At 32.1% G+C, this 127,377-nt stretch overlaps 10 protein-coding genes and 4 pseudogenes across 14 annotated transcripts; 6 read left to right on the top strand and 8 right to left on the bottom strand.

Annotated features, from left to right (window-relative positions):
- Nucleotides 1-13,043: 13,043 nt before the first annotated feature.
- Nucleotides 13,044-14,082, bottom strand: LOC107414311 (pectinesterase inhibitor 4). The gene has a single exon (XM_016022425.4). It carries the CDS (start codon nt 13,974-13,976, stop codon nt 13,347-13,349), a length of 630 nt encoding a protein of 209 aa, XP_015877911.2. The 5' UTR covers nt 13,977-14,082; the 3' UTR covers nt 13,044-13,346.
- Nucleotides 14,083-24,587: 10,505 nt separating this feature from the next.
- LOC107414343 (21 kDa protein) lies at nt 24,588-25,497 on the top strand. Its single transcript, XM_016022454.4, has one exon. The coding sequence runs from the start codon at nt 24,675-24,677 to the stop codon at nt 25,278-25,280; it is 606 nt and encodes a 201-aa protein (XP_015877940.2). The 5' UTR covers nt 24,588-24,674; the 3' UTR covers nt 25,281-25,497.
- Nucleotides 25,498-31,899: 6,402 nt separating this feature from the next.
- Nucleotides 31,900-33,719, bottom strand: LOC107414290 (pentatricopeptide repeat-containing protein At2g22410, mitochondrial-like; annotated as a pseudogene).
- A 313-nt stretch (nt 33,720-34,032) lies between these two features.
- On the top strand, nt 34,033-34,802 carry LOC107414289 (21 kDa protein-like; annotated as a pseudogene).
- A 9,899-nt stretch (nt 34,803-44,701) lies between these two features.
- On the top strand, nt 44,702-45,534 carry LOC107414336 (21 kDa protein). Its single transcript, XM_016022446.4, has one exon. It carries the CDS (start codon nt 44,735-44,737, stop codon nt 45,344-45,346), a length of 612 nt encoding a protein of 203 aa, XP_015877932.2. The 5' UTR covers nt 44,702-44,734; the 3' UTR covers nt 45,347-45,534.
- A 2,394-nt stretch (nt 45,535-47,928) lies between these two features.
- Nucleotides 47,929-51,323, bottom strand: LOC107414337 (endoglucanase 4). 4 transcript variants are annotated; one of them, XM_048470544.2, is made up of 7 exons: nt 51,168-51,323; nt 49,927-50,334; nt 49,732-49,824; nt 49,400-49,591; nt 49,041-49,119; nt 48,792-48,955; nt 47,929-48,311 (listed from the first exon to the last, which is right to left on the bottom strand). In XM_048470544.2, the coding sequence occupies exons 1-7, from the start codon at nt 51,315-51,317 to the stop codon at nt 47,991-47,993; spliced, it is 1,407 nt and encodes a 468-aa protein (XP_048326501.1). In that variant the 5' UTR covers nt 51,318-51,323; the 3' UTR covers nt 47,929-47,990. The 4 variants fall into 4 exon arrangements, with proteins under 4 accessions (XP_048326501.1, XP_048326502.1, XP_048326500.1 ...); XM_048470545.2 differs by having other exon boundaries at nt 49,041-49,149; nt 49,439-49,591; XM_048470543.2 differs by having other exon boundaries at nt 49,041-49,188; nt 49,442-49,591.
- Nucleotides 51,324-52,484: 1,161 nt separating this feature from the next.
- LOC125421599 (endoglucanase 4-like) lies at nt 52,485-54,768 on the bottom strand (annotated as a pseudogene).
- A 2,467-nt stretch (nt 54,769-57,235) lies between these two features.
- LOC107414335 (endoglucanase 4-like) lies at nt 57,236-61,580 on the bottom strand (annotated as a pseudogene).
- Nucleotides 61,581-63,128: 1,548 nt separating this feature from the next.
- LOC107414334 (endoglucanase 4) lies at nt 63,129-66,967 on the bottom strand. The gene is made up of 7 exons (XM_016022445.3): nt 66,620-66,967; nt 64,912-65,319; nt 64,714-64,806; nt 64,394-64,576; nt 64,159-64,270; nt 63,868-64,031; nt 63,129-63,660 (listed from the first exon to the last, which is right to left on the bottom strand). Exons 1-7 carry the CDS (start codon nt 66,806-66,808, stop codon nt 63,334-63,336), a joined length of 1,476 nt encoding a protein of 491 aa, XP_015877931.2. The 5' UTR covers nt 66,809-66,967; the 3' UTR covers nt 63,129-63,333.
- A 13,503-nt stretch (nt 66,968-80,470) lies between these two features.
- On the bottom strand, nt 80,471-84,738 carry LOC125421598 (thiol-disulfide oxidoreductase LTO1). Its single transcript, XM_060819868.1, has 7 exons — nt 84,644-84,738; nt 84,027-84,114; nt 81,747-81,896; nt 81,531-81,643; nt 80,994-81,141; nt 80,687-80,824; nt 80,471-80,533 (listed from the first exon to the last, which is right to left on the bottom strand). Exons 1-7 carry the CDS (start codon nt 84,736-84,738, stop codon nt 80,471-80,473), a joined length of 795 nt encoding a protein of 264 aa, XP_060675851.1.
- Nucleotides 84,739-91,007: 6,269 nt separating this feature from the next.
- On the top strand, nt 91,008-93,357 carry LOC107414333 (probable pectinesterase/pectinesterase inhibitor 33). The gene is made up of 2 exons (XM_016022444.4): nt 91,008-91,952; nt 92,509-93,357. The coding sequence occupies exons 1-2, from the start codon at nt 91,061-91,063 to the stop codon at nt 93,198-93,200; spliced, it is 1,584 nt and encodes a 527-aa protein (XP_015877930.2). The 5' UTR covers nt 91,008-91,060; the 3' UTR covers nt 93,201-93,357.
- Nucleotides 93,358-99,998: 6,641 nt separating this feature from the next.
- Nucleotides 99,999-103,700, top strand: LOC107414312 (pectinesterase 2). The gene is made up of 2 exons (XM_016022426.4): nt 99,999-101,213; nt 102,755-103,700. The coding sequence occupies exons 1-2, from the start codon at nt 100,325-100,327 to the stop codon at nt 103,444-103,446; spliced, it is 1,581 nt and encodes a 526-aa protein (XP_015877912.2). The 5' UTR covers nt 99,999-100,324; the 3' UTR covers nt 103,447-103,700.
- Nucleotides 103,701-110,154: 6,454 nt separating this feature from the next.
- LOC107414322 (NAC domain-containing protein 7) lies at nt 110,155-115,561 on the top strand. 2 transcript variants are annotated; one of them, XM_060819452.1, is made up of 4 exons: nt 110,155-110,966; nt 113,191-113,373; nt 113,518-113,793; nt 114,552-115,561. In XM_060819452.1, exons 2-4 carry the CDS (start codon nt 113,214-113,216, stop codon nt 115,172-115,174), a joined length of 1,059 nt encoding a protein of 352 aa, XP_060675435.1. In that variant the 5' UTR covers nt 110,155-110,966; nt 113,191-113,213; the 3' UTR covers nt 115,175-115,561. The 2 variants fall into 2 exon arrangements, with proteins under 2 accessions (XP_060675435.1, XP_015877921.1); XM_016022435.4 differs by having other exon boundaries at nt 110,158-110,966; nt 113,518-113,789; nt 114,548-115,561.
- A 4,324-nt stretch (nt 115,562-119,885) lies between these two features.
- LOC107414298 (monocopper oxidase-like protein SKS1) lies at nt 119,886-124,352 on the bottom strand. Its single transcript, XM_016022408.4, has 9 exons — nt 123,969-124,352; nt 123,083-123,192; nt 122,716-122,986; nt 122,489-122,627; nt 121,930-122,296; nt 121,173-121,538; nt 121,008-121,086; nt 120,475-120,674; nt 119,886-120,368 (listed from the first exon to the last, which is right to left on the bottom strand). Exons 1-9 carry the CDS (start codon nt 124,116-124,118, stop codon nt 120,263-120,265), a joined length of 1,788 nt encoding a protein of 595 aa, XP_015877894.2. The 5' UTR covers nt 124,119-124,352; the 3' UTR covers nt 119,886-120,262.
- Between the last annotated feature and the right edge of the window lie 3,025 nt (nt 124,353-127,377).

Genomic DNA, 127,377 nt, shown 5'->3' with positions numbered 1-127,377 from the left:
TTTACATCTTGATAGATTTATTTGATAATTAAGCAAATTAAATTTTAACACATAACACTTGGTTTACATATTGGTAGATTTATTTGATACTTCTACATTTTGACAGATCCATTTTGTATCTCTAACATTATTATTTAAATAAAAAAAAGCTATATTTCTAAACAAAATTAATGTAATATTTTTTAAAAACAATAGCATTTTTACGAAGAAACAGAATTTGTGGTTTTTGCAGGTTCTCCGTAGGCATATAGGTTATTTAATTTAGAATTAATTATACTTTGTTACTCTTGATTTTTGAAATTTCAAGATTTAGGCCTTAAATTTTTAAAAGTAACAATTTAGAACTTTAAATTTTCAAATTATTGTTGATTGATTTAATCGCTAACTTGGCTAAATGGATTGATAGGAACTTGTTTCTATAGTGAATTGAAAGTAGCATATATAACCCAAGGGAAAAGAAAGTAAAAGTGATGATAAGGAGAAGAAAGCTGCCATATGGTGAAATTATTATTTATTTGTTTGGCAGAATTGGAGTTTGGACTAATCTATAACAAATTAAAAAATTGAAGGCCTAAACTGCTACTATTAAAAGTTGAAAGCGTAAATTACAAGATTTCAAAAATCAAGGATATTAAATTGTAATTAACTGTTTAATTTTTTTCACGTTCACTAAAATGAAACGAAACATTTTATCCAAACTCTAAGTCTAAAATACGGAATGCTTGAGTTCATACTAATACAAACAAAAAATAAAAATAAAAGTTATTAATTGTACATCGTAATAATTTTTTTTTTTTTTTCTTTTTGGGAAAAAAACTTAGAGTCAGGTCGACTAGATATCAATTCCTGATTCAAAATTTCCAGCCATGGATATGTCGGTGGCCTATATATAGGACGGCACGGTGGTATGCACCTCTCAAAATGGGGAAGCAATATGTCTCTTATTACTTGTGTCGTTGTGAATAGGAAAGTGAGGATGAGATCGTTGTTTATTGGCCCTTAACGGTTCTTGGATGTAATGGGAATAATTAAGGTAGTCTGATGAAGTTTTTCCAGCATTTTTTTTTTTTAATTTTTTCTTGTTTGGTCTTTGAGAAAATATTGTTCGTCTTGACAATATACTTAATTGTAGAAACAAGCCTGACATGCATATACTTTTACGTTATGAAAATAAGAACATTAGTTTCATTTTCCTTTTGTACCACATACAAAGTACCATTTTAAAATAATCTTATGAAAAGACTTAGGAACAAAGTCAACATGAACATGTTACATGTGCCCTGCTGCACATGTTTTGGAAGCATAGTCGGTCTAAAGTTATAGCAAATCAAAATCACTTAGTTATACAATAGTAAGGAAAATGGCCTTTGACATTCCTCAATATATTTTTAACAAAAATGAAATGCTTCTAGACTTAAAGGGTTTGCTTTTATAATCTGTTTTATACATACATGTCAACTAGCTCACGCTGACTTTCTTTTAAAAAAAAGAAAAAAAAGAAAAGAAAAAGAAAACCCTAACTAACAGAAAATGCACGACTAAATCAAGGATTATTAAATAGTTAAAAAGAATATAATTAACTAATAAAGCAATATGACTTATCATGTATGAATTATTAATTTTGATGTTAGATATTGAAAATATATTATGGCTTGATAATCTTTTACATAATATAAGCAATATGACTTTTCACCAAAAAAAAAAAAAAAGCAATATGACTTGGCATTAAATATACAAATTTTTTCAATATATTTATCTTTGTTTGGTAGATGGTATATATTACATCATGTATAAAAATGATGCCATGGATTCATATGAAACTCAATTCGTATACATAAATTCTCATAGAAAGTCAATTTTAACTATTTCTTAGATATTTTAGTCTGGCCACGTACTCAAATAAAGTCAATTACTATACTGCTGCTGAGGCTGCTGTAATTAGTGCTAGAGTTGGAATGTGAGATTTCTTTTTTAGTTTATATGAATAATAAACTATTCCATAATCTCCACAACTAACAAATCAGAACCAATTCACCACAAAAAAGAAAAAAAAAAAAAAAAAGAAAATCAAAACCAAATATTCAATAGAATTAGCGTAATAATATGTATGGGACAGCATGATCTCATAGGCATACAAATTCTATATTAGAAGGAATGTGTCTTTTAAGTTGAGTCATAGCATGTTTTCTTGCCAATTCTTCATGCTTCAATAGTGTCAAATCTACTGGATCATTATTGTGCTTGCAATTGATAACATTTGTTATGGAATCAGAGAACAAAACTAAAACAATTCTAACACAAAGACGCCAAGATTTATCGAGGTTCGGCAAATTGCCTACGTCCCCGTTGCTCCGGTGAGAGCCTCTGTTTTTTCTTATTGTTGTTGGTTTTTACGAGCCAAGTTTCAGAGCTGTAATGGTGGAATCACAAAGATACTCAAAACCAACCCAAGTCCCATTTTACACCCTCTCTCTTTTTGTTTCCCAACTCAATTCACTCAGAACCTCACAAAGAACAACAATGAAGAACACAAAAGAAGAGAAAACAACTTTCTGGAACTTTCGCTCGCTCTCCTAAACTCTGAAGGAAAAATAAAAGCCTTTTCCTTTTTGAAGAAGAAGACCGTATATAAATCTGGTGTTCCTTATAAAACGGTGTAGCTTCACTTAGAATGCACCAATAACAACAGTACACGTGGCAATCTGTTATTGTGAAGAATTAGAAGCAATATAACATTTTGCCCTTCATTAATGATGTGGCATTGAAGTGCACCGTTTTGTCTTCAATCAGCTTCAATTTATTCTTCTTCGCACCAGCTCGTGTAAACCAGCAGCAAAACAAAACAGAACACCAGAATTTGAGGATTAATACTTCACACAATTTTCTCGAGTGCAACACAATGCGTTATCAAGTAGGTGATAAGCTCAACATCACTGAATCCATTATATCCAAGTATTTCCACTTCCTTAAGGCATTCATGGGGGCGTCTAGGAACTTTTTTCATATACTTGTGCAAACGTATATTGTTTTTTGACAAGCGTGGACCATCACGTGGCACCAGCATTAATCAAGCAAAAAATAAATAAATAAAAAAACCACTTAAGATATCATTGTCTTCGATGATGAGTTAACCGCTTTTAAAATTAATCAATACGAATTTAAGAAAGGTACAAAAGCTATTTAATTAAACAATCAAAAAACATTTGATTAAAATTGAACTGATTTATACTTATCCAATAACAATGACAGATTTTCATAGGTTCACAAACATTATCAACATAATTTTACAAGTAACTAAATCAATATAACTAGTTACAGTACTGCACCTATAAAAAAAAAAAAAAAATTATATAATATTGCTATAGACCATCAAATATTGTTTACCAAATAATACGGCAAAAGATTAGTATTCGGATCCATATAAATGATTAGTCATTATTGTAAATAGTTTATGATCATGATAACTACATCAAATCCCATAAAGTGAAAACATTCCTAAGCATATCCTTGGCGTTATATATAGTGTATATATATATATATATATATATATACTTTTAAAGATTTCTTTGAAAAAAAAAAAGAAAAAAAAGATGTAGATTCAACTTAAGTTCTTTCTACTACTGATTTCTCTATTTCACTAACATTTATTAAAGGGAAATATATATAAGTGAAATTATAATATCCATCTTCTATAGCTTAAATTTTTTGAAAATAATGATAAAATTTTTCATAGTATCAGAGTAAAAAATTATTGAGATCCTTGATTTAAAATTTTTGGAAATAATGATGAATTTTTCATAGTACTAGAGCCAAAAATTATTGAAATCCTTGGACTCAACAATTACCCCAACACGGACACATACACATACAAAAAAAGAACAAGAAGCATATGTACTAGGTTTAAAACTCAACAATTTAATATAAAAATCTAATTGTCTCCTAAAAAAGTCTAATCTATATATGAATGAGAGTGTTAAACTTAACAAATCCTCCGAAACACAAAAAAGCACATGTAAAATAAAAATAAAAATGTAAGGATAAAAATTGCTTCCAAAATAGGTTGGATTTGAGAGTGATTATTAGAGAAAAATATAAATAAAGTTATGATCCACCTTCTGATAGTTTAAATTTTAGGAGATATATATGTTAATTTTACAACATCAAACACGTGTAAATCATCTAAGTAGTTCTCTCTTCTACTTTTTATTTTTATTTTTTTTCTTTCAGATTAAAAAAAAAAAAAAAAAGAGAGCAATCTACTAAGTAAGGATACCTACATGCAACACAAGTTTCAATAAATTAGGAAATGCCTCCATTAAAAGAAGCAAGTTAATAAGTCCGCCATCTTCGCGTTGATTTGGGAGCCACAATTTCCAATGCAAATGCTTAAGATTTGGTAACGAGTATATTCTAGGTAAACCAAATCATTCCAAAACATCCCATTCTAAAATACCAAAAAAGAAAAGCACGTAACTAACTCAAAAGTTAACAAACAAAAGGAAAACCCAAGATCAAAATGAATTACACATATCTACAAATTACTAACCCTTGACGAGTCAACCATTCTGAGAAACTCAAGTTGAGAAACACCGTAAGAAAACTTCTTAAAGAATTTATGTCTACTGTCGAACCAAGAGTGCAAGTCAACAAGCATAGGTACATTCCTAAGAATAAACTTAGAGGCCTCAATAGGATATCCAAAATTTAATAGAACAAGATTTACTCCACAGATCTCAACCGTTACCAGTTTCCAATAGCCCAAGATTGTCAAGTGCTTGAGTGCAAGTGATTGTCTAGGAACTCTTAAATGAACCAATTTTGGCGAACTTTTCACAGATAAGCTCTCAAGAAGTTGAGCATTTGACAAAATATTATGAATATGTTTTCCGCTCACTCTCATATTAATCAAAGAAAGCACTTTGGGAGACTTTAAGCCAGCGTAGTATTGTTTGTCACTAAAAGCTCGCACGGAAGTTTGTAGAGATCATTATCTTCTTCACGAATAAAGAAATATAAATCCAACTCAAGCCTTTAAGTGATTTTTTTTTTTTTTTTTTTGAAGCAAACTTAACCCACTCATCGATGGAAATTGTGACTTAAACAACATTTGGTTCGGAACGAATCCATGTCACCTGAGTGCTGATCCACCATATCATTCTCCCAATCGCTGTAGCTTTCCCTTTTCTCCTTCAAATAGTCGTGCGTTAGCTCCATAGAAGAAGGACACAGAGATAATGGGTCAAATTCGAAATTGAGAGACAATTTGCAAACCTCCATAGATAACGCCATCGGGTTGAGAGGATACTAGTAGCTACGTCTTCATTTAGTGGCAACAGAGACAATGTACGAACAAGAATATACAACTCCTCCACAGCGCAATGCCCTTTGTTTTCTTTAATTAAATTAAACCATAAGAAACATGAAATTAACAAACTTAGTGGCCCCATAAAATAAAATAATAATAATAATAATAACAACAACAACAACAACAACAACAATAATAATAAATAGAGTTTTTATTACTAACTATTTTGTTTGATTCATAATTTGATAGGTTCATATGACAGAAAAATATAAAATTTATTATATATCGGGAATAATTTGATTGGTATGACAGAAAAATATAAAGTTAATCAATTATCTATGTGCTGTAAATAAGAAAAAGATAAGATTTTTAATTTTCTAATAATAGTGTTTTGTTAAAAATCGGTCTTAAGTACCTTGTTCTTCTCTATTGTATGTGATACTCTCAATGAAATCTCAGAAGGGTGTTGGAAAACCAGAGACAAAATAATGAAATTGAGAAGAAATCAATATGAATTACAAACGTGTGTGGCCATTATATAGCCTTACAAAACAGATTGAAACAAAATAAACAACCCACTATTCATAGTTTCTAAAGTTAAAATAAAGCAATCCCTTGACAATAGGGATTTATTGACTTAGTGGTAACAAACCAGTGAAACAAATCTAACAGCAAAACCCAACAATTCCTCTCTTAAGTAGAACATTACAAATATTCAGTTTATAACAGACTAAAAAAAAAACTCCCAAAACACTGTGCATCTTTAAGAAAACATCAAGTTTAAATGGCTTAGTCATCACATCAGCTAATTGTTCCTGTGTACCACAATGCACCAACTCAACTGTACCAGTCTTTGTGAGCTCTCGAAGAAAATGGAAACGTACATCTATATGCTTACTACGACCATGCATTACTGGATTTTTTGACAGCTTGATTGCAGAACTATTATCACAACGAATAATAATTGACTTATCTTGAATCTAACTAATCTTTTCCAACACCCTGTTTAACCATACTGCTTGACATGCACATGAAGCTGCAGCAACAAACTCTGCCTCTATAGTAGATAGACTTACCACTGGTTGCTTTCTTGATGACCAGGATATTGCTCCTGAAGATAATAAAAAAACGTACCCTGAAGTACTCTTTCTATTTTCCAAATCTCTTGCATAATCACTGTCAGTGTAGGCAACAAGTTCCTCATCTTCTTCTTTCTTATAGAAAATTCCATAATCATTTGTTCCCTTAAAGTATCTCAAGACTCTCTTTGCTACATGTAAATGAATCTCAGTGGGATATTCCATGTACCTACTAATAATACTTACTACAAACATCATAATCGGTCGAGTAACTGTGAGATACATGACACTACCCACAACTTACTTATAATAGGTTTTGTCCACATTTACTCCTCCTATATCCTTTGTAACTTAAAACCAGGAACAATAGGATTGTGAACATGATTACTATTGTCCATTCTAAATCTATGGAGCACCTCCAATATATACTTTTTTTTACTAATAAAAACACCCTCAGATCTTTGCAAGACGTCAAGATCAAGAAAGTACCTCATCTTACCAAGATCTATCATGTCAAACTCATGCTTCATGGAATCTTTAAAATATGCAAACATCAGCTTGTCATTTCCAGTAAAAATGAGATTATCAACATACAGACTTACCAGCAAAACTTTGCATTCTTTTTTTGTCTTGAGGAATAAAGTATGCTCATAGTCACATTTTTCAAAGCCTTCATTTGAGAAATATACTTTTATGCGGCTGTACCAGGTTCGTGGTGCTTGCTTAAGCCCATAAAGTACTTTTTTTTTTTTTTTAACTTGTAAACCTTTCGTTCCTTTCCTTTTTGCACATAACCACAAGGCTATTCTACAAAAACCTCTTCATTCAATTCACCATGCAAAAACGTAGACTTTACATCTAGCTGGTAGATAGTCCATCCTCTTTGAGTAGCAAAAGTAATCAACAATTGAATTGTCTCCATGCGTGCCACAGGTGTAAAAAATTCTATATAATTTACCCCATGTTGTTGAGTATACCCCTTTGCCACAAGCCTAGCCTTGTATTTATCCACTTTTCCATTTTCATTAAATTTAGTCTTGTAGATCTACTTTACTCCAATTTTCTTTCCTCTTTTAGATAACTCTATCAATTCCCAGATATCATTCTCTCTAGTTGCTTCAATTTCTGCATCCATGGATCTCCTCCATTTCTCATTCCTGACTGCATCTTCAAAGTAGATGGGATCAGCAGCTGCAACAGCTACAACCATAGCCAAATGAGCTTCATTATCTTCATCCGAAAGTGCTTCTCCTGTCTCATAATCTTTCATCCAGGTTGGTAGTCTGCAATTCCTCCCTTCATTTGAGTTAGGAGAATCTTCTTCAGTCAAAGAATCAAAAGAAGGATTCTCTTCTTCTTCGACATTAGCATCAGATTCACTTCCTTTTTCATTCTTATCAAATTCAGCCATTTCCTCTTCATGATCACTCCATTCCAGATCACATACAAGGACTTTTTCATATTTCTTACCCCAATCCCAACTTTTGTCTTCTTTGAATACAACATCTCTACTTATTATTATCCTTTCTAAAATTGGATCATAAAGTCTATAGGCCTTCGACTCCTCACTAACTCTCAGTAAAATACAACTTAAGCTTTTATCATCTAACTTAGTTCTTTTACTTTCAGGCACATGAACATAAGAAACACATCCAAAAACTCTAAAATACTTAACTGAAGGCTCGACTCCACTCCAAGCTTTTTCTGGAGTCTGATTTTTCATTGCCAATATAAGACTTCGATTGAGAACATGTACCGCCCAGTTGACTGCTTCTGGCCAGAAAGTTTTAGAAATTTTCTTCTCGAATAGCATGCTACGAATCATATTCATAATGGTTCTGTTCTTTCATTCTACAATTCCATTCTGTTGCGGCGTGTATGCTGCTGTCAATTGACTTCGTATTTCATTTACATTACAAAAGTTGGTAAACTTTTGTGATGTAAACTCTCCTCCTCGATCTATTCATAGAGCTTTAATAAAAGAGTTTGTTTCTTTTTCTACATGAACCTTAAAGCTTTTGAAGACAGCAAATGCCTCTGATTTCTCAATAAAAAAATAAACCCATGCTGCTGAAGTCATCAGTAAAAGTAAACAAATACCTTTTCTTGCTATTGGAGATGGGTTTGATTGTTCCACAAATATCAGCATACACTAATTGAAGAATTTGTGATGCCTTCCACATGCTCCTTTTTGGAAAGGTGTCTCTCCGTTGCTTTCCTACCAAACAGTCCTCGCATAATCTTGAAGAAGAATTTAAGTGTGGCAAGCCATTCACCATATTCTTTTGTTGTAGCTTGTTTAAGCCTTTGAAGTTTAAATGTCCATATCTACAGTGCCAAAGTTGAATAATATCTTCTGTAATTGTGTTGAAACATGTGGACACTATAGGTTGAGATATAGCATCTGGTATGAACATTCGATTTAAAGTAGTCTTTTTCTCCATGATGAAGCCTTTTTCAGGATGAAACACTTTGCACTTGCCATGTTGAAATAGAATGTCAAGCCTTTTTTCCTGCAACTGTCCAATGCTCAGTAAATTATTCTTTAGTTATGGCACATAAAATACCCCTGTGATGATCTGGATCATTCCATTTACCTCCAGCCTTACTTTAACTTTTCCAGTCACAAGCATGCTTGAGTTGTTGCCTAGCTTTACATATTCTTAGAACCTTTCATCAAAATCTGAGAAGTATTATTTCCTTTCGCACATATGGTTGCTACATCCTGAGTTAAGAAACCACATATCCTTTTTACCTACCTTATTTATATCCACATATGACATCAACACATCTCTTTTTGAGTTTCTTGAGTTTTTTGCATAATTGGCCTCCTTTTCTGTGTTTGGACATTCCCAATGAAAATGACCCAGCTTGTGACAATTATAGCATTCCACCATGGCCTTGTTGAAGTTTTGTCTGCCTCTTCCTCTTCCTCTTCCTTTAATGCTTCCATAACCTCGACCCCTTCCTCCAGTTTGATCTTCATGAGTAATTTTCAAAGCATGTTATTCTTCAACATGAGAACTCATGCGTTGTTCATGCACCAGTAGGCTGCTTTGCAACTCATCAATGGTCATGATATCTGTATCTTGTTAGCAATGGTAAGAGCCCAAGCAAAATACTCATTCATAGATTCTCCCGTTTTCATGTGGAGAATTACAAACTCCTTCCGAAGAGCTTGCAAGTGTGCACGCTTAACGCATGCTTAACTCGTGTTGTACCTTGATATTTCTACTTCATAGAATCCCATATGTCATTTGATGTGTCTTTGTTAAGGATTGTCTCTAGGATTGAATGATTTAATGCTTGAAATAGGTAGTTCTTTGCTTTCAAGTCTTTCCACTTCTGGTCTTCAATGTTCTTCCTCTGTGCATCTGTGAGAACTACATCTTTTGTTGCTGCAAGAATCCCAGCCTCCACCAAACTCCAATATTCCTTTGATTGCAAAAAGTTTTCCATGAGCATCGCCCAATGATCATAGTGCCCATCAAGTTTTGGAACTTCTGGCTACATAAAGGAACCTTTGTCATCATATTACCATTGTAGAAGATTGCTGTTTCTGAATTTAACTTGCTCTGATACCAAATTTTGGAAAACCAGAGACAAAATAATGAAATTGAGAAGAAATCTATATGAATTACGAATGAGTGTGGCCATTATATAGCCTTACGAAACAGATTGAAACAAAATAAACAACCCACTACTCATAATTCCTAAAGTTAAGATAAAGAAATCCCTTAACAATAGGGATTTATTGACTTAGTGGTATGTTATGTCTAAAATATTAATGATTTTATGCCATATTTATAGCTTAATATTTGTTAGTTTGTGTTAATTTGTTATGGAAAAATACTTAATTATGTATTTTTCTTAATCTAGGTAAAAGAGGAAGAATTTTAAGAAAACAACCATAAAAATGGATTCCTTAGGTCGAATTATGATGGGAAGCAAGATTTGAGCTCGAACGGACTAAGCATTAAAAAGATTCCAAAAAGATACCTTGAAGATTCCATAAAGATTCTATCGGGAATTTCATGATGGAAGTGGATGTCATATGAATCATCACGATCTGAGGATTTCAAATGTCTCGTTATTTTTGGATTTCGAGGTGCGAGCAAAGAGTTATCATCATTTAAAGTTTAGAATTTATAAAAAACAATATTCTAGTTAAATCTCCACCATTGATCAAAAGAGGGAATGCAATTTGAGGGCCAAGATAAAAACAAGTGGCAATAATTGGTTAATTTATCATTGTGGCAATAATTGGTTAATTTATCATTAATGAGGCACATGTCATGTCACATACTTCATTAAAGGTAAATTAGACTAATTAACTATTTTTTTAAGAGGAATTAGATAAAAGGAAAGTAGTAGAGAGCAAGTAATATATAGTTTCTTTTTTACACATGAAATTCGTCCAATCCTTTTCATGGCCTAAAAAAGGTATCTTCCAAGACTCCCACATTGAAAATAAAGAGAGAAAAAGATTCCCAAGGCTCTATATATATAGCCCCCACCACATTGAAGGAAGATATACAAGTTTAGAGAGTTATTTAAGAGCTTTTAGGAGGCTTAAATAGAAACAAACCAAATTTTGGGAGTTTCTAAGATTCTCTTAAGGGTTCTAGGGTTTTAAAGTTTTAGAGTTTTAGAAGATCAATTGGAGAGCTTGGAGGAGCCAGAGAGACGTGGGCTTGCTTGGAGAAGAAGGCTACGACTTTGAGAGCTCTTGGAGGAGAATTTCTTCAATAGTTTTTATTCTCTTTTCCTTTCTCTTTAATTATGAAACTTATTATTTTTAATAATTATGGATGTTGAAATTATTTTTACAATGAACTAATTTTCATAGCTAGGGCTATGATATAGCCCTAACTATGATGGTTTAATTATTTTAATATATGTTGAGTTTTATTTAATTAGTAATATGTTTTGTTAATAAATCATTGGTATATTTAATGCTTTCATAGGCCGAAATGAATGAATGATTTTAATAATATTTGAGCTTGGAAAAGGATAATATTATGGATCTCCAATGATTTACATGAATGCATAATTGATTGGAAAATAGTTATGTCTCATGCCATATTATTTGCTTAATCTATGCTTAATGAATTTGCATGATTTAATTTATAGGCCGGAAGGAATAAATTAGGTTATGTGAATATTATCAATTGTGAGTGCAAACTACTTTTGATTAATTTTGTGATTAAATGTGGTTAACAAAATTACTAGTTAATTAAATTCACATATTTAAGTAATTAAATTGGAATAGTTAGTGGTGAAATCAAATGCCCTAGTATTCATAATTATTCTCTTTCTTACTTGAAATTGATCTAATTTTAATTGATTGCTTTTGTTTAATTTAGTTTATTTAGTTTTCAATTGCCATCTTATATTTTAGTTCAAATATTATCAAAACCTAATTATCTTTGGTACTTAATACTTAATCCCTTGGGTACGACAACCCTATTTTTCCACTTTATTACTTGAAAACGATTCCTGCACTTGCGAGTTGATTTTACACATCATGGTAACAAACCACTGAAACAAACCTAACGGTAAAACCCAACAAGGGGACGAGGCCTTGGGAAAGGAGATGAACTTTGAACAAATCTTAAGAAAGATATTTTTTAGGTTAAATTATGTTAAGGGAACAAATCATGTCACAAGAATCAATTAGAATAATGCCAATAGTCAATTAGAGAAATCAAGGTAAAAATCAAGCATTAAACAAATCATGGAGATATAGATTAATAGACTTGCCTTGTGTAGCTTCTACAATTTCTCCTATAATTAGGCATTGATGTATTTTGTGAGTTTTATAAATAAGAGTCATTGGTATTTGTAACATTAGAAGTTTATTGAGATGTTAAATGGAAATATTTGTATTTCTCATTTTCCTCTTTCATTTTTTTATTCTTTTTTTTTTTTTTAATTGTATCAATCAAATGAGGTGGGCTCAATTGATAAGCTATTGCAAATTTTTTTTTTTCTTTCTATTTTTCAAATTTTAATTTTATGCATGTTAATTTCCTTTTTGTTTCCGTAAGTTTTTGATCAATTAATTCAAATGCATATTTTTTAGTTTCTTGTATAAGAAGCTATTAGAGGTGACTGTCATACAAGTTCTTAAAAAAAAAAAAAAAAAATGGTCGTGGAAGTTTCTAAGCCCCGAAGGGGTGCAATATGCTACTCTCCATGCTTTTCTGCTCTGTGAGGTTGGACTTGAGGTTGGAATTGCTTGTGGCTGAGGTTTTGCTTTAGTTTACCAAATTAATATTGTAGATACTCAAAATGCTGAGATCTAGGAATTTGCATTTGGATACGAGGGTTCTATTTGGATATTCTTTGAGATCTCTTTGCCTTTTCTTTTTAAATTTTTTTTTTTTTTTTGGAGTGTTGTGATATGGTATAACAATACGAGTCACACTAACTATTTGACAAATTTAATTGAAGTTGACTTATTTAATATATAACTTACACCAATACTCATGGGGTTGTGGGATTGAAATAGCATGATACTAAAATACAATTAATTTTAAAAATATTACAGTGAAAACATCTTAAGCCCAATAAATATGGTGTTGGATTATATATATATATATATATATATAACGAGGATAGTTCTTCTCGAATTGAATGGAAATAACTCGCAGATCTTTATCCCCACATGGAAACCCCCTTAAAAAAGGGTATTCATGAAATTAATAAATGAATTAAGGTTCCCATCTAGCAGAAATTGGAAAATGCCTATAAATTAGAAAATGTCTAGCCAGATCAGAAAAAAAGAAAAAGAAAAAGAAAAGGAAATTGAAAATACAGAAAAAATACTTCATCATCTGGACAGCTGCACCGTGGGCCTTGTTTACATGTGGGTTAGAGAATATTTGTGGCTCCACAACGGCACCTGAGTAAGGTGCACCCTGGGCCCAGTCGCACTGAAGATTTTCTACACATACGGACTAGTATGTGGGACTGAGGTTGTTGATGAGAGCCAGAGCGTTGCTAGTGGATTTAGCAACGGCTGAAATGTTCTTCTTAATCTGCTTCTTCAGCGTCGCCGAACTGCTGGTTTGAGTACCGGTTTGTTCCTCGTCATCAAACCCATCTGTGCACGTATCGTCATCTGTTATGGCGGCGCTAACCCAAGTCCTTATATCTCCCAAATGAGATTCTGTATCCGTACCGTTGAGGGCCTTCATGGTACTCAACGATTGTTGGAGTGCGGATATGGAGTCTTTGATGTTGTTTAAGCAATCGTCGATGATCTCGGCGTCCATATGGGTGATTCCTTTGGTCTTTTTCAGCTTTTTCACCGCGGAAGAAAATGTTTTTGTTGTTCCAAGTGCTTGTGTGAGGGCGTAGATGCAAAGTTTTTTAGGATTGGATTGGATTTTAGAGGCTAAGGGAGAGAGAGATTTGTAGCAGAATTGTGGGTCTGTGGTGGAATTGCAAGCCGTTTTGATGAAATTCTTCTGGGATTGAGGAGGAGAACTAGAAGCCGTTGAGACTGTTTGAGCATTTGCTATGAATAGGAGAAGAGTGTTGGCTAGGAGAATTAGGAATATTGTAGTGAAAGTGTGAGCTTCCATTTTTTGTGTTTCTCTCGAGTGTTTGTACGTGAGTATGGTGAGCAGATCTCAAATTTATATAGTGAAAGTTTTCAGGTGGACCAATTGAGTCTTTTGGACCCCCTATTTGAAAACTCCAAAACCCATTTCCTGAATCTTAATAATATATTATTTTTAATTAAGCTAAAAATAATAATAGCAATTATACATGATGAGATGGCACATGCATGGCCATCGTGAGGGCAGATTTTAGATCTTAATTAAAATATAAAATAAAATAAGAAAGAGAATAGAAAAAAAAATAGGGATCAGAGTATACGTTGGACAACATAAATAATAATAGTGAGAAACGGTTGAAAGAGGATATTACAAATGAGAAGCAAAAAAGATACGTGTGAATAGGGTAATGCATGATTTTGAAGAAACATAAATGGTTGTAAAGCAGCTGTTTTGCATTGTAATTATTGTCGGATATATAAAATTAGAATAAACTAACTACTTTATATCACACCAATACCATCATATATAAACACGGATAAAACAGGAACAGGTTTTTTTTTTTTTTTCCTTCTAAAAAAGATAAAAAAATAAATAAATAAAGGGGTGAAAATTTCTATTCGGTTTTAATATCTTTATAATCGTTCCAAAATCTATACCCCATCTAATTGTCTTTGTTTCATTTTCTATCTAAAAAAAGCGAATAGGACGATTTTATGATGATGAATGTTGTCCCGAGTATTAGTTGTTTTCCTCTTCCATGTTGTTTGTAACTTAACTAATTTATCACTTGGTACAAAAAAGAACTATTCATAATTGTATAACTGGATTTCCTGAAAGGCTAGGAAAAATTTTCTTCGGCAGAAAGAAAGTGAATGTTGGTTTGATCTTGTTATATATTGGCAAGTCTTTTTCTTCGTCAATTGCCAAAAAAAGAAAAGAAAAGAAAATGTTTTTTCTTTGTTTGGGATGCAATTCTTTGTAGTTGTTTTTACCATAACATTGAGAAACACAATAATTATTTTTAACGATTTTATTTGAGAAAATAATTACATGATATTCCATCTTCTATGATTTTTTTTTTTCTTTTTTACTTTCCACTTTTTGATTTTTGGTTCAGAAAACTGCTGGTCACCATAAAAATGTGCAAAAATAGTAATGGTATGAATTCCTTCGCGGTTGTTCAACCTTTCACTGCTAAATAGACTCGTGAAGCTGAACAATTGAAGAAATATACAGAGCACGTAGGGCCTACTGCAAGTCATGTGCTTATGCTAAGGGGTAGGCACGTGTCAAATAACTGCCATGAGACGGTTGAAAAGTCAAAATTCCTCGAGGAACGTGCCAGATAGAGCATCACATGTGTTGATGCAGTGTCGTGCGCGTGAAACGCTGCAGGACGAAAGGCGCTGTTGGTGGACCACGGCGTGGTTGCGGAGGAAAGTTTTAGTCTCTACAACTCGATTACGTGAAACCGCAAGCAGATTTAGCCACACACTGTCGGCCACGCGATCAAAAATAGGGGTATTTTAGAAAATTACGAAGAAGAGCCTTGGATGCCAAGGTGATAAGGTGCAGTTGATCAAGACGCATGAATTGTTTGAGTATCAAGTCGAGGTTTCGTGATTTCTTCAATCCCTCTCCACGCTAAGCAATTGTTCCAAATTTCAGCCCAAATAATCATTGCATCATGATCCTTAATTATTACTTTTTTTGGGGTGAACAGATTGTTTTGTTTAAATAATTACTTAAAAGAAAATATGAAAATTCCAACTGATCATATATATATATATATATATATATCCCTTAATGTTTCGTAAAATTCCTAAAAACCCATGGATAATATATTAATTTTTAGCACCTATAACTACTCAGTTATTAAATTTTTACACTATGATTATGATTTTTGTTTAGCACTTTGCTTTCTAAAATTCAGTTTTAATAAACTTTTATTTTATTCTTTTTATTTACAATTTTGTGCTTGAAATATAAGCTAGTATATAATTATTGTTTTAACAATTGCAAACTTTCATATATATGATAGGATATTTAGCATTCATGCCCCTTCAATTGTTAAGCTTTTGTACTCTAGTCCCTGAATGCTTTTGTTTAGCACTTTCGGTCTTTACAATTCAGTTTTTGATACATTATAAATTATTATTTTTTAATCTATATTATTTGATAGTTTTGAGACATACAATGCATTTATTACCATAAAATACAGCGAAGTAACAAAATTAAACCTCACAAGACCTTTGTATGTTGGATTAAATGTATTGCACGCCTAAAACTACTAAAATAATAGATAAAAAAATTGGTTTTAAGAATTAAAATGCATCAAAAATTGAAGTTTCAAAAAAATTTTTAAAAAAAAATCCAGGTAATAAATGCAAAACATTAATTGATAAGTGAGAGGACATATGTGCTAAATACCCTGTAATATATATGGAAGTTTACAATAGTTAGAACATGATTTATACATGAGATTATATTTCAAGCACAAAATTATAAATAGAAAATATAAAATAGAGTTTGTCTTCAAGTTTTCTATTCAAATATTAATTAAGTTCATTACTGAAATAGCTGAAATTGTTGAATCATTTATTAAAATATAGATAGACTATACTTTCAATTTTTTTGGTAAGCAATAAAAAAATTGGACAGACAAAGTTTGAGATATCTTGCAACCACTGAGTGGTGGATCCACATTTAGTTAGAGTGCAAATTACATACTAATCCATTTGTTAGTAAGTGGGCTATATAACAGAGACAAGTTAGGCTTCCTGCATAATGAACCATAACATAGCTCATTTGTACACGGCAGCCCAATCAAACTACAAAACCCAAACTTTTTTGAAGGATGTTAAAAAAGGAAGAAAAGATTTCAATTAAATCATTCACCAGCCAAGTTTTAAATATATTATTTGAAAAAATTTAAAAATTTGTTAAAAAAAAATTAATTCTTTTTAAAATAAAATAAAAAAATAATTGAACCGATAAACAAGGCGGGAAACGTGAATCTCCACCTTAACCCACAAAATCTTTGCCCACCCCAACTCCCTAACAAATGAGGAAGGGGATGGAGATAGAAATGAAAAATCCGCATGGAGCAGGGATTGGGGGAGGCCGCCTCGCCCTGTCTTCGTTCTTGCTCTAAGGAAAGGACTAAGTTTGATATGTACTTAAGCGACAAGGTGAGATATATATGATGGGAATTAAAAGACAATCAGTATATATGTGCAAAAATTAATTGTATACTTTCAAATATACCTTCTTGGTAAAGAAGGGATTAATTAATTTGTGTGAAATTATATAAATGTATAAACTAATAAGAAGGACAAGGAATTAGGAGAGAGATAAGTAATGGTAATATACTTACAGCACCTTAACAATTCATTTGCTAAGTGCTTCCACTTTGCAGGGGAGGAATTGAGGTCTAAAATTAACACATAAATTTAAGTAAGCTATGGTGAATGGAATCGAGCAGGTGAGAGTCTATTAACGAGAGACAATGCATTACTAGTCAGCTGACCAACTCTCACAATGTTACTTCTAATAAGAGCTTTAATATCTCCATCAATGGCACTTTCTTCTAATCCATCCAAGCACTTATCTTCCTCTGTCAAAGCAGCACTTACCCAAGTCTGTATGTTGCTCTTTTCCAAGTCAAAATCTGCTCCCTCTAGATTCCTCATGGCTAACAAAGATCCTTTAAGTTCATCAACAGAGTTTTCCATGTTCTCCAAGCAATCCTTCAAGGCTCCGGCTTCTCTTTGTGTCTAGTTCTGCCCTTTCGACAGCTTCGATGCCAAGTTCGAAGTCGATTCAGCGCTTCTTCAGCTCACATTGAGGGCTGCACTGGTCAGTTCCAATGGGCTGGTTTTTATGGTTGCAGAATAAGTAGAGAGTGTTATGAAGCAAATATCTGGGTACAGTGTTATCCCACAAGAAGTCCTAATGAATTCTGTATTGGACTTCGAATGGGGTGCTACCTTTATGGATTCCAATCTGACTTTTATAGTGCCTAAGAAAAGTAGAGTGAAGATTGCAAGGACGTGACAAAAAGATTGCTTAGAACATGGGAATAGTGCCATAGTGGTAGTGGTCATTTATTATTATTGTTATTACTATTTTTGAAAATGGAATTGGGATACGGATGGTGGGAGAGGAGTCGTTACCCTTTATGTAGGAGGGGGTGTCAAGCATATATATATATATATATATATATACACACACACATAATGCATAAACATAAATTCGCAACAGGCGTGATTTCTTATCTTCTTTATTATTAATTATTATTATTATTTTTGTTTACTGATATTTTATTGAAATAATATATATATATATATATATATATGTAAAGTAAAAAACGATCATCGTATTTGAATTGCTTGAAATCTAAAAGATTTAATGATATATTTTGAATTTACATGAATCCATACTATATTTATGTTCTAGTGACTCAACAATTTTTATTGCCCCAAAAAAAAAAAAAATTTCTCTCATATTTAATTATTTATATTTCATAGCCCATTTGATTTTACAATTTAATCCTATAATATATATATATATATATATTATATTTTATCCTTTTTTTAGTGTACATATCAAATTATTTTTCAGAATAAGGTGAGAATTATCTCCAAAGAAATCAATTCTGTATTGATACGTAGTCTCGCCACAGGTGCTAAAAGGCAACCAATGCATTTGGAAATGGTTAAATACCCCACCCACTGCGCATCGTAGAAAAAATTATATGTATATATATTCTATATTTGTCTGCCCAAAAATAGAAAAAAAAAATCTAACAATTATTGGATGGTAATAGCCTAATAGGACAATCCACTAGAGCCAAAAGGAGGAGATAGGGTAGGGGACCAATCGGGTGATCAACAGTCAATTGAACAGGACTTAACTTTATAGCAGTGTCAGAAACAACAAAACAATAAAGATTGAATTTCTAATAATTTCTTGAAGAGAATATAGTAGCCAAAATTGCAGGAGGTCCTACTCAAACTAGATGAACAACAATGATCATTTTTGCCTTATCTCAATCCTCATCCGAATGCATGTGCATTTGTTATAAAATTAATTAAACAAAAATAAAATAAAATAAAAAAATTTGAAACCTTGCAAAGACAAATATATATACATATATATATATATATCAGTTCGTCTATAATGCGGACGGTCTTTATGCGAACCATAGTATTGGTGATGGTTTTTTATAGTATTGGTAACGATTTTCTAAAAAATCGCCGTTAATACTATGAAAAACCATCACTAATACTGTGGTCCTCATGCGGACCGTCCTCACCATAGAATTTCTGTATATATATATATATATATATAGTCAAAAAATACGGTACGAAATGGTTTATATGTGAATCAATATTAAAATTAATTTTTTTAAAAAAAATATTTATTTTGTTGTGTACATCAGTATACATATATACAGTAAAATTAATTTTTTTTTTTTAAATATCGATTTTAATGCTGGTCCACTTTGTAATATTTTTCTACACATATATATACATAGAGAGGTATTGTCTGGTCTAAGAAGCAGCTGGTAATCCATATCCAGAAGGTTTGTTTAAGAAAAATTAATAATTCATTTGCCATAGAAACGATAGGAGCCGTGGCATGTTTAGAAAATATATGTGTATATATATATATATATATATATATATATATATATGAAATAAACAGCCGTGGGATAAAAATTACTACAATCTAGGCAATGAAAATTAGAAAAGAGAAAAAAGCCAAGGAGCCAAAAGCGGAGGACCATGTATGCAATTGCCTGTAAATTAGCTATTACAATTGCTTTTTTCGTAGTTTACTTTTTTCTTCTTTTAAAAATTTCCAGTGCAATGTCATAGTATAAATAAAATTAAAGATATATATTATTGTAATTATGCTAAATTAAATAATATATAATTTAATTTTGCTGCTTCTAATTCTATGTATTAACTAATTCTATGTATTAACTGCGCACACAAATGAAAAACAGCGTCATTATCCTAAGCGCTTTTTTTTTTTCAAAAAAAAAAAAAAAATCTTATCCCATGTTTGGTAAAAAAAAAATATTGAAAAAAACTGATTTCCGAGAATCAATTTTCTAGGATTCAGTTTTCAAAAAATAAATTTTTTTGGGATTTTTTTTATAATGTTTGGTTAATAATAAAATAATATATAACTTATAAATAATTAAATAAGTTTGTGTATTAAAATTAATAATGATAAAATTTTATTTAAACAAATAAGTAAAATTAACTTCTCCAGAAAATTTCAGAATAATACGTATTTGAGATGATTAAATTTCCATATTAATTTTCTACATTATAAGATTTATTTTCTGTTGCGCTTCATAAATTTTTCCTTTTAAAAATCATTCAAATAAGAAAAAATTTTACTTTTTTAGAAAATTTCAGATTCCTACCAACTTTATCATTATTTAAACACCCTATTAAGCTTTTCTATTTTATTATTTTTTGGGTAAATTATCTTAAGCTATTCATGAGTGTGTGTGTATATATATATATATACATATATAATTGTCACCAAAGCGACTTGAATACTTACTTTATTGTATTAATCAATGTAGGTAACAAAACCCTCAAAGTTTTGACCACAAAATCGACCCTACGTTCAATAGTCCAAGCTTACTCCAAGGATTCTGGACTGGAGGTAGTAAAGAACCGGGAGTAACTTAAAGACTTTTTGTTAATCTATTTCCCAGGAAAGGAAAAAAGGGCCAAAAAAAAAAAAAAAGAAGACTTTTTGTTATTTAAACCAAGGTGATTTGCAGGTTAAACTTATAACTATATATATAGTCCAACAATATTTTAAAAAATATATATATAATCCAACAATTAAAAAGCTAATTCCCTTTTTTTTTATATTTATTTTTTTTTATCTGTGCTCTAATTATTTTATTTCCTTTAATATCCAATTAATAATCGAACACAGTAAGACCCATTATTAGATTGGTGCTGGACATTGATTTTTGTGCCTGTATATATATGCATATGGTGTCCCAAAGACGACCGGTTTTAAGCAACGAATTGGTTATAATCAGAGTGTTTTTTTCGCTACAAGTTACAATCACAGTGTTTAATATTTGATTCGGGCTTTGCTTTTATGCATGTCGACTCTATTCTGGGAAATTTTTCAAAGCCAAGGTTCACATCTCTAACTTTCATTAAAAGACCAAAAAAAAAAAAAAAAAAAAAAAAAAGAAAAAAAGAAAAAAAAGAAAAAGAAAAGAAGGTCCACATCTCCGATGTAAAGGTACTTGTGTTTAGAGAGAGAGAGAGAGAGAGAGAGAGAGAGAGAGAGAAGTTGTTTTTGCAATTCCAAAAAAACCTTTACACAAATTCATATAATATAAATTTAGTAAACCTCTTCCACCTTTTATCTCTTTATTATTTATGTGAGGTTTTTGCAAACATGTTCTTTTTTTAAAACATCTTTTAAAAACTTTTTCTTCTCTATTTTAAAAAGATAAACTTTATTTTCATAATTTCAATGGATTTTTTAAAATTAAAAATAAATTTTGACTTTTTAAATATAGAAAGTCAAATTTATTTTTTATATAAAACTTTTGATGAGCTCATTTATTGCTATACATTTTTTATGCACAATTTTAATAAATTTATTAATTATAATTTTATATTTTAATTTTTTAAAACATTACCTTGGTGTATGGATGAGGGAAAAAAAAAGAGAGAGAGAGAGAGAGAGAGAGAATATAAATTATAAGTGCTTATAGAAAAATACAAAACAAAAAGTAATTATAAAAATATCATTAAAATTGCATAAAAAATCTCACTTTTTATTATTAAAAATTCTTCAAAATGCTTTTCATTTTAAAAATTATATACTTTAGAGTTTCATTAGAGATTCTCCAACTCCTGTCAACTTCTCTCTGTGTCCTCTCCTTATCGGCAATCGTTAATTTCTTTTTCCCCTTTAATAGCAAGTTTGAACTATTCCTCATTCCCTAATTCTATTTTGGCAACTAAATCATATTAAATCTCACACAATCCTCTTTTTCTAATTATAGATCATACTTTTCGTTTGATTGTGAAATATAGATGTCAGATTTGGAAATTTTGATAACTTATGTCTGCTTGACTCCAAGTTACAGTTAATAGTTGAATTTATTTTGGGATTATTAAGGCATTTGAAAACGTCATCGGAGGTTGGAAACTCACAAAGCTTAGGGAACTCTACATTGGTTACCACAATAGTTACGAGAGTTAGTACACCAGCTGAGGTTGCAACCATTCTCAACTCGTTCGGTTCGATGAGGCAAACTGTAATTTGTCCGATGAAATCCCTCCTGGGCTTGGGAAGCTATAAAAGCTAGACACTGTTTCAACAAAGAAATTAAGAAAACCATAAGAAATTAGAAAAACAAAAAATGAATGATATTTTGGCAAAATTATATAAATGGGACCATATAAAGTTTATTTGGTACTGCATTAAGAATATCTCAAATAAAGAAAAACTGTGGGACGTTTATGTATATATGGACCCAAATTTAATTTAATTTATTTATTATTAATTTTTTATTTTTTTCTTGCAAGACATCTCTCTCTTGTTTTTTCTTTACTTCTTCTCCATTTCTACTCTCCCTTTGCAGCTCATATCCGTAACCGAGCGTCTTGTGACTTCTAAATTTAATACGTATGGGAAAATTCAATGCCCTGTATGCTTATCCATGGAATGGAGGGTCAAACACGCCAATAACGTGCACGGAAACGTTAAAACACTTTATTATTATTATTATTATTATTATTATTATTTGTCTTTTGGTCTAAATTCATTTATCTTCCTATTTAAACTTATTGTTCATCTTTTACATTCATAGGATGTATCAGGTAAGGTTGGTTTAATATTATACCCCTTACATCTATATATAAAGTCATGAGTTTCTCACCAAAAATAAATAAAAATTATGAGTTTGAAACACATTTAATCTCTTTATTTTTAAATTAAAATTTGGTATAATTCAATTAAAAAATAAATAAAATTATGAAAATGAAAGTATCATGTTGCAAAGAAAATGTTGATTGAGATATGACCGGTAACAGTATCTAGACCTAGTTTTGTGGCCAATAATTATATACATATTGATTTTTTTTTTCTTTATATTAGAGATGGAAGATTTAAAATTTGAATCAAGGGTGTCTTTACAAATCAATCTAAATAACAGGAGTAATAATGGTCAAAACCTGAATTTAGTTCATGTCATTAACAATATAAAGTGGGTAAACAGAGTGCACAAAGAAGCATATCTAAGATACTTTCTTTCTTAATAATTAATTAGTGCTCCAAATTATTAAGAGAGAAAAAGAAAAAAAAAAAACCAAAAAAGGAAAAGAAAAGAGAAGGGACATTAATCAACGAAATAATCGAGCGCATTATTTTAACAGAGTCCTTTAATTTGGCCTAAATTGCTGGTTGAGAAAGAATTATTTGTTTAGGTTCGACATGTACTCCACGGGCCATGCCAAGGTTGGACCACAAATATAATATATTATCTGACTGCAGCTCTTTGATTTTATCATTTTGTATATACATACCGTCCAAAATATCTTTGTAGCAGTTCCTATGTCCCTTTCTTTAATAAGCCTACTTGTTATCCTCCATCAAGCAGCCTAAAGAAAGTCGATGAACTAATTTCCACAAAGCAGTCGACTTGATTTTATTAGAGGACTTCATTATTAATTTCTTTTATAAAAGAAACTAGCCACTAATTAGTATTACTGTCAGTTAAAATAAAACCGGTTTATATTTTTATAATTTGTAACATTTTTTTTTTTTTGGTCCTGGGAGCAAAGAAATTTTGTAAATAATAAAATAAGAACTAATTTAATACACCATATTGCTCAAGAAATTCCTCGTACATCAGCATGTAAAATTTTCTTACTTAAGCTCAGCAGGGATGCAATATACATCTTTCCATTTATGAGGAATATTCACGTGGTAGTTGAGTAATGGAACACCATTGAAACATCCCTTTCAAGCTTTTTATATCTTCAACGAGTATACCTATCTCCAAATGGTCATAATACTCAACTTCATTCACGCACCTTCACTACAAAGAAAGAAACCAAGTTGAACATTTATAGATTTAGATAGACCCTATCGAATTGACCAAAGTTGAATTTTATAGATTTTTATAGACCCCAAATTTTTTATAGTATCATAGATAGTGGAAAACGTTAATCGAACTGTTGATTTGGAGGCAATCTCTAAATCCTTAAAGTTAAATAAATATTTTACTAAGATTCAATCATAAGTAAAAAGGGAATCACTACCATATTAGTAGAGTTATAGATTCAAGTGACCTTAAGAAATTGTATTATTATCATATAAAGATATTGAATGACACTATTAGCAAATCAAATTAAAATACTTTGTCTCCAATTGAAAAGATATATAATATATTTTAATAAGGATAAGAACGTATATATATTGAGTCGAGCTGCCTCCTGCCCCTCAGATATTTTCCTTTCCATTTTTCTGTAGGGCCTGTCTACTTTCCCACTTGATTTTTGGACTTTCTGAACTATCCCACATGCAAGTATAACTTTACAGATATTTTTCTTTTCCTAAAATTTTATTTCTCTATAAATCGGCACCCCACATTCCCAACTTTCACCATTCACTAAAACCTTCAGCTTCTAATTTGAGAGAGATAGAGAGATGGCATTCACGACTTCTAAACTTTTTTCCACATTTCTTCTCCTAGATATTTTCATTAGTCTCTCCATGCACTCAACCTCAGCAGCCAGAAATCCCTTACCGAAAACCAACACCGACTTCATTAAAACATCTTGCACCGTGACATCGTATCCAAAACTTTGCTTTACCTCTCTTTCAGCACATGCAAACGCAATCCAAGCAAGCCCTCAACTTCTTGCCGGCACTGCTCTTAACGTCACTCTTTCGTCTGCTAAATCAACCTCCAACTTGATGGTGCTGCTCTCGCGGAGCCAAGGAATCAATCCTAGAGAGGTTGCTGCCATGAAAGACTGTATTGAAGAGTTAAGCGATTCAGTGGATGAGCTCGGAAAGTCCATCAACGAGATGGGCCAACTAAAAGGCACCAACTTTAATCTCGTTATTAATGATATACAAACTTGGGTAAGTGCTGCTTTAACGGACGAGAGCACATGCACGGATGGGTTTGCAGGGAAATCAATGAATGGGAATTTGAAGATTACAGTGAAGGATCGGATTGTGAATGTTGCACAATTGACCAGCAATGCTCTGGCTTTGATCAACAAATTTGCCTTGATTCATGGTTGATTTGATTGATCTTATAATTATCTTAAGAGTGATTTTTTGTGGTGAGTCTTAATAATTATCTTAGGAGTGATTGTTTGTGGTAAGTACGCACTTAGTTTATGAACATGTTCACCAAAATTGAAGATACTTGCTGTGATTAATTAATGTAATTTAGTTAACTTGTGATTTAAGTTCTTATGTATCTGTTTGATATTATAAATGTAAATGAAATTTGGAATCCTCTCGCATGAGATTATAAGCATAGATACATTTTTTAAAGGCTAGCTAGAAATGCGTTTGCTTATGGATTGGACAAAAAAATTGGGATCCATACAACTGTTAATAATCATGCAAAGTGAAAAACCTATATATTGCATATATAACGTGAAAATAAAAAAGTGGGCTCTATAAATTATTTATTGGATATTCAATTATATAAAAATGGTCCATCACACCATATAATTTGTATAATGATGGTATACATCTTTTTTATTATTATTTTTTTTAACACACCATATAATTTGTATAATGAATGTATACGTCTTTTTTTTTTATTATTATTATTTTTTTAACACAGCTACATATTAGAAAAGAGTGTAACATGAAATTCATCACTAGTTACTTTCAGTTTAATTAATATAAGCTTGATGCAAGTGCATTATTTAGTCTAAGAGTGAATGTAGAGTGAATGTATATTGGATTTATGAAGCAAGCCTAACTTAAATTTATAGTCTCTTTTACCATTTAGTAGGAATATAAATTGAAATTAATTGTGTTCAATTTATTTGTTATGTTCCTTTTTTCTTTTCTTTTCTTTTCTTTTCTTTTGTAAAACTTTATAGTTAACAAATTTTAATTACCATTAATTAACATTTAAAATACTAATAGTAAACAAAATTGAAATGAACAATTTACGTACAATTACAAAAAGAAATAAAAATTAAAAACTAAAAATCAATCATGTCAACAGAGGCAATCTAATCTTTCGATCATGAATAACAAATGAAAGATGAAACATATCATATTAATCATGCATGTTAGCATTATGACTTAAAAAATAGCTTTCAGGTTTGTAAATCATTAATATAAAATACAGAATAAAAGTTTGAAACCCCGTCAGAATCAGCTTTTTTGCTTCATTATCACAGAAATCAGCCTGTACAGAATTTTGTTTTTAAATAATTATTATTATTTTTTTAAATGCCTTATACAGAAGTTATACGTACGTAATACATTAAAAAAAAAAGTTATATATACTTAATTGCATTTCTCATTAATGTTACTTTGACAAGTCACTTTTTTTTTTTTTTTCCTCATTTGCCCCATATGTACCACTAAACTTACTAAATAAAATATTGTGCATTTCCCCATATAATATTGATGCTTTTGAAAATAAATTTATTGACTCAATTATGAGCTTCTTTTTTTTTTTTTTTTTTTTTTTTTGAGCAATTGCAGGCTTAAATTACTCACCAAATAATAACTTACGACAGGTCTTTTCGTAAATTTATTTCTAAGTGACCAATCAAATTAACGAGAAAACTATTGTGGCAGACAGGCAGTGACATGAATACAGAGGACTCATTCCGTCAATTTGCCACAGTAATGGGATTGTCACACAACGCTTACCCTTTAATATAATTGAGAAATATATGCCTACATCGTCCTAATTATTCTTTATTTATTTCCAGCAAAAAAAAGTATATATATATATATATATATTTTTTTTTTGTCTTTTGTCTTTTTTCTTTTCTTTTTACTTTATATGTATAGATGATATAAATTTATCACATACTTTTCTAAAAGATGTTCACATTCCAGATGTTAGGGACGTTGCACGTGTTCATACAAAGTATTAGAGAATTGCAGAAGTCTTGGGGACAAAAAGACAAAAGAAAGACAATTTATGCAATAATATTAGAGTAGTTATACTTGATTTTAGATGGAAATAATATTGAACGATATAATATTAGTCTTATTTGTTTGTATTTGGTCTCACTAACTTAAAATCATCTAATATTCATATGATTTTGCTATAATATCCAGTACCTCTAAATATTGGGAGATTACATATAATTCATTAGCTATATTTAATAAATTATGTGTAATTGTATTATATAATTTATTATATCAGGTGAATTATATATAATTGAGTTAGATACACTTACATATATATATATATATATATATATATATATGCATAAAAGTCGAATCTACATCAATAATAAATACATTTATTATCTTGGCCAAAATTTGGACACTTTTCACAGTCCAATATCACTGGCGTTTAGTATAAATTGACGATGAAAGCAGTCTGATAGAGTTTTGAAGGAGCATTAGCATTTAGCACTGAGGATGCTGATGACGTGGCATATACATCTAAACAAATTTCTAACTACCAAGTTGGACCTGTCTCTTTTAGCCAAAAAAAAAAGAAAAAAAAAAGTTAGACCTGTCTCCCTTTCTAAAATAACAAAACTCCATTTAATTTAAAAGTAAAAACAATGTGGCAAGCCCGCCGAGCGTCAAAAATGACCAAATCTTTGTTTCTTAATCTGCTGATCAAAACTCATTTATGTAACCATTCTTTATTCTATTCAATCCATTCCTATATTTAGGTTTATAATTCCTTCATTCTGAATCAGATGGTGATGATATTTAAACTTTTGTCTTCGTTATCAGAAAGGAAGTATTTTATCAATCATCTATTAGCATCTAAATATCAATATGATGTTATTGAATATTGACAAATAATTAAAGAGGAGAATGAAACTATATATATATATAAACTCTTAATCTTAGTGGATGGTGATAGTCATATTATTTTTAAATGATTGATAAAATGTGTTCCAGACAAGGACCATAAAAGACAAGATGCTAAAAAAAAAAAACAAAAACAAAAAAAAACCATAAAGAGACGGTAATTGGAATGATCGAAACGACAACGCAGGTGGGCAAGGGATTAGAGAAGTTTTAGACGACATCCACGTGGACGATAAGTCCAACACCGAAGCACACTTGACCCAAGTGGCCCGTTGTCGACGTAGTCCAACCAAGAATCTAGTCTCTTTCACGGAAAATTTTCTAATACCCCCGGAGTTCCCAGGCTCAGTACTCCTTTCCTTATAAGCTTGACACGCATATAATCTTGCCAGGTCATATTCCATGTTATAAATGGCTCTTTTCTTCTCCGTGTGCACTATTGTTTTCTTTTTTACTGTTTTCCTTGGTTTTGATGGCTTTCTTCTTCTCTAACGCAACTAGTTCTACTCCAGCAATCTTCAAACTCACAAATCAAGCATAGATTTTGTCAACCAAAAAATAAAAAAATAAAAAAAAAATGCTAAGATTGTTCAATTGTAGAGGTTGGAGTTAGGTGACGATTTGATCATCAAATTGTCAATTTTGTCAGAAATAAATAAATAAATACTACAACTCTACTTTTCTGGCTTGTCTCAAATTACGAACAACCATATTATCCAAAAATTATTACACCTCTGTATTTTTTGCACCAAAGAATCATAACCTTCACTTATATAAAAGGAATATCCAAAATTATTTAACATTTTCTTTATCCATCTGATTATATACACCAAAATTTACTAAAGGAATTTATATACTCCAATGGAAAAAAAAAAAAAAAAAAACACTACAGAATTTAGGTCACAAAAGAATTTTCCATTTTAAATGTCCAAGTCACAATTTCAAAGCGAACCCGTAAAAAATCCAGCAACACAGCAATGGTACTCTCACCAAGAGCCCTTATCTCTGGCTCTCTCCCTGCCTTGCCCTTCTTCTATCTCCAATTTTCCTTTTTTCTTTTTTTTTTTGGGGGAAATGTTGCTAAACAACTTGCAATCAGAGGCTCTTTCCCTTTTATTTGTTCTGTTCCCCAACTCAACTTCATCCATGTAAACTTCTTTATTTTCCTTGACTTCATCCACATAAACTTCTTATTTTCCTTGACTTTTTTTTTTTTTTTTTTTTTTTTTTTTTTTTTTGAGTCTGAAGCCGTGCTTCAGGCAAGGAGAAGGCATGAAAATAGAAAGAAACAGAGTAACAAAATGTGTATTTGGAGAATAGAAGAGCCGTTAATGGTGTGGATAAAATTTAAACACGTGTTAAATATTGAATAAAAGAGTACTCAGCTGTAAGAAACTCCGGGAGTATTAGAAAATTTTCCCTCTTTCACGGGCCGAAGTTGGTATCCAGGCCTTTCCTTTAATGGGTCCCACTTTTTAGATTTCTTTTTTTTAATCAAAAAACATAAAAAGTTGGATTTTTTGTTTTCTTGTAAAAATTCACCAAATCACATCACATCCCCTGTTTTGTTTAGTTTTTTTGTTCATCGTTTTTATAAAAACAAATCCTCCGTTTTGTTAGTCGTTTAAAAATATATTTCTATTTTTGAAAATTACGTAAATATTTTCTTCCATTTCATATATATTTTTTTAATATTGCCTACTGTATGGTAAAAGCCTTTTTATTTTTATTTTTTTGGGGTTATGATTTAAATTAGAATCTCTTTTAACGATTTTTTTTTTTTTAATTATAAACTTCTTATTAGCCTCTACTTTTAAGATGGGCTAGAGACATATCTTATAAAATAAAGTACAAATGAAAAAAAAAAATATATATATATATATATATATATATATTTTAAACCCTTATGAATAATACAAACATTCAGCCACAAAATCGAGACTAATTTTGAAACAATTCACCTAAAATGATAAATTTTGAGAGATGGAATCTATTTATGTCCGAGAATTAGATGGTTGACAAGCAGAATCTAGGGTCAACCTAGATTATTTTGGTGTGATTTAAAAAAAAAAAAAAGAAATAAAAAAAAACCTAAATTATTTTGAATTACTTGATGGGATGTTGGAAATTAGTCCACAAGAATTACTTTCCGATTTTTATTTATTTATTTTATTTATTTATTATTATTATTTTTTTTTGTGTGGTAAGGAAATTACTTTCCAACTCATGGCCAAATATCTTCTGCAGTTCCAATGTCCCTTTAATTTCATATGTTAATTACACTTCTCCTAATCGCTCATACATCGTACCTTTCAGCCTCAATAGAGACCCATTGGAATTTTCACACCATAGAAGATACTCCAATCAAGTTAGATTTTTAGATTTTCTTGAAGAGATGTGGAAGTAGCCATTTGATAGAGAGTCCCAAGCCACAAGAAATCTGGGAGCCATTTGGAAGTAGTTTGTACAATGTTTCACACATCGCTTTATCAAGTAAGAAACTGTGAAAAGTATGATATAGAGTTCACTAGTCCTTATCTAATAATATTTGAGTTACAACTTCCCAAGACTTTTCCCGACTTTATAGCTTTTTTTCTTTTTCCCCTAAAATTTTATTTCTCTATAAATTGGCACCCTACATTCCCAACTTTCACCATTCACTAAAACCTTTAGGCGGTGCGTAGGATAGGTCCGAATCGGACAGGATCGGATATGATAGGTTCGGATCGGACAGGATCGAATAGTGCAGTACTGTGTTTGATATAGTTCTCGACTGAATGTTGGACTAGTTGTCCCATGTTTGGTGCAGGATCGGACTGGATTGGATTATTTTATAATTATAGTTTTTATTTTATAATCTTACTTTCAAAAGTGTACAATTTTAATATAATTTCTTTACTACTTCTATTGTACAAATTTCAGCTTATCTATTGAAGGTCATTGCAATTTCTATTTTTCATCCTGCAATTATTTTATTCAGTTTATATTACTATTTCTGACTTCTAATAGATTAACATCATAATACCATTTTTTAGCTCATGGTCAAGCAAGGACTAAAGTCGTATGTATTTTGCCCTTTATTTTTACTGTTAAAGCTTTTGCAATATGTCAAATGCTTAATGAAAATGTTAGTAAGAACAGAATCCCTTGAATAACCCCTCACCCCATCACTTTTTTGTTGTTGTTAATGTTTATGGACTAATAGTGAGCGGCAGGCAGGGCACCTGCTGGATTGGTGTTTGTTCTCTATTTGTATATTCTTTGGTGAACAAAAATATGATTCTTTCAAGTCTTTGTATCTCCTAAAGCAAGTACTTCTAAACTAATCACACTGGCCAATGTAACTTATTTTGTTCTTTATGTCTGTAAACTAAATAATCATTCCACAGAAGTAAAATTTTTATACATACCTTTAGTATATCAAATTCTTTATTCTGGTTTCTTCATCAATCATCCCAAACTGCTAGCCAATCCAATCTCACTTGAGCACTCAATATGACAAATTTCTGGAGTCCAAGGCCATAGCCAAACTTTGCTATTCCCTTCAGCTCCAGTGCTTTAGACCACAGCTACAATACAAGACACACATATGTGGCCAGTCAATGTCTCTCTGGACTTCCAGAACATTGTTCTCGTCTCATATGAGCATGAGACCTAAACCATAGTTTCCACTGGGGTTATCATAATTCCATTTTCTACCAGTGACACTTGCATTCCATGGGGATTTTCTGTACTCAACTTTCCACTAACAATTATTTCATCCTTCAATTTCAAGTGAGATCATATTGATAACAAAATTAGTTTGAAAACAATCATCTAGTAATTGTAAAGATCCAATAGAACTCAATTTTGAAGATCATCTCACTATTGCTGACAATTTAAGATATCAAAGTCTAATGTTTCAAATCGTATAACTTTATTAATTCCATAAACGGTCTTGCATATGGAATCAATTTGGCAATGTGAACAATCTGCAGCAAAGAATTCATGAACAAGACCCTCTAATTCTATAAATGAGCAACCAGGTTGCTTTGGCTTTCCATGGAGAGCCATATCTCTTCTCAACTTATTCACATCTTTCCACCTTGATGCTGAAGCATAGATATTTGACAACAAAATATGCACCCCCGATCTCCTTGGTTCCAATTCCTTTATTTTCTTCATAGCAAACTCTGCCAACTCTATATTCTGGTGAGTCTTACATGCAAAGAGCAGGGATCTCCATATAACTGTGTCAGGTTGAATTGGCATTTCCCTGATAAACTTTTCTGCCTCGATTAAAAGATTGGCACGGCCAAGAAGATCAACCATACAACCATAGTGTTCTATGCGAGGAGTGAGCTCAACTTTGAGACATGGCATTGAAATAGACAAAACCCAATTCTACAAATCCACCATGGCTACAAGCCGACAATACTCCCAGAAAAGTGACCTCGTTTGGCATGACATCCCTTGACATTGCCATTTGTGAAAACAAGTGCAAAGCCCTCCTGGACTCCCCATTCAGGGTTAGACCAATAACCACAACAGTCCAAGAAATAACATCTCTGTTAGACAATTCATGGAAAATCTAGAGGGTCCTTTCTATATCTCCACATTTTGAGTGCATATCAATCAAAGAAGTATTCACTGAGAGGCTCATCAAAGAACCCCACCTTTCAGAATAGCTATGCACCCATCTACCATGGCTTAATGCCCCCAAATTCCCGCATGCCGATACAACATTGCCAACTGTTGCCGCATCTGCTTCAACCCCACGTAATTGCATCTCTCTGAACAATTCAATCGCCTCCTTGAATGAATCTGACTGAGCATAACCCACTATCATGGAAATCCAACAGACCACATTTCTGTCAGAAATACCGTCGAAAACTTTTCTGGCATCCTCCATCTTCCCGCACTTAGCATACATATCGATCAAAGATGAACCTAAGAAGACATTCAATTCCAGTCCACTTCCTAAAACTAATCCATGGATTTTCCACCCTAAATCAAGAAATCCAATCCTAGCACAAGCAGTCAGAACACCCACAAAAGTCACCTGAGCAGGGCACACCGAACCATCCTCCATCATTTCCACAAACACCTTCAAGGAATCCTCATTGCGCTCGCACTGTAAATACCCAGAAAGGACGCTATTCCAAGACACCACGTTGCGAACAAAAACTGGAAGCAAATTGAAAACTCTTCGAGCTTCCTCCATAAGACCACACAGAGAGTACATGGAAATGAGCCCATTCTGAACGAAGACATCGAGCTCAAATCCAAGTTTGAAGCTCAAGCAATGAAGCTCTTGACCCTTTTGAGGAAACAAGCAACACCCACAAGCTTTGAGTAGGAAAGGGAAAGAATAGCTGTCGGGAAACAAAGGAGAATCGCGGCGTCGCATGAGATTGTAAGAGAGAGCGATTCTTGAGGTGAAGAGCTCCGAGAATAGGCCTTGAATATGAAATTCCAGGCGAAGATATTTGGGTTCTGTATGTGAAAGAAAAGGGCCTTAGAGAATGCGAAAGCAGCTTTATCATCATCATCATCATCGGCGTCGGAGTGAGAGTGAAGGAGGAGTTTGCTAGACACAAAGGGGTCGCCGGAGAAATGGCCGGAAACAATGGCAGAACTGAGAATCTGAAGGATATTGCGGTGACTTTTGTGGTGGGATTCAAGCAATGCGATAATGGAGATGTTGAAGTTGCGCATTGCTTTGCTTCATGTTGAGAAAGGCGTGCTGGTAGGAATCGTCTTCGAGGTCAAGAATTGTGGCTTCAAACCGAAAAAAAGTGGCCAACGGTCCGGCAGAAGCAACTTTGTGTGAGAGGCTGAGAGGTTGAAAGCATCGAAAGAGGGCAGGACAAAAGTGACCCAGGTGTTTTGGTGGGTCAGCTTTGTCCCCTTCGTTTCGGATAATTTGATTAATGGGATAAGTGTGTCCCGTCCTCCATTTTCCTTCCCAAACACCAGATTGGGACTATAACCCATCCGGTCCTGGCCAGTCCCATGTAACAAACACCCCCTTAGCTTCTAATTTGAGAGAGATAGAGAGATGGCATTCACGACTTCTAAACTTTTTTCCACATTTCTTCTCCTAGAAATTTTCATTAGTCTCTCCATGCACTCAACCTCAGCAGCCAGAAATCCCTTAACGAAAACCAACACCGAGTTCATTAAAACATCTTGCACCGGGACATCGTATCCAAAACTTTGCTTTAACTCTCTTTCAGCACATGCAAAGGCAATCCAAGAAAGCCCTCAACTTCTTGCCGGCGCTGCTCTTAACGTCACTCTTTCGTCCGCTAAATCAACCTCCAACATGATGGTGCTGCTCTCGCGGAGCCAAGGAATCAATCCAAGTGAGGTTGCTGCCATGACAGACTGTATTGAAGAGTTAAGCGATTCAGTGGATGAGCTCGGAAAGTCCATCAAAGAGATGGGCCAACTAAAAGGCACCACCTTTAATCTCGTTATTAATGATATACAAACTTGGGTAAGTGCTGCTTTAACGGACGAGAGCACATGCACGGATGGGTTTGCAAGGAAATCAATGAATGGGAATTTGAAGATTACAGTGAAGGATCGGATTGTGAATGTTGCACAATTGACCAGCAATGCTCTGGCTACAAATTTGCCTTGATTCATGGTTGATTTGATTGATCTTATAATTATCTTAAGAGTGATTTTTTGTGGTAAGTCTTAATAATTGTCTTAGGAGTGATTGTTTGTGGTAAGTATGCACTTAGTACATGAACATGTTTACCAAAAACAAAGATACTTGGTGTGATTAATTGATGTAATTTAGTTACTTTTGTGATTTAAGTTCTCATGTATCTGTTTGATGTCATAAATGTAAATGAAGTTTCAGAAGTTTCAGGGTCCTGTTGCATGAGATTATAAGCATAGATACCCTTTATAAAGGCTAGCTGGAAATGTGTTTGCTTATGGATGGACAAAAATTTGGGATTCATACAACTGTTAATAATCATGTAAACTGAAAAACCTATATATTATTATTTTTTTAACAGAGCTATATATTAGAAAATAGTGTAACATAAAATTCATCACTAGTTATAAGATATTTAATGGATATTCAATTATATATAAATGGTGCATCACACCATATAATTTGTACAGTGATTGTATATATCTTTTTTATTATTATTTTCCTTAACATAGTTACGTATTAAAAAATAGTGTACTACGCAAAAATAGTAATCTAGCAACACCAAACTTGCGACATAATAAAAAAATGTGCGATAAAACGTCGCTTGATAAGACAATAAGCGACGCACTTTCCATGGCATCGCTAAATACAAAAAAATTGAGATCTAGCGACATAAAATGTGCGATGCTACGAAACAAAATGAATTGAAAATCGCTAAAAACAAAAATAAGCGACACTGATTTTCGGCGTTGCTAAATATATGACTCAACAGCTTCGGCTTTAGTTGTTTTATTCATTGTTTTTTTATTTTATTAGTTATTTGATTGTATTTCAATGATAGTTTATTCAATATTACAAGTTGCAATCCTAATAAATTACTTTTTTCCCTTTATTTTGAAGGAACAGGCTACGCATCAATAGCATAAAAAGTCGTCAGATATTTCAGATGATGCATTCATTGAAAAGAGTCGCCATATCCTTACTTTACATTGCCAATCTCATAAACATTTTTTGTTAACTGCGACGCATTTAATCAAAACAGTATCGCCTGTTACTTCTTTTCATTTTGTCATTTAATTATTTTATATATTTAATTTATCTACAAATAAATATTAAAAATATTTCTTAATATATGAAGGAATATTATTTTTTCTTAAATAATTTGCAAGTCTTTAAATTGTATGTTTGTTTTTTCAGAAAAAGAGAACAAATTAAAAAAAAAAAATGGGAACAGGCGACACAATTCCCCCTGATTGCGTCGCTTGTTGACTTTTATGATTATTTATTATTATTATTCTCTAATTATTTTGTTTTTCAAGTACAGTTTATTTTCTGTTTAAATTTGCAAGCCTTTAAATTGTATTTTTTTTTTAAAAAAAGGGAACAAATTAAAAAAAAAATGGAACAGGCAATGAAATTCCCTCTGATTGCGCCGCCTATTGTCTTTTATAATTATTTTTATTGTTGCTATCTAATTTTTTTGTTTCTCAAGTATAGTTTATTTTCTATGTAAATTTGCAAGTCTTTAAATTGTATTTTTATTTTTTTTAAAAGGAAACAAATAAAAAAAATTAGAACAGGTTGATAGTGTCACCTATTGCCTTTTATAATTATTTTTATTATTGTTCTCTAATTATTTTGTTTATCAAATACAGTTTATTTTCTGTTTAAATTTGCAAATTTTTAATTTATTTTTTAAAAATGAACAAATTAAAAAAAAATTGGAACAGGTAATGCAATTCCCTGCTGTCTAATATGATTATTTTTATTGTTGTTCTCTAATTATTTTATTTCACAAGTGCAGTTTATTTTCTGTTTAAATTTGCAATTCTTCAAATTGTATTTTTTTTTTAAAAAAAAGGAGAACTAATTAAAATAAAATGGGAAAAGGCAACGCAATTCTCCTTGATTGCGTCTCCTGTTTTCTCATATAATAATTTTATTATTTTAAAATTAATAATTTAATAAATAGTTAAGACATATTTAATAGATAGGAAATAAAAATGTGATAAATTTAATTATTTTGAAAATTTTAATAGAGAGAAATATGAGGAAAAATTATTAAGCAATTCCTTTAATTTATTTGTGTTTCTATGATAAGTTATTTGTTATATTTCGATGGCACAATGTATAAATTAATAATATATCAATTATTTATGCTTATAAAAACAATTTCATAAATAAAAATTATTTTTAAGAGATTTCTTCTCAATAATTGTGGTATTAAAGATTCAAAAAATTATTTAGAAAGCTTTTTTATGTTAAAAAGGTAATAGAAAATTATTTAAAAAACTTTTTATGTTTAAAAACTAATAAGAGACTTTTTTTTTTCACAATGCATCATCTTTTATCGCATTTAGCGACTATTTTTTAAAAAAGTGTCACCTATTTCTATGTTTAGCGACGAATCTGGAAATTATAACTTCAGAAAAGTATCGTCTATTCCATCTTTTAACGACATTTTTCTTTTCAATTTGAAAGTTACTCTTTAGTTTTGTCAAATTATGATTATTTGATAGATAAACTCATACAAAATAATTGATAAATAATAAAATTCAAATAAATACTGGTATAAGAATCTAATATTTCAAATAAATAAAATATTAACTCATATAATAATTTTATTATTTTAAAATTAATAATTTGATAAATAGTTAGTACATATTTAATAGATAGGAAATAAAAATGTAATAAATTTAATTATTCTAAAATTTTAATAGATACAAATATGAGGCAAAATTATTAAGCAATTCTTTTAATTTATTTGTGTTTCTATAATAAGTTACTTGTTATACTTCTATGACATAATGTATAAATTAATAATATATCAATTATTTTTGCTTATAAAAATAAATTTATAAACTAAATTATTTTTAAGTGATTTCTTCTCAATAATTATATCATTAAAGACTTGAAAAATGATTTAAAAAGCTTTCTTATGTTAAAAAGGTAATGAAAAATTATTTAAAAAAATTTTTTATATTAAAAAGGTGATGAAAAATTATTTAAAAAACTAATAAAAGACTTTTTTTTTAACTATGCATCGATTTTTATCCCATTTAGCGATTTTTTTTTTTAAAAAAATGCATCACCTATTTCTATATTTAGCGATAAATCTGGAAATTATAACCTGAAAAAAATATCATCTATTCCATCATTTAGCGATTTTTATTTTTTCCAACATGAAAGTTTTTTTTTTAATTTTGTTAAATTAGGATTATTTGATAGATAAATTCATACAAAATAATTGATAAACAATAAAATTCAAATAATTATTGGCATAAAAATTTAATATTTCAAATAAATGAAATATTAACTCATATAATAATTTTATTATTTTAAAATTAATAATTTAATAAATATTTAATACGAATTTAATAGATAGGAAATAAAAATATTGTGATAAATTTAATTATTTTGAAAATTTTAATAGAGAGTTAATAAAAATATGAATCAAATATAATAAAATATTAATTAAATATATTAATTATTTTTGTTTTTCAAGTACAAATTATTTTTTTATTAAATTTTCAAGTATTTTAAATAGTATTTTTGTTATTTAAAAAAGAAAACAGGTGACGAAATGTTTTAGGAATGCATTGCCAGTTCCTTTTTTTTTTTTTTTTTTTTACTTTTATTCTTTAACTTTTTTCAATGTTTTATTTGTAGATGAAAAAAAAAACCAAAGAAAAAAAATAAAATTGAGAGATAAAAGCATCACTTTTAATTGTAAATGCGTCGCCTGTTCTCTTAATTAAAAAAAAATTTATACTTAGAACTTTTAAAATCAAATAAACTATAATTCAAAAGCAAGTTAATAATTATTAAAAAAGAAAAAAAACTAAAAAGTATCTGGCAACTCTTTTTGCTTTTTATGCGTCCATTGTTCTATCAAATTAAGGAACAAAAAATAAAAATTAGAATAGGATTTTAAAATAAATAAACTATACTTGGAAAACAAAATAATTAAACTACCATTTTGGTAATTTTGTTTCACATATATAAGAAATATTTTCAGTATTTATTTTTAGATAAAGAATAAAAAACTAATTAAAAAACATAAAAAAATAATGACATTGATGGAACAAGCAACGCTTTAAGGTGTAAATGTATCACCTGTTCTCTTAATTTTTTTTTTTTTTAAAAAAAGAATGTTAAAAAGGGTTTTAAAATTTTACACACCTGTTTTGAAAATTTTTAGTGTGTTTTAAAATTTTTATATGCGCTTTTGAATCCCTTTTCTTTTCTAAAACTACATCAAGTATACTATCTAATAAATGCTATATTTGGAAGCAATCTAAGACAGACTTGAAGGGTGGGATATTTCGGGTTTCATTTTTCATTTGCTTATGTTGCCGTCGGGAAGCTGGGTTTCTCTATTTCGCCCTCGTGGTTAGCCGGGTTTCTTGTTTCTTCGTTTCTATCGTTTAGGTGAGTTTCTTTTTTCTTTGTGGTTGGCGGTGACATGTGGTAGGTTGGGTCTTCTTTTTTTTCTTCATTTTAACCGCAGGTTAGGTTCGTTGAGTTTTCTTAATCTTGCTTTTGTAGATATTTTGTTTGTGATATTGCTTGACATGGTTTTGTTAAGTTCAACAAGTATTTTATTTTGAAGATCTTCGAGATGGTCTGTTGTTTCAACTCCATCACAACATCGTATTTTTTTTGAAAAAGATGTTCTTGATGATACTACAATAGCTCACAATCCATTTGTTATACAGTTGCCAAGTATCGATGCAAATGACAATGAAGATGAATGTAAGAATGGCTATGTTCGTAATATGCCTCGCCAAATCTTAAAAAAAATGGTAATATTTTTTAAATTTTCATTTGCTAAATTATTTTTTAATAATTAATATTAATTTATTTATTTTGTATAAATGTTAATAATTTTTTTAAATTTTTTCACATGCAGTATGAGGGTATAATATTATCAACAAGAGGATATCAACTTCCATATCAATGACTATGTATTCATGGAAGTTTAATTAATATTGCTTTTACTTTTGCATATACAATAATTTTACCAAATTGTGAAAATATTTCATAAGATAATATTTAATTTATTTGATAATTATTTTATTATAAAAATATTTATTTTAAATTTTTGTATTCTAATTATTTTGGATGAAACTAGTTTTAATTTTTTTTGTATTTTAATTATTTTAATTTTATTGTATTTATAATATTTTAATCAATTTTAAAAAAATTATAATAAGCAAATTTTTTTTTTCAAAAGGATAATGCATTAGAAGAAGAAATGCATCGCCTAAAATATACTTTTAGGGACACATTGTATAAAATGGTCACCATTTGTGACCTTTAGCCACGCATTTATCAAGCTTTTTCTTTAATTGTTAAAGTGCTGCAGCTTTTAGTGACATTTTTATTTAATTTTTAGCGATGTGTTTTTTTTGCGTCACTAAAGGTTAAACATCAAATTTTTAGCATCGTATGTCTCTTGATATTTAACAACTTGTTATTTTATGCGTCGCCAATTTTTTTAATATTAGATGATGCTATTAATGCGTTATTTTTTGTTTTATGATTTTAGCGACACAATGTTAGCCGACATTTTATGTTTGCGTCTCTTTTTATTTTATGTAACGCATTAATGACGTCGTCTATTATTGTAATTTTTGTAATGGTGTAACATAAAATTCATCACTAGTTACTTTTAGTTTTATTATTCTAAGCTTGATGCATGTGCATTATTTGATATAAGAGTGAACGTATATTGGGCTTTTGAAATGAACTTAACTTAAATTTATAAAGTTGGTTTCATCATTTAGGAGAAATCTAAATTAAAATTAATCGTGTTCAATTTAGTTTTTATGTTTTTTTTTTTTCCTTTTCTTCTATAAAACTTTATAGTTAATAAATTTTAATTACCATGAATTAATATTTGAAATAAACTAATAATAAAAAAATTAAAATAAACAATTTATATACAATGAGATAGAAAAAATAAAAATTAAAAACTAAAAACCAACCATGTCAACAAAGGCAATCTAATCTTTTTGATCATGAATGACAAATGAAAGATGAAACATCATACTAGTTATGCAAGTTAGCATTATGACTTAAAAAATAGCTTTCAGGTTTGTAAATAATTAATATAAAATATAAAATAAAAGTTTGAAACTCCGTCAAAATCAGCTTTTTTGCTTCGATTGTCACAGAAATCACCCTGTACAGATTTTTTTAAATTATTTTTTTAATACCTCATACAGAAGTTATATGTACGGAATTCGAAAAAAAGAAAACAGAAAAAAAGAAATAATATATACTTAATTGCATTTCTCATTAATGTCCAGTGATCAGGTTTGTAAATAATAAATATAAGATACGTAATAAAAGTTTGAAACTCCGTCAAAATCAGCTTTTTTGCTTCGATTGTCACAGAAATCACCCTGTACAGAATTTTTTTTTAATTATTTTTTAATACCTCATACAGAAGTTAAATGTACATAATTCATAAAAAAAAAAGAAAAAGAAATTATATATACGTATAGATGATATAAATTATATATACGTATAGATGACTCAATAACGATCATTTTTTTATTTGAGATAACAATGACGAGCAAATGAAGGCATAAATTACTCACCAAAATAATAACTTACGACAGGTCTTTTCATAAATTTATTTCTAAGTGACCAATCAAATTAACGAGAAAACTATTTTGGTAGATAGGCAGTGACATAAGTAAGGAGGACACATTCTGTCAATTTGCCACTGTAATGAGATTGTGACATAACGCTTACCCCTTAATATAATTGAGACATATATGTGCACATGGTCGTAATTATTCTTAATTTATTTTCAGCAAAATATATATATATATATTCTTAACTTATTAATCTTTTTTTACTTTTTTGTTTTGTCTTTTGTCTTTTTTCTGATCTTTTTGCTTTATACGTATAGATGATATAAATTTATCACATACTTTTCTAAAAGGGGTTCACATTCCACATGTTAGGGACGTTGCACGTATTCATACAAAGTATTAGAGAATTACAGAAGTCCTGGGGACAAAAGACAAAAAAAAGACCCTGTATGCAATAATATTAGAGTAGTTATACTAAATTTTAGATATGGATATAATATTGAACGATATACTACTAGTCTTATTTATTTATTTGATCTCACTAACTTAAAATCATCTAATATTCATATGATTTTTCTACAATATGCAGGATCTCTAAATTCTTAGGAGATTACATATAATTTATCAGTTATATTTGATAAATTACATGTAATTGTATTATATAATTTATTATAATAGATAAATTATATATAATTGACTGAGATGGGAGTGTCGGCATATGACAGCAAAAGTGTGTATATATATATATATATATATATATGCATAAAAATCGAAATCTAAATCAATAATAAATGCATCTATTTTCATGGCGAAAAATATGGACACTTTACACAGTCCAATACCACTGGCGTTTAGTATAAATTGAGGATGAAAGCAGGCTGTTGGAATTTTGAAGGAGCATTTGCATTTAGCACAGGGGATGCTGATGACGTGGCATATACATCCAAACAAATTTCTAACTACCAAATTAGACCTGTCTCCCTATACAAAATAACAAAACTCCATTTAACTTAAATGTAAAAACAATGTGGCAAACACACCGAGCGTCAAAATTGACCAAATCTTTGTTTCTTAATCTGTTGACTAAAAAGTCCTTGTATCCGATTTACGTAACCATTCTCTATTTTAGTCCATCCATTCCTATCTTTTTGGTTTATATTTCCTCCACTCTGAATCAGATTATGATGATATTTAAACTTCTTCATCAGAAAAGAAGTATTTTATCAACCATCTATTAGCACTTAAAATATTAATATGGTATTTTTGATTATTGATATATAATTGAATAGGAGATTGAAACTATATATACATATTTAAACTCTTTAATCTCGGTGGATGGTGATATTCATATCATTTCTAAGAGGTTAGTTAAAACGATTGACAAAAAGTTTTACGGACAAGGACCATAAAGAGACAAGATGAAAAAAATAATAATAATAATAATAAAAAATTTAAAAAAAAAAAGAAAAAAAAAAGCCCTTGAAGGGACAAGATGCCAAAAACCATAAAGAGACGGGAATTGGAATGATCGAGATGGCACTGCATGTGGGCAATGGACTAGAGAAGTTTTAGATGACATCCACGTCGATGATAAGTCCAACACCAATGCACACATTGCCCAAAGTGGCCCATTGTCGAGGTAGTCCAACCACGTTGCTGGTTTCTTTCATGGGCCGAGGTTGGTATCAAGGCCTTTTCCTTTAATGGGTCCCACAAGTTGGATAACCGATTTTTTTTTTTTATCTAAAAAAAAAAAAAAAAAAATCGGATTTTTTGTTTTCTCGTAAAATTTCACCAAATCACATCACATCCTTCGTGTAAAACACCTCCTCGGTTTTGTTGTTTGTATAAAAATATATTTCTATTTTTGAAAATTACATAAATATTTTCTCCCATTTCGTTCCTTTTTTTTTTTTTTTTGGGGGCAATGATTCAAATCAGAATCTCTTACCCTATAATATATATATATATATATATATATCCTTATCTGTTTACATAGTTTTTAACAATTTTTTGGGAATTTTACCCAAAAAAAAAAAAACATTTTTTGGTAATTATATTTTTTAGACTTCTTATTAGCCTCTAATTTTAAGATGGGCTAGAGACATACCTATATAAAATAAACTAAATAAAAAAAAAAAGAAATATTTTAAACCCTTATGAATAATACAAACATTCAGCCGCATAATCGAGACTAATTTTGAAACAATTCACCTAAAATGACAAATTTTGAGAGATGGAATCTCTTTATGTCTGAGAATTTGATGGTTGACAAGCAGAATGCAGGGTCACCCTAGATTATTTTGATGTGATTTAAAAAAATAAAATAAAAACAAAAACCTAAATTATTTTGAAGCACATGATGGGAGGTTGGAAATTAGACCACAAGAATTACTTTCCGACCTTTTTTCTTTTTATGTTTTTGTTTTTTGTGGTGAAGAAAATACTTTCCGACTTATGCCCAAATATCTTCTGCGGTTCTAATGTCCCCTTCATTTCATACGTTAATTACACTTCTCCTAATCGCTCATACATCGTACCTTTCAGCCTCAATAGAGACCCGTTGAAATTTTCACACCATAGAAGATACTCCAATCAAATTAGATTTTTAGATTTTCTTGAAGAGATTTGTTAGAGAGTCCCAAGCCACAAGAAATCTGGGAGCCATTTGGAAGTAGTTTGTACAATGTTTCACACATCGCTTCATCAAGTAAGAAACTGTGAAAAGTATGATATAGAGTTTACTAGTCCTTATCTAGTAATATTTGAGTTACAACTTACCAAGACTTTTCTTTGACCATGTTTTTGGTTTTTCAGAAATGTTTATTTTTTTCAGAAATGTTTATTTAATTGTTTATTACTATTATTATATATTTTGTTAGTTCCTAGCAAAATGAGATTTTTAGATTTTGTTAGACCCAAATTGACCAACTTGTGCAAGTGGACAATCTGTTAGAGCGACTAAAGAAGACACTAGGAATCGAGGCACTGTTTGGAAAGTAGTATGTACAATGTTTCACTCTTTTTTATCATGTAAGAAACTATGAGAACGAATTTAATTATTAGCTTTTTTATACTGAAATTCTAAAAATAAATTTTAAATCGCTATTGACAAATAAATTTTATTAATAATTGTTCATTAACAGTAATAAACAGTATTTTTTAATAATATTTAAGTTATTACCTATCTATTTTAGGATGATAATCATTTAAATGATTATTGTTTTGAAAAATACTAAAGTGAATATTTGAAAATAAAGTTGTTGAAAAGCATTTCTAATTTTATTTTATTTTTTTACTAAACACGGTAGAAAGTGTTCTGAAGTGCTTTTAAAACTCTAGGAAAAACTTTGCTAAATTTCATTAATTTTTGGGTTCTCTAGTTCTCTATAAATTGACAACTTTTCTTTCCCAACTTGGTACACTTACTAATAGAGAGATAGAGAGAGATGGAATCCACATCCTCTAAACTTTCTTCCACATTCTTTCTCCTACAAATCTTCATCATTAGCTCCTTCATTTACCCAACCTCTGCCGCTAGAAACCCCCTCCGGTCCAAAACCAACAATGACTTCATAAAAACATCTTGCAGTGAAACAACCTATCCAAGACTTTGTTTTGCCTCTCTCTCAACCCATGCAAGCACAATCCAAACGAGCCCTAAACTTCTCGCCGGAGCAGCCCTTAACGTGACGCTTTCATCGGCTAAATCAGCATCTGCATTGATGTTAAAGCTGTCCAAGATCCATGGAATCAGTCCTAAAGGGGCTGCGGCGATGAAAGACTGTATGGAAGAACTAAGCGATTCAGTGGACGAGCTTCGAAATTCCATAGCCGAGATGAGCAAGCTTAGGACACCTAGCTTTAACCTTGTGATGAATGATATACAGACATGGGTTAGTGCTGCTTTGACGGATGAGAATACTTGCAGTGATGGGTTTGCAGAAGAGAAAATCAAGGGAAACTTGACGAGTATTGTCAAGGGTCGAGTTCTGAATGTAGCGCAATTGACCAGCAATGCCTTGGCTTTGATCAACAAATATGCTTTGCTACATGCTTGATCTGACGGAATCCGTTTGTTTCTTAAGAATTATAAATGTTTTTGGTAATTTCTTGTTTATTGTTTTCCTCGTATTGAGCTTGATTTATGTATTTGGGGTAATTAATTATATATCTAGTGTGTTGCTGTAAAATTTGTTAAAAAATATATGTAAGTGTTAATATAATGCAGATATTTTATTTACAACTATCGATATAATTAGTATTCCATATTTTATCTTATCTTTATAATCATTATTCCATATGTTATCTATTTAATGATATAATATTATAGTTGTTAAAACAAGTATTAAATTCAGAATTCATAAAAAAGTAAATCTAACATAATTACTGCTAATTTACCACATTATTTTGTAAACAAAATTTTGTAACACAAAATTTGAAATGTTTATCTAAATTATCTATCAAATAATATTTGTTAAACTATTATTGATTACTTCATATAATTTAAAAATTAAAAAATAAATTCTTAATTGAATTAGTAAATTAAAAAAAATCAATTAAATATTATCATAATAATTTGATAAATAAATTTAATAAATATTTTTATAAGTGTAAGATTATTGTTATTATTTTACAATACATTATGCCTCAAACAATTATTGTTTGGTTTACAGTTTAAAAACTTTAAATTTTAAAATTTTTTTAGAATGATAGTTGCGCATGTGAAAAAAGAAAAAGGTAAGACAATTGCATTGATAGTACAAACAAGATGCATCATTTCAAGTTGAAATTAAGTTACACGAGGCCATCAATATGGATGCTAACTTGATTTGTGGGCCAGCATATAAGCTGTGAACCACATCTTAGATCATATAAATGCTGATGGACCCCTTAAAATTTTAAATTTTGCTGAGAGGCTGCTAACGCCCCTCTTGTCCATATCTACGAGGTTAGGTAGTTATGAGCTTATGACATCTTTTTCTACTTTTAAATTTAGAATTTGTTGTAGCCATCAAAATTATTATTGTGTCAATTTTTTTTATTATTCGTAATATTATTTTAGAAAGGAAAAATAGTAGATACACATTAAGACAGTCAACTTCTTTCTGTAGCCTATACAAACTCTTCATGACATGAAATTCTAAAGTAAAAACTAAAAATATATAAGAACTTTTTTTTTTTTTGGCTAAAAATACATGAGAATACATTATACATTAAAAATCTTAAAAAAATTATTTTTTTAGTAAATAAAAATTATTTATTTCTCATGAATTTGTTCACATGCAACTAGAAAAGTATGAGGGATTCACCAAAAGAAAAAAAAAGAAAACTAGAAAAGTATGAGGGCCTAAACAAACATCAAGTCTGCGGACTTCTATCTTTCAGACATAGCAACATTTTGCATATTGGTTATTTGTCCTTTTTTTTTTTTTTTTGGCATACTTAGTCCTAATCTTTTTTGACATTGTTGTCCTTTAAATTATTATTATTTTATCCGTTAGTCCTTGATCCATTTTCCATAAAGAAATTTCATTAAGTTGAAGAAATCAAAGTGCAAATTTAAAATATACTAAATTATATTTATTCATAGAAAATTATGTAATTACTAAATTATACATATTTTAGAAAAACAAAGATTCTATATAAACTATTTCTTAAAAACCATTTGTCACCTACTGATTTTTTTTCTTCTTAATTTATTTATTACAACACATCTAATTTTTTATTTCAAAAAAATATTTTAATATTTTAATATTTAGTTTTTTTAATTTATATTCTCTTACAAAACTTCCAAATCTTTAATATCCAATCCAATTTTTTAAACATGGTTTTGTGTCAAATAATAATTTTTCTTTCATTTATTTATTGTAGCATATATATTTTTTATTATAACAAAAATTATAACATTTTATACATAGTGTTTTAATTTATATTCTCTTAAATAAATTTCAAAATTTTAATATTCAATTAATTTTTTTAAATATGGTTTTATATGAAAAGTATAATTTTTAAAATTTTATAGATTAAGATATTTAATATTTTAAATTATTTTTATTAGGAAAAAATCTTTCAAAAATTTATCATAATTTTTAATTTTATAAACATAATTTATCATATATTTTTAATTAATAATAAATACAATTTATTAATTTATTATTTTTGAACAATTATCAATTTAGAAATATTTTTATCTGTAAGAAAACATATTTTTTGGCATTTTTGGTGCTTATTGCATATGAAGTCTTATATTTATGTCAAATTTGCTCTTTGGTCCCTCTATTTAACAGAATTTTGGATGGAAAATGGGCAAAGGCTAATGTGACATGCTAAAAATAAAGGACTACCGGTATAAATAACCCCAAATTTACGCATTGGCAGCAAGAAGAAAAACACTAATAAAACCAATTTTATGTAAATATAGTATGATATCACATATTTTATCTATTAATGATGAGTTTATACTAGGCTAATTCTCGCCTCTAAAATTAATATTCAAAAAATTGAAGATGGAAACAGACATGGCAGTGATTATTATTTGTACACACATATTACATAATGGGATTTTTTTTTTTTTTTTTTTTTGTGAAGAACTGTGGAGTGGGGTTTCATTACTGCACATTCAACCTACGACTTGGAAATTATATGATGATAGGTCATTGTCAACCGAGGTATCTCTAAAGAACAACCACATGGTTGTTTGAATTAATTAGCTTTGAAGTAAGCGGACAAACCCACAAAAGGGGCGTTGTAATATGTGGTAGGTTCGGACTCAGCAATATCAGATCTAGAGTCCTTAAACGAATCATCTTTCACTGGTCCTCCAACAAGAGCCCCAATCAGCACATTGGGATTTGGTCCCTCTTTATTGAAATATGCATCTCCATCACGGCAACCAATGTGCTCTGGCACTTCTTCAATGGAAGGCATGGTCGAACCTCGATGATGTATTTTCTGTGGGAACTTTTCCCCATACCCAACCATGTATGACATGCTCAATGGGTTGTTTCCTAGTACATAATCCACCTGTTCTAACATTTTCCATAACCCATTAGGTCCCATAAAGCGGATAACTATATATAAATATATATAGAATGAAGCAGATCAATATAATGATTTTAGTATATGAATTCCTTTGGTAGCAATTGCATAGCTTTACGAATTAAAATTATCCAATATCGTTTTCGCACTTGCAAAATGAACTCAATATGTATGGATGCAACAATCATTAACCATTAATACGCCTCTAAAAGCTAAGTCGATTAAGAAAATAGCAATTTAAACTCGATCTTAATTATGTGATTCAAATTATATATAGTTAATTACATTCTATTGGGCATGGTCATCCATGTCGACCTCAAAAGAATTCTTTTTCATTTTATATATATATATATATATATATATATAATCGACAGCCCTTTGGAGTTAGCATAACGTGGGTGACTATATATATATATATATATATATATTAGAGAAACGGATATCCATCTAAACACATGAACAAACCTGGGTTCTGGCAAGGCTTACTAGCCCAGAAGGATCGGCAACAAAACCTTCACATTGAATTGTTTTACTGGCAGCTTTCATGTATTGAGCATAAACTACAAGAAGAAACGATATAGACATCGTAGTTTGCATGTTGAATCCTCCGGGTTTGAACATAAGTCCACCTGACTAACAAATTAAAAAAATTTGAATTTGATTTTGTTCCCAAAAATTAAATTGAGTTTTTAAAGAAATTAATTATTTAATTACCCGGGGTATATGAGACTGATTTTGTAGGTGATTGGGGGAATATGGAGCATACGAATTGGTCCGCATTGGGAATGAAGAGGTTAGAGTCGGAAGGGTCTGTCATAGCCCACTGTTCCACAAAAAAAATTAAACAAGAAAATTTTAAATGCTTGGAGCATAATTAATGTCAAAATAGTGATATGGACCTAAAGCGGCCATTCTCTTATCAAGGAAAGCTATGTCCGGTATTTTTCCAAAATCAATTAATTTCCGAATACAGGTCTAACTTATTTGCTGATATAATAACTTATATCCGGAAATAAGTTGATCCTGGTTAAATTCTTCACCCATAAGATTAAAAAAAAAAAAAAAAAATTCATGGCTAAAGATGACGGAAGAAGAAAAGCTGGGGTTTTGGCGACCTGGGAAGCGAGTACGTTAATACCAGCATGCTTTGCATCCCATCCAAACTCCTTAATATTTCCACCCTGCATGTTTTCTTTAACATAGTTCCAGTAATTAGCCTCCTTCGTTGCTTTATACAACCATGAAGCTGCCCAAACCAACTCGTCCTGAAGTAACACAGTTGTTGTTATAACCCAAAAAACAAAAAAAAAAAGGAAAAATTAAAAGCTTTCGATTTCATTTTTCAGACTACATAATTTTATCAGCAATCTTATGAATTAAAATTTCTGTTAGTGCATATATATACCATATAGCCATTGAAATCGCAGTAAAATGGACAAGTTGCATTTCCAATACTGTCATTGTAAGATCCTCTATGAGTGTCTGCAAATTGAAATACCTATGACAAAGAAACACATGCATTAATTAATTAACCAATAGCCCAAAAACCAAAATCAAAGAAAAACAAAAGCAGAGAAAAAACAGAGTTAATTCCTTTTACCTGGACGGCCCTGCTAAGAAGCAGAGCAGAATAGTCCGAGTCAGAATTTGAAAAAGCTATAGAAGAGGCTGCAAGTGAAGCTGCAATCTCAGCTGAAACTTCAGAACCAGGGTGTTCTTTATCCACGAAGTAAGAGGTTCGAGGTGTGTCCATGTCTTCAGGTCTCTCCCAGCAATCATGGTCACCATAAGGGTCACCAACTTGGGCTACAACAACGTCTGCCTTACTTGTGGCTTTGAGGAAATAGTCTGTTCCCCAGCGAATGGCTTCCAATGCATGCTGTAAATCTGAGTCCATAAATTGGCCGAATTCTATTACACTCCATGACAAAATGGTCACTGTGAATGCCATTGGGAGGTGGAACTTTACATTGTCACCAGCATCATAGTATCCACCTACTAAGTCCATCTGATTAATCAAAAATCAAGTTATTTTTGGTTTTTCATTTATTATTCCATTATATATTTAATAAGTTATAACAGTTTTTTTTTATTTATTATTTACAATAAAGTTATTTTATTAGTTTTAAATCGAATTTATGGTCCTAATTATATTAGTTCTTTTTAACGTCTTTCCTATCATTATATGTATGATCCAACTCCTTGTTTTTTGAAAAAATATATATGATGCAACTTAATAGGATATATTTATTCAATTTATTTATTATATCAATATTTTATATTTTCTATATTTATGTTAATAGTTATTGCTGCCTGGTGTCTGTAATTTTTCCAAAATGCTGAACCATGCATACTCATATTAGATTACTCATATTAGATTAAAATGATGATTTTCTTTCCATTTTTTTTTTTTAAATGTTGAGATTTAAAAATGCAATAATAGATTTCTGGGGTTGTATACTGTCCACTATGCCAAATAGATTTTATTTGGCTAAACTCATGTTACGCAACAACTAATATAGTTTTAAATGAAAGCATTATTCAAAATGGTCCCAAAGCTGACAAACTAGGTTCGAAACCAATAGATGGATCTTGTATGGGTGTGACTTTTACCATGTTTAGTGTACTTTTATTTTGTTTGACCATGTATTATAAAATATTTTTAAAAAATAATTAAAAACTCTAATATGCATATATGGCATATATATATATATATATATATATATATGTTCATTAAAATAAAACAAAAATAAATAAATTTAAACTTTTTAAAGCAAAAAAATAAATTTCAAAGCGATGCTGGGGAGGCTGATACTAGTATGCAGAGGAAGAGATACTAACACCAATATCAGAGCCATCAGTGAGGGCAGAGTCTTTCCTCCAAGTCATACGTTGTGAAGAAGGCAATTTGCCGGACCTTTGGCCTTCATAAAACAGAATGCTCTTTGTCAATGCCTCAGCGTAGTCAGACTCTGCTGCTGCTCTTTCCATTATTGCCATGATCATCCATGTTAAAACCACCAACCTTGAATTGCTATTCATTTTGTTTTTTTACCACCTCTCTCTGGTTGATTATTTGCAAATTCAAAAGCTATACATATACTAACAATGTTACTAAAATTGTCTCTGAAAATAATCTACATTTAATATATTTATATAAAGTATATGTGTCATTTTTTTCCAATATGTCTCTGTATTTTCTCATTTAATGTCTGTCTTACTCTGTCTCCCAAAATCTTGGTTTGTGGCCTATAAAGGCAATTCATGGTACAAAAAAGGGAATCGGTAGTAATTTCATTCCCTTTATATCGTCTCAACACACTTCAATACTGGATTGGCACTTTATCCCTCAAACCTCATCCAACGTTAACGAACGGTCCTGAAAAGAAAGTGTGAGTTCCTATTTTTTTTTTTTTTATTTCATAAATTAAAAAGTTTGGGTTAAAAAAAATATTCGTTAATTGCATACTTACTACCATATCACTCCATTAATTTTCGCAAATTAATTACATTAATACATGTCTATAAAAATAAAAACATTATGTATATAAAATTAATTACATTGATATATGCTCATACATGGATAGTAGTATATCCTTGATTAGGACTTCAATTTCATGATTCACTACTGTTTCTAGAAATTTTTTTTTTCTTTTGCTTTTTTTTTACAATGGAGGTTGAAGATTTGAACTTAAAATAAAATTATTGGCTTATAGGTTTTTGCTGTTGGACTTTTTCCACAGGGATAGCCATCATTCGTTAGAGAGAGTAGTTTAGGTGAACTTATTCATTTCTCTTATCCTTAGATATAGTATTATTCACTATTGGGAGTAAAGTAATAAATTTTCACGCACATCCAACCTCAAATCCTTTCCTATTCACTGCAGAATTCTAGCTCTTTGTTTCTCTTTAAGAAATGGAGAAATTAACTGCTTACTAATTACTAGTATCACACTAGATTATAAGTAGTATATTGTTTAACATTCATAAAGATTATACTAAAATAATCAGATATGCCTATCAGATTTTATATTGATAATAAAGTGAGATTAGTCTAATGATAAGCTCTTTACGCTTATATGAGATTGTGGGTTCAAAACAATTATATTAATAAATTACCTATATTGTTAAGTTATATTGGCTCCAACCCTACTTTTGTTACTTTGTATATAGCTGAGTATATGAGACTGATTTTGTAGGTGATTTGGGGAATATGGAGCATACAAATTGGTCCGCATTGGGGATGAAAAGGTTAGAATCAGAAGGATCTGTCATGGCCCACTGTTCCACAAAAAAATTAAACAAGAAAACTTTAAATGCTTCAAGCGTATATAAAGTAAAACTAGTAACACTGACAATAGCTAAAGTAGATCATTCTCTTATCAAGAAAAGAAATGTCCTGTATTTGTTCAAGATCAACTTATTTCTGAATACAAGTCTAACTTAGTTCCCTATACAAGTAACTTATATCTGGAAAAAAATTGATCGTGGACAAATTCTTCACCAATAAAATTAAAAAAAAAAAATTTCATGGCTAAAGATGACAAAAGAAGAAAAGCTGGGGATTTGGCAACCTGGGAAACGAGTACGTTAATACCAGCTTTGCATCCCAACCGAACTCCTTAATATTACCATTCTGCATGTTTACTTTAACATAGTTCCAGTAATTAGCCTCCTTCGTTGCTTTATACAACCATGAAGCGGCCCAAACCAACTCGTCCTGAAGTAACAAAGTTGTTGTTACACCCAAAAATACATATATTATAGGCTTCGAATTCGATTTTCATGCTATATTATTTTGTCAGCAATCTTACGCGTTAAAATTTCTATCAATAGTGAATGTACCATATAGCCATTGTAATTGCAGTAAAATGGACAAGTTGCATTTCCAATGCTGTCATTGTAAGATCCCCTATAAGTGTCTGCAAATTGAATACCTATTACGAAGACAGAAACACTTGCATTAATTAGCCCAAAAACCAAAATCTAGGAAAAACAAAAGCAGAGAAAAAACAGAGTTAATTCCTTGTACCTGGACAGCCCTGTTAAGAAGCAGAGCAGAATAGTCTGAGTCAGAATTTGAGAAGCTATAGAAGAGGCTGCAAGTGAAGCAGCAATCTTAGCTGAAACTTCAGAACCAGGGTGTTCCTTATCAACTAAATAAGAGGTTCGAGGTGTGTCCATGTCTTCTGGTCTCTCCCAGCAATTATGGTCGCCATAAGGGTCACCAACTTGGGCTACAACAACGTCTGCCTTACTTGTGGCTTTGAGGAAATAGTCTGTTCCCCATTGGATGGCTTCCAATGCATGTTGTAAATCTGAGTCCATTAATTGGCCGAATTCTATTACACTCCATGACAAAATGGTCACTGTGAATGCCATTGGGAAGTGGAACTTCACATTGTCACCAGCATCATAGTATCCACCTACTAAGTCCATCTGATTAATCAAAAACAAGTTTCATTAAATTTAAAATTTATCAATCCTAATTAGAAGGCCCAATTAATTTGGTGTACTATGTTGTGTTTGATATTTATTTAAAATTATAATATTTTAATACTTTTTTATTATTTTACTGTTATATATTCAATGGGTTATAACGCTTTACAACAGTTTTTTATTTATTGTTTATGATAAAGTTATTTTATTAGTTTTAATTCGGATTTATGGTCCTAATTATATTAGTTTTTTGTAACATCTTTCCTTTTACTACATATATATATATATATATATATATATAATCCAACTTAATAGCTACATTTGTATGATCAAAAACAAAAAAAAGAAGAAGCTATATTCATTTAATTTATTTATTAAATCAATATTTTATATTTTCAATGTTTATGTTAGTAGATATTTCTGTTTCATGTGCGTAACTTTTCCAACATGTTGAACCATGCACCTCGTATCAAATTAACATAATTTTCTTTCAACTTTTTTATGCCAAATAAATATTATTTGGCTAAACACTTATGTTACACAACAATTAACATATTTTTTAATGTGAACATTGGAAATAATCCCAAAGCTAATAAAGGAGGTAAAAAACCATCAGCAATTTTATATAAATTTGGCTCTTATCATGTTTAGTTTACTTTTACTTTGTTTGACCATGTATTGGAAAATTATTTTCAAATAAAACAATTAAAAACTCGATATGTGTATATTTAAGACAAAAATACAAAAAAAAAAAAAAAATCTAAACTTTTTAAAGCAAAAAATAATTTTTAAAGCGATGCTGTGGAGGCTGATCACATTTGTATGGAGAGGAAGAGATACTAACACCAATATCAGAGCCATCAGTGAGGGCAGAGTCTTTCCTCCAAGTCATACGTTGTGAAGAAGGTAATTTGCCAGACCTTTGGCCTTCATAAAACAGAATGCTCTTTGTCAATGCCTCAGCGTAGTTAGACTTTGCTGCTTCTCTTTCCATTATTGCCATGATCACTTTTTTTTTTTTCACCAGTTTTGCACTTTCTGGCTGATTATGTGCAAATTCATATGCTATATATATACACAATAAAATATTATAAAATTTGTGTCTGAAACTAATTTATGAATAATATCTTCTGGTGAGGTTATTTATATAGTATACGTATATTTTCTCATTTCTGTCTGTCTGTCTCCCAAAATCTTGGTATGTGGCCTATAAAGGCAATTCATGAAAAAGACAGGGAATTTATAGTAATTTCATTCCTTTTATTGCATACTTACTATTATATCACTCCCTTAATTCGTACAAATTAATTACATTAATATGTGTCTATAAAAATAACAATATATGTTTATAAAATTAATTAAATTAGTATAAGGATATCCTTACAACTTCAATTTCGTGATTCACTACCCTTTCCAGACTTTTTTTCTTTTTTTTTTTTTTTTCACATTGGGCTTGGGATTTGAACTTAAAATTATTGGCGTATCAGTTTTTGCTGTTGGTCTTTTCCACAGGGATAGCCAACATTCGTTAGAGAGAGTAGTTTATGTGAACTTATTTATTTCTCTTATCCTTAGATATGGTGTTATCAACTATTAGGAGAAAAGTAATAAATTTTCACGCACATCCAACCTAAAAACCTTTCCTGTTCATTGCAGAATTCTAGAACTTTGTTTCTCTGCAAGAAAGGGAACAAATTAACTACTTACTAATTACTAGCACACACTAGATTATAAGTTGTATATTCTTAAGATAAACATTCATCAAGATTAAACTAAAGTAATGCGTATGCTTATCAAATTTTGTATAGATGGTTAAGTGAGGTTAGTCTAATGGTAGCCCCTCACACTCAAAAAATTGCATCGATAAACTACCTATAGTATTAGATTATACTGGCTCCAACCTAATTTTGTTTCTTTGTATATGAACTTTATTAATTAGATAATATCTTATATCATTTCGTATGTACAATTAGATAAGTAAATTTATTGCTTGTAGAACAACTTCTTTAATATAAATCTTTTTGATAGAGCATGCATAAAGTAAATAATAATAATAATAATAAAGAACCAGAAAAATTTATGTTGAATAAGGGAAGTGCTCCCTTCCTTGTCAACTACGATTCTTATGAGGAGTACTTTAGTAGTTATACACTTCCAAATGCACCATATTGATTGGGTGTGGGAAAATGACTAGCTGAGATGTACCTAAGCTAGTTTAGATACATGGACTATTCATAATACATGTAGCAATTATTGTTTGATTATAGTTTAAAAAATTTGAACTCTTTAGAATGATAGTTCTAGAAAGGGAAAAAAAAATGATCAGACAATTACATTAAGTGAAAACAAGTGCATCATTTGAAGTTGAAAAAAAAAATTATGCAAAAGCATCCGTATTATAGACTTTAATTTTAATTCCAAATGGACAATTATCTCCGCGGATCAGAACACAAGCTATGGAGCCTACGTGGATTCTATGTCCAAAAAAAAAAAAAAAAGATACGGGGCCTTAAATCTTTTCTACCTTTAGTAGGTTTTTCTTTTTTTGGTTATTATCATTATTATTATTATTATTATTAGTTTAGAATGGAAAAATATTCGATACTTTAGATAATATCAATGCTTAATCAGTAACAATAAATAAGCTTCTTTCTCTTCATGAAATGATTTTTTTTTTTTTAAATACAACTGACATGAAATTTTAAAGTAAAAATATGAGAATATACACAGTATATTATATACATTACTATTCTACTAATACTTTCATGCTTTCAAAAGATTCTAGTTATATTAGTTCATCTAAATATACAAAGAATTATTTATTAATTTGTGGATTTTGTCCACATGCAACAGAAAGTAGATGAAGGTCATAAACACACATCAAATAAAGTTTGTAAACTTCATCTTCCATGCCATAGCAAAATATTGCACATAAATGTATGCATTTACAGAAAGAAGAAAAACAGTAATAAAACCAAATAAGTATCGCAAATTTGATCTCTAATTGTTAGTGTTTTTTTTTTTTTTTTTTTTTTGGGGGGGGGGGGGGGGGGGGGGTGGGGGAGAACAAGATTTTTGCATTCCATTGCAATACCAAAATAGGGATGTAATGCATCAGTATTTTTTGCATCCAATCATCTATTATTTCTGGGTCCATTTCAACAATAAACATCCTATACCTCATCTTCCAAGCCAATTTTAATCCATTGAAAAGACCCCAAATTTTAGCAAGAAGACAACTAGCTATACAATACTAACTGAAAGGCAATCTCACGCACTATCAAGAATAACACCACAAACCCAACTTTTGTCGAGCTTATCCGTGTTTAATTTGACCCGATGATCTATGGGAGCCTTTCAAGAAAACAAGCATATATTCTTCTCTTTTTTGTTATCATATGAAGAAAAACTCACATTCATCAAATATTGATTTAACCAAATTTCATCTTTAACTTTGATGCTCACGACAAGCCAATTTTCATGATTGAATTCCAAAAATTTCTCATCAGATTCCGAGTTTATACTAGGCTAATACTCGCCTCCAAAATTAATATTCAAAAAATTAAAGATCGAAACAAACATGGTTGTGATCATTATTTGTACATATATATTAATATAATGGGATAGTTGTTTGAATTAATTAGCTTTGAAATAAGCCAATAAACCCACAAAAGGGGCGTTTTAATGTGTTGTAGGCTCAGACTGTCCGACATCATATCTAGAGTCCTTAAAGGAATCATCTTCTGCTGGACCTCCAACAAGTGCCCCAATTAGCAAATTAGGGTTTGGCCGCTCTTTAATGAAATATGCATCTCCCCCATGGCAACAAATGTGATTTGTCTCGTCATCAATGGAAGGCATGGTTGAACCTCGATGATGTATTTTCTGAGGGAACTTTTCCCCATACCCTACCATGTATGACATGCTCAATGGGTTACTTCCCAGTATATAATCAACCTGTTTTACCATTTTCCAATCCCCAATATTAACTCCTATAAAATATGTATCTATCTATCTATTTATATATATATAGAGAGAGTCAGGTTCATATCATGTTAGATCGAATATGATTTTAGTACTTTATTTAAAGAAAATGAACCCAATATATATGGATCCGATAACCATTACTGCACTTTCAAAAGCTAAGCTGATTGAGGAAATCATGAAAGTAAATCTTTAAAGTCGATGTTATGTTGAATCAAACTATATATGTATATCGTTTTCTTCTATTGAATGTAGTCGACCATATTATTGCTGGCGTTGGCAATCTTTGACGCCGAAAGACTGCTTTTTTTATTTTTCACCAGGTTTACATGTAATCGGCAGTCTTTTAGCTTTGAAAGATTGTCGACGACAAGCATAATATGGGTCCCATTAGAATAAAATTCTATAGACATATATATATATATATATATTAGAGAAACGATATCCATCTAAAACATGAGCAAACCTGGGCTCTGGCAAGGCTTACTAGCCAAGAAGAAGAAGGAACGGCAACAAAAACTCGACATTGAATTGTTCGATTGGCTGCTTTCATATACTGAGCATAAACTACTAGAAGAAACGAAATAGACGTCGCATGTTGTATGTTGTTTCCTCCGGCTTTGAACATAAGTCCTCCTGACTTTACAAATTAAAGTATTTTTGGACTTTGATTTTGTTCCTAGCTCTTCCAAAAATTAATTAATTACCTGGAGTATATAAGATTGATTTTGTAGGTGACTGGAGGAATATGGAGCATACGAATTGGTTCGCAGCAGGAATGAAAGGGTCAGCATTGAAAGGGTCTGTCACAACCCACTGTTAAACGAAAATTTTAAATAATTGGAGCATAATTAAGTTAAAATAAAATAAAACAATGGCTAAAAATATGAGAAGAAAATAAAAAGCTGGGGTTTTGGAAACCTGGGAAACGAGTACGTTAATGCCAGCATGGTTTGTATCCCACCCGAATTCCATAATGCTGCCACCAACAAATCGTTCTTCTTGCTTTAGTACTGAAATAGGGAACTCCAAATAGTGAATGTATTCTTTAACATAATTCCAGTAATTAGCCTCCTTTGTTGCCTTGTACAACCATGAAGCTGCCCAAATCAAATCGTCCTGAAGTAACAAGTTGCCACACAAAAATAAATAAATTATATGCTCCGAGTTCAATTTTCGGACTATATATAATCATCAATCTTGTGAAAAATCAACAAGTTATTGCAATAATAATCTTCATATCTGCCTTACCATGTAGCCACTGTAATCGCAGTAAAATGGACAAGATGCATATCCTATACTTTCATTGTAAGATCCTTGATAAGTGTCTGCAAATTCAAATACCTATTACAAAAGACAGAAACACATGCATTAATTAATTAATAAATAGCCCAAAAAACAAAATCAAATAAAAACAGAGTCAATTCCTTTTACCTGGATAGCCCTGTTAAGAAGCAGAGCAGAATAGTCAGGTTCAGAATTTGAAATAGCTATGGAAGAGGCAGCAACTGAAGCCGCAATCTCAGCTGAAACTTCAGAACCAGGGTGTTCTTTATCAACAAAGTAAGAGGTTCAAGGGGTGTCCATGTCTTCAGGTCTCTCCCAATAATTATGGTCACCATATGGGTCACCAACTTGGGCTACAACAACACTAGGCTTATTCGTGGCTTTAAGGAAATAGTCTGTTCAGGACCGTCTCAAGAATTTTCGAGGCCCTAGGCAAAAAAAAAAAAACAATATTTGAGGCCTTAATTAAATATTACTTTTGATAAAATAGATTTTTTATGTAAAATTTATATATATTTTTTGGCTTTATTAATGTAAAGGTATTAATTAAAATTTTAAATTTAAGATTAATAATCATTTTTTAATTAATAAAATTATTAATTTTTTTAATTTTGTTGATTCATAGTTGAACATAAATAAGATTTTATTAATTTTAATTTTGAAAAATTTATTTTTACTGAAGCTATACTAACACAAAATAATAAATCCATGCATTGCAAAAAAAATTTAATTTTTTAATAGAATTTATTATCTTAAGTGCTATTTTTTATTTATGAATTTTTTTTTTTTAGATTTTTAGTTTTCAAAATAAACCTAATCAATTTATTCGAATAAAGATAAGATAAAGAGAAAAAAATAAAAGCATAAACTATAGAAACATAAAGTCTAGTTTTTATAAATAGCAATAACAATTAGTAAATAATTAAAATCATGAATTCATAGAAAATAAAGAAGAAAAATTAAAAATATTATGAGAATGAATAATATAAGTTCATTAAAATAAATAACAATTTACAAGTTTACCTTTTATTTTAGAGTTATTTGGATCAAAATTGCAAATTATATACATTGGATATCAAAATTAAACAAATATAAAAGATGAGTGAATAAAAAAAAAAGATGAAAATAAATGAGCTAGATGAGAAAAAATGCATAAAAAAAAAAAGAAAAAGTGTATAAGCAAGAGGAGTATTTAATTTTTTTTTATCATTAAAATCTAATCAATTATAAAATATAAAATGCTTAATTGGACTTAATTGATGTTATTTTTCAAAAATAAAAATAATTAAAGATAATTATTACAATAAATGATCAATTAGAATTCATCCAAAAAAATAAATAATCAATTAAAGATAATTTAAAATTTTTTTTAAAATTAAAATTCTTATATTTTCAAAATAAACTAATAATTATATTCTATTTAATTAATACATAGATATATTATATATATAAATATTTTTTTGGACCCAATAAAATGGGGGCCCTTAGGCATTGGCCTTAGTAGCCTATGCCTTAAGCCGGCCCTGAGTCTGTTCCCCATCGAATGGCTTCCAATGCTTGTTGTAAATCTGAGTCCATAAATTGGCCGAATTCTATTACACTCCATGACAAAATGGTCACTGTAAATGCCATTGGGAAGTGGAACTTCACATTGTCACCAGCATCATCGTATCCACCTACTAAGTCCATCTGATTAATCAAAAACCATATTCCAATAAATATAACTTACATAAATCGGCTAATTAAAAACAGTGGTTTATTATATTCAATCAAGTTCACATCACATCGGCCTATGGTAAAACTGTCAAAATATTATTTGGATCATTTTAAAAAAAAATTTGAAAAATATGGTTTTATATTGAGTTTACTTTACTGAATAGAATAGGATTCTAATATTCACTGAATACTAAATACTAAATACATATTAAACCATTATTTTTTTATTTTTTCAAGATAAGCAATTGGAGCGATCTAATAAAAGTTAATAAGGAAGTTGTGATACTAAAAGTATGAAGTCCGCATATAATTAGGGGTGATTTTTATTATGTTTATTTTACATTTATTTTGTTTATCCATGTATTGAAAAACAATCTTTTTTCGAAAATAAATCATTAATTAAAAACATAAAATATATACTCATTTAAAGAAGAGGGAAAACAAAATTCAAACTTTAAAGCAGAAAATAATTTCAAAAGAAATGCTATAGAGGCTGATATTAATAAGGAGAGGAAGAGATATATAATATATAAGCTATTTCTAAAAAAATAATTAAAAACATGAAAATAAAACCTTAAAGCTTTTTAAAACAAAAAATAATTTTTAAAGCGATGCTATGGAGGCTGATATTAGCATGGAGAGGAAGAGAAACTAACACCAATATCGATGCCATCATTGAGAGCAGAATTTTTTCTCCAGGTCATACGCTGTGAAGAAGGTAATTTGCCAGACCTTTGGCCTTCATAAAACAGAATGCTCTTTGTCAATGCCTCATTTGTAGTTATGTGAAGCCTCTTTTGTTGCTCTTGCCATTATTGCCATCGCCATGGTCATCCATGCTAAAACCACGAACTTTGAATTGCTATTCATTTTTTCCCCCCACTTTGTCGCCTCTTGCTGTTTATGTGCAAATTTCAAAAACTATATATGTACCAAAATGTTAATGAAAATTAATGAGACAGTCTCTGAAAATAATCTATGATTGATATCTTCTGGTGAATTTATTTAAAGAATGTGTCACTCTTTTTTCAACAACTGTTCGTATTTTCCGTTTCTCTTTCTCTCTGGCTCCCAAAATCTTGGTTTATGGCCTAGAAGGCAAGTCATGAAAAAAAAAAATGATAATAATAAAGACAGAGAGAGAGAGAGAGAGAGAGAGATTTGGTGGTAATTACTAATTTCATTCCCTTTTATGGTCTGCACACTTCTTCTGTAAGCTTTTAATTGTGCATGGATATATGCATATTTGGCAAAAATTTCCATTTCATTTTCTTGCACAAGAATTTGGTGGAGAAAACCAAACCCATATAAAATGTTGCAACCAAAAAAAAATAAAAAATTAAATAACTGGTAATTGATGTGATTGTTTCTTATTTTTGGCTTTTGTTTTGTTTTATTTAATTGTATGCAATTTGTTTACCTCAAATATTTATTAATGATAAAAGAGGCATCTCAGTTAATATTAACTGTAAATTTGAAGAGAAATTTTTTTTTGAAATTTCATTCAATTCAGTGTTTAATTATTCTTTTTTTCTCCTCTAGTTTTTATAGTTAATTGAGATCATAATAAACTTTAAATATCTGATTAAAAAAATCTAGCTATCATTAACAAATATTTAAAATATGCGCAGATTAAACACAATTAAAAATAGAAAAATAAAACCAAAAACCATCATGCATGCGATGGCAATATATATTTATAGTATATATTTTTTATGGATAATTATAGCTTAGAACTTCAATTTCATGATTTATCATTGCATTTTGCTACTCTTTCGAGACCAACTTTTATTTTCTTTTATAATTTCAATCGAATTTTACGCCATTGTTTATATATATATATATATATTGGAGGCTAAGGTGGATTTGAAATCAAAATGGTTACCTAGGTAGTTTTTGTTGTTTTCCCGCAAGGACAACCACCATTGTTAAGGAGATCCCTAGATACGGTAATAACTACTAGGAGAAAAGAAATAAATTTTCCTACCGAGATCCAACCTACAACCTTGCTTTTTCATTTGTAGTTGTAGAATTCTAGATCTTTGTTTCCAGAAAGGAGAAATTAAGTACTTGCATCAAAGTAGCTAGATTATAAGTTGTATATTGTTAAGATAAAACGTCACGAAGATTATATTAAAGTCAACAAGATATGCTTATCAAATTTTGTATTGAAGACTATACTAACGTAACCACATATGCTTATCAAATTTTACATTCATAAACTATATGCAAAAATGCTATTGTGGACTACAAACATATAGCACTGTCCAATCAACATCCCCACCATAAGGTAACGATGCCACCCACTATAGAATTTTTGGAACTATATATATTATTAGGTTATATTGGCCCCAACCTTAATTTGTATATGGACTTTACTATTTAATTAACAAACAGTATGTTACATCACTTTGTATTCAAAATTAGATAAATAAATTTGGGGCATGTAAAACAACTTTTTTTTTTCCAATGTCTATATATATTTGTACATTTCTTTCTTCTTTATTACTTCTTTTATTTCTCTACATCAATTAGTAATAAAAGTAGAATCAATCTTGAGTGAGAAAGGAAAAACTATTAGCTAGGATGGATGGGATTTGAAGTAAGCCAGAGCCCCAACTAAAGGTGCATTAATGTATGTGGTAGGCTCGGAGTGTACAAAATCAGAGCGAGAATCAGAGTAAGAGTCCTTGATATCAGGTCCTCCAACAACAGCCCCTGTTAGCAAATTTGGGTTAGGATTGTTGCTATTAAAGTATTGGGTCCCACCATTGCAATCTATTTGTCCCCGATACTGATCAATGGACGGTAAGGATGAGCCACGGTGATGAATTCTTTGAGGAAACTTTGGCCCATATCCCGCCATATATGACATATTCAATGGATTGCTTCCCAGTATGTAATCCACCTATACAGTATTACAAAGATTAACCATTCCCAGTATAAGTTTCTATTTTCTACCAAACCATCAACATCATGAAAATATACGGGAGTCTTGGAAAATTAATTTTTGGGACCAAATCATAGCAAAAAATAAATAAATAAATAAATAATCCGATTCTTTAATATTGTTATTGCAAAAAACTAATATTGCATTTAGAACATATATGTGTACCTGGCGTCGTGCTACTTGAACAAGTCTAGCCGGACCAGCAACCATATTGTCACAATGAATTACTCTATTGGCTTTACTCAAATAGCGACTGTAAACAAGTAGAAGAAATGACAAGGATGTTGCATGTTGTAGGTTGCTTCCTCCAGGTCTAAATATAAGCCCACCTAATTAAATATATATAATTTTCCCAAATTCAAATTAAGATATTTATTAGGCAAAAAAAAAAATTTAAAAAGAAATAGAACAATAAGATTTCTCATTTTTTTCTACAACATATAGAGAATTAAGTACCTGGAGAGTAAGAAACTGATTTGGGCGTTGGTGATTCGGGCAAAACAGAACACACCAAATTGTCCGCGTTAGAGATGAAGGGGGTAGAATCCGAGGCGTTAAGCGCGACCAACTGCCATTGAAATAGGAATTAAGCAAATCAGAAGTTGATTTTACAAAATGTTCTTTTCTGTCAAAAATGTTTTACAAAATGTAATTTTATAAGTAATTTAGGTAGGCATTGTTTGGGCTATACATTGGAAACAAGTACATTAATGCCTGCGTGCTTTGAATCCCATCCAAATTCGGTAAAGCTACCACCCTCTATGCTATTAAGGGAAGCATTTTCCAAATTGTGTATGTTTTCCCTCACATAATTCCAGTACATTTGAGCCTTTGTTGCCTTGAATAACCAAGCAGCTCCCCACACCAATTCATCCTGTAACCCATTCTAAAATCTTTAACAATAGAGCTGGTTTTCGAAATAACTCGGTTTTTTTTTTTTTTTCCCCGACATTATTGAAAAATAAATTAAATTCATACGGTAGTGCATGACACATTATTAATATTATATACCTCATAGCCACTATAGTCACAGTAAAATGGACAAACCCACGGTCCAAGACTATCATTATAAGAACCCCGGTACTGATCTGCAAAATCAAAAACCTAAAACCAAGCAAGTCATTAATATTATGTACCATTAAGTACCAAAAAGCTAATTATATATATGACAAATCTGTTTTTAATATATATATATATATATATATATACCATTCTGGCCCTTTTGAGAAGCCTGGCAGAGTAACCAAGATCAATAGGCCTAAAAGCCATGGAAGAGGCAGCTAGAGCCGCGGCTATCTCGGCTGAAACTTCAGAGCCAGGGAACTGTTTGCTGACTGCATAAGGTGTTCTTGGGGTGTCCATGTCTTCAGGCCTCTCCCAGCATTTGTGATCACCATATGGATCGCCCACTTGGGCATACACAAAGCCTGGAATGCTTGTGGCCTTGAGGAAGTAGTCGGTGGCCCATCGTATAGCCTCAAGGGCATGTGGTAGGTCCGAGTTCATGGACTTGCCAAACTCTAGTACACTCCATGCCAGCATTGTTGTGGAGAATGCCATCGGAAAATTGAACTTTACATTGTCGCCGGCGTCGTAGTACCCGCCTACCAAATCAACCTGAGCACACCATGGTTAGCAACTTGCTAGCATAATTATATATAATCCTTTCTGATTGGTATGCTACATTTGTGAAATTACTTGGGTTTCTCCTAAGCCTGTAAATAGATTTAAATAGCCTAATTTAATTTGATTAGTTTTATGCCAGAACTGATTATTTAACGTTGATTTAGACTAGAAATGTTCCATTATTTTGCTAATTAAAATAAACTTTCAGTACAATAAGACATAAAATGATTACGGATAGGTCATATTTAAGGTTTCTAGTTTTCACTCTAAGAAACTCCAAAACAGTTTCTTAAAAAAAAAAAAAAAAGGTGTCTCACATATGTTAAATATGGGATCCCAATCATCCAAGGTTGCTTTCGCTAAGAACTTTCCTAATTACAAAACAATATGGAGTCGGTTATTCCTCCTAATATTCATCAATTATTGCTATCATTCACATGATTTTTTTTGTTTTCTGGAAACAATTTACATGATTGGTGGCACGTTTTTAATCACAATGAGGGTAATACTACATTTTGTCAATTAATTTTCTTTTCTTACAAGCAATTGCTTTTTGCTTTAGATGTACTAAAATCTTGTCATATACTTTTTTCTTTAAATCTTTTCTGTTAATATTAATTATTAATTATCCTATACCCTAAATTTGATTATTGTAGTATCTTCATATATATAACCCCTCTTTTAGTGATATGTTAAATTTCCATGAAAAAGCTAACGCTTCGAATATTCAAGGTCACAAGTAATATTGAGCAATAAAAAACGTAACCCCATTTCTTTCTCTTAATTATAAAATTTATTGGCAATTAAAAATGCTCTCATGGCATTGATTCTCAACTCAAAATTTAATGGCCTATTTGCACCACCTTAGCCATATCAAGGGTCACTTTTCGACTTGAATTCAAAGGATCATATGATTGCCAACTAATAAACAGCTCCTCACCACCATTTAAAAGGTACTTCACTATATATGTTATTAAAAAAAAAAAAAAAAAAAACTGTATCATAGGAAATCATTTTTAATTTACGTGCATATACAATTAGATGCCTGAGCTTGTTGTTAGTTTGCTGAAAAACAGTTTTCCAACATTAATTTTAGTTCAATTTTCAAAAAATATATTGTTTCTAAAAATCATAAGAATAATGTTCTGGTACATGACCAAACATGTGCTTTTTTTTTTTTTTTTTTTGGGACAAGATAAACAGCAAAAGCACTCCTTATGCAAGTGTCTAATGAGAGAAAAAAAGATTTGGAATTAGGATTAATAGCACTCCCAAATGAAGAGAAACTTACACCAATCTCAAAGCCATCGCGAAGTGCAGAATCCTTCCTCCAAGTGATTCTCTGAGTAGGGGGTAGCTTCCCTGACCTCTGGCCTTCAAAAAACAAAATACTCTTTGTCAGAGCATCCCCATAATCATGTGAATCCACCATTGTCGCCACCATTGCTATAAGCAGCAGAACAGTCTGAAGGGTATCCATTGGAATTTCTCTCTTCAAATTCAGTATTTTATTTTTTTCTAGTACTCCTCACTGTCAAGATGTTATAAACGAAGAATAATATCTAAAAGAATATAACTAGATATAAAGAAAAAATGTACGAAGAAGAGCAGAAGAAAATTGTATTTTCATTCACTTGGGAGAAAAGCTACAGCTAGAATGGATTACATTTTACAAAGGAAATTTTATATATATATATATATATATATGTATATATGATAAATGGAAAGGAAGGAAAGGGTTATATGTTCACGCTAGCTGAAATAGAGGAAGGTTCTTCCTAAGCCTCCTCCGAATAAGGTGGTGAATTTAATTTAGTGCAAGTTTTGGCGAATTTTAGTAGTTGGCTAATTTTGTAAGTAATCTCTTTGTTGGAGTGTATATATGCACACACACATTCTAATTCTTTTGGCTAGCACCTGAATTCTTATGATCCTTTGTGTGTGTATATGTATATATATTGATGTGGGGCTCGAATTTTGCCACATTCTGCTTAGCAAGCACGTTATTGACAGAAATATGGATCAAAACCAATTACTATTGTCGACGCAGATAGTGTTTTTTCTTGATATTTATTGTTGGAAAAGAAACGGTTGAATCTATCTCTTAAGTCATAAAGCCTGACTTGAAAAGAAATTTACAATATTAGAATTAAAGAATTTCAAGAGATTTCAACCGCCCGAAAGTAAGGGCAAAGTCACCTTTGCTTGAGAGAGCACTTAACCTGGGAAAGTTAAAGGAGCAGTGAATGTGAATCAGCACGCCCAGTTTAGAATCTGGACATCTAGATAACCCCAAGTTTTGCACTAGGAAAAAGCACTTCTTTAAGAATTTGGACATGAGAAATGCCCTGTTTGGCACGGTTTCTAGAAAATTGTTTCTAGCTTTTTAAAGTTCAAAATATGCTTACGAAAGTATTTGGACAGTTTTTTTCAAAGAGTTTCAAATATATGTGTATATATATATATATATATATATATGGAAATTCTATGGTGAAGACGGTCCGCATGAGAACCGCAGTATGAGTGACGGTTTTTTATAGTATTAACGACGATTTTTTAGAAAATCGTCATCAATATTATGAAAAACTGTGATCAATATTGTGGTCCGTATGAGAACCGTCCGCACCATAGACGGACTGTATATATATATATATATATATATATTAGATGGACTGTATATATATATATATATATATGCACTTTTAATCAAAATTAATGAAATGTACATAGCTTCTCTAAAAACTCTTTTAAAAAAAAAATCAAAATTTTGAGAAAGCATAAGTAAAACTATTCCAGATATGACCGAAATGTAATACTCCTGAAAGATTTTTGTTTAGCCACAACTAGAAACTGCAAACTACATTTGCACTCTAAATTCTAATGGATAGTAACATCTTATGATTTGTAACAATTAGTAATCTAATATTTTAAGATTTTATGATGGTAGATCCTTCTTCTTCTTCTTCATTTTTTTCTCTTTTTTTTAAATTTTGCTGCTTCTAGTTAAAAGTAATCTATATGAACAATAGTACTCGTAGGTCGATTTTCGTTTGCTACTACTTTATTTACTTTATAATTCCCTTACAAATTAAGTTGTAAGGAAGACTAGAAAAACACAAATATCGGTTTCTTTTATTTTTCTTCCATATGATTTGCCTGACCACAATTTTTTTTTTCTTTTTCTTTTTTTTTTTTAGATTACCAGATTTTGGGTTAATAAAAACTGTACTGATAGGGGTATCAGATTTTTATTTTTTTTAACCCAATTTTGTTTTCCAAAAATACTATAGCAGACACTTACGGTTAACGAAAAATTAAATTATAAAGTTTATGGAAAATTAAACCAATTTCCTGACAAATTATTTGGTAATGCCACGTTATTTGGTAAACAACATTTTGGTGAAAAACTTTGACGATTCAAGCATTTTTGTAATTGAAATGATCAGCATTAGAGACATTAAACTAATGAACCAGATTTTCCCTTTCATATTTTGCTCCGTAATTGGCCTTAATGGACGTTGATCTGAATCTGAATCACCAGAGTACCAACTGATCCTATCAATCCTTTCCGCAAGTACTTGGGTTTGCCATGAAAGAGATCTACAATAATAGCAATTTCCATGAAATTTGATTAAAAACTCTATCAATGGAAAGTCAACCATTGATTATTATCATTATTTATTTATTTATTTATTTTGATAGAAAGTCAGCCATTGATTAATAATCAACCATTGATTAATAGAACACAATATACTTTCTCAATCCAATTCATTCTTTCTATTGCTTAATGCACACACAAAAGAATAAATTTGACGTTCAAGCAAAAAAAAAAATAATTAATTAATTAATTAATTATACAGTACCGTACTAGCTACTCTGTTTGAAGCGTACGTACGGACCACATGTTATCTGAATTACATTTTTTTTTTTTTGGGATAAAATATGAATTGCTTACTAGGTTTTTCATTTGTTTAATTAAAATTTACAATTTGCAGCTTTAATTATAATATAAAATCACTAATCACCGCCACCACTCGGCTACGGAGCAAGAGAATTTTATATTGTAGCATATGCAATAAAATCCTTCATAATTGTCAATCTTGGCTATTGCCACACCCTAAACCGTGCAAGTATTTTTGTTGGTTTGATAAAGTTTGTCCGCTAAAGGGTGCATATGTCCAAGAATATGAAATTAACAAGTAACAAAAAGCTGCATATATATATATATATATATATATATATAGAATAATTTGTTTTGCAACTTTACCACGAAGGACACCCTCCTTCAACTTCTCCAATAAAACTAGAAAAGGTGTTTCAATTTCGTTAATGCACAACATGGCTCTGCAAAGCCCTCAATAAGATTGAATTAAACATGTGGAACTAAGTCGTCTTTGGATGAGATAGAAAATTAAAGGAATTAAGGTTTTAGAGTCTTCTTCCATTAAGGTACATCTTACTGTGGTTAAAGATTGAGGATGGTTCTCGACATTTTTTAATATTTTGCCACATCATGTTTCAATTAGTTATTGACATATGACTTATTTAATACAAATAAACCTATGTAGGAAAGTAAATTGGTCTCACATATTGGTAACTACATAGAAAAATGATTTTTCACATGATTTTTTTTTTTTTTTTTTTTTTTTTGGTTTATCAAGGTAGCACTTGCATATGAACATCAGCATATTCTACTCGGTCAAACTCTAGCCTAGACTTCCTGTATTAGTACGTTTTGCAAATGATAGAGTCGTTCGGAATACATCTCAGTTTTGAGTAAATCCCCTTGCCAAATTATAATGTTGACCAAAAGAGGGGGAAAAAAAATTAAAAATTAATAATAAAAAAAGACTTGGACAGTCTTTATAGTATTTTAAGTATATCTATTATCCAATATATTTTATATGCTTAATTGGGAAATATATATATATATATATATATATATATATATATATGTATATATTTGATTTTTTTAACATTTTAAATACTCTAGAGAAAGAAAATTGCAGAATTGTTTCAATTAAACTTTTAATATGAAATTTGATACTAATCGACTTAAATGTTTATGGGCCTTTGCCGTTGTGGTTGTGACAGGACCCGTCCAGAATTCCTCCTCCGGAACCCTAAACAGCCCTGATCCCAGGGAAATACCACCGAACCTTCCAACGGAAAATCCGGCAGCACCTCCCCTAAGGGATTTACTTACCACAAATTTACCTGCACTGAAAACACACTTCAAAAATATCCCCTTATTCCTCCCACAAACTACAAATTGGTTCCACAAATTGCAGTACTTAAAAAAAATAAATACAGTAATCCAGTGCAAAATAAATACAACAAGAGTGAAAGAAATATTACAACTGCAATAAAGAATAACAGGGTACTGCCGAACTAAAACAGCGAGGAAGATCAAGTCCGCTTCGAGCGAACACCGACAACCTGGTACCTAGAGGAACGGAATTTAAGAGTGTGAGATGCTAATCATCTCAGTGAGCGACCCTACTACTATACCATATAATATCACAGTAATAAGTATAAATAATAATTATTTGGAAATAATATTTTCTCTCAAAACCCTTACAATTCTCTCAGTTGGAAAGGTTCCCCTTTTAAAACAATTTCACAAAACCCTTTATTCATATTCCCCGAAAACCAAGACATCAATTAAATACCAGAAGCGGTAACAATTATATTTTTCATTAACATTTTATTTTTAAAACACAGTTTTGAAAATCATTTGATGCACCCACTATATACCAGTGGCGCCAACAGTACCCAGCGTCCCAAGGTACCGCCAGACAGGAGGTTATAGAGAGAAACCGGCATACGGTCGCGTGGCGTCCCACAGCGCCGCTGCTAACCTGGTGTCCCGGCCAAAGGAGGGTGGCCGCCCTCTCCGATGGCATCCACAGGACACCCTCATAATATCAACCGCGCGCTACTCACACCCACCTGCGCGCTAATCACATCACCTGCGCGCTAATTACACCCACCTGCGCGCTAATCACAACCGTGTGCACACTAACCATATCACATATACCATATCACATAATCAGAACACCAGTACGTGCACGGTGCATCTAAAAATTATAAAATCCATAAATTTAAATCATAGAACAAATTTCACATTTTTCATAAGCATAGCGGGCATAATCCATCCGCTTGAACCGGGAAATTCTCCACAATTTCCTTATAATCCATACCATAAATTCCATGATTTTCAAATCCACCAACTTCCAAATCCATCAATTCAAATATCCACATTTTCCCAATAGCATAAATAATTTCTCGAAATATCATAATCAAATCTCATAATATTCCATGGGCATATTTTATAAAAATTGAAATCACCAATATAACCAAATATTTTCTTTGAAATATTTGAAAATCAAATCATGCCCAATTTACCATTAAAACCACACCAATTTCAAAATCCTCAAAACCATAAAATAATTCCACATGGCATAAATTTGTAGAATTCGCATTTTCTTAAATCCAATAAATTCATAAATAATTCTACAATAAATCCAATAAATATTTGGCACATAGATATTAAATTCCAAATATTTAATTCACACATAATATATTCATCAATTAAATTCCCCAAAATTAATTTGAAGGTGGGTCACTCACCTGGAGCACGCAATTAACCCATGATCCACTACGGGATCAATTCTACGACTCACCAGTGGTCCGAATCGAAGCTCGAGTGATGCTAATCACAGATCCGGTCTTAATTTTCGATGATCGTACCCGACGGGGTCGGAATTTTATCGGGAAGCTTTTCGGGTTTCGGCTCCGCAATTCTCCCAAACCGTCGCGAATTGGCGGAAACGGAAGTCGGATTTGGGTTCAGGAGGTCGAACACTGCGGACTGGAGCTGGCCGGAATTTTCGGGTACTCGCCGGAACAGTAATTTCCGGCGGGCCGCCACGTCACCGGCAACCGTCGCCGGAACAGTAATTTCCGACGGTGGCCGTTTGCTGTGAAATTTTGCAGATTTGTAGATCGTGAGGAGAGAAATCCAACGGGACCGACGGTGAGCAAAACGGAGGTCGGACGGCGGAGAAATCACCGTTTGAAGATTTTCGACCCCTCGCCGGAAAACGCTCCGATCCCGGCGCGTCGGTGGTCCGATGGCCGTGATTTTTGGTGGGTAGGCCGGACTTGAGGAGAGGATGCTGGGTGTATGGCGCGTGTACTGTACATCGGCTGGAATAGTGCCGATTCACGGTGGCCGGCGGTGGAGGGGGAAAAATCGCCGCCAAACTTCGGACGTCCGATCCGGGCGCGTCCGGCGGCCGTTCGCCGTGAAATTTGGAGGTTTTGCCGGAAATGAGGTGGGCAATCTGGCTGGCCGGCGCGTGTACAGTAACTAGGCCGGAAAAACATGAAAATGACCGGCGGCCGGCGGATCCTCTCTCTCTCTTTCTCTCTCCTCTCTCTCTTTCTCTCTCTTTCTCTCTCTTCCCCGAGAGTTTTTCAAAATTAAAACCCTGCATGACACTGTTCATGCCACGTGGACCACTCAGAAGCTGACACGTGGCATTTCACTGTTCACGACCCAAAAACATTAAAATAATACGGTATCCGGTAAACTTCAAACGTCCATAACTTTTTAACCACATGTCCGATTTAAGCGTGCCGCTAGTCTATGAACTCGTATCGACGAGTACGTTACAACCATACAAGAGTCAACTCACAATTACATCACAAGAAAAAGTCAACTCCCGGCACCTTTTAGACAGTTTACACTTCAACTTGTTTTGCCCATAACTTTCAAACCGTAGCTCCGTTTTCGACGTGCTACTAGTCTACGAACTCAGGGCATCATGCACTTCACCACGGTACCCTAGTCAACTCAAAATTCTCACCGAGTCAAAAAGTCAACTTTTGACCCCTTCGGTCAACGGTCAACGGTCAACCTCGGTCAACGTGCACGGATTCCGATGCGATTCGGGACGGGGTGTTACAGCCTTCCCCCCTTACAAAAATTTCATCCTCGAAATTTCCGCGCGTCACTGGAACAAACAAGGGTTCTGATCACGCACCTGCGCTTCGGGCTCCCATGTCGCTTCCTCGACTAAGTAGTTCCTTGCCAACCAATCCATGCCCAACACTACTTCAAGTCCGGATAGATCCAACAGGATCAGGTCTGCTTCCATCACTTGATCTGTGAAATCGTCGGGCGTAGTCCTGGCTCCCTGCTGCGTCATAGCAAACACCCGGCCTTGACTTGTCTGCTGGGGTCTCTTTCCTCTACCTCGACTCGATCCTGCAGACGGCTGGACTGATCCCGAAGAAACTCCTACTGGCTGACTCCCCTGGGAATTCTGTCCTGGAAATATCCCCGTATGCTGTGTCCGTCGACCTGCTTCTAGCACACTGCCGCTACCATAAGGGCAATCCCTCCTTGTGTGGCCTGGCTGCCCACACCGAAAGCATAAACCATCCATCTGACACTGCCCCGAATGATTCCCCCTACAAAGTGGACAAATCCACGGAGAACCAATGCGTGACTGCTGGTACGAGCTTGTATCCACACTGATCGAATGGCGAGCTGGCTGGGGCATGCGATAACTATCTCTCCTCTGGAATCTGCCTCGTGGGCTTAACCCATCACTGTCTGAACCTGAGCTATGGCTCTTCTTAGCTGCCCCCTGTCGAGGTACTCCGCTATACGAACCTTCGAATGATCTGCGCCTCGCGGGTCTGTGTATCTCCTCCTGTCTCTCTAGCTCGAGCACTGCATCCCTGGCGGACTGATAGGTGGGATGTACTGATCCAGAAAGGGTGTAGCCGATGCTCTCTTTCAATCCGTCTATGAACCTCACCTTCTTCGTGTGATCGTCGGGAATTAGGTGCATGTAGAATTCTGATAGTTCTCGGAAGCTCCTCTCGTACTCTGTCACCGTCATGTTCCCCTGTCGTAGTTCCTCGAACTCTTTCCTTCTTGCTTCACGGTAGGCAGGAGGACAAAACTCAGTAGAGAAGGCCATCTTGAACTGATCCCACGTATGCCTTGCACGAACAACTGGGCTAACTTCTCGGGTGAAAAACGTTCTCGTACCGGTAGGAAGTGTGCCGACTTGGTGAGACGATCAATGATTACCCAAATGCCGTCGTACCTTCTAGGTGTGGAAGGAAGCTTGAATACGAAGTCCATGTTGAGTTCTTCCCACTTCCACACGGGAATCGGTAAAGGTTGGAGTAGTCCCGAAGGCTTCTGTCTTTCTGCTTTCACTTGTTGACAAATCAAACACTTTAATACGAAGTCTGCCACTTCTCTCTTCATACCAATCCACCAATAATACTTAACAAGCGTCCGGTACATCTTGGTACTTCCCGGATGCATCGCATACATCGAGCTATGCGCCTCCTCCAAAATCTCCTTCTTGAGTCCTGGGATATCCGGAACGCAAAGTCGTCCTTTATACACGAGGGCTCCATCCCTCCTTATGGAAAATTCCGGATCAAGACCTTCTTGTACCTTGCCCTTAATTGTCCTCAACTTAGGATCTTCCATTTGGGTCTCTACTATACGATCCACCAACACCGGTCGTACCTGGAAGCTAGCCATAAGAACTCCTGAAGCATGCATCCTTAAACCAACAACCAACTCTCGTAACTCGATCAGCAATCCAAAAGGTAAGATTAGAACTTAAGTCTAATTTCCTCAAATACTGGTATCACCAAGTTAAGGTTGAGATTAATTCACTTGTCTTCGATTACCCTCCTAGTACTTACAATTATAAAACCCTTGCTCCTCATTGATTAACCAATAGTCTTAACCTCGACAAACATCAATCTTTCTTTTAACTAAATTCATCAAGGTCATGAATAAATTCTCAACATCCAAATACCATTCTTGAAAACTCTAAGTTTCCCTCATTTCAAATAAATTCCATGAATCCACACCTCAAGCAATAAGAAATTTAAATCTTAATTCTAGCATCACCACCAATACTATGAACAAATCACTAGATCCTTAACCCAATAAAGTATTCCACACTCCTTAAATTCTAACTCCGTCCCAAAAATCATACTCCTTATCATTGTAAATTATCACCAACAATATCAACCACCTTGAATCGATAAAGCACCACCAATACGAACCTTAAATCTCCAAGGAAATAAGATATCAAGATCTTAGCTTCTAGAATGAAACTAACCATGCTTAAACATCCAACCATGCCTAAGGAATCATCCTCATCTCATTAACCTCATCAACCACCAAGTAGAACTTTAGTCGCTATCCGGAGCTTGCTTGATTCTCTAAACGCTGTCGTACCTTCTCTTTGTGAATGATAGTTTAAGCACGAAATCCATATTTACATCTCCCTACTTTTACTTATCGGTGACCTAAGTACCTTTATTCGGATCTTGCAACTTCCTTTATCGTGCCAAACCACCATGTCATCCAGTGAGCATTCCATACGTCTTGGTACCCTTGGGGTGTATCGCATACTTTGAATCACGTGCTTCCTTTAAGATCTCCTTTTTGAACTCAACGATACCCTGCTTTGGATTCTTAATTGGCGATACTTAACCTTAAGTCGCTTTTGGAAAAACCATAACAATAAACAAATAATAAAATATATTTTTCAAATATACCTAACTTGCATAGGCAATTGTTAAAACTCCACATTGAAATAATAATGAGCACATGAATAAGTGCACAAAATCATATCTTAAAATTCATAGCATAAAATAAAATATGCACGCTTGTAATGGAGGTACGTACGACACCTTCTACATGTTACGTAATCCATGATTCCAACTGTCGCCGACACTCTTCTACCAATACAAACCAGGGTGGTTGCCTATATTGGCCGTCCAATTCCCCGGGCTCGTAGGCAACATGATCATGGGGCTAGCTCTACATGGACCACATTGGTTCGCCGCCTCCATATGGTGCAGTATAATATTAAACAATATAACATACAGATACATGTATGAACACAAACCAAAAATACTTGAATAAAACACCTTGAAAAGCATTTAAATTTTGATAATCGATCGGGAAAATATTTTGACGCCTTGAAATCGATCGATCGACACACATCCTTAGGCAATCATCTTTCTCCTCCATGAACGAAACGGATACCATTCACGATGATAAGCTTGACCTTCAAAAAGAAAAGGCATCCTCGACCATCGACTAGGCCATAGGAATTCCCCGTTAGGCTAGATGATCCTAATTGACACCCTCGAAGATTAGAGTTATTCAAACTCGGGCAACGAATTTACTTCGAGACAAACAGAAAGAACGCTTTCACATGGGTAAAACGAGAGATTAAACACGGATAGGATGCACAACAATGCACAGTCCCTTAGGAATACTAGAACCTAGAGCTCTGATACCAACTGTCAGGACCCGTCCAGAATTCCTCCTCCGGAACCCTAAACAGCCCTGATCCCAGGGAAATACCACCGAACCTTCCAACGGAAAATCCGGCAGCACCTCCCCTAAGGGATTTACTTACCACAAATTTACCTGCACTGAAAACACACTTCAAAAATATCCCCTTATTCCTCCCACAAACTACAAATTGGTTCCACAAATTGCAGTACTTAAAAAAAATAAATACAGTAATCCAGTGCAAAATAAATACAACAAGAGTGAAAGAAATATTACAACTGCAATAAAGAATAACAGGGTACTGCCGAACTAAAACAGCGAGGAAGATCAAGTCCGCTTCGAGCGAACACCGACAACCTGGTACCTAGAGGAACGGAATTTAACAGTGTGAGATGCTAATCATCTCAGTGAGCGACCCTACTACTATACCATATAATATCACAGTAATAAGTATAAATAATAATTATTTGGAAATAATATTTTCTCTCAAAACCCTTACAATTCTCTCAGTTGGAAAGGTTCCCCTTTTAAAACAATTTCACAAAACCCTTTATTCATATTCCCCGAAAACCAAGACATCAATTAAATACCAGAAGCGGTAACAATTATATTTTTCATTAACATTTTATTTTTAAAACACAGTTTTGAAAATCATTTGATGCACCCACTATATACCAGTGGCGCCAACAGTACCCAGCGTCCCAAGGTACCGCCAGACAGGAGGTTATAGAGAGAAACCGGCATACGATCGCGTGGCGTCCCACAGCGCCGCTGCTAACCTGGTGTCCCGGCCAAAGGGGGGTGGCCGCCCTCTCCGATGGCATCCACAGGACACCCTCATAATATCAACCGCGCGCTACTCACACCCACCTGCGCGCTAATCACATCACCTGCGCGCTAATTACACCCACCTGCGCGCTAATCACAACCGTGTGCACACTAACCATATCACATATACCATATCACATAATCAGAACACCAGTACGTGCACGGTGCATCTAAAAATTATAAAATCCATAAATTTAAATCATAGAACAAATTTCACATTTTTCATAAGCATAGCGGGCATAATCCATCCGCTTGAACCGGGAAATTCTCCACAATTTCCTTATAATCCATACCATAAATTCCATGATTTTCAAATCCACCAACTTCCAAATCCATCAATTCAAATATCCACATTTTCCCAATAGCATAAATAATTTCTCGAAATATCATAATCAAATCTCATAATATTCCATGGGCATATTTTATAAAAATTGAAATCACCAATATAACCAAATATTTTCTTTGAAATATTTGAAAATCAAATCATGCCCAATTTACCATTAAAACCACACCAATTTCAAAATCCTCAAAACCATAAAATAATTCCACATGGCATAAATTTGTAGAATTCGCATTTTCTTAAATCCAATAAATTCATAAATAATTCTACAATAAATCCAATAAATATTTGGCACATAGATATTAAATTCCAAATATTTAATTCACACATAATATATTCATCAATTAAATTCCCCAAAATTAATTTGAAGGTGGGTCACTCACCTGGAGCACGCAATTAACCCATGATCCACTACGGGATCAATTCTACGACTCACCGGTGGTCCGAATCGAAGCTCGAGTGATGCTAATCACAGATCCGGTCTTAATTTTCGATGATCGTACCCGACGGGGTCGGAATTTTATCGGGAAGCTTTTCGGGTTTCGGCTCCGCAATTCTCCCAAACCGTCGCGAATTGGCGGAAACGGAAGTCGGATTTGGGTTCAGGAGGTCGAACACTGCGGACTGGAGCTGGCCGGAATTTTCGGGTACTCGCCGGAACAGTAATTTCCGGCGGGCCGCCACGTCACCGGCAACCGTCGCCGGAACAGTAATTTCCGACGGTGGCCGTTTGCTGTGAAATTTTGCAGATTTGTAGATCGTGAGGAGAGCAATCCAACGGGACCGACGGTGAGCAAAACGGAGGTCGGACGGCGGAGAAATCACCGTTTGAAGATTTTCGACCCCTCGCCGGAAAACGCTCCGATCCCGGCGCGTCGGTGGTCCGATGGCCGTGATTTTTGGTGGGTAGGCCGGACTTGAGGAGAGGATGCTGGGTGTATGGCGCGTGTACTGTACATCGGCTGGAATAGTGCCGATTCACGGTGGCCGGCGGTGGAGGGGGAAAAATCGCCGCCAAACTTCGGACGTCCGATCCGGGCGCGTCCGGCGGCCGTTCGCCGTGAAATTTGGAGGTTTTGCCGGAAATGAGGTGGGCAATCTGGCTGGCCGGTGCGTGTACAGTAACTAGGCCGGAAAAACATGAAAATGACCGGCGGCCGGCGGATCCTCTCTCTCTCTTTCTCTCTCCTCTCTCTCTTTCTCTCTCTTTCTCTCTCTTCCCCGAGAGTTTTTCAAAATTAAAACCCTGCATGACACTGTTCATGCCACGTGGACCACTCAGAAGCTGACACGTGGCATTTCACTGTTCACGACCCAAAAACATTAAAATAATACGGTATCCGGTAAACTTCAAACGTCCATAACTTTTTAACCACATGTCCGATTTAAGCGTGCCGCTAGTCTATGAACTCGTATCGACGAGTACGTTACAACCATACAAGAGTCAACTCACAATTACATCACAAGAAAAAGTCAACTCCCGGCACCTTTTAGACAGTTTACACTTCAACTTGTTTTGCCCATAACTTTCAAACCGTAGCTCCGTTTTCGACGTGCTACTAGTCTACGAACTCAGGGCATCATGCACTTCACCACGGTACCCTAGTCAACTCAAAATTCTCACCGAGTCAAAAAGTCAACTTTTGACCCCTTCGGTCAACGGTCAACGGTCAACCTCGGTCAACGTGCACGGATTCCGATGCGATTCGGGACGGGGTGTTACAGGTTGTTTATAAGCTCGTTGACTAGGCTTTTTGGGTGCTTTTATACCTTTGGTTGGGTAAAGAAAGTCATTGGATCAGTTGCCTAAGTTAATTTCTTAGCAGGTAATAAAACAATGGAGAATTTGGCCCAATGCCCTCTTTAGAAGGATCATAACGATATATACCCTTGCATTGGTGAACTTTTTTGTTTTGCTCTTTACTATCTATTCACTCTTAAAAAAAATTTAAAAGACCTGAATGTCTTTTATTTTAGATCTAATATAAGGTTACCTTCTCGCTTGTAGTTATTTCTTCTTTGCTGCTTTAGAAATATTTGAATGGTGGATTAGAAGAATCTGGGTCTTTAGTAAATGGGGGTTTTGTTTTGATTCTACTAGGATTTGTAGGTGTTTTTAAGTTTTTGACGTTGCTCACCAAGGTTTCTTTTAAAAAATCTACATTGAGAAGGTGGAGAAGCAATTGAATGTTCTCTTTGGGGCTTTGGGAGCCATAGCTGGGAATATGGTTTGCTTCCTCATTAGTCCTTTGGTTCTGGATTTCAATTTTGGTCCACTTGATGGTTTTGGTAGATCTTCAATTGCTATTTCAATGGGTTGCTTAGTTGGTTTTCTATTTATGCTTGCAACGAAGAGTTTATCTTTTTACAGGTAAGAAACAAAAATAAAGATTGCATAAAAAACTCAGAAGATGTAAAATTATTACATTTCGAATCTGATTATTGTAAAGCTACCTCATCTTTTTAGAGAAAGCAAAAAAAAAAACTCAGAAGATGTACAAATATTGCAATTCGAATCTAATTACTACGTAAATCACAAGAACAGTATTCAATCTATACATATGTGAAACAACACAATTTGAACATAATCATCCTATGTGGGTAGACTAGATTCATTTTACATCAAAACCGGATGCTTGTGCAAGATCTGACAACTCTCGTTCACCACTCAAAACCTACAAGAAACACCCATCTTTGATGAGAAATGGATGAATTTCAAAGGGTGAGAAAATAAAATGTCGGGAGGGGAGAAAATCCAATGGCAATTTCATCTTCTCCAAATTGAGTAATCAATAAAATCCAATGAATGAATTTTAACACTTTCTCACCTGCCCGTTTATCACCCATGTTGGGAAACCTTCAATTCCAGCATCTGTGCATGCCTTTAAAATTTTGGTTCCTTTCTTATAACCATCAGGGAAGCATTCAACATAATTCAACAGTTTTACCGCCTCACTTCCAAACATCTGCATTCAGTGTCACCATGCAAATACCATAATGTAGCAAGTAATTCATTTTTTGAAAACAAAACGCACAAGAGACGATCAATGTTAATACAGTTACCAATTTTTCAATTGTATTAACCTCATGGTTCAAATCAGCTTCTAAAACAAAAGTTACAGAGCGCAGAGTTACCTGTTTTTGTTCTAGGTAGTGTGAACACCAGAAAGCCCCATACATTTTAGCACCAATTGATTGCAGATGCTTTGCAAAAGAAAGAGCAAAAGGACTTGATGGTGATGTTATCTCAGTTGTAAAATATGGTAGTTCAATTTTAGCCAGGCTGATCAAGAAATGAAACAAGGGAAATAAGTCATTGAAAATGTCTTATACATTATAAGCATATTTAAAATTATAATTTTAAACATTAATGACAGCATAACAATCACCAATTTTCTCCAATCTGTCAGCATTCTTGTACAGTTTACATTTCTATTATCTATGCTGTTTTATTTCAGTTGAAATTTATAAAATTCTTTAAAATAAAAAATTGGGTTCTTGACATCTTAGGATTAGGGAAAACAGGAAAAGCAATGTTATGAGTGGATAGAGTTGAATAGCCTGCCATTATGCTAGCTTCAAGTCACACCCTGATGAATAAAGTAACTAAACCCCTATATTGCATATTCAAATAGAAAAAAATCACTAAGCAGAGAGAGAGAGAGTAATTACCTTGAGGGCACAGGTTGTGAAGAGCTATATGATGAATTGAGAGCAAGAACCACCAAACTAGCTATAAACAGCTGTAAACCCACCACTTTTTGTATCTGTTGCAACCCAAAATCCTATAATACAAACATCAAAGGAGTACATAGTTATTTTTACTACGACATAAACGCTTTGTTATGTAAGTTTTTGGAAAATACAAAGATAAGAAAACATGAATACACCGAACAAAGAGTTTATCTTTTGAGTGATGAAAAAAAAGTTGAATGATAGGAGAGCAGATAATAGACAATAAGAGCATGACGCTCTCGTAAATTCAGTCCTTAAAATGTATAGGAAATATGCACTTGAAGCAGCCATGGAGGACGTAGTTCATACCCTACTCCAGATAATAGGGTTGTATGTAATAGTTATATCTTACATATTCTTTTCTGTTTTTGTAATTTTCGTGTCTCTTCATAAGGAAATTTTAAGTAATCAACTTGGAGCTGTGCCTTTTTTATGAATGTTTTCTTGTTATTTTTTCTACCTTTTATGTGAAGCCCTTCACACGGTGCTGACTTAAACATTCAGGATCTGTTTTGTTGTTACAGCCTGTATTTATGTATATGAGGACGAAAGGGTTCAAATACTAACTCATCTCCATGTCATGGTCTGTTGTCCTTATCGTCTTTAGCTTATTCTTAAGTGGTTCAAAGGGTGACTAATAGTGAATTTGGCAACTCCTCTATGTGTACCTATCTCCATCCCTCCCATACTTGTTCAATGGGTTAAACATTTTGCAAATTTAGGTTATTTCACTTGCAAATTTAGGTAATTACCGAAACCGCTATGGTTATCACATTTTATCAATTTTTTGGCCCCCACAAGTCCCCTAATGTGTGTTAAATGCAATAACATGCAAAATATACATTCTTCAATGATCCTAAAGAGAAAAAACTCAAAAAGTTTTGAAAAAGTTCTCAAATTGGCACAAAAATTTGATTATCGTAGGGCCTTCGGTAATTATTGATGAAACCTACGGTAATCAAATTGTAATTGCTGGAAAAATTACCGTAGGTTTCATCGGTAATTACCGAAACCCCTATGGTAATCACATTTACCAATTTCTTGGCCCCCACGAGTCCCCTAATGTGTGTTAAATGCAACAACATGCAAAATATACATTCTTCAATGATCCTAAAGAGAAAAAACCCCAACATTTCTAAAAAAGTTCTCAAATTGGCACAAAAATTTGATCACCGTAGTGTCTTCGGTAATTACCGATGAAACCTACAGTAATCAATTTGTCCTTGCTTTAAAAAGGTTACATCGGTAATTACCGAAACCTTTATGGTAATCACATTTCTTCAATGATCCTAAAGAGAAAAAATCCCAAAAATGTTCAAATTGAAATTATCAACGGGGTTTCGGTAATTACCAATGGAACTGCCGATAATTTTTCCAGCAAACATTGGGACTCCTAATATGGATTACCGATGGTTGCATCAGTAATTACCGATGACGCGTTGGTAATCAACTTTGGGTGAAATTTTCTAAGTTTTTCCAAACTTTTTGTGGATTGTATTGTTGAGGATTATTAATAAAGTTATATTTTGCATGTTCTTAGTGGAAACACACATTATCGAAGTTATCGGATTGAATTGTGATGATTTGCTTTGAAAATACATGACAAATTGAAATTACCGATAAGGTATCAGTAATTACCGATGTAACCGTCGGCTTTGGTAATTACCAATACACCATCAGTAATCAACTTTATTTGGAATTTTTTCAGTCTTTTTGTAGATTCTTTTGTTGAGGATCATTAATAAAGTTAGATTTAGCATGTTATTGGTGGAAACATACATCATCGAAGTTGTCGGATGAACAATTGTAAATTACCGATGGTGCATCGGTAATTACTGAAGGAAACTGTCAGTAATTTTTTCAGCAAGCACATAGGCTCATATATAATAGTTCTTGCCATACTATTATTTATTATTATTATTATTTTTTTTTTTTGTTGACAGCAAACCATCAAATATACCATATATATTGAAAAGGCTAAAATATAAGTATAAATATTTAGACAAACATATGTATATAGGATATAAATATAAATACTACCAACAACACAGTGGTCAAAAAAAAATTTAATGATGACATACTCATTGATTCCAAATTAAGAGAAGCATGATAAAAACACCTTGGAAACATTAACAAATTTTGAATATAATTTTATATCATACAAGATAGATGTAGTATGCAAATAGAAAAAATTACAAAATGTTTGTGAACTAATCTCGAGATCAAAAATGACTTGCAAATAGGTAGTGGATAAAGAAATAAGCTGCCTGAAGAACACCAAATGCAGCTAGCCAGTTCGAGAGAAGGACTGAAATAACTTAGCAACACAGCTAGACATCCAGGTTACATTACCAAGATTTGTCAGTTGCCTGGCCATGCCCACTCTAGAACAACAAACCAAGCCAAGGTATCCCATGCTAATATCTCACTTACGCAATTATCCCAATCAAGGACTCCTAACAAAAGAATTATAGATAAACCAATCATTGCAGCTACAACTCTAGCTACACCAAGAGCTTCTCTGCAAGCATACCAAAATACATGGTAAATCAGAAATATAAGAAAAATGGATGTATATTCTCAACAAATAGCATACATATTATGTATGACACAATAGAAATTGTGCAAATACATTATCAAGTGCAAGTAGTTGACTTCCATTCAATTTATGGTCATTTTAGCAAGCATGACATGGTGGAACCTAGTACAGAAGATAGTGGCAATTTCAGTTGCAAGTTTTACAATGCAGAGAATTTTAAATAGCTAAAGAGAGAATACTCTAGACGTTTGGGTGCTTTAGTTGAATAAGAGATAAGTGATGCCCATATATCAATCTTCATAAGCACTAAGATCCTGGAAACAAAACATTCTGGAAATGAAGATCCTTATACAGAATACTTTTAGAATTTGGTGGGAACTAAATTGTCTTTCCCATCCAATGGAAATTATTTCTATTGATTTGCTACTGATGAACCACTATTGCCCTCATGGTTCCATGGACTACTATTGATTTGTGCAGAAGGACTCTACCTGATGATTTCAACATGTACAATTGCACCACAATAAGTGAAAAAATCATAAACATCCTTTTCTGTTGCTTTTGGAGATAAGCTTGTAACTTCTGCAGATAACCACCCGGGTACATTGCTTTTTAAGACTTACAAAAAGTGGAATTTAGTGAACCGAAGAAAAGGAATTTAAATTAATAGGAAAAAATACAACCAAAAGCCAGATTATATAATTATATATAGCAAAATGTATCATAAATTTAATGTTAACATTTCATGGTAACAAACAAGGGCATTGTTTAATCCTTTATCTTGAATGAAGAAGACCATGTTTTGGAGGAAGAAACAAAAGGGATAAGGGAAATGTCAGAAGCTGATGAAAGACGTTATCATATAATTGGGATGACCTTGCTTTGTGTGACAATGCTCTTGTTAATTCCAGCCAGTTTAGTGACCGCTTGGAAGGCTCATATGTAGCATCTTTATTCAAAGTCTTAATAATCAAACCCTCACAACTGTAAACTACGATCAATTAAGATTATGAATAGTGCAATAAATCAATGATAAAGTCTGTGAGAAAAAAATAATAATTATACACTAAGATGCAACTAGCAGTGAAAAATTAATTACAAATATTCTAGACTAAATGTAATTTAGAGAAACTAATGCAAACAACATAAATTCGTCTGTGGTTCTCATCATTGGTGAAAAGAACTTCTACACAATTAGCATCACTTATGCCATCCAAATCCAGGATTACCATATTTACATAATTAAAATTGTTTCATCCAGTACATCATGTTTGGAATATCCTTTTTTTTTTTTTCCAATGCTCTAGGCCTAACCACCCGGACTTGGGGGTAAAAAGAAGAGGTCATGCTATTTGGGTCGTCATCAAGGGGACTAGAATAACTAATTTACTAAAAGCTAAAAAGTGAATACCTTGCATCAACAGCAGCATCAAGAAACTTCTATATTTCATCAATATCATTTAATGTTATTGTCGTAGCAAACTGAAAATATCCAGCTTCTTCCTCAAAAGACTCATAAAGACACTGCACAAGGCAAAAGATGCACCAGTTAGAATGCATCAAGTTTCACTGATGCAACCCACAATGAGAAAATAAAATAAAATAACTTATGCTGGTACGTAGTTCTTACAATCAATAATTTTTACTACAAATGTCCTATAGCTACGTTAATATTGATACTGAAGTAAAATAAGTAAACTTGTACAATACATTGATTGCCTTACATCTCATTTCCAGCTGATTTGTCTACATGGCATGCTTTGGCCAATGTACATTTGGAATAGGAGTTCTAGTAGGTCTATAAAGATTTGGAGTCGCTAGTTGTGCACATATTATATGTTCATGTATGGGATGGGACATATATATATATATATATATATTAGAAGCAATATAATATATGGATTTAGATATTTTATATATATATATATATGACCTTTATAAAAGTGTGTATAATATGTTCTTAAATTCAGAAGATATTTTGTCGTGCAAAGAGGTTTGATCAAGAACGGCACTGTAGATGACAGTATATATATATATATATATATATATGAAAATTCTATAGTGAGGATGGTCCGCATGAGTACCGCAGTATTAGTGATAGTTTTTCATAGTATTAACGACGGTTTCTTAGAAAATCGTCACCAATACTGTGGTCCGCATGAGGACCGTCCGCACCACAGACGGACTGTATATATATATATATATATATATATGTATTTATCAAAAATATATATATATATATATATATATAGAACGGAAGATACTAGAGGAGTGATCTGAAATAATTCTACTACATTCTAATCAAAAAGAGTTCTGTTTATATTTTAAAACATAAAGTTTGAATAATTTATGCACAATTCATGTTGGTAGAGGCATGAGCATCATGTATTTGTATTTGTGCCTCGATTTATGTAATACAATATATAAGTATGAGATGGAAATGTAAATCCAACTCACAGGTTGAACTTGTTTTAACACAATAGATAGTTGACTTGAAATACATACATCATCAACAAGCAATCCCTTGACAAAATGGCACCATAGATGTTGGTAATCAAAATTGTCAGTAAAAATGATTAGAACCTCTGGGGAGCAGATGTCAATGTAGCAATCCTACAAATGAGAAATTTTGTAAGCATGGATTCAAGATTCAATCAAAATAAGAAATGACATGCCCATGGAAAAAATATCTATGTCTATCATGCATACCAAGACCTTAACTCTCAAAGACACTTTGGTACATAAAGCCATAGTAAAAGAAAGGAAGCGAACAAAAAAGAAATTCTATGTTCCAATAACAGCATAGGACCTTCATCTGTCCCAACTCAATACAGCTTCCATTACTATGGTCCAGTGAATCCAAAAATATACCTTATAGGTCCACCAATCAAATAGGCTTTAAAGAACAGATGGTGATCTGTAGAACTATTGTTTATCACAAAGTACAGAACCAACCACATAAAAGCAATTAATAAGGCAATCTAGTTGAACAAGCATACCTTAAAATGAACTCATAGGTTTGATCCCCTGGCTTTGCAAGCTGATTAAGATCATAAAAACAACATTAATAATAAATTTTCCAAAACTAAAACCATGTTTAGCTAATCTAGCTTCTGTTTAGATACTGAAGAAAATCCCTAGTGAAAACCCTTGTTTTAGACCAAAATTTAATATAATTAACTAAGAAAAATCAATGTCTTTTGCTTAAAAATGCGAATTTGATATTTCAAAAAATTAACTTCTCTCCTCCCTTTTCCAAGATTTTCTCAGTGGCCAACAAAATTTTATAAATCAACAACGACAATTAAAACAAAGAAAAGGATGGAAAAATTACTCACAGTTGGTAGGATTCGGCCCTCTTGAATACTTCACCTAAAAATTTATCATAAAAACATATATAGTCAAGAATTCATAAAATTTGACAAAACTTAACTGCTAAAGTTTTGCAATTTTAAAACAAATTTTTGCTTCTTTTTTTTTTTTTTTTTTCTCTCCCTACTCAAAGCAAGAAAAGCAATAAAATTAAGAGAAAAAGATTAAAAGTATAGCAGAATTGAATCTAACCATAGATGATTCCTCTTGCTATGGCTTCCAAAATAAACTTCCATTTGGCAAGTCCCTATGACAAAAACCAAGCTAGGGTTCCGACAATAGGATTCTAATTGTATTTTTCCATTTTGAAGACTTCTTGAAAAACTTAGGAAAGACCACACCATTAAAAGCAGACCCAAAAGAGGAGAAGGAGGAAGGACCAAGGAGTTTGCTGTAGATCTGCTTGCCGATCAGGTAGACGTCGATGATGGGACTTCGAGGCCAAAACCGAGAAAGGCATGGCTGGGCTACTTGCGGAACCTAGATGCTTCCTCCACTCATCTCTCCTCCTGAAGAACTCTCTGGTAGCTGCTTCGTCATTCTCTTATTTTTCCCTTTTCTCTTTTCGTTGGGCATTTCATTTGTATTTTTCCTTTTGATATTTGAAAATGATAGTTTAGAAATATTAAAAAATAAAAAGATAAAACAAAAAACCTTAAAAGGAAGAGTATGTTTTATTAAAAGCTTTCAAATAGGGATATCGGACAAAATTCCCTTAAAACAATACCATCAGCTCATTTCATCTTCTGTCATTATTTTTAATTTTTAATTTATTTTTTGTATTCAACTGTTATTATTTGTTTTAAATAGTTCTCTCTTGAGTTATTGTGGCCCAAAACTTTGTCAACAAAAGAGTTCAACATCCCTGCAAAGCCCAAATAGTCTTTCTAACTAACTGTTGGGCCAATCTATGAAATTTTGGACTGACGGGAAGTGCCTAAAGCAGCCTATATAACATGTATGATGTCGGCTTCCCACGCTTGCGGACGCACGCATGGAGAGAAAAGAGTGGAGAATTGGTCTTCCATCATTGCATGGCAGAAAGAAGTCATACCAATATTAACAAATTTCATATTCATCAAAAAAATATATATATACATATATATATATATATATATATATATTAACAATTTTATTGAAAATTTATTAAGAAAATCTAATGGCAAGTCAATCATGGAGTACTAAGTAACTCACCTTCATATTTTTTCAATAATAATTTTGTATGTAATTTTGGATTAAATTACATATTATCCAATTTTTATATAAATTAGTAGCCACTAGGGGTGGACATGGATTGGATTGGTTCGGTTTTGGACCAAAATACAATCCAATCCATACATATCGGTTTTTTTAATTTACAATCCAAACCAAACCATTAAAGTATTAAATCCAAACCAAACCAAACCATTTATGATCGGTTTGGTTTGGATTGGTTGATCGGTTTGAAACTTACTAATTTATAAATATATAATACAAATAAAAAAAATTTCAAATATAAAATATAAATAATAAATTATAATTATCCAAACATAAAATACAATTAAAATAATACAACATAGTCTACAATGGATAATAAAGAAGAAAATTTAGCAAATGATACATATCATGCACTTATTAAATAGCAAACATTAATGTCATCATCTCACTTCTATAAAATCAAATTAAAATTGTTAGAACAAATAATGTAAAATAATACATTCGTCAAAATTTATTCACTTAAGAATCAATACATAATTCCTTTTTTTTTTTAATCTTAAAACTTTGATAAATCATAAGTCAATTAACGTTGACAGGTTCACTAATTTTAGTTGATTCTATAAGCTCTACAAAAATAAAAACAATAAAATTAGCAATAAATTATATTTAAACATTTATATATATATATATATATATATATATATAAGTAACAATTGGATACAATATATGTAAATATATATATATATATATATATATATGATGGGGATGTAAAAAAAATATATATATATATATATTATGGTGATGGATTGGTGGTTGGCGGCAACAAAGGTAAATGCTTAGTTTAAAGTTACAATTTACAATTTGATTTAGAATTTGGGATATGGGGATGTAAAAGAAAAAATATATATATATATATATATATTAAAAATCAATATATAAAAATGGAAAAAAAATTTAAAAATTAATATATAAAAATGAAAAAAAAGATTCTAAAATTAATATATAAAAATGAAAAAAATAAAAAATATATAATTTTTTAGTTATATAATATATTATTTGGATTGGATTGGATTGGATTGGATTTATATTTCCAATCCATAACCAATCCAATCCGTACAATTTATAATATTTTGAATCCAATCCAATCCAATTGATGTAAAAATCCAATCCAAACCGTTAAAAATGGATTGGATTGGGCGGTTTGAACGGGTTGGATTGGATTTTGCCCACCCCTAGTAGCCACGTAGAAATAGAATCGATATATTTGGATCGAAGTAACATCAAGTTAACAAAATTTTATATTTTCAAATATTTTCATCATTCACTCAAAATGCGTGTTTTTCAAAAATTCTAACAAAGACGAATCAACAAAAAGTTTAACATTTTACTAATGGATGAAACATTTACCGTTGAACCATATAAAGACTATTCCATAGCTTACTTTTCAAACTATAAAAATGCACATGGTTCACCCTTGCTTTAAGGTCATGTTTGCTCATTGAGTAATAGATTATAATGCTTGACTTCGTTTTTTCAAGCTACTATTGCTTGGTATGTACACAAGAAGATCATTTTACTCAACAAAATTTACTTAAATAATTCCGTGTTTCATGCGTACGGAGTACATGTTGGAACTACCCTTTTTTTTTTTTTTTATATATTCACATGTTAGAACTTATAAATGCTATAGTTAGGTCCACTTGTTTGCTAAACATAATTAATTTTAGTTTGTGAATTATTTGTGATATGAACGAGTGCCACCGCTAAAATAGGGAAAGAGAAAGGCGTACATTTTATCTTACGTAGGACGTATATATAATTAATGGTTGAAAATTAAAATTCACCGAGTGCCTAAAACATGAAGCAACATATATGTTTGACAGATTGAAGCTATCCCTGCATACATAACACATCTACCTGTTTTCACATTCATATTTGTGATTGGTATATATTGGTTTTCTTTCCCCCCAAACACCGACCCAAATGATCATAACGTAGAATATTAATCGGCTTCCTCATAATACTCTGTATCATTACCATTTAAACCAAAAAGCCAATATGTGATTGAAAAGTATGAATGCTAGCTCTAATAATTATTATCTCTAGAACCAATAATTTTAAACAATTACATTATTATAAAGTATATACATTCACGCAAATTAAGAAAGATTTTTATCATTATACATGATGTTAATTATTAATCAAGTAAAGCCAACATGGAGCATCTTACTTCACAAGTATCTTATAAATTCATTCATATATATAATATAAGATCCCAATTCATAAGCACCCCATTTCAATATAACCCCATTTTCAGTTCCCCACATGATATGATCGAAGAAAAACAAAATATCCAAACATGGCCTTGAGATTAGTCTATCGGGTTTTCATATTAGCAAGTATTTTCTCTTTGATTTTCCCATCGGCCTTATCAAGAAATCACTATAGCAATATAAGCTGGTGGTGCAACAAGACCCCAAATCCCGAACCATGCAAGTATTTCTTAAACCAAAACCGACATCGTTTTGCAATAAAACACACAACCGAATTCCGAAAGGTGCTGGTTCAAATTGCGCTTGAGAGAGCCTTAGACGCCCAACGACATGCGTCGGAGTTCGGCCAAAATTGCCAGAACAAACATCAAAAAGCTGCGTGGACCGATTGTTTGAAACTCTACAACGACACCGTTTCGCAACTTAATCGGACCCTTGAAGGGCTCGGCCACAACTGGAAGTGTACGGATTTCGATGCACAAACCTGGCTGAGCACGGCCCTCACAAACATCGCCACGTGTCGAGCTGGGTCTTTGGAGTTGAACGTTTGGGATTTCATATTGCCAATCGCATCCAATAACAATGTCTCCGAGCTGATCAGCAACACTTTAGCCATTAATTCACAGCTTCTGGATTTAAAGAGAGAAAACCACACCGATGACGACGACTTTCCAACATGGGTTTCTTACCATGAAAGGAAACTTTTACAGTCTTCTTCGATAAAAGCACATCTTGTAGTTGCCAAAGATGGTTCGGGTCATTTTCGGACGGTTCAAGCCGCCATTAACGCTGCTTCGAGAAGAAGAAGAACTACTCGGTTTGTAATTTATATTAAAAAAGGCATTTACTGGGAAAATATTGTAGTTGGGAATAACAATAATAATATCATGCTAGTCGGAGACGGTATCAAAAATACAATCATCACCGCCAGCCGTAGTGTCTCCGGCGGTTCCACCACCTATAATTCTGCAACTGCAGGTACTTATCATCACCTCCATCTTAAAAATCCTTTAGAATTAATTTCATTTTGATATTTTTATTTTAAAATTTTACATTTTAGATTTTTTATTTTCAAAAATATTAATTTAGATTCTTAATTTTTTAATTTATTAGAAGTTAGTCCAATTTCAGTTTAGTCTAAATCAATACTTTAATTTCTTCCTTCGACATAAATGTCATTTAATTTATTTAATAAAATTGAGAATTAAATCAATATACAAAAAATTTAAAAAAAAAATTAAGACTATTTTTAAATGCCGAAAGTTTAAATTATAATATCATATAATTTATATGGTACCAAAATATAATGAATTTAATATTTTATATGCATATATTATAAAGCTAACATGGTGTAATAAATCACTGAAAATTTTGTTATGGGATCACATACTTTGTTTTGACATTGCATAAACATTATAAATTTACGATACATATATATATATATATATATATATTGCTGAATATAAATTTACAATATTTGGAAGTTATTTAATAACAAGGAGAATTTTTATTGTTCGAATATTTTAACTATCAGGAATAGATGGACTTGGGTTCATTGCCCGTGGAATTACCTTCCGGAACTCAGCCGGTCCTTTAAAAGGCCAAGCAGTGGCTCTCCGATCGGCCTCGGACCTCTCGGTCTTCTACCAGTGTGCCTTCCAAGGCTACCAAGACACTCTCATGGTCCATTCCCAAAGACAGTTCTACAGACAATGCTACATCTACGGCACCATAGACTTCATCTTCGGCAATGCTGCTGCTGTTTTCCAGAATTGCATCATTTTCGTCAGAAGGCCCATACACGGCCAAGCCAATGTCATTACGGCCCAAGCCAGAAACGACCCTTTTCAAAACACTGGGATTTCGATCCAGAATTCCCAAGTCCTTCCCGCAGCCGATCTCAAGCCCGCCATCCAATCCTTCAATACATTTTTGGGCCGTCCATGGCAGAAATATTCTCGGACTGTGTTCATGAAATGTTATATGGATAGCTTGGTGAACCCAGTGGGTTGGTTGGAGTGGGACAATCCGGATTATCTTAATACGTTGTACTACGGAGAGTACAAGAATTATGGGCCAGGTTCGTCCACTAGAAACAGAGTGAGGTGGCGTGGATTCCATGTGATAACTAGCCCAAATGTGGCGTCACAGTTCACAGTGAGAAGCCTCATCGCCGGCCAGTCGTGGTTGCCGGCCACCGGAGTGCCCTTCAGTACCGACCTTTGAAAATGTAATTACGATGTTATATTTATTGTCTATTGTTCAATGTGATTTATTTGGCTGTGTAAAAGATATTATTTGTGGTTGATATTGGATTTTTGTAAATTTTAATACATTTATAGAGTGAATATAAATCAGAATTCTTTTATTCTAATATAATTAATTCAATATTGTTATGGATATTTTTTACGGATATGGATTGTCCTGATCTAATCTATGCATTAATTAACTTTTGAACCATATTATTCATTTTTATTTTTGAATAAATTAATTAAATACAAACTATTCATTTTTTCTGTCATCCATATGATTCGAACTCGTATTTTTATGGGCACAAATAGAGATGTTCTATCACTTAAGCTAACCCATTTCGTCTTGAACCATGTTATTACCCGTGACAATTATCAACTGTATGGTTAAGATTAATTCATTCCTATTTTCCCTTTCCACTTACTTCCAAAATTTGCTTATTTTTATCCAACTACGGTTATTTTGAAATAAATTAAAACTTAATAAAAGAAATCCAATTATTTCTCCTTTTTTTGTTTCAACTTATTAAAATTTATATAACTTTTTTTCTTCTATTGAATTTGTTCCATCAAATATTAAATGTTCAAAATATAGTATCAAAATTTTGAATCTTGATTTTAGATGATTCATGCTGTTAGAATAACAATGTTTGTTGAGAAATAATAAACGTGTGGGTTGTGGTATTACTTATATGTATTGCTACAGCATAAACTTTCAGCTTTCTGTTTTTTTGATTGTATATCATCTTATATTTTATGGGGGAAAAAATAAAAATATCTTTGAAAATTAGTAAAGAAATTTGTTAAAAAAGAAACTTAAGGGTGGAAAGGGAACATAGTGGATCCGCTACTTTATATAATTGTAGATTTCTTTTTTATGCCTACAAAGTACATGTAACATGTTTTTTTTTTTTTTTGGGGGGATGAATACAAAGTACATTTAACATGTTATAAATATATACCATATGTATATTTTTTTGCCTTCAAATATATACTATATAATATATTTAAGTCCGCTTTATTTGCTGAACATTTTTAGTTTATGAAATAATTGTGATATAAACCTTTGCCACCACTAAATTATGGAAGAGAAAGGCAGACATCTTTATCTTACTGCCTTTTATAGATTCTCTCTCTCTCTCTCTCTCAAAACATTAATGGTTGAAATTATTTTTCAAGTGTCTAAGCCTAAGGCATAAAGCAACATTAACGGTTGAAATTATTTTTCAAGTGCCTAAGCCTAAGGCATAAAGAAACATATATGTTTAACAGATATTCTAATTAGTTATTAGAATTGTTAATTGTCTTTCCCCACAATCCACTACTGCGTATAGAATATTAATCTGGTCGCTCTGTATTAATTGTGCCATTTAAACCTAAAAGGCCATATATGCAAATGCAATCTGATAGTCAACCTTCCTTTAAATTATATTACCCCAAAAAAAAAAAAAAAAAAGGCAAAACTTCCTTGAAATTGATTGAATCGTTGAAAACTATGAATTATCTAGTCTATTAAAAGTTTTCCCTAGACCCGGCTCAAGAAATATTTTATCTTTATATTTATTATCATCTCGTCCACGGCGGAATATAATCTCTGGCCTTGTTCATGAAGCCCAGCAGGCTAGTTAGAGTTTGAGAAGATTGTGGGCCACCCTTATGAAATGCCACGTTGCTTAGACAACATTACAAGCCCAGCAAGATAATTAGAGTGGCATAAAACGTTTGGGCCTACGTCGTCCACTTGGTACAGAGTGAGGACGAATGGTTCATGTGATGATTAACCTCCACTCATAGTGGGCTTCATTCGATATTGGATTTTTGTACATTTAATGAATTATTTTATTTTGATAATAATTATTTCACATATAATATTTTTTTGTGGACAAATTTCAATATAATTGCTTATTTGTACTTTAATGAAACAAGAAATTGTAGGGTTTCCTAAAACGGAGTTCGTTAAAAACTACAAAGAGGGTCTACAATCTTCTTTTAACAACAAAAAGGAGGAGAGATTTAGGCCTTACAAGATATTGACCTTTCATGCATTTTCGTTTTTGACATTTCAAACCAAAGAAATTTAAAATAATAAATATAAAATAACAAAACAATGATTATTGAAAGAAAAAAGGTCCTTACAATAATTCCTACATATTTCCTTGGACAAAATTTATGCCTAGTACTTTACCTCTTTGTTCAGATAAAATAACTAGAGGTGGCCATCAATAATGTGCAAATCAAAATAAGGTGTAACAGCATTTTATTCCTTAACTCTATATTATTCTATGCGTTTTACCCTCGTAATTACAATATCTCTAATATTGCCGAGTAAACTATTATTTTCATGTTTTCAGCATAAAAAGAACTACATTTCCACATCAATTTACTTTAATCATGTAATTTTCTTTTATAAATTTGATAAAATTAATCTTGTATATTGTTCAAAAGTAAAATAAAATAGAATAGAACAATTTCTAAACAGAGTTACATGACTTATGTATTTTCAACTTCATCAAATTATTGTCAAAAAAAATAGACTGAACTGATACATAGGAAAGTAATAGCTTGGAGGACAACGTGAAAGGCTTTGTAGTATAGGAACCAAAGTGAAAGATAAAGCACAATTGAGGAAGATACATAGATTGTAGTTATCTCTAAAAGCAATAATAATAAATCGTGGAAAGTGGGTATATAGCTAGCATAAAATCTAAGTCAATTTCTAGCTGTATTTGCTGTTTCCACTGTTTTAAAACTGCTCTATTATTATTATTATTGTTGTTGTTGTTGATAAATACTAGTGCCCTGATACTGAGTTACTTCAAATATAATTTATATGCTTCAAATATAATTTATACTAAACTTTGGACTAGCTATATTTAAGAAGAGAAGAAAAAAAAGACATAATTAAAAAAAAAAAAAGTTATCCCAAAATGAGAATATATGTACATTGATAAATTATAGATAAAAATATTTTGATTTCTTTCCATCGACTGTATTTTTTCTTTTTACAAATTAGTGGATTCCAACATTTAAAATAGGCTTAGAAAAACTCCAATTCATCAAGAATTGTAGGTGTATATATATATATATATATATATTTTACTAACATCTCAAATTTCAATCAATGTAATGGAGAATATGAGAGACAAGCATAGCAACTAAAAATGAGCGTAAAGCCGATTAATTAGTATGGTTTGCACTTTTCATTCTGGAGTTTAATTGAAGTTTGTTATGTGCACTACTATTCAATTGAACGCTACCACCTGATTAGATTTGGGATATACCATTACATGGTCATCATGTACTTATATTAGCCCCTGTAATTTGATTATTTAATTATAACAATTATTAGTTATTATAAATGCGCATATTAAAAATTAGCCTATTTCATTATTTCTCTCTCAATTTTCAAATCAAAATACGCATACACCCTGTTTGGATGACCCATAAAAACTTTACTATTTTAATCCACTCGTTCGAAACATCCATTTTTTTATATATCAAGATTTCTTAAAATATAGATCTAACTAATGCTCCATCATCAACTATATTGGCCTGATGATGACATTATAAATTTCCCCCCACGAGTTTAAACTCTAACCCGAACAAATTTATCGGTAGGACGTTGGTTGCCAAATTTAATTACAAAAACCCTTTCATGGGTTGGCATGGGCAACTAGCTAGAAGAAGACCAAACACACATGCCCTCCTTATTAAATTATTGGTCAAAGTCTGAGGCATAAAAATAAATATTAACCCAATAAAACTCAACTTGGCTCTTAATTGCTCTCTCTCTCTCTCTCTCTCTCTCTCTCTCTCTCTCTCTCTCTCTCTCTCTCTCTCTCTCTCTCTCTCTCTCTCTCTCTCTCTGTGTCTCTGTAATTATAATCTAATTTTCAAAAAAAATTACGGGATATTAACTTCAAGCTGGGAGGTAACGTAGATGAAGATCGAAAGTTCTAGTTGTAATTGTAAATAGAATAATTTAGCGCAGGTATGATTTTTATCCTCTTTCCTAATACGAATATGTGATCAGCATTGCATTTGATGAGAGGAAAGTAGTGCTGAATTGCATTTCTTTATGTCATTCACATAAAAATGTATTTATTGTAGATTGAGAAGATATATATATTTATATATTTATATTAATTAGATTATAACTTAGAAAAAAGATAATGTTTGGATTGGCTTATATGTATATATGTATATATAACTACCAAAATACGAGAACTAATGCGTACTTAGTTGTGGAAAGCTCAATTCCATGAGGTTCTCCACCAATAAGAATTTAACATGAATTAGATGAGAATTTCTTATGCAAAGAATTCTATAATATGCATATATATATATATATGTAACAGAATAATGGATAATATATACCTGAGAAAATATCCATAAAAAAACTATGGAATAAGAATAATATAGATTAAAGATATTGCAGTTGCATAGCATTTTCCGAAGGAAAGCATAATTAAGGTATTGAAGCGTTAACAAAAAAATTATTTTAAGTGGGGCAGGACTAACATGCTTTTTCCAGCTAAATAATCTTTGCACTTGCTTCAATATTATATATTTTGGTCAGCATTTATTGGCTTCGTTATTTATATATTGAGACACTCTTTCCGTTTTAAGCTTAACAGGCAATCGGGCAAGAATTTCGCTTTCTCTTGCTATGATTGTTTATGTGCATAGCTACGGTAGTCAGTACGTCCACAACTTGGCCAAGATTTTTATTAGAAAGAAAACACGGACCCCCTTCCGTTTTATTGATTGTGAATTAATTAGGATATTAATCAGGCAATTCTCTTTGTTATAGTCTTCAAGCAATGCAATGCAAATGAAAAATAGTATCACCGATCACCGACAATATTAATGTGTAAACGATAAAATATGGCGCAGAGAGAAAAGACACATAAAATGCTTTTTTTTTTTCTCTTTTTTTTTTACGTGAATCACATAAAATACATGTTTTGTGTATATATGTTATTCCCTTGAGTTGAATTTTAGCACCACGTAATACACCATATTTCATCTATATATTTGTCTTGAATCACATGGCTCGTTTATTAATTAATCCAACAAAGAAGACTAAACTAAATTTAAATTAAACGTTTGTTGTGACTAAATTAAATTTAAATTAAACGTTTGTTGACATGAAATATATATATATATATATATATTAAGAATTTTATTTGATAATTATTTATTTGCTATAAAAAAAAGCTGAACAAAAAACCATACTAATTAACTTTATTAACAAGTAATAAACCTATTATATTGAATTTAATCTAATTTTGCAATTAATTTCTATCTATTTAGAGTTCGTTTTACATTTTTTTTTTCTTTTTTTCTTTTGGGGAGAGGAGGGGGTACCTTTTTTTTGTATGGGAATTATCTCTTCGTTAAAAGCATCAGGGTTGAGAAAAATAATAAAAAGAAGAATTAATATTTATATATATATATATATATATTTATATAAATAAATAAATAAAGCAATTAAATAGGAGTGGGCGTCGCAGCTAGGAAGTAACAAACCAAATGATTTAATGGGGAACAGAAGTTCAACGCGTCCTGGCGCGTCTTGGAATATCTAAAGTCAATTACGCGCATATTACCAAAAAAAGTCAACTACGTACATATTATTACTTTTTTTTTTATTTTTTATTCCAAGGGAAGAAAAGAGATACATATTATTCGTTAGTCGTCGTTTTTCTCATCCCGTTTTCATTATTTTACATTTTCTTTTGTTTACTAACACCGCCGGGTTCGCACGTTGTTTCTGCAATTGCCAAATGGAAACTTCATGCTACTAAATTTTAATTGTGTCCACATTCTACGTTCTTTTAGGCGCTAGTCTGCACAATTATAAACATAAGCTTTTTCTTTTTTTTCTTTTTTTTTTTCTCCCTCTTAACTAGAGTTATAAACAAAAGGCTTTTAATAGTACCTACCATAATAATAATAATGCTAAAAATACCTAATTATTTATTAAATTTTAAAGTCTTACTAATTCATATTTAGTTGTCATTAACTAATAAGATAATAACATATAATCATTATCATATCATTTAAAAAATAAATTTGTAAACTTTTTAGTGTATGTAATACTATTAATATTATAATCTTTTAGTAAAATCTGCTTTTGTAGGGGTGATTTTACACAATGAACCACTTATATTTCAATAAATATTTTAATTTGGTAGGACTTATGTTTTATTTTGAAATAACCATTAAACTTAAATGGTCCCTAATGATATAGTATTATCGTTGTACCTAAGTTTTTCTCGCTTATATGAGAATAGGCAAACTAATTATATGCTATGGTCTAATAATAAATCATCCAACCCAAGCTGCTACGTCCAAATTTATAATTACAACATATTTCATTTTTTCGTTCATCAGTTCTCTTTCTTTGATAATTATGGATAAAATTACAACATATTTCATTTTTCCTTTCATCACTTCTCTTTCTTTGATAATTATGAATAATGCATATCCCTTCAATCAAAATGAACTTTCCTTTAAAATCTAGCATTAATGCAATGAGTTCCAGAAACCCAAAAAAAAAATTAATACAATGCAGCATTCTAATTATAAAATATTCAATTCTAGCTATACCTCGTTGATAAGAGGAACATAGTTTCACGGACACAATTCAAGCAGGACATGGATAATTCGCGCAATACGTGGTAGGCAAACATTCTGCATTAACTTAAACAAAAAGCTAATAGCATATTATTAGAATATGATTCATGTATTACATACATCACAAATTACTCATTTGGCTTTATAAAAGACTATAATACTTTTACATATGTGATAATTAAAGTATTAGAAAATAATGGCAAAACGACAATCCATTATTCAGTATTTCTGTTCTCCATATATCATCAACTGGTTATTCTATTATATTTTAATGCAAGTCAATTTTTCGCCGTATTCAAAACTAAGCCAACCTGTTACCACCCCATCCTCATAATCATTTTCATAATATTCCTCTCTACCTGTATATCTAGCTGCTATATAAACAAACTCTCCCACAGCCAAAACCTTCATAAGCCTTTGAAATCTTAGAGCTAAAGACCACAAGCTAGCTCAACAATAATGGCGATAAAGCTTTTTTTCCTTGTTCTATTCGTGTCCTTCGCTTCTTTACTTTCCCCAACCCATTCTAGTAGTAATGAGAATGTTCTCGATATCAATGGCATAGATTCGTGGTGCAGCAAAACACCATACCCTGAAACCTGCAAATACTCATGGAGTCAAGACCAAAAGCACTCTGTTAAAATCCCAAAGCAGAAATCTGATTTCAAGAAGCTCTTACTCCGAGCCACAATGCAACAGGCACTTAAAGCTCAAAGCCACAACAAGTGGCTCGGCTCCAAGTGTCGAAATCATAATGAATTGGCTGCGTGGGCTGATTGTTTAAAGCTGTACGAGGACACCATCATCTTGCTCAACCAAACTCTAGACCCCACCACCAAGTGCACCGACTTCGACGCTCAAACTTGGCTCAGCACCATGCTGACCAACCTCGAGACATGCCGAGCCGGGTCGATGGAGCTTGGGGTCTCGGACTTCTTATTGCCTATCATGTCCAACAATGTGTCCAAACTCATAAGCAATACTTTGTCTATCAGCAACGACTCGGTCCGGCCAGAAACGCATAGATATCAAGAGGGCTTTCCAAGTTGGCTCTCCTCGGGCGACCGCAAGCTATTGCAGTCGTCGTCACCAACTCCGAACGTTGTAGTGGCGCAAGATGGATCTGGAAACTTCCAGACAATTAAAGCTGCATTGGATGCGGCGGCACAGAGAAGTGGAAGCGGTAGGTTTGTTATATATGTGAAGAGAGGGGTGTATAAAGAAAACCTTGATATTGAGAAGAAACTGAAGAATATTATGTTGGTTGGTGATGGGATGAAGTACACCATTATCACCGGTAGCCGGAGTGTTGGAGGTGGCTCCACAACTTTCAACTCTGCAACAGTTGGTAAGCATCGGTCTTTAATTTCTAATAAGTAATAATGACAAGTTTGATTATTTTACTGTCTAAGAACCTAATTGCATATGATATGAGTTTATCTTATACAAGAAAAAGTTTAAAGGCAACATATGGTTTGTTATCAATGAAATTAATTTAAATGAGATTGACTTAATTGGTAAGTCACATGTGCCTATAAATAAAAAATCACAAATCATAATAAAATATTGTAAATGACAAAAATATATATATATATATATGTATATATATATATAGTTGGTCCAAAGATGATATAAATGATGGGGATTAGACGTTAGGATAATTCTATATTGATTGGAAAGCCTATGTGTGGTGGAGCTGCACAATGATCTTGCTGCACCATAAGTGCAATGAGCAAAAGAAGCAGAGAGCAGCTCGGGATGTGAGATAGGTGAGAGAGATACCACGTTATTTATAAGGAATTTGGGAGCTTATATACAATGCTTAATCAATAGAATAGGTGGAAACAGAGGATGGCACAATGCAAAGATTTAGAACTAAATTTGGGGTATATATACAGGGGAAACCAGAGGAATATGGTACCTGATCTATAGATGAAGATCTGTGGCCAATAGAAGAGAAAATTAATGCGTAGGGATGGTCAGTGTAAAAAAAATAAATAGGACTATGTGAAAGGTTAAGGTTTGGATGGAGACACAGAGGGAACTAATAGATGACGGTGTGGATGAGTTGAATTGGTAGCCGCAGCCCCATTATATATATGAAAAATGAGGATGAGAAGGGGTCACGGGTGTCGTAACAGAGTTTTGTTTGGGTTTGTATAAGGTGACTTTTTGCATGAGCTGCCTACTTTGTTAATTGGGGAGATCATGCATTTAGCTCACGGATTATCCGTCTTCATGAGCCCGTTCCTTTTCCTATTTAGGCAATGAATGACTGACATGTCATTTTCTAAAATTGAATTATGAGTAGTAGGTACCACGTCGGCAAATGCCAACTGGAGTCTCTTTTCATATATATATATATATATATATATTTATATATACACATATAAAATTGTCTCTCTCTCTCTCTCTCTCTCTTATCTATTTCTAGTGCCAAAAAAACAAGTCAATATTTTTAAAAAACAAGTAAAAGATCCATTATCTTTTGATAATTTCGATACCCATTCAAAATCATATTTGTCTTTTTGCTGAGCAACAAAATAGTCAAAACAACTTTCAAAAAAAAAAAATTTGAAAACTTAAGGCCTGTTTGGCCGTATTTTTTATTATTATTATCATTATTATTTTGAGAAATGGTTCTTCGAATAGCAAAAACCGTTTTATCAAACTTAAAAGGTTTAAACAGATTGTTTCTTTTAAAAAAAAAAAAAAAAAGAAGATAATAATAATATAATTTAGCAGAGAGCTGTTGGTCCGTCAAAGGTCAAAACAGCATTTTGGTCGTTTATGAGTTTTTGCTTTTCTCATTTTATTTTTCTCTAATTGTTTTAGAAAATCCATGGCTAAAAATTTGCATGAATTAATTACATTTAACACATTTTGCAGCTGTGACTGGTGATGGATTCATTGCCCGGGGCATAACATTCCGCAACACGGCCGGTCCACAAAACCATCAAGCGGTTGCCCTCCGATCAGGAGCTGATCTATCGGTCTTCTATCGCTGCGGTTTCGAAGGATACCAAGACACACTCTACGTCCACTCCCAACGACAATTCTACAAAGAATGCTACATCTACGGCACCGTTGACTTCATTTTCGGAAACGCGGCGGTCGTTCTCCAAAACTGCTTGATTTACGCTCGCAGGCCAATGGACGGCCAAAAGATCGCAATCACGGCCCAAGGCCGAACAGATCCCAACCAAAACACCGGCATTTCGATCCACAATTCGCGAGTCATGGCCGCTGCAGACCTTAAACCGGTGCTTAGCTCCTTCAAGACCTATTTGGGCCGGCCATGGAAGGAATATTCTAGGACAGTATTTTTGCAGTGTTTTTTGGATACTTTAGTGGACCCTGCTGGCTGGCTTGAATGGAGTGGTAATTTTGCACTAAATACTTTGTACTACGGAGAGTACCGAAACTTTGGTCCTGCAGCCTCCACCGGCCGTCGGGTCAATTGGCGTGGTTATCGCGTTATAAGTAGCGCATCGGAAGCGTCGCGGTTTACAGTTGCCAACTTTATAGCTGGAAGTTCATGGTTGCCTTCAACCGGTGTGCCATTCACTTCGGATCTTTGATATGCGCTCGCGTACTATATATGTTACTACTGTACCATATGGGTTTTCCTTGTTGGGTATTTTTTATTGGTCAATTTGTTATTTTATTGGTTTAATAAAAACATTTATGTGAAATAAAGTTCGTTCTTTTAATTTATTTTTCTAAACAGTAAATAAAGATGTAACTTGGATATTCAATGTCTTTATTCTTGTATCAATAAAATATTAGTTATCCTTTGAATAAATATAAATATAATTTGAAAATTGGTTTTGCTTTGACTGTTGAACATGTAAAACATTGATAATCATGCAAATTATTATGACTACAAACCATTGGGAAACAATGTAGAAACATTTTGTTGGCGGTTGCTTTCTTTTTCTTTTCTTTTCTTTTTTTTTCTTTTTCCTTTTTTTTTCAACATTACGATTGGAGTGAGAGAACTTTATGGGCAAAAATTTCATGGATGAAAAGAGATCTCTACAATGTTTGGTTGACTTGGAAAATATTTGCAACTTTTTTATGACAATGGCCTGAGAAGCTCTTTGACTTGACTTTCATGCACCTAGTTACCATTAGACTAATATTTTTTACATTAAAGCACGCAAATTACCTGAAAATTTGGACAACAAAAAAGAAGTTTGGCTACTTTGTTGGGACTTTTAATAGCACATGACGTGCTCTACAGTTTTCTTTTTTTTTTTTTTTTTTTGAAACACGTGTGCTATACGTTTGCAAACCTCAAAGAAAATTTCTCCTAATTTTTCTGAATAGTTATTGTCTATGTCAATTATACGAACTCTTTACTTTCATATATATATTATATATATATATATAGAGTCAGGGAAAAAAAAATAAACAAAGTCATGCAGCTGAAGAAAAGTTGACTGGTCAGCAAAAAAAAAACAGAAACTGTATATGGATGTAAAAGTCTTCAATCATATAAACATATCATATTTGGGCAATATATCCTTGTAATATTAACAATAATTAATAACAATGAAAAAGGAACAAAAGATCCAAATACAGTCCCAATTTCGGGGGTTCGAGAAAACGGACCCGTCTCTAGTGGGTTGCTGACAACCTTGGGCCATATCATAAATCAGGAATGAAATGTTCAAATACACCAAAACAAATTCTAATACACCCACAATAAATGGAAACAAAAATAATGTATTAAAAGAAAAAGGAAAAAGTAACGGTAAATTTTCCAGCGTTTTGTAAATGGGCAGTTTGGACTGTTATCAAGTTTGACGGAAAGTAAAGGAGAGAGATTGTCCCTACAAAGACAGCTTATTAACAAAATTCATACTTTCTTCAAGTGATTATTCGAATTCTTTAATATGAAAAATAAATGAAAGAGAGAGAGAAGCTTCATATTGATATTCCCTTTATCCGATTACGGGCCAAACTTTGTTGGGGGATAGGGACATAACCTGGATTGGATTAATTCAGGCTCGTGTGGAGCTAAATACAAATGCTCAATCCATAAACAGCCCTAGATCTTATTCAAAGGTCAAGATTAATAAGTAACAATTTTCCAAGTATAAATTTTCTATTGTGAAATGTTTGTCCCACTCAAAAGCTGAAAAAAGTAAACATCTATCCCTTATAGAAATTAACTGTTAAAAAGTACTGACCTTAAGAATATTAATCTGAGTAATTAAAATAGTCATCCTTCAAACTTTCCTTTAATTAGTTGCTCTTTTCCTTTTCTAAATCATTTAATGATTCAGAAAAAATATATATATATTTTTATATGCTCAAGAAAAACATGCATGTTCCGTCATAACTCACATGACTAATTAATCCCATTAAAAATAATACAAGCAAGCAAACGCGTCATCCAGTTATTGGTGAGAAGCAGGTCTCTCCCGCTGGGTTTCTGGTTATTGCTTTTACGGCATTATAAATAGGACTCGGTTTGTCTGAACAAATGGTGAATATGTACAAATCCCAATCATTTCACCTTTCACTCCAACTTTATTTGTTCTCATTTCTCATTCATAATAGGTATTATAATTTCTTTTTCTTTTCTTTTTTTGAGTTGACATATAACCAATTTGCAATCATAAAATTCGATCTGTTATGTAATTATTTTAGTTTTGGGTAATTGATCAGATTTTCCATTTTCTAAAAAGTTCACAACTAACTCCAATACATACATACTAAAAAAACACAATTATTCGAATCATTTACCACTAAATTCAATATTATTGTGTTTATCTACGTGTGTTCGTGCGTATAACTTTCCGACAAATGCGTCGCAACTCACAGCGACAGAAGGATTAATATTTTGCACTCATCTAAAATTAAGTTGCTTTTTTCTCATTAATGAATACCCATAGGCCAAAGCAAAATTTGTCACAGAAATTCTTTCAAGTATTTGATTATGATAAAATTAATAAAATTATAGTAATAAATAAAGTAATTAATTGCGTTATCTTTATCTTTAATTTTATATTTTTATTTCTATACAGTAATAATTTAGTGGTAATGTTCATATTCCTTCATATATATATATATATATATATAAATCCTTCGTATATAAAGACCATTTAAATAATTAGATGTTAAATATATATATATATATATATATTTCTATTCTTTATCTTATAAATTGCTTAAGTTAAAAAATTATGTACTTTTTCATCGCCATTTTCATTTACTTTATTTTTTTATGAGACTCAAACAAATCAAGGTTATTATACGGGGTTTATGACAAAAGTAAGAGGGTTTGAAAGAGAAGAGACGCACAAAATGGTGGCACTCCATGACCCATTTCTAGGCGAAATCATAACCAGCTTGAGCTACCTGCTAGCTTTGATTAGGTACTGTGCGGCTCGAACATGTCTTGGTAATAATTCGACGACCCTTTTGATCGTCTAGGGGGCTCAAAGTCCCTTCCTATACCACATATATATTTCATGTCCAAACACACACCAAAACAAAAGCATGATAATGATGCATGACCATGCATCAAATTATTATATAAACATTAATTCCTTTTAGTTTGAATTATAAATAGACTTCTTCTTTTTTAATTTTGTTTTTGCTACACCACATGCCTTCAGTATTATTTTTTCAGATATAACAAATATATACATATGACAAATACAATCAATTAGAAAGACACAAAACCATATAAATAGAAAATTTTCACAAAAGATTCGCCATTAGAAGCTCGTGTGATCAGCTTGACAAGTATGTTTCTTGGTAAGATATTGATAAAATTTTGATCCTATGTTTCAATTTCGCACTTTTTAAAAAATCGGAACGTACATATTAAGTATTTAGTTTCGAATTTCGATACACAAACCAAGACAAATTTAATAGATATAGTTACATTGCAAGTATAAATATTGTGGGAAATAATCAAGTGTGCCTTCTCTCACTTTAATGAAGTTTCTTCCCCTCTCCCGCCCCTCTGATCTCCCTTCTTTTATAAGAACCAAACTTGACCCTTACTTGCAATGAAGAGGCAAAAGATCTTGCTGTGATCATTCTTTATTTATTTTATCATACCAAGAGTACGGTTGGTTTTTGCACCAATATATGTGGGCATAGGGATCCACAAATACTTTTTGGCTATTTCTTCAGCTTTTTTTTTTTTTTTTTAATTCTTTGGTAATAAAATGCTGGTAGACTGTCCTCTCCTTCAATTCCTCAAAAAAAAAAAAAAATGATTATGTATAATATCTCTATCACATATGGCCTGCCTGTATTCATACTCTGACCTTGAGTATTCTACACTCATGGCTGGTACATTAATACTCTTTTTAGATATTTTGGAATTTTCATTTCCCAAACTCTCCTTGCACTTTCAATAATTCCCATTGGACCAACAGTGTACATTATTCCTATATTGGGCATTTAGCATTAATCGTGATTCAGTGGCCTAGATTATCATATTTGTTTATCCTTGTTTTAAAACAAGTAATTATCATATTATTTTTAAATATTGCTTTATGTTTGGAGTTTTTTTTTTTTTTTTTTGAATTGATGGTAAATTGTCTTTTCAATATGCAATGAAAATTGCAAATAGGGACAGCACAAGCGGGTCCGCAACTTCGTAAAAGGGCAACAAAATCCTCCGCGTATATAGGGAGATGGAGAGGTAGAAACCGAGTGAGGACGAAGGGCCATGATGAGAGAGAAATAGTGAGTGTGGGACCCAACCCGTGCATTAGAGATGCCGCATTCCTATTGGTTGCGGTCAAGTTCAGCTACCCAAACGATGCCACATCAGATATGACGGAGTCCCACACGCCACCACAAAACGCTCGGACCGTTCAATGATGTCTCACAGCCGTCATGATGTACCGTTGGGGGTCCACTAGATTGAACCTGAGCCCCACATTATTAGCAAGTACAATTTTTTCTTTTTTCTTTTTTCACTTTTGTTATTTATTTAATTTTTTTTCAGCCAGAAAATGTAGCGGCTATATCGGCTCATTGGATTTTGGTTTATCTTGTTAATTATTTAACTACTAATCACTTAATTGATTACAAGTTCAATTTTACTCGGTGATTATAATATTAAAAAAAATTGTTGGTAAGCAAGTAATGCGTATAAAATTTCCAACATTGTTATAAACGTTAAGAATAGTAGATTAATTACACACTCTTATATACTTATTTTTTGGTCAAGAATTATAATATATTTTAAACTTAAAGGGAAGAAAATTCCTCTCAAACCTAATCGAATTCAAAAATCTAAAAGTGTATCATCGAGGGATGATATCTACAAATGCACATATTCTAAAGGCTTGCCTTAAGGCTTTTTGAACCTAAAACAAAAAAGACCGTAGGCACTGTACGGATTTCATGCACAGATGGAACAACCATTCCCAGGTCGCTCAGAGAGTTTTTACTGTGTGAGTACTACACTTGGAATTAACTTGCTTAATTTGTCACGTGATAATCTTCTTCCTTGCCTTTTTGGGAAGAAGATAGAATAGTAGAAGAAGCACGTTTCGAAGCCCTGAAGAATTTGGCGCAGAAGTGGGACCCGCTGGACCCACAAGAACAACGCAGCAAAAACACCCCCCAACTTGCGGGCTTAATGATAGTGGCTAACCCACGCCGGACCGCAAGCCGCCACTCACAGAGAGCCCCAGGGGACATCATTCCCTCTTGCGGGTCCCACAGTCCACCACACTTGCCGTGCTTTCAGTGCTCCAGCTCACTCGGCTTATCCGGCTCTTCAAAGCTTACCCGGCTCCTTATGCCTTTTATCCTTAAACCCATTTGGAGGACCGTCCCTTTCTAAATGCTATAGGTCGGGTTAGCTGGCCCCGCCTATCGCAAAAGCCCCCCGTGAAAAGCTAAGTGACAGCCAACAACAATAAAATAGAAATAACAGACCATTTATAAGAAGCCACGTATGCGACGCTGGGCTCGTGCAGAACGTTAGATGTACACGATCTCCCAAAAATACCCCTCGACACACGTAGGCGGTATTTGTAAACCAGGACGAACGGAGCCAAAACAGGGGCTGTTGGAACGGGGCTTGAGACCTTCCGTAACGGATCGACTCAGCTTGAAGGCGTATACAAAAACATTGCATTGCATAATTATGACAAAGGAAACGTATCGGTCACGAGGAAAACTGTTGCACTAAACTGTACATGTTATAGGAATATGATTAAGAATAGGGGGTAACTTTGGTCTTACATATATTTTTTTTAAGGGTAGTTCGTAGGACTTTGCTAAGTTGACCACCATTTGCACCAATTTTTCATCACGCATTGAGGTTTTTGGGTAATTAGTGTTTATTCGTTTTCATATCGTTTCGTATTTTTATGGTTAGGTGTATTATTTCTATTTTAACTAGTGTTTAATGGATGGTAAAGAAGAATAATATGAGACTATTAGTGTACGTACGAGTTTCATTTCTATAAACAAGTTTCAATTAATCGGTAAAATAAATTGTCCCTAAAGAATTAGCATGGTTAAAAATAAAAATAAAAAAATAAAAAAATAAACAGGTTAAGCTGAGGCAAATTCATGCTATCCAATTATTAGCATTGAAAACCATGTTCGGTTGTGTTTAAACCAATTTTAGACAACAAAAAGGGAAATTGTAAACATAATGGTTGCACTGGTTTTTAAGAATCCATCACACTGAAAACCAAATGCATGCTTTTTCTTCAGAAAATTCAAGAACCAAAGTACTTATAATTAAGAGAATCTTGCGCACCATTTTTTTTTTTTTCAACTTTAATTATGGTAGTAATAATAGAAACAAAAACACACCCTGTTTGTCCGTTTAAAGCTAATAAAGAAGATTGACAAAGAGTGGCACCACGTGTCACTATGTAACACAAATTTCATACAACATCCATGACACCGAAGGTGACTAGTAACAGTAGCAACATCATGATGAAGAGATTCAGATCAGTACTCTTAATTTTTATTACAGAGAGTTGGGATGAGTAAAGAAGGGCATGGTGGAAATGGTAGGGACTAGGAATGAACCTTTCTTTTTTATTTTTTTTATTTTTTGGGTGTTTTATTGGGTCCCACCATGCCACATTCAGAACAAGAGAGAAAAAGAATTGAGTGGATTTTTGTAACTTTTTTGGCTGTTGGCTGTTCCATTACGTCACCAGCAATGTGGTGTGATTTGTTTTTTTTTATTTTAATTTTTTTTAATGCTAAGTCTCTTTTTGGGGTCTTCTGGAGGAGAAAAGGCTTGTTTTTAAGATTGGTGATTGATGTGTGCTGTTAGTTTTCTTTCCGACTCCTATTCCGTTTGCTTCTCTCTCTTCTTTCATATTCTTCCTTATTTTTTTTTTTTTTAGAGGGAGAGAGAGCTTGGACAAACACAGAAACATTAAAATTTTCTGTTCAAAAACATTTTCTGAAGAGGGTCTCTATCAGTTGCGGGTAGAGTTAGCAGTAGCTAGTTTTTGCGTCACCTATTTTCCCGCCCAAATCTTTCCCACCAATCTAGGTTAATCCGATAATGAGAGACAATGAGAGTTTCTCAAAACTAACAGCATAATTTATTTTTTTCTTTTAATTAATAATAGGTAATTATTTTGTTTTATTTTATTTTGTGAATGTGGGTGTGTGTGTGTGTAGGTGTTTCATTAGGGTTTTTGGTTTCCTATTTAATCCTACAAGGTATCTGTTCGTCCATTCCTTGGTCTTTTCCCATATCTTTCTACCTCGGGATCTGAATCAGACAGATAGACAACTTGGTCAGTAGTTTGTGGGACTGAACAAACAGTTGGTGTATCAATTCCCGAGGTTACCAGTTATATAGTATTAGTATTATGACTGCTTTTTGCTTTCCTGTGTTTGTTTCTTGTCTCCTCTATATATATTATCGCACTTAGAGTTTTCAGAAGCTCTAAATTTTTTTTTTTTTTAAAAAAAAGAAACCGAAAAAGAGAGATTTTGGAGAAAGCTAGCTATTCAACCAGTTCGGAGACAAAAAAAAAAAGGAATTTCAGAAGTATTGAATCTTGGATTTCCAGATCTGTGGTTACATTTGGAAGAGGTTGCTGGAGATTTTTTTGCTTCTTTATAATCTGTGAGCCCTCTAATCTCATCCTAATTTATTTATAATAGTTATCTGCTTCTTTGATCTTCTTCTTATAGTGTTCCTCATCCTCTTTTTTTTTTTTTTTCTTTGTTCGGCTTCTGAGTCTGTTCTTGAATATTAATGTTATATATTTACGAATTAGGTTAATAACTTTTTATGTCAGTTTTGCATTGATTATCTAAGAATTTTGTCGTTGAATATCATTCAGTAAAAGTCAAAAGTATTTCTTTTAGAAAAATTTCAAGAATATTCTAATTCCGGGACATGAGTTTCTATTCTTTCTTCTCTCTCTCTCTCTCTCTCTCTCTCTCTTTTCTTCTTTTTCTTTTTTTTTTTTTTTTATGTTCTATCAAGTTCGATATCGAATATTGATGGGGAGGAAAAAATTTATCAACAATTAATTCCATGTTGATCTATAATTCAATCATTTTCCTCAATTCACATTGGAAAAACACAATAAGCATGCATGTTCTTTTTTGTTCAACTAGCCAGCTAGCTTATAAAAAATTTTCATGATTACATGCTACTTTTCGTTTACCAAAATGAGAATAAGATACAAGCACAGAAACACATATATTTTTCTTCAAATTTCACCAAATTTAATTTCTTAAAAAGTGAAAGAATATTACAGTTTAACAGCTTCCATTCCAAGGAGTCAAACAGTTTAAAGTTATTGAAAATATAATTATCCTCATCAATTTTACACAAGTATTTTGATGTGTTTTTATTGCTATATTCAAAGTAGAATTTAAATACTAGTCTTACTCTTACAAACCAAACAAAAAGCAAAATATTATTTTTTCGCTTGGCTTATAAACTTCATTGGTTTGCATGCAGTGAAGCTTTATTGAGTAATTAATATAGATTTCAAATTAAAACATTATTTTAAATGTGCCGCCCTTTATTTTTTTTAGGTAAAAGAAAAATATGCCCTCCCATCGTACGTATATATAAAATTTGTCGATTTTCCAGATTAGGTTTTCATTTTCTATGGGTGCATTCTGAATTATGTAACGAAAATAATATGAATGAGCACAGAACCTGCTTTTTGTTTATAAAATACAAGAACGCTTGTTGGGATTTTTTTTTTTTTTTTTTCACAGTGCCCCCAAAAAGCATTTACATGGTTTTAAAGATTTTGACTTTGAAGTATATACCGCTGATTGGTAATTTGGGAAGAAAAAATATTGTTACTTTCTCAATGTCAAGGCTGTGATATAAGATTTTCATTTGGGAAAGGTAAAGATCGAGCACGTATCATGTACATATATACACTCAGATAACATCACTTTGAATTCAACATTTAAGGGTTTCAGGTTGAGAACAAGTAAGATTATGCTACATTCTTTCTTTATTTGATAAACTACAAGCTTTTTTTGTTTTTTTCCCTTGAAAAAAATGAAAATTTGAAATTTACAGTGATATTAGAGACTGATAAGTACTAGTTATTTATAATTAAGATGACACATCACAATAGAAATTCAAGATTCAATTCCCTAACTTCACCTCCTTTTGAAGTAACATGCTGATTGGGTAATTATAAGAATATTTTTGAAAAATTGATCCACACACATCTCATTGTTACCTTTGGGTAAATCCACAAGCTACAAGTATAAAGAATTAATCGAATTACCATTTTGAAAATTATTAGCACATCAATTTTCTCTTCTTAAAACAAGAAAAAAATTGAAAAACAAAAACAAAAACAAGATTGAAAGACAAAAACAAAAAAGGAAAGAAAAAGTTTGTTAGCAAAATTGAAGTTCTCTTCGTAGAAGATTTTGTAAAGGAACCCATGTATGCTCAAGAAATCCATTCTCTTATTGACTTGAAAAACAGATTCCAGCTTCTTTGTACTCAAGTCATTGCAAATTGAGCCTGACAAACATTTCACAAGAAATAATTTGTCATTCCTTGAAATTATATGTAATTAATTGTAGTACATAATTGAAATTATATTACCTCTATAAACTGTACTTCCTGAACTTTTCATGGGATATATTATGTCTTGCTTCCCTTTCAAGGCAATAACCACCACTTTTCGGCTAAATGTTTACTCTTTTTCGATTTGCTTTACACATGCATGTAATATATCTGACCAAAAGAAGGTATATTACAATAATTTTTCAGGATTTACTCAATTTATGAAGAAAATCTGTTTGTATATATGTATATGTCGTATAATATTAACATGCATGCTAATCAATTTCAGGTCTCAAGCTCAGAGGAATAACAATGAATACATTTACACATGTTCCTCCGGGCTTTCGTTTCCATCCGACTGATGAAGAACTTGTTGATTACTACCTGAGGAAAAAGATTACTTCAAGAAGAATCGATCTCGACGTCATAAAAGACGTTGACCTCTATAAAATTGAGCCATGGGATCTTCAAGGTATCAAAATACTAAGTCCGCATTTTCCAATCAAAACGATTGATACTTTGGACCAAAAAAAAAATATATGTATATATATATATATATGTGTGTGTGTGTGTGTGTGTATGGCCATAAATTAATAATACGATTAAATTTGGACAGAAATATGCAGAATAGGAACAGAAGAGCAAAACGAGTGGTACTTTTTTAGCCATAAAGATAAGAAATATCCAACTGGTACTCGCACGAATAGGGCCACCGCAGCTGGGTTTTGGAAAGCAACAGGAAGAGACAAGGCTATTTACTCTAAGCATGACTTAATTGGAATGAGGAAGACCTTAGTCTTTTATAAAGGCCGAGCACCAAATGGACAAAAATCAGACTGGATTATGCATGAATATCGGCTTGAAACAGATGAAAATGGGAGTGCACAGGCAAGTATATATCAATTTCCACAATATAAGACTTGTTTTTTTTTCAATTTTTCAAACTACTTCTTATGAAAGTACCAAAACCTACAAATCTGATATTATGTTAAAAATACCAATTTTTCTAAAACCTTAAACTTATAGAAGATAAATTTTTACATTCTTTAATACTTCTCACTTTTTTCTTAATTTTTTAAATCATCATTATAAATATGAGACAAACTTGTTGAAGAAATTAAAGTTTCTTTAGCATGTTTAGTTTGATTCTTTCAAATTATTTTCTACCAATAAATTCAAACAAAGATTATAGAATTCAATACCGTGCTTCATTTTACTTTCTTTTAGTAGTTTAGGGTGCAACTCAATTTGTGCAATCTTTCACGTGAAGCCATTTTGTTGAGATCATTTTGGTGCCTGCAAGAAGAAGCTAAAGCACAGGAGTAATAATCCTTCTCCCTTAGGTTAAATTTCTTCGTCATGAACATTAATTGATGACCAATTTATTAAATTCTAGACAACATATTTTTTTGTTGACATATTGTTAGGTAATATGTGAAGACAAATCCGGAGAACTATTAAAAACCAATCATTAACCCTTTACAATATATTTGACATGACCCAAGTCAATTTGTGTTTTGTCATTGACACATCACCTTTAAATTTGTTTAATCCATTTTAATCTCCAAAATGAAATCAAATAGGTTTAGAACATTTTAGGTATACAATGATTATTCTGATGTTAATTTTATGGGATTTTGACGCAGGAAGAAGGTTGGGTGGTATGCAGGGTTTTTAAGAAGAGAATAACAGCTATGCGAAAAGTGAGTGAACATGAATCACCTATTTGGTACGATGAACAAGTCTCTTTCATGCCTGACTTGGAATCTCCAAAGCAAAACTCCAACCACTCTAATTTGTCTAGTTACCACATTCCATATCCATGCAAGAAAGAGCTCGATTTGCCCTACCAAGTTCCTCATCACGAGCATTTCCTTCAGCTTCCACTTCTAGAGAGCCCGAAACTTCTTCAATCGACCCCCACAGCAGCCATGGCGTCGAATTCCATCGCTGCATATACTCTGGACATTAACCATGCAGCCACTTTGCAATCCTCATCTCTCGCACATGAACAAAACTTCCGAGGAGCAGTTTATGGGAATAGCAGTGTGGTGGATCAGCTTACGGATTGGCGGGTTCTGGATAAGTTTGTCGCTTCACAACTAAGCCAAGGAGAGGTTTCGAAAGAGAATGGCTACTCAAATGCTCCAAACAATATGTTTCATGGACCAGGCAACACGAATGTAGTTGTTAGACATTTGGAGAAGCAAGAAATGGTACCGGAACATGCCTCGATTTCAAGCTCTAGTTGCCAAATTGAACTGTGGAAGTGACAGTACATTATGATCTAAACTCTATTCTACTAATATAGTAAATATACTGATCATAGGAACTTATAATGTTGAAAAAAATTAAGGAAAAAAGAGAAGTCATTATTCTCCAAATTCCTGTACATAATAAGAGTAAGACTAGAACAATATAACTTTAACTGTTGAGTTCTGGCTCTTTTAGTAGTAAGTTATACGACCAGTCTAGACCAGCTTAAGGTTTGTGTGTGTGTATCTCTCTCTTGTAAGATGGATATATTGTGTTTAGGGGAACTACGGAGTTAAGATTGTTTGCATGTGATATGGGCTTTATTATGTGGCCTACCTTTCATTGAAATATGTTTGTATGTCAAATTAATAATATAATATTAGAATAAGAATTTTTGTTCTGTACATTTTTGTTCATATCTGATTTTTCTTCTAATTAAATCCTTTTCGTTTGAATTATTTTGCATTCCATTAAAGAAAGCATAGGCCTACGAAATCATATTCTCAAATTTGTAGAAGATATCCCACATATATAAGTATTATTTTCAAAAAGTTTTTGAAACTCGTCATATGGATTTTTTTAAAAGATAAATTTACTTTTAATTTGTAGCACAAAAATTAATTTTATTACTTTCAGAGTCCTTAAAAACCTATTTCTAACCAAAAATAACCAAAAAGATACATGAAAAAAAAATATTTTGAATTCCTATTCAGTTGAATTCTAATATCGTTTTCCTTTTCATTCAAAAATAAGAACATTTTGAAATACTAATCTTTTATATGGTATTTTCTTCCAAGAAAAATATTATATTTTGAGATAATTAGGAGTACCATAAAAAACAAAAAAATAAAATTCTCTATATTTATTTGTAGAAAATAGGATTTTACTTTTTCCAATTATTTACCATTCTTTTTTATATTTCCTTTTTTCACTTGCAGATTCCAAATTTCAACATAGGTTTACATCAAACCATGAAAACACTCAAGAAGGAGCCAAAATTAAGCTTTGCATTTCAACAACCAAAAGGAATGTGTTGTGTTATGTGGCTGTCGGGAAAACTCTTTGGTCATCAGAGTTTGTGTAGCATATAAAGGGGACCACCATATATACTATCTTTGCTCACACATAATCCCGTCTATGATTCACACAAAAGACCGTAAGAAAAAGAATTGTACGCACACTAGCTACTTACTAGCAACCTCTATATATATGCATATAAATATGTCTGTATCATGATGGGTCAAGTAGTTATTGTTACTCGAATTCTTTGCTGAAAAGTTTGTCAAATGAACATATGAAAATAATTATGCTATTATATGTTCAAAGCGTAGAAGGCAAGTGATTACGTGACTCACGAAGCTAGCTGCACCATTCATTCTTATATTACATATATATTTATATATATATTAACGACCAAATTTTATACTCTGTTCCACAAGTAAAATAATGGCCATCTTTGGTGTACCATATGTCTTAATGACGTAATAACTAGGGTAGATATTCGAAAATGACCATATATATCCTTGTTTTCCACCACTTAATTATTTGGTCTTTAATTAACTTCATCGGAAAGAACTAGCAGCAGAACACAATCGAGATGACCATGAAATATTGCAATACCAATTGCATGGATGTAAACAAATAAATTAATTAAACAAGAAAAAATTAATTAATTAGTCCATGGAATGTAATTGAGCAAGCTATCTTTAGAAGGTCTTAGACTTCAAGTAGCCTATGAAAATGACGGGAGGGAGAGTAACATGGAGTCGGAATAAGTTGTGGATTCTCGCATGTTAAAAAAATAATAATAGTAAATAAATATTTTAATTAAAACTAGCCACTGAAAGTTTAGCACAAGAAATTAGATGGAATACTCAAATTAATTAGTCCCTAATGAAATATTTGTGTTCGAAGAAAAAGAACATCTATTCATTTTTGTTCGTTCTTATTCTTACCCATGACCGGAGTTGAAATATGAGAGATTCCAAAGCTTTTTCTAGCATCTGTTTTGGTAACGTTAATTGCTAGAAGCATTCAAACAGCATCAATTAAGCTTTACATTCATGAAGAATAGGAGAAGTGTATATGGTAATCAAAGAGATCAGACCAGATTAACTAAGAATTAAAAATATATAGATAGTACTAGTTTCATATCCTACAAGATGTTGCAGCGAGCTAGCTAGGGACTCAGTACCGTAGTGAATATTGCGAAAGGCATGCACGAAAGGAAAACGTACCTTGGAGCTAGAGTACTATATTGGACATACAGAGCATATGGCTTTGGTAAAAGCCAAACAAGAAACATTTTGCAGCGAGTTTTTGATGGCTGAAGAGTAAATTTTTGAACAATTCTACTCATTATCTAAGTGGATATATATATATATATATATATATACACACACTATATATTCATTCTCTTAAGACAAAGTCAAGCTTGATATATAGTCCCTATAAGCAATGAAAGGTCCAAAACGACATACTCATAATTGGGCATGTTTCACATAAGAAAAAGAGAGAGAGACAGTTTACTAACAGAAGGAATCCTATGGGAAAAAAAAAGCTAGCTAGCTGCTGAAGTCAACCTGATCTCTCTTTTTATTTCAATTTGGGTCTCGTCCTTCTTTTTTTTTTTTTCAATGAGAGAGAGAGAGTGCAATTTAGAAAAATTCAACCACTAAGCAAATGACACGAAGAATAATAGGTCCAATAGGACCGCTTGGGTTGCATAATTAGGGCCAAAGGGTTTTGATATAGAATAATAATCATGTTTATGAATGAAGGAAGATAGACATCATATGAACAAGTGCCTGGATAATTAAACAGCTCCATGTGACTGCTATTATGTTCTTTTTTTTGCACTCCACAAATCCAACCGATTCTGCTTTATGTCCCTTCCTATCGACAACAAACTAGACATTCTGGTCAAAAATGAGCAAAACCCAAATAAAATTATAGCAACTTGATTTTTGGCCAAAGAGATCTTAAACAAAGTATTTATTGGATTCAAACTCAATAAAGGAATGTCAATTTGTAATCTTTTTAATTAGTATATAAATCAGCACTAAATCTAATGTGATGATAAAGGTTGGGATATACAGATGTATTATATATATAATTATACGTATTATATAATATTTTCATATATGTAGAAGAGAAAGGAAAGGAGTGACACAAAGTAGACAACCTTATTTTGATTTAGTAATTGAATGTTTGCAGAGTAGGTCCCAAGTTTTAAAAAATGAAGCAAGCATGTCAAAGGAATGAGGCATTGACGTGCTCATACTTATGAATAAAAAAAGCAAGGATAGGCTTGGCGTGTCTTTAGGTTCACATGGGTTTATATACATGTTCTCGCATCAATGATTTCTATAAAGCACAAGCCTGCTTACGACTCGGTTTCAATTGCCAAGTATCTGTTTTCCATCCTTATCCATTGGCCTCTGCTTATCTTTGTTAAATACATTTCCAATATAAATTAAGTATCAAGAATTTAGCAAGAAATATATGAAGGAAAGCGTCCAACGTATCAAAATATTGTGACAAATCATGTTTATTTTTGGTTGGGTACATTAGAGGATGGATAAGTATTGAAAAATTATAACAGTTAGCTATATGATTTATACACAGTATACTGGGTATATGAAACTGCCCCAATATATGCATAAATAGTCAAATAACACAAAAGCATCTTTATAATATGCTTCCCTTTGATCATTTTATTTCATTTTTCAACTCGGGTAATGAATTTTTTTATATTTTATGTTTTTGGTCTTCTATCTCTTTACTGAATGATACACATATTGATCTCCACAAAAAGTTTAGCAAGTTTCAGAATACTGCAAAAGGAAGCAACTCTCGCCCATCTTCAAAAATTTCAATGTTCAAGGAAGATGAACATTTCAAACATGAGGATGATTTTAGTTGTTCTCTTGATGCGAGATATGTAACACAAGGACACGGTTTGTTCTTTTTTTTCTTTTTTTCTTTTTGCCTTTCCTTGCTTAATTGTTGACTGATTTCTAACTTTTTTCTTTCGTTTTTCTTTTTTTTTTTTTTTTTTTTTTGGGGGGTGAACATTCAAATCGCATCCAAGTGGAGTGACTATCTATATCCAAGTCGGCCTAACGATTTATATCTTTCCACACTGGACAGGGGTCATGGATATGCAGAGCCACGAAGAAAAGCTACACCATTAAAAACGAAGATTATTAATATTCATAAACTTAGCCCAGCGCTCACACCATTGAAAATATATCTCTTGTCCATTACCAGAGAAAATACATCTCTTGTTGTAAAGTTCAATTCTTGACCCCCTCAAACTATAATCAAAAAATTATATCTATATATATATATATACATATATATATGGAGATTATCACTCTCCACTTTTGTGATTGACTATGCTTTAAAAAGAAACCATTAAAACCATAATGCTTTTGTAGAGTGCATTTTGAACCATAACCACATCATATTGTACATTAAACCAGTTCCTCTAAATAATTGTTTGACAACACAATTTCCAAACAAAGAGTATGATTAACATGAATTAAAATTACACAGAACTTTAGCGAAAAGACCCAATTATACTGGCGATCACGAGCATGTCAGCAACAAAACAATGACAGCATTTAATAGAACTGGCCCCAGTAGAAAATAATCATAATCAAAATGATGATCATAAATTCTCCACAGATTCAATGTAATCATTTTGATATGCAATGCTCGACATCAAGAAATATCAACTTATCTATAGATAAAGCAGATGAAACACAGTTATCACTGGAGGAAGATACATCAAACATTCAAACTTAATCATAAAAAGTTGTATGGTATTGAGAATGGTTTAATGATCATCACGAAGTATGTTAATGCACAAAGAATGATGATTCCAAATGACCTAAGTTACAAGAAATTTTGATGGGGCACCCTAGATATTGATAAAAATAAAATGAATCGTCTTAAAACCACAAAAATTTGTACTAACAATTTGCACTAAGATATGTATCGCAAACTCCCACAGTGACGACCACAGACAACATCTATGCCAGGATAAAAAAGTTCCCACTGCTTGGAATTGTAAAGTTCTAACCACCCAACAGGAAACATCAGTTAAATGTAAAACTCAAAGCAAATAATGCCACCAGGAGAGTCATGAAAAGCTTGGATTTTCCTCTGCAAATTGACATCGCAGAAGATGATTGCTTCTGTTTCCTGAAAGTGCCAACAAAAGTACCATTTAATATTTTATCGTTATAGCTACATATACACACACATATATATATATAGAGAGAGAGAGTGACTGAGTTTGGATATATACTTCTGCAAACTCGCCAGGGCACCACAATATAAAACATTGTCAGGGACAGCAAATTCTGTTTCACCATTTTCGTCAGGATTGACAATCCTCAAATATGTTTCTTGGCCTAGATACCATCTATCAAGGTTTTCTGCTCTAAGATTCCATGCTCCAGTATTGTCAAGAGAGATGAGAACCGCAGTCCATGCCCCAGGGTAAACCTGAACAGTTGCAAAACAAACAAATTTAATGCAAAACATAACAAGGAACCTTAAAATGCTCTCAAAGATTCTAGATTTTACTGCACAGGAACCTCAATCAAGACATTACAACGAAAAAGTAGCTAAAATGAATGGAAAGTCTGCATGCAAGTTCAGTACAGATCAATCAATTTTAAAAAAAAAAAAAAAAAAAAAAAAAAAAAAAAAAAATACTAAAACCTGGTAATAAATGTATGTTTAGATGAGGATACCAAGTGTTCATAGCTTCAAACAAACATAGTTACAAGATATTTTCAAGTACAAAAAGAACCATAATAATAATAACAAACAAACCTGTGTAGTACAGCGAGAAATTGCATCCCACTTGTTGTATCTATTTCTGCTGTCTTCTGTCCACTCACCGTAGTCCATCCTGCATTCAAGAAATCCAGACCACAATAAATAAAAATTGAGGCCAGAAAAGAAAATTGCGACCGGAGAAACAAAACCAAATCTTACCCAACAACAAAAAAAGAATATCCATCGATATGGAAACTCTGCAACACAGTGTCATTGTTTTGAAATACTACTTCTATGAATCCCTTGTACGTAGCATTAATAACAGATATGTCTTTTCGAGGTGGTCTATCAAGTGGTTTATTTGGGAAATCAAGCTTGTAAGCTCCCTTAACATTATGCTTGTCGGCAAGTCTGATTGGTGTTTGAGGATTGACGAAAGAGATCCCATTGATAGTGGCTCGTGATGTCCCATTGATCGTCACTGGTGGCACAGTTTTCAACAAATATGTTTCAGTAATATTAATTGAACCATAATGAAATGAACCCTGTGGATTAGGCCGAGCTCCACTGGCTGAACCATTTTGCCTAGATTGAGAAAACATACACTTCAGACAAACTAACCAGTAACATATTTTTTGAAAAGCATTTAGCTTAAAATCAATTTAATTAAATAAAACTAGAAAAGGGAAGAGCTTAAATCTGGCAAAGCCATCTACATAATAGTCCCAGGTTAAGGCACGAATTGCAAACACTAACTACACTATTGCAATGGCAATGATCAAAGCAGGTTACAAAAACTAATGGCTCGAACACACTTGTATTTTTATAAAAGTTAAAGCACCAGTAACTGCACTAATTTAAATTCAACCTCATATTTGTCACTACTTGTTATATTTAACAATAAAAGATCAAACTCCAAGGGTCATTAATAACAAAAAACCAAGCTCTAGAATGAGGTAAAGCGCAAAGAAATAACCTGACACTCAATGCCTGATTCATCGACCTTGATTTGTCGTAAACATCATTTGGAGGATCAGGTAGAGGACCACTGGCTGGTCCTTTAGAGTTAGAATAGTGTAAGATGCCAACACCTGTAACCCTCTGCCAAATTGATTCATTCACAAACCTTGCACTTGCCACAATGTAATAATCAGTGCTAGCATTCTGATCCGTGCTGAGCAAAAAAGAATAGGATTGTCCAACATGAATATCAAAGTCAGTAAAATTTTGTTGCATTGTATAATGTCCCTCAGTTTCAGCTAATAGCAGATTATGGTTTTGAATTCTGAAGTTCAAACTTGTGGAAGTTCCAACATTGTGCACACGAAGTCTATAAGTTTTACCTGCATAACATAATGCCTATTCAACTACAGGCTAACAAAAGAATACAATAGGAATTTAATCCACCACAGAGGACCATTCCTAGCTCTCATAAAAATGGATAAGCAGTGAAAATATAATAAAACATTTTCAAAGGAGAAAGGAAAAAATAGAAATAATGAATGTTTGTCCAAGGCAAGCTTCTCAATCCATACCTGGGTCAACATTAATGGTTGCATATTCAATTCCATCAGGTACTAGAGTATTGTTGTAACGGTATGGCCCTTTTCCATTGATGAGAACTCCATCTGGAACACCAAGGTCTTTTCCAGCATCTAAGGCTTTTGCCAATGCCTAATACACATACAGAGTTCAAAAACAATTTAGTTCTGACTTACCACCATTTCTCACAACTGAAATTAACTAAACTACAAATACTAACCGTATGGTTTTGTGTAAACCAGTCACCAATAATAATGACAATATCCCCATCAGGCTGTGCAAAAGGAATTGGAATTATCACCCGATTATTGATGACAAAAGAACCAAAGCCACCAGATGCTCGCTGGAGATTGAGAGATGGAAAATAGAAAAAGCTCCCTATCTGATCCTTAACTTGAAACTGGTAAGTCCAATTCCACTTTGAAGGAATTGGACAATTGGTGCCGAGAACACCATCCTGCCATGAATTACGCCGCATTTGAACCCCAGACCTGTTATAATCATCCATTCCAAATCTCTTATAATCATTATAAATAAAATCAAAACTTGTGGGTACACAAGTAGAATGACGTTGTGTTCAAGCATACCAAGTAAGCAGCAGATTCTCGTCCAAGTCATTATGCACGTTAACAACAACATTGTTGTTAGTAGTGGCATTAATAGCAGGCCCTGGAAATTTCCCATTCACAGCTATGACCTGCACCCGAAAACGTTATAGCATAAAATGGATATCGATCTGGTTCAAAATTACTCAAAATCAAGTACACTCCAATCACAGTCTGGTTCGGCTGAATTCTAAAAAATATATAAAATAAAATTAAAAAAACTCATAGCAGATTATTGGAACTTTTTCTAGAGATAGCGTATATGAACTCAAACCAAACAATCTGATGCAATTCTACCAGCCAACTAAAAATCCCAAAAATTATAAAAATAAAAATAAAAATTCCCAACAGTCAACCAAAAATTCACGAAGAAAAATAAAGAATTAGATAAAAATACGCTTAGAATACTCATAAAAATAATACAAGCCCCTATGATTAAAAGCATCTATGGTGACATGTATCTACTTCAATAACAATGAAACTCCACAATCAGCACCTATACGTATCTGAAACAAGTTTTTTTTCCCCCCCAAACTAACTTATTCACGAAAATCCTTCTAGACCCTTAATTACTTCATTGAACGAAAAACCCAAGGTAAGTCCGAAAGAAGACCATAAACAAAAGAAAAATGAATACGAAAAAAAAAAAAAAAAGGAAAAAAACACGAAAAGAACCATATATGCCAATTCATTTCAATGGCCGTCCAACGGATCCAAGTCAAAAAATGAAACCCAAAAAACGGTTTTCCATTATATCACTCAGCAGAAAACGAAAACCATAGCAAACAAAAATGAAAAACGGAATAGACCATGGAATACAAACAGAGAAATGAATGAGTGTTTCAAAAAAAAAAAAAAAAAAAAGAACCTGTTGAGGGACACCCAGAGGAGAGGCTGTGATGTAAGAGAAACGGAAGTCGTAAGAGACATAAGGGTCTGCAGCGAAACAGAGAGTCGAAAGCAGAGCAATGTGGGTCAACGAAACCAAATAGAAAACAGAGCACCGAAACAGAGCCATCTCAAAGACTACACAAAGAAACTATAAAATTTTCTGAGATTTATACTGATTTTTTTTCTTTTCCTTTACATATCAACCAGAGAAAGAAATAAACAAGGAAATGAAATGGGGTTTTAGACTTTTCAAGGGAGAAAAAAGAAGATTTGTGGGTTTTTATTTTTTATTTTTATTTTTTTTAAATAAAATTTTCAGAAGAGCTTCTTTCTTGTTTTTGAAAACGAAGAAGACTATGGGGTCACTCCCACACACGGTGCGTTTTCTTTCCACACTATGGCTTACGGAAATTTTTGGCCTCCAACACGCTATTTTGACCGCTTACTGACTCAGCCGGTTCATTGGTTACTCTCTGACAACTCTGTTCAGTTAACCCTATTACACTCCAGGCTATTAGAAATTCCTTGATAATACTTTTTTTTATAAATAAATTATATGATAGTTGTCAATCATGTCACAATTTTGAGGGATTTAATTAGGCATATTTATCATTTTTTCTGCTTGATATTCATAATTACTATTTGTAAAAACTCTTCTGTGTGGTATCCATACTGGCATTGGCATTGTATTTTAGAAAACAAAGATTATTAAAATCTGAGGATCATTATATTTATAGTTTTCTTTCTACTCTCATTCATTATTTTTTAGAAACTTATTAAAACCTCAACAATAAAAGAAATAATATTGAGGACTTGCAAAGCAAATGAACAAGATTTGCTATTTCTCACCAAAGAACAAGGATTTACATTTATTGAAACAATCTAACAAGAAGATTATAAATATATATATATATAATGCATAAAAAATAATATATAATTAAATGCATTCAATTAATATTTTTCATTTTAATATGAATTTAACCGGTGATTATTGATAATAGAAAAGTTTTTAAAATATTTAACAAATTTATTTATCAAATAATATGTATTATGATATAATTAATGAACATATTCATATAATATAAATAAAGGTAAATAAACTTTTAAATTAATTAACTAATAAAAAAAATTAAATATTATCATATCATTTTTCACATGCTTTCATAAATAAATTTGGTGAAACTGTTTTTATAACTCTAATATTATTGAAAATTTAATATTCACCTAAATATATAAAAAATGAATTCAAAAAGTGTAACTAAATCAAAATTAATAAAATAATAACACGTTGTAGTTTAGTAAATAAATTGATAGACTGATACCAATATAAATTAATTTATTAGCATCACACATAGGTTTTTTCATTCATTAATTTTATATACTAATTATGGAGATTTATCTGCATTAAATGCAAATTCAGATTTATTATGAAAAACATTAATTTGTGCATTACCATCCTATTATAGGAATTAGCCATAAACGTATCACATGGTCCCTTTTGGACTGCACCTTGGATCCTAGCCTAAAAAACATATAATCCAAATAATAGAATTAATTTATTTTTTTTCCAAATTTACTCTCCAATATTTAAAAGAAATAATGAAAAGTCAGTTTATTATTATTATTATTATTTTGTTGTTAATAAAATTGGTTTATCAGATGGAAAAATAAAAATAGCAAATAAATAAATTGAGTCCATGGTGGAATGACCGGCTATAGGCTGTGACAAAATCTGCGGGTTGACGAAAAGTGAGAGTGACAGGCAGGACTTGGCAGCTGGCCCACCAACACAAACGCACAAGTTTCGGCGCCTAGCGCTCTCTCTCTCTCTCTCTCTCTCTCTCTCTCTCTCTCTCTCTCTCTCTGTGTTTCGCTCCATTTCTTCTTCATATGGTATGTGCGCGTGTATATATTTTCTAACGTTCAGATTTTCTGAAAAGCCGTCCACATGCACAGCCTTCGACCCCACCCAGATCCATAACCAACTAACCTCTTCCTTTTTATTTTTATTTTTCTCTTCCCTTCTTTCTTCCTCTTTTCAACTTTAATCGACTTGTGAATTAAAAATGGTATTTACTTAATTAACTTTATTGAGAGTTCAGAGGGTTTACACAGAGTATTCCACAAATTAATATATGCAATTCGTTTTAATTAAGCAAACCAACGTAAAATGATATTAGAAAATCAATAAATTATTACAATGGCTTTGTTAGGATTTGTTAATCGTTCATCTGGCCCAATAAAATATTTAAATTTTTTTATTTAGAATTAGAAAAAGGAAAGAAATTACCAAAAAACAATATTATGTATTACCTTCTTCTTCTTCTTCTTCTTTTTGCGAAGATTATATATGTTACCTTTTTTTTTTTTTTGGGGGAAATAGATTACATGTTACCTTCTTGTTTATAGCTAAAGTCTTAAGATATGCATACCAAACTTAACAAAATAGCTGTCGTTTAAAATAAAAAAAAATAAAAAAAAAGAATGACAGTAAATGCTAGGGTGGCAATTGCTTAATTAATGAATGAAAGAAAACCAATGGGAAATGTAATTCCATTTATAGTTTTGTTGTTTTTTCTACTAATATATATATATTTTTTCCTTTTATATGTTTTTGTTTTGTTTTTTTTATTATTTTTAATTATTTTTCTCTTGTATGGAGCACATTTGAGAATGTGCATTGGAGAAGTGGAATTTTGAAAGAAGCTTAGTCATAAAGTTAGTGATGGTGGTATAAAATGGCTGCATTTGGCTCTCTTTTTCTCTCTTTTATATACATTCTCTGTTCTCACCCTCCATCGTTGAAAACGTCACTCCCTAAAATGACATGATTTTGACACCAGAAACAACACCAATGGGGATTTCAACAGTAAATCTTCTACACAAATTGGATTTAGAATCTATATATAAAAAAAAAAAAAAGCCAATATATAACTTATGCCACAAGGATTTAAACCAACTATGAAACCTATGACAGAAACATAAATTTTAATATTGATTCCCAAGATAAAATTTTAATTTTTTTTTTTTTACAGTAAGAAATATACTAAATTAGTTTTCTTTTATGTATAACTTTCATTTTTTTTTTCTTCTATTTTTTTAGTAGATGATATTGAATTAGGGTATTGATTGATTGACATTGTTTTGCATAATGGAAATCAAATGGCCCCTGCTTTCTGGGGAAACCTTTGGTTTATCGAAATTGTAATTTGGGTTTGGAGATGTAAGAAAATCAAAACAAATTATCATTACTCGAATAATATTTCAATAAGCAAATAATTTTTATACTTTCAAGCATTATTTAATTAGCACAAATTGTTGTTGACCTTCATTTGTTTTTTTGTCTATATCTCAGATATATTTAAATATATCTCGAGATTAAAATA

The sequence above is a fragment of the Ziziphus jujuba genome, chromosome 8 (genome assembly GCF_031755915.1).
Source record: "Ziziphus jujuba cultivar Dongzao chromosome 8, ASM3175591v1".
Taxonomy (NCBI): Eukaryota; Viridiplantae; Streptophyta; class Magnoliopsida; order Rosales; family Rhamnaceae; genus Ziziphus; species Ziziphus jujuba.
The sequence above is the reverse complement of the archived record's forward strand: the minus strand, read 5'-3'. Positions and strand labels throughout refer to the sequence as shown.

Bases quoted from the DNA above. Each gene is read 5' to 3' on its own strand.
- LOC107414311 (XM_016022425.4), bottom strand. From the start codon at position 13,976: ATGGAAGCTCACACTTTCACTACAATATTCCTAATTCTCCTAGCCAAC.
- LOC107414343 (XM_016022454.4), top strand. From the start codon at position 24,675: ATGGCATTCACGACTTCTAAACTTTTTTCCACATTTCTTCTCCTAGAT.
- LOC107414336 (XM_016022446.4), top strand. From the start codon at position 44,735: ATGGAATCCACATCCTCTAAACTTTCTTCCACATTCTTTCTCCTACAA.
- LOC107414337 (XM_048470543.2), bottom strand. From the start codon at position 51,317: ATGGAAAGAGCAGCAGCAGAGTCTGACTACGCTGAGGCATTGACAAAG. The intron at 49,592-49,731 runs GTATATATATGC...GTGTTACTTCAG, and splicing joins GCGATTTCAATGGCTATATG to GACGAGTTGGTTTGGGCAGC. The intron at 48,956-49,040 runs GTAATTAAATAA...TTTGTTAGTCAG, and splicing joins ATCAGTCTCATATACCCCGG to GTGGACTTATGTTCAAACCC.
- LOC107414334 (XM_016022445.3), bottom strand. From the start codon at position 66,808: ATGGATACCCTTCAGACTGTTCTGCTGCTTATAGCAATGGTGGCGACA. The intron at 65,320-66,619 runs GTAAGTTTCTCT...TGGTGTGCTCAG, and splicing joins GCGATGGCTTTGAGATTGGT to GTTGATTTGGTAGGCGGGTA. The intron at 64,271-64,393 runs GTATAGCCCAAA...TTTCAATGGCAG, and splicing joins TTAATGTACTTGTTTCCAAT to TTGGTCGCGCTTAACGCCTC.
- LOC125421598 (XM_060819868.1), bottom strand. From the start codon at position 84,738: ATGTACCCGGGTGGTTATCTGCAGAAGTTACAAGCTTATCTCCAAAAG. The intron at 80,825-80,993 runs GTAACTCTGCGC...CACTGAATGCAG, and splicing joins ACTACCTAGAACAAAAACAG to ATGTTTGGAAGTGAGGCGGT. The intron at 80,534-80,686 runs GTGAGAAAGTGT...TGTTTCTTGTAG, and splicing joins CATGGGTGATAAACGGGCAG to GTTTTGAGTGGTGAACGAGA.
- LOC107414333 (XM_016022444.4), top strand. From the start codon at position 91,061: ATGGCCTTGAGATTAGTCTATCGGGTTTTCATATTAGCAAGTATTTTC. The intron at 91,953-92,508 runs GTACTTATCATC...TTTAACTATCAG, and splicing joins CTATAATTCTGCAACTGCAG to GAATAGATGGACTTGGGTTC.
- LOC107414312 (XM_016022426.4), top strand. From the start codon at position 100,325: ATGGCGATAAAGCTTTTTTTCCTTGTTCTATTCGTGTCCTTCGCTTCT. The intron at 101,214-102,754 runs GTAAGCATCGGT...CACATTTTGCAG, and splicing joins TTTCAACTCTGCAACAGTTG to CTGTGACTGGTGATGGATTC.
- LOC107414322 (XM_060819452.1), top strand. From the start codon at position 113,214: ATGAATACATTTACACATGTTCCTCCGGGCTTTCGTTTCCATCCGACT. The intron at 113,374-113,517 runs GTATCAAAATAC...AAATTTGGACAG, and splicing joins TGAGCCATGGGATCTTCAAG to AAATATGCAGAATAGGAACA. The intron at 113,794-114,551 runs GTATATATCAAT...TGACGCAGGAAG, and splicing joins AAATGGGAGTGCACAGGCAA to AAGGTTGGGTGGTATGCAGG.
- LOC107414298 (XM_016022408.4), bottom strand. From the start codon at position 124,118: ATGGCTCTGTTTCGGTGCTCTGTTTTCTATTTGGTTTCGTTGACCCAC. The intron at 122,987-123,082 runs GTATGCTTGAAC...TGATTATAACAG, and splicing joins GAGAATCTGCTGCTTACTTG to GTCTGGGGTTCAAATGCGGC. The intron at 122,297-122,488 runs GTATGGATTGAG...TATGTTATGCAG, and splicing joins AACCATTAATGTTGACCCAG to GTAAAACTTATAGACTTCGT.